Below are 144,179 nucleotides of genomic sequence, written 5' to 3'. Positions count from 1 at the left end.
ACTACTGTAGAACATGACATGTACTGTGGGTGACAAGGATTAATTAGAGGTCTCAGGTGGCTGGGTAGCACTCAGCATAGCTGTTGGACTTGCCAAAGAACTGGCAGGCGTTGTCACCTTCTTCATCTTTGGAATTGGGTTGGCAAATCGCATCCAACTTAAAGGTGCATACACCGCCACCTACTGTACTAAGTTGTGAGGCCAGTCACGGCCTACCTACATTAAATTCTCTTCATTAGTCCTGTTCCTAAAAGGAAAAACTTGCACCACTAACCAACCCTAAACCTAAACTCAGCAAAAAAAGAATGTCCCTTTTTCAGGATCATGTCTTTCAAAGATAATTTGTAAAAATCCAAATAACTTCCCAGATCTTCATTGTTTTTCATGCTTGTTCAATGAACCATAAACAATTAATAAACATGCACCTTTGGAACGGATGTTAAGACACTAACAGCTTACAGACGGTAGGCAATTAAGGTTACAGTTATGAAAACTTAGGACACTAAAGAAGCCTTTCTACTGACTCTGAAAAACACAAAAAGAAAGATGCTCAGGGTCCCTGCTCATCTGCGTGAACGTGCCTTAGGCATGCTGCAAGGAGGCATGAGGACTGCATATGTGGCCAGGGCAATAAATTGTAATGTCCGTACTGTGAGACGCCTAAGACAGCGCTACAGGGAAACAGGACGGATAGCTGATGGTCCTTGCAGTGGCAGACCACGTGTAACAACACCTGCACAGGATCGGTACATCCGAACATCATACCTGCAGGACAGGTACAGGATGGCAACAACAACTGCCTGAGTTTCACCAGGATCGCAGAACCCCTCCATCAGTGCTCAGACTGTCCGTAATAGGCTGAGAGAGGCTGGACCGAGGGCTTGTAGGCCTGTTGTAAGGCAGGTCCTCACCAGACATCACAGGCAACAATGTCGCCTATGGGCACAAACCCACCGTCGCTGGACCAGACAGGACTGGCAAAAAGTACTCTTCACTGATGAGTTGTGGTTTTGTCTCACCAGGGGTGATGGTCGGATTCGCGTTTATCGTCGAAGGAATGAGCGTTACACTGAGGCATGTACTCTGGAGCGGGATCGATTTGGAGGTGGGAGGTCCATCATGGTCTGGGGCAGTGTGTCACAGCATCAACGGACTGAGCTTGTTGTCATTGCAGGCAATCTCAACGCTGTGTGTAACAGAGAAGACATCCTCCTCCCTCATGTGGTACCCTTCCTGCAGGTTCACCCTGACATGACCCTCCAGCATGTCAATGCCACCAGCCATACTGCTTGTTCTGGGACCTGTTGGATCGGAGGGTGAGGGCTAGGGCCATTCCCTCCAGAAATGTCTGGGAACTTGAAGATGCCTTGCTGGAAGAGTGGGGTAACATCTCACAACAAGAACTGGCAAATCTGGTGCAGTCCATGAGGAGGAGATGCACTGCAATACTTAATGCAGCTGGTGGCCACACCAGTCACTGACTGTTACTTTTGATTTTGAACACCCCTTTGTTCAGGGACACATTATTCCATTTCTGTTAGTCACATTCATACAAATATTTACACATGTTAAGTTTCCTGAAAATAAATGCAGTTGACAGTGAGAGGACATTTATTTTCTGCTGAGTTTATATACCACTATTTCATAAAAATAAAAATTACCATCCTATTAACTCTTCTTCAGCTAAATCTCTTACACCCAGGTATTTCTCTGCAGCTGCCACCTACATTCATTAAAACACACTACCCCATTCCACTACTTTGACCCTATCTGTTCCTGCACCATGCCAACGGCCTTGGAAGACGGGACACAACGCCTCAATACACACTATAACTCTTCTGAAGTCAAATCTTGTATACACAAATATGTCTCTGCAGCTGCCACCACAATATCTACTCTCTGTGATTTGCCTTCCATTTCTGCAGTACAGTTGATAACCATTGCTATGAACGCTATGAAGACAACCTTACAGAAGCATAAATCATTCGTTGTCCTATCCCTCTGTGCTGGCACAAATCTACTACTCACTGGGATCCTCGCAGGATCACTCACCCTTGACCCATCCTCCTCCACATTCTTCACTGACTCAGTATAGGACACCCTCTTTCTGCAGTGGTCTGACTCTGGCCACTTCAACTGGCCACTCTCGCACTGGACACTTCTGATCCTCAGCAACATGAGCACCCCTACAGTTAACACACAACTCTATCCTAACATGCTTTTGTCTGGTACAGACGCTGACTCAAAAGGACTGACAATGACTCCTCTGTTTCACCACGCTCCCCACCGGGTCTGCTTCGCATCAAATGGTGGGCTTCAAAAACACCAGGAATTTTCAACTTTAATTGCTCCACCTCCGCACTTAACGCTACCTCAGAAATCCCCTCTTTCAATGGTAACCTTTTTCTATGACCAAAGCAAGAAATACAGGTCGCCTGCTCCCTCTGGTCAGAAGAAACACAAACATATCACAAAGTCCACTACAGGTTAGATAAAGTGTTTTACCATAGTACCAGTAATAAAACTATTGTGGATAGATTATGTTATATAAAGACATTCTCACAGAGAGGCGAATGCAGTTTCAGGTTTGGCTTTGCCTCAAATATTATCCGCTGGAGCCAAAATGACCCCTGTGAGTCTGTAAAAATAATTACACATTGGCAGGGCTGCTGAGGTAGTGAGGCTGCTCTGGGGGCCAGATCATACCATGCTGTAGCCTATTCATAGACCCTAGATAACTATCTTCTGTCTGGGGGAGTTTTGTTAACAGCCCAGAGGCTTGGTCTGAACATTAACACGCATCACTTGCGGTAGTTTTGTAAACACAAGTACCTTATCTTTCATATCAGCGATAAATTATTTTCTAAAATCAGAAGGATAAATTACTAGAATGTTTATAAGGTTAGGGTTCCCAAATGGCCATATTTCAATGTGACAAGAGCATGTTGTAGTTCATTATCTTGTTAATTGTTTACACATGTTGACTGCAGTGGCTGGCCAAAAATAACTTGTTTGAAAGTTGGATCATCTTATCCTTTGAGGCTTTAAAAGTGTTCTTAAACTATGATTTTTAGCATTCAAAGCAACTGTTTTGAGCCAGGAAATGTGAATCCAAATATAGGCAGTGAACACTGAATGAGTAATTCAACACTTATACACAACGGGATTCAGGAACATTAGCTAATAATGCTAGTAGTATGTCAGATGGTTAGCTAACCAGTGTAAAATTTGGTAAAAATACTACTTAAGTAATTTTGGGGGATATCTGTACTTTACTATTTGTATTTTTGAAAACATTTACTTTACTACATTCCTAAATAGTATGTACTTTACTACATTCCTAAAGAATAGTATGTACTTTTTATGTACTTAATACTTAAGTATATTTGAGCAATTACATGTACTTTTGATACTTAAGTATATTTTAAATTAAATATGTGGGTGACCTACTCCTTTACTTGAATCATTTTCTAATACTGTGTCTGTACTTTTTCCACCACTGTAACGTTAGTTAATTAACTAGCTATAAGCAAACGCCAAAACTAGCTAATGTGTAACCCCAGATAGAACAATGAGAACATATTTGGTATAACGTTAGCTCAAACAAATTCAAAATAAATGTAATTTAGCTTCTCTCTCGTTCTCGTTTGGGCATTTTGAAATAAATTGATCACACTCCCAAGTAACATATCGAGTTTGTGATCAACTGTTATATAAGAGTTTGCGTGAAGTTAAATGTATAATGGCGGCTAGATTAATTTTGATATAAATGACTGCTCGATTTGTGGCAATCTTCATCGATTGGTGTTCTTCTTGGCCCGAATTTTACGTTCATTTTGAACGTGGAAAGTAATTGGTTCAAATTACAACACTTCTTTTAAATGATTTGTTGTTGAGAGATGGGCGTGTTCAAGAATATTCACCCAAAGCAGAAAAAAACCATCATGGCCGCTGCGGTAGTACGAGGCATTGGCTCTAACCTTGCTAAAAACCTTCGAGAGATTCGTCTACATTTGTGTCAGACATCGCCTGCGAGTCAAGGAGCAAGGTAATTTCTCAAACGTGACGGCAGTTATATGTTCACGGAATCGAAATGTGTTATCCAATATTAGAATTATCACCGTAGCTATGTTAGGTACTTCGCTAGCGGTCACCGCGTTACTCATAACTAGCACAAGCTACTGCACTGCCAGACAGGTGTTAACGTTACATGTGAGCATAGAAGGTTAGCAAACAATTGCAACCAGCTCAACTGAAATAATTTGCAGACGACTCCCCTATCTAGCTACATACAGCTCTACAACACCCTTTATATGATTTATCGTGATATTAATTCAACAGTATACATCTAAATGAGGCCGCTTTATCAGTCAGCTGCATTGCCCTTTCCCGTTACCAGTGAGACGATTGTCTCCCTTGTTTAATAGCTTGCTATTTCACTACTATGGAGTAGTAACTAGTATTATGAAATGGTGAAATAACTATTTCACTGTTTATTCCATGTTCTTCAGGGATTTTGTGGAGCAGCACTATGTGGAACTGAAGAAGGCAAACCCCACATTCCCCATCCTCATCAGGGAGTGTTCAGGTGTTCAGCCTAAGCTTTGGGCAAGATATGGTGAGAGCATTGTTTCAGTAGCTAGGTGATTAACATGTTTCACTGTATGCCAATTCAACTGCAATGTTTATGGCTATGTATTCATTTGGTTCTTTCAAATGTACTTGTTTTGCAGATTTTGGTAAAGAGAGCAGTGTGGCCCTTGACAATATGAACGCAGACCAAGTGGCTAAAGCGCTGGAGACAGTTGTGAAATCAAAAGCATGACCAATCCAGCTGACCCGAAGACAGTGATTTGTAAATTTACATGTGTATCACATCTCTATTGCTGTTTTAATAAATCTGAGTACTAACTTGTGACAAGCTGTTGCGTTGATGTGTTCATGTGAATTTCATTCTATTCGTAGGAATGTGAAGCTTGTAGGAGTGCTGATGTTGATAAGTAAATGAGTTGATTTGCACCCAATACTGTCAAACTCGCAAGGTTAATGAAGCTTGTTCTATGTACCCAATGTTCTGTCCGAGACGATGCGACCAGGCTATCCGCATTGCAGTGCAAGGTTTACACAAGTGTCTGGCAACAATGTAGTTTTATATTCATGCTATAGATAAACACTTCAGTAATTAGCTTTTGAGTAAAGAAACCAGATTAAAAGAACCATGTTCATCATTATCAATAAACCATCAGAAATGACAAATGGGCGAGGAGTTCATTGTTTTCACAAGAATGTGACTGAAATATTTTAATCCCTTTCCTTCCACAGAACATTCTGTGGCAGTGTTCATAGCTTAAAGACCAAAAAATTAAACTCGCAACATGCTAGAGTACTACACTGATAGCCACGCTAAACCAAGCATATATTAATATCTAAAACATTTTAGAATTAGGTAACTTTGCAAACCCCATCTTCAGTGTATTTGCCAACTTTCAGGCAGTGCAAATGTGTTAGTTACTGTACCCTTTACTGTACCCAGTTCAATCAACACTTTGACTAGGATGGTATGACTATTTTTGCCTTTCCATGTCAACACATGCCTGGTTTAGCAAGGTTACTACATAAAATATATGGTTAAAATCTGGATGTATCACAGTACAGATGTTCCCTAAAACAAAGTGGGGGGATCCTGCCCTAAAATGCATGTTTAGAACCATAAGTATGCACATGTAGAGGACAGAACTCATTGGACTTGAATGCCCAAATGCTGACTTCATGAAAAGTAGAGAACTGTATACGAAGATGGCTTGTACTAGTGAATATACTCTCTTTACCTTTAAAGTTCAATTGCAGCTGTTTTGTTTCTCTTATCAAATGATTTCTGGTTTAAATTAAGTACCTTACTGTGATTGTTATAAAATGGTTAAAAAGATACACGTAGCTTCTTAGCAAAGAGTAATTTCTCAAGCAAGAATTTTGCTTGGACTTTTTGCCTGCACTGGATTTTAATGTGTGGTGGAGCTTTCAGCACCCTGTGGCAGCAGTAATGTTAGCATCACTCAAGTGGGTGATACACAGAGTTATTAGAGAGGAGTAGATAGCTAGTTATCTAACCATCAAGCTACTAAGCCCGGAGCAAGGACATTGGAGACAGGATAGTGAGGTGAGCTGCTAAGGCTGTGGACCTGACTGTGTCACTGACTCTGACCGGCTCCCTCCTCCGTGACCATCCATGCCTGAAGTTCCTCCACTCTTAATGCCATCGCAACTGCTTCAATTCGTCATTCATTCTTCCAGTCCCTAGCTACCCTACTGTGTTAGTGTTATTGTTTTGTTATGTGCTTTGGGATACGCAATTCAGATTTTAGCTACATTTACATTTAAGTCATTTAGCAGACGCTCTTATCCAGAGCGACTTACAAATTGGTGCATTCACCTTATGACATCCAGTGGAACAGCCACTTTACAATAGTGCATCTAAATATTTTAAGGGGGGTGAGAAGGATTACTTTATCCTATCCTAAGTATTCCTTAAAGAGGTGGGGTTTCAGGTGTCTCCGGAAGGTGGTGATTGACTCCGCTGTCCTGGCGTCGTGAGGGAGTTTGTTCCACCATTGGGGAGCCAGAGCAGCGAACAGTTTTGACTGGGCTGAGCGGGAACTGTACTTCCTCAGTGGTAGGGAGGCGAGCAGGCCAGAGGTGGATGAACGCAGTGCCCTTATTTGGGTGTAGGGCCTGATCAGAGCCTGGAGGTACTGAGGTGCCGTTCCCCTCACAGCTCCGTAGGCAAGCACCATGGTCTTGTAGCGGATGCGAGCTTCAACTGGAAGCCAGTGGAGAGAGCGGAGGAGCGGGGTGACGTGAGAGAACTTGGGAAGGTTGAACACTAGACGGGCTGCGGCGTTCTGGATGAGTTGTAGGGGTTTAATGGCACAGGCAGGGAGCCCAGCCAACAGCGAGTTGCAGTAATCCAGACGGGAGATGACAAGTGCCTGGATTAGGACCTGCGGCGCTTCCTGTGTGAGGCAGGGTCGTACTCTGCGGATGTTGTAGAGCATGAACCTACAGGAACGGGCCACCGCCTTGATGTTAGTTGAGAACGACAGGGTGTTGTCCAGGATCACGCCAAGGTTCTTAGCGCTCTGGGAGGAGGACACAATGGAGTTGTCAACCGTGATGGCGAGATCATGGAACGGGCAGTCCTTCCCCGGGAGGAAGAGCAGCTCCGTCTTGCCGAAGTTCAGCTTGAGGTGGTGATCCGTCATCCACACTGATATGTCTGCCAGACATGCAGAGATGCGATTCACCACCTGGTCATCAGAAGGGGGAAAGGAGAAGATTAATTGTGTGTCGTCTGCATAGCAATGATAGGAGAGACCATGTGAGGTTATGACAGAGCCAAGTGACTTGGTGTATAGCGAGAATAGGAGAGGGCCTAGAACAGAGCCCTGGGGGACACCAGTGGTGAGAGCGCGTGGTGAGGAGACAGATTCTCGCCACGCCACCTGGTAGGAGCGACCTGTCAGGTAGGACGCAATCCAAGCGTGGGCCGCGCCGGAGATGCCCAACTCGGAGAGGGTGGAGAGGAGGATCTGATGGTTCACAGTATCGAAGGCAGCCGATAGGTCTAGAAGGATGAGAGCAGAGGAGAGAGAGTTAGCTTTAGCGGTGCGGAGCGCCTCCGTGATACAGAGAAGAGCAGTCTCAGTTGAATGACTAGTCTTGAAACCTGACTGATTTGGATCAAGAAGGTCATTCTGAGAGAGATAGCGGGAGAGCTGACCAAGGACGGCACATTCAAGAGTTTTGGAGAGAAAAGAAAGAAGGGATACTGGTCTGTAGTTGTTAACATCGGAGGGATCGAGTGTAGGTTTTTTCAGAAGGGGTGCAACTCTCGCTCTCTTGAAGACGGAAGGGATGTAGCCAGCGGTCAGGGATAAATTGATGAGCGAGGTGAGGTAAGGGAGAAGGTCTCCGGAAATGGTCTGGAGAAGAGAGGAGGGGATAGGGTCGAGCGGGCAGGTTGTTGGGCGGCCGGCCGTCACAAGACGCGAGATTTCATCTGGAGAGAGAGGGGAGAAAGAGGTCAGAGCACAGGGTAAGGCAGTGTGAGCAGAACCAGCGGTGTCGTTTGACTTAGCAAACGAGGATCGGATGTCGTCGACCTTCTTTTCAAAATGGTTGACGAAGTCATCTGCAGAGAGGGAGTAGGGGGGGAGGGGGAGGAGGATTCAGGAGGGAGGAGAAGGTGGCAAAGAGCTTCCTAGGGTTAGAGGCAGATGCTTGGAATTTAGAGTGGTAGAAAGTGGCTTTAGCAGCAGAGACAGAGGAGGAAAATGTAGAGAGGAGGGAGTGAAAGGATGCCAGGTCCGCAGGGAGGCGAGTTTTCCTCCATTTCCGCTCGGCTGCCCGGAGCCCTGTTCTGTGAGCTCGCAATGAGTCGTCAAGCCACGGAGCGGGAGGGGAGGATCGAGCCGGCCTGGAAGATAGGGGACATAGAGAGTCAAAGGATGCAGAAAGGGAGGAGAGGAGGGTTGAGGAGGCAGAATCAGGAGATAGGTTGGAGAAGGTTTGAGCAGAGGGAAGAGATGATAGGATGGAAGAGGAGAGTAGCGGGGGAGAGAGAGCGAAGGTTGGGACGGCGCGATACCATCCGAGTAGGGGCAGTGTGGGAAGTATTGGATGAGAGCGAGAGGGAAAAGGATACAAGGTAGTGGTCGGAGACTTGGAGGGGAGTTGCAATGAGGTTAGTGGAAGAACAGCATCTAGTAAAGATGAGGTAGAGCGTATTGCCTGCCTTGTGAGTAGGGGGGGGAAGGTGAGAGGGTGAGGTCAAAAGAGGAGAGGAGTGGAAAGAAGGAGGCAGAGAGGAATGAATCAAAGGTAGACGTGGGGAGGTTAAAGTCGCCCAGAACTGTGAGAGGTGAGCCGTCCTCAGGAAAGGAGCTTATCAAGGCATCAAGTTCATTGATGAACTCTCCGAGGGAACCTGGAGGGCGATAAATGATAAGGATGTTAAGCTTGAAAGGGCTGGTAACTGTGACAGCATGAAATTCAAAGGAGGCGATAGACAGATGGGTAAGGGGAGAAAGAGAGAATGACCACTTGGGAGAGATAAGGATCCCGATGCCACCACCCCGCTGACCAGAAGCTCTCGGGGTGTGCGAGAACACGTGGGCGGACGAAGAGAGAGCAGTAGGAGTAGCAGTGTTATCTGTGGTGATCCATGTTTCTGTCAGTGCCAAGAAGTCGAGGGACTGGAGGGAGGCATAGGCTGAGATGAACTCTGCCTTGTTGGCCGCAGATCGGCAGTTCCAGAGGCTACCGGAGACCTGGAACTCCACATGGGTCGTGCGCGCTGGGACCACCAGATTAGGGTGGCAGCGGCCACGTGGTGTGGAGCGTTTGTATGGTCTGTGCAGAGAGGAGAGAACAGGGATAGACAGACACATAGTTGACAGGCTACAGAAGAGGCTACGCTAATGCAAGGAGTGACAAGGAGTGACAATTGGAATGACAAGTGGACTACACGTCTCGAATGTTCAGAAAGTTAAACTTACGTAGCAAGAATCTTATTGACTAAAATTATTAAAATGATACAGTACTGCTGAAGTAGGCTAGCTGGCAGTGGCTACGTTGTTGACTTTGTAGGCTAGCTGGCAGTGGCTGCGTTGTTGACACTACACTAATCAAGTCGTTCCGTTGAGTGTAATAGTTTCTACAGTGCTGCTATTCGGGGGCTAGCTGGCTAGCTAGCAGTGTTGATTACGTTACGTTACGTTAAAAGAACGACAATAGCTGGCTAGCTAACCTAGAAAATCGCTCTAGACTACACAATTATCTTTGATACACAGACGGCTATGTAGCTAGCTATGTAGCTAGCTACGATCAAACAAATCAAACCGTTGTGCTGTAAAGAAATGAAATGAAAAATATGATACTACCTGTGGAGCGAAGCGGAATGCGACCGGGTTGTTGTGTGCGGAAGTTCTATTCAGTAGACGTTGTCTAGCTGTTGGCTAGCTAGCAGTGTCTCCTACGTTAAGGACGACAAATAGCTGGCTAGCTAACCTCGGTAAATTAAGATAATCACTCTAAGACTACACGCTCTAAACTACACAATTATCTTGGATACGAAGACAGCAAAGACAACTATGTAGCTAGCTAACACTACACTAATCAAGTCGTTCAGTTGAGTGTAATAGTTTCTACAGTGCTGCTATTCGGTAGACGGTGGACGTTTGCTAGCTGGCTAGCTGCTGGGCAGATAGCAGTGTAGACTACGTTAGGACGACGAAATACGAAGTTGCAATAGAAGTGCTGACTGTTTCACTTTGTTGTCCTCTTTCTTTTCCTTTTTCTTCTGTCCTTCTTTTGTCCTTATTTTGTCTTCCTTTCTTCTGTTAACTAGATATTTTTTTGTTGTTATTCTTTGTAAGCTAGCTAGCTTCTTCCAGGAGAGTCCCTAGCAACTGCTTAGCAACAAGTAAACAATTCTGCTAGCAATTCAGCTAGCTAAGATAACTGTACAATTTAATGAAAAATAGTAAATTTTTCAAAAGCCTGTCTTTTTTGGTTTGTTCCTTGTTTTGTCTTCTATTGAGTCTTGCAGTTTTCTCTTGATTTTTTCGATGTACTTCACTCTAATAAACCATTTAAATCTCAATATATACAGGAGCTCATTTTTCAGCAGCTGCTCAATTTAGAACTCCGGAACACAAGGTACCATGTATACAAAATAAAACTAAACAAAGAACAACTAATCACAGAACACATTTTCTAATCTGATGTCATACCTGGCTTCTGGCTCTGTTAAATAATAGATATGTTCTAAATCAGCCCAACCATAAAACAGACTCTACCTGTTCAAACTTTGGTTCATGTGACTAGAAATATCTTCTCATGCTAAACCATATCGCTAAGATGGTCAATGAACCATTAATAACACCTTGTCTCATTTACTCTCTGTATGTATATCATGACAAAACCGTCAGATAAATGCTGGAGCAGCTGTGTGAGTTTCAGTGAGTAGAGTAAATATGAACGCTAACCGCATGGGCATAGTCTTGTGCTTTCCATGTTGGAACATGACACGTTTGCCTGTTTTCTCCTCTTATTTTTCCTTCCACCAATGCCAACAGCTCATTCCTCTGGCCCAACCACTTTAAATATAGGAACATCTTCTAACATGAATGATCATTGGCAGACCATTGTCTGCCATTCAGTAAAAAATTATATTGGATCTCAAATACCAATCTGTACTGTGATTTATTTTTGCATTCTTATCGTTATTTCAATCACATTACTACAGTACAGAGAACTACAGCAACTATACCACTGAAATACACGTGTGAAAGAGAAGTAGGCTTACTCTATTAAAGAGGAAATGCATAACCATGCATAATCAGTAACCTGTTCAATGAATGAATGCCCATTGACAACTCCCCTATTGGCTGTTACTTTGTGCCAAGGGATGGGATGGGAGGGGAGGGGAAGGAAATAAAATATTTTTCCCTCACATATAAAATCTTACATGGGTTGACAGAAGAACTGCTAATGGCATTAAATCTCTGTCAATAAACATACAGCCAAGTAAAGTTTCATGTAATCCTGACTAATGCCAGAACAAATCCGGTGAATGTTTTGGTATTATTGCGGTCTAATAAAGTCTAACGCCCTGCATGCTGTGAGTGTTACAACTACACCCCCTCTCAAAGCAGGTCTTTGCATTTAGGGCGTTTGCACCGTATCCTGCGACTTCACACACACTTCAACCACCGAGGACGATTAATCCATCAATTCACTAGAAAATCAATAGAGTTCACTTTCATGCTCTCTGTTTTGTTGGAACATTCCCTTTCACAAAGCTGTACAGTTTCAAAGTTGTTAATTCTCTGTCTCCTTACAAATACCTATTTCCTTTTTCAGTGTGGGAGGAAAGGACTTTCAAGGACAAAAGGCAAACAGAACGTTTCAAAAACCTCAGTAACGAAACTATGGAAGACAGCTCTTATGAACTAAGATTAATAATCGGAGTCACTTCCCTCTCCAGTGGAAAACGGAGTGAGAAAATCAATGTTTCAATGGTGGAATGCTACAGAGCGGTTAAAAACACACTGTCTGTTTCCTAATGCCCAGGTGGACCATAAATATCCAGTTGCAGCCAAGTTAAACACTAACACTGGAGCTAAAGCTAACCCCATGGCAGCAGAGACCCTCCTCTGCCCTGGGGCTGGTCAACAAGGTTATTCTAGGTACACAGGCATACTTCCTTTTCAAAAAAAGAAAACAGTTGATAAAGAAAACATTTGCAGGCATAGATGTTAGTCAGGCAACGTTGGTGGATTCTTGACATTGTGCTATGATAACTTTTTTGGTGGTGGCATCGCAGGGAAGCAGCAAAATCCTTGCTTTGTGTTGAGTGAAATCGGATGAACTTCTGGCACACTTTCGTTGCACTGTAAAGGTAATATTGTGCTTAAGGGTATAGAGGGAAGAGGGATGTACTTGTTAGGCAGTGGTGGAAAAAAGTACCCAATTGTCATATTTCAGTAAAAGTAGATATACCTTAATAGAAAATGACTCAAGTGAAAGTCACCCAGTAAAATGCTACTTGAGTAAGTCTAAAAGTATTTGGTTTTAAGTATCAAAAGTAAATGCAATTGCTAAACTAATACATAAGTATCAAAAGTAAAAGTGTAAATCATTCCAAATTCCCTATATTAATAAAACCAGATAGCACATTTTTTTTTAACTTTTAAAAAACAAACATTTATTGATAGCCAGGTGCACACCAACACTCAGAGATCATTTACAAATGAAGTATTTGGAACATGACACATTTCCCTGTTGCCTACCACCTCCATTTTCCGCCAGATCAGAGACAGTAGTGATGACCAGGGATGTTCTCTTTATAAGTGTGTGAATTGGACCATTTTCCTGTCCCGTTAAGCATAAAAAAATGTAGCTTTTGGGTGTCAAGGAAAATATATGGGGTCAAAAGTACATTATCTTCGATAGGAATGTAGTGGAGCAAAAGTAAAAGTTGTCAAAAATATAAATAGTCAAGTAAAGTACAGATACCCCACAAAGCAACTTAAGTAGAACTTTAAAGTATTTTACTTAAGTACTTTACATCCCTGTTGTTAGTGTGTGTGTTTTATTTGACAGCATGAAGCGTACCATGTGAAAACACAAGTATATTACAGGGGCCTCTAATGGTGACAGGTAAATCTGATTCTCCATCAACCTTACATATACAGTTGAAGTTGGAAGTTTACATACACCTTAGCCAAATACATTTAAACTCTTGTTTTTCCACAATTCCTGACATATAATCCTAGTAAAAAGTCCCTGTCTTAGGTCAGTTAGGATCACCACTTTATTTTAAGAATGTGACATGTCAGAATAATAGTAGAGAGAATGATTTATTTCAGCTTTTATTTCATTCATCATATTCCCAGTGGGTCAGAAGTTTACATACACTCAATTGGTATTGGTAGCATTACCTTTAAATTGTTTAACTTGGGTCAAACTTTTCGGGTAGCCTTCCACAAGCTTCCCACAATAAGTTCGGTGAATTTTGGCCCATTCCTCCTGACAGAGCTGGTGTAACTGAGTCAGGTTTATAGGCCTCCTTGCCTACACGCTGTTTCAGTTCTGCCCACAAATTGTCTATAGGACTGAAGTCCGGGCTTTGTGATGGCCAATCCAATACCTTGACTTTGTTGTTCTTACGCCATTTTGCCACAAATTTGGAAGTATGCTTGGGGTCATTGTCCATTTGGAAGAACCATTTGCGACCAAGCTTTATCTTCCTGACTGATGTCTTGAGATGTTGCTTCAATATATCCACATAATTTCCCTTCCTCACGGTGCCATCTATTTTATGAAGTGCACCAGTCCCTCCTGAAGCAACGAACCCCCAGAATATGATGCTGCCACCCCCGTGCTTCCCGGTTGGGATGGTGTTCTTTGGCTTGTAAGCCTCCCTCTTTTTCATCCAAACATAGTGATGGTCATTATGGCCAAACAGTTCTATTTTATTTAATCAGACCAGAGGACATTTCTCCAAAATGTATGATCTTTGTCCCCACGTGCAGTTGCAAACCGTAGTTTGGCTTTTTTATGGCGGTTTTGGAGCAGTGGCTTCTTCCTTGCTGAGCGGCCTTTCATATTATGTCGATATAGGACTCGTTTGACTGTGGATATAGATACGTTTGTACCTGTTTCCTCCAGCATCTCCACAGGGTCCTTTGCTGTTGTTTTGAGATTGATTTGCACCTTTCGCACTAAAGTATGTTCATCTGTAGGAGACAGAACGCGTCTCCATCCTGAGCAGTATGACGTCTGCGTGGTCCCATGGTGTTTATACTTGCGTACTATTATTTGTACAGATGAACGTGGTATCTTCAGGCATTTGGAAATTGCTCCCAAGGATGAACCAGACTTTTGGAGGTCTACCATTTTTTTAGAGACTTGTGGAGGTCTTGGATGATTTATTTGGATTTCCCATGATGTCAAGCAAAGTGTGAAGGTAGGCCTTGAAATACATCCACAGGTACACCTCCAATTCACCTAAGCCCATCAGAAGCTTCTAAAGCCATGACATAATTTTCTGAAATTTTCCAAGCTGTTTAAAGCAACAGTCAGCTTAGTGTATGTCAACTTCTGACCCACTGTAAATAATTATTGGAAAAATGACTTGTGTCATGCACAAAGTAGATGTCCTAACCGACTTGCCAAAACTATAGTTTGTTAACAAGAAATTTGTGGAGTGGTTGAAAAACAAGTTTTCATGACTCCAACCTAAGTGCATGTAAACTTCCGACTTCAACTGTACCTTCTCTTTGTAGCCGCATCCTAGCAGAGGGCATGGAGTCTATAAATGGATATGTAATGCAGTGCTAGATTACTGCACACATAGACTGATTAGGAGGTAGGTGTCCTGTTTCATGATTCTCTCCTCTCTCACACAACCTCTGGAATACAGCAGTAGCCACAGCATAAGCCTACATGCAGGTGGACTGAAGCCTACCTACTCCCATTCTGACATTAAATAATAGAGTTACTATCATGTCATGAAAATATAAAGTATGTCGTAGAACTTTTGAAATGCAGCTCCTTAAATAACACGGGCATGCTTGAGCACAAGAAAGGCCTAATTGTCGTATGTTCACTGTAGCCTACTCCCATTTTAACAGTAACAATAGAGCGATTCTACCCGTAATCCGATATTTTTTAATTATGTTCGTTTAAAAAAGACCTTGTAGCATAAGAAAAATTCATTTTTTTTTCAATGCAGGGTCTAGACAACTTTCCTTGAGATGAGCCGCACCGGGCTTTTCTTGTACCAGGGGCAGGGGGTGGGTCCATGAAGGGGTCTTGTTTCATGTTCGGTGATGAGACGCGGGCGGAGTTAACAACAACCACTGAGAGGAGAAATAGTGGAAAAGATAGGCTAATGTAGGCTACTGTAAATATCAAACCATACTTGGCCGGTCAGTGTTTAGTGGGGACTAGGGAATGGTTATCAGCGCGCCTGGAAACGATGCAACTTTATAATGTGCAGTAGTAGCTTTCAAAGTTTAGAGGTCAAGTTTACAGAAGAGAAGCTTGGACGTTGTAAACGCAGAGACCGTCAAGATGACGAATGAGAATCTGCGGCAGAAACAATGTTTCCACTCTGCATCCTAGGATCATCAATTACGCGCGTGTGTATACGTATTATTTCAAGAATGTGTGTAATGCAAAAATATAAACCAGAGACTAGAGTGCGAGTACCCTAACGACTCTGTCCAAGTGCACTCTAAAATCAGTAAAAATGCACGCAGTTACCAGCCTCTCAATGGTCAGTTTGCTAAGTGTTGGCTACCTATCCATGGACTGGATCAAGCCGAATCAAGTGGAGGAGCACACTCAAAACGATGCCTCTATTACGTTTGAGCCTAAGCAACCACCACACATTATATTCATACTGACCGACGACCAAGGCTTCAATGACATAGGTTATCACAACCCGGACATTCGGACTCCAACTCTGGACAAACTGGCCGCGGAGGGGGTGAAGCTGGAGAATTACTATGTTCAACCTATCTGCACTCCGTCACGCAGTCAGTTGATCACGGGCAGGTAAGCATAAAAGCCTCACCATCAGCATCAGGCGTTTTGACACGGATATCCTTGAACATATGCTTGTAATTGGTTCTCTTGATCACAGATTAAACATAACACGTATTGTTTTATGTAGGCAACATTATCGGCAATGATAGTGTACAGCCAGGTGAGTAATTACAAGTATAGAGAAACCACAAAACGTTATAATGCATCATCTCCTGATCAAGATGCTGGTTGCGTTTGGTGATAAATATGTGCATGCATGGTACAAGGCATTCCTTTGTTAGCCAACTTGTGTTTCCTTTAGGGCCTAAGAGTCCCTAAGACTCAGAGTCCCTAAAAAAATCCGTCGTTCTGCCCCTGAACAAGGCAGTTAAACCCACTGTTCCTAGGCTGTCACTGTAAATAAGAATGTGTTCTTAACTGACTTGCCTAGTTAAATAAAGGTATAAAAAATATATATATAAAAAAAGACTGAACAGTGCAGTGCCCTAACATATGTAGAGTACTTTGAAATGTCTCATCCTGCACTGAAAACAACTGTTAAATGTTTGCACTGATGCTGTGTCCCTTGAGCTGACTCATCCAGAGCAACCACAACATTTACTGGAAGTACTACTGCTGGCATCGACAGTATGTCATAACAGATGAGTTAGATGATCATTCATAAAGTTAGGAATTCTCAGCGAATGAAGGCGAGTTGGGAAAGCTAAACAACATTGGTTCGTTTTCCCACAGACATTGAACAGAGATTGAATACATCTACAATAGAGGTCAGGGATACTGTAATTTGCCAAATAGTCACTTATTCTACTATAACTTACCAGGAAAGAGCTGTAAACTGTTGGGGAAGATCAATGCTGTAGTTTCTACCCAGGGTACATGAGCAGAAACATCTGCTGTTGAGAGCAACGTGGAGAGCTGCAAGATGAGGCCAGTATTGTGAAACAATGGATGAGGGCTGCTAAAGACTGGATAAACACAACCATATGAGCGCCCGGGTAGGAAAATAATTGAAAGGGAACGACACGAATGCTTAGATGGAGTCCTTGCCTCCTCAAAGTTAATTTGTCTGAAACACACACGGGCTATATTCCCTCTATCATTAGTACTCAGAGTAGGTTGTACTTGTTGATATGTTCACAGCTTGGGGGAGGTCTTATCAGGACAATGTACGTTTGTGGAAACATTTTGTGAAAGTGGATTGCTAGGAGCTCTGTGTAATTTTTTTCATTGCAGGGTTTGCTTGACCGACATACCACACAGCTGCTGCTCTGCATCCTGAACAATAGCTGTGGGGCCGTCAGTGTGTGTGTGTGTGTGTGTGTGTGGTTCCTCTCTAGGTTTCTTCCTAGGTTTTGGCCTTTTTAGGGAGTTTTTCCTAGCCAACGTGCTTCAACACCTGCATTGCTTGCTGTTTGGGGTTTTAGGCTGGGTTTCTGTACATCACTTTGAGATATCAGCCGATATACGAAGGGCTATATAAATAAATGTGATATTTATTTGATTTGTGTGTGTATATGTGTGTGTGTGTGTGTGTGTGTGTGTGTGTGTGTGTGTGTGTGTGTGTGTGTGTGTGTGTGTGTGTGTGTGTGTGTGTGTGTGTGTGTGTGTGTGTGTGTGTGTGTGTGTGTGTGTGTGTGTGTGTGTGTGTGTGTGTGTGTGTGTGGAATGGGGTTGGTTGGTAGCCTGTCACTAGAGGATCTCTCGCAGAAAGACACAGTTCACCCCAGAGTTTCACCTCAGCGTTTCTAAGAAGAATTGAATGAGCTGTTATCTCTCCAGCAACTCTCAGCTAATGAACAACCCACAGGGGGGGGGGAACAGGAGCAAGACAGTTGTTTTTATTGGGCTGAGGAGTGAGGACATGACACGCTCCCTATGTGCCTGAAAGATGTGGACGGAAGGCCAAGGCCTAATAGACACCATCCTATTGGCTGTTATTAAAGCTGTGAGGAAGGGAGAGAGAGGGAGAATAGAGCTATGGACTGTTTCTGTATAGGTGTGTGCATATCTGCACTGCGTCACCCATAACATGAACTCTCAGTGGACTCTCTCTCACGACATGCTCATTTGGACTTTGGTGTGGGTCGTGGGAGGAAGGGACTTGGTCTGAGGGAAGTGGAGTGCGTCTGCTTACTGCAGTGTAGACCACCCAAATATCAGACCACGCTAAGAACCTGGGTGGGTGGCCAGACAAACGTTATATAGGGACAAAGTGCAAGTGTTTTCATGTGGTACAGTGTAACTGAAGTACTACACAGTAATAAAAATAGGTACATGTTCCGGACTGATGAAATCTTCAATATCTCTTCTTTTACCTGGAATGTTTTGGTATTTCTGTTAGTGGCCGCAGCACCTTTTCAACATCAGCCATTGTGGTGTTTACTATAGTTCAATAGGGGGATATACTCGTTCTTCTGATTCCTGCAACATTCTTTTGCTCTCTCACCCATATCTTTGCAAAGTATCCAAACAGTACCCTTCTCCTTCCCTGGTGGGTGACAAGCTGTTGTACACTTCTGGCTGAAAACAGATGCTAATGTTTAGAAGAGTTTCCTTCAAGACTAATTGACTTAATTAATTGCCTAGTATGTCTTGAAAGCTGCACTCAGACTGTAAAACTAGCTTTGCCAACTACCTAGTAATTTAATGGTTGGTAGATCACGGCCTACTTATCTGTGTGGAAAGTGTATCTTCAATAAGAGTATTCTCAGCATCATGACTCTATTTATCAGCTCCAGCGTTGAATGGGTTTTAATTTACACAATGAATGAAGATGAATGTTGGACATTATTTCTCCCTACACAGATACCAGATCCACACAGGCCTCCAGCACTCTATCATCCGGCCTCGCCAGCCCAACTGCCTCCCTCTGGACATGACCACGCTCCCACAGCGGCTGCAGGAAGCGGGGTACGCTACTCACATGGTGGGCAAATGGCACCTTGGCTTCTACAGGAAGGAGTGTCTGCCCACGCGCCGAGGCTTCCACAGCTACTTTGGCTCTCTGACGGGCAGCGTGGACTACTACACGTATGGCTCCTGTGACGGACCAGGCCTGTGTGGCTACGACCTCCACGAGGGTGAAACCGTGGCCTGGGGCCGTGGAGGCAAGTTCTCCACCCACCTCTACACGCAGAGGGTACGCAAGATCCTATCCACTCACGATCCGTCCCACCAGCCCCTGTTCATGTTCCTCTCCCTCCAGGCTGTCCACACGCCCCTTCAGTCACCCAAGGCCTACATCTACCCCTTCCGCGGGATGGGGAACGTAGCCAGAAGGAAGTACGCAGCCATGGTGTCCATCGTCGACGAGGCTGTGCGCAATGTCACCTACGCTCTGCGCAAGTACGGCTACTACCGCAACAGTGTGCTCATCTTCTCCACGGACAACGGTGCCCAGCCGTTCACTGGGGGGAGTAACTGGCCCCTGCGAGGGCGTAAGGGGACCTACTGGGAGGGAGGGGTCCGTGGGGTGGGCTTCGTACACAGCCCCCTGCTGCGTCACAAGCGGAGGGTTTCCAAGGCCCTCTTGCACATCACTGACTGGTACCCAACCCTGGTTGGTCTGGCTGGGGGTAACGTGTCACAGACTGAAGGTCTTGACGGCTACAATGTATGGCCAACTATCAGTGAGGGCAGGGAGTCCCCACGCCTGGAGATCCTCCATAACATTGACCCACTCCACCGGCGCTCTGGCCTGGCGTCTGGGTCTGGACAGGAGGCCCAGCATGTGTGGGACACCTCGGTCCAAGCTGCCATCCGGGTGGGGGACTGGAAGCTGCTAACAGGGGACCCGGGCCATGGAGACTGGGTCCCACCACAGGTACTGGCCAACTTCCCAGGCAGCTGGTGGAACCTGGAGCGGAACACTGAGGGAACAGGGAAGTCTGTGTGGCTCTTCAACATCACAGGAGACCCCTATGAACGCAGTGACATGGCTGTGCAGAGGCCTGATGTGGTCAAGAAGCTGCTAGAACGTCTGGCCTACTACAACTGCACTGCCGTCCCTGTTAGGTTCCCCACCGACGATCCCCGGGCCAATCCAGACCGCAACGGGGGGGCCTGGGTACCCTGGGTCGGGGGGGATGAGGACGAGCCGAAATGGAACGGGGTTTATAAGAAAGGGAGGAATAAAAAGAAGAAGAAATGCAAGCTGTGCAAACTGAGATCCTTTTTCAAGAAACTGAATACAAGGATAATGTCCAATAGAATATGAGGTGGGAAAGTCGATGACACTCAGTCACAAGTAGCCTATACATTTTACACTGCAAGAGTAATCTGAGCCAGCAAACACGATGTGTGTGTGTGACAATGGAAAATGATGTTTACTACACTGCATCTCTTTGAGTGTGCTGTCATATGTTTTTTGGTTGTAGGACTATTGGGTTCTATTGTGTTTATTACATGTTCTATTTGATCCACTTGTAGTGCATAGCTAAGTGAATTCAACATGTTTATGTTGACCTACTCACTTGGGGTTATTTCAGCAGTAGTGACATGAACTGACCTGTTTTTCTTTTCTATATTTTTGAAAATATCTAAGTAAAGAAACAACTGTTTTAATTCAACAGAAGCTAATGGGTGATTCCTCGTGAAATTAGAACAAATCAAGCTCATGATTTTGGGGAGTTTCATATCATTTAATCGATAGAAGAGTCCTTTGGAGGAAGGATTGTTGACATGTATTTGACATTTGTATCTTTTTTGGCCTTACCCGGGCCTCTTTTTAAAGCTGCGATCCGCGATAGGCAAAACAGAGCCATTGGCCGCACCAAGCGCATTTGTTTTGTAAAAAAACATTTGTAAATCAAATCAAATGTATTTATATAGCCCTTTGTCCATCAGCTGATATCTCAAAGTGCTGTACAGAAACCCAGTATGCAGGTGTTGAAGCACGTAGGCTAGGAAAAACTCCCTAGAAAGGCCAAAACCTCGGAAGAAACCTAGAGAGGAACCAGGCTATGAGGGGTGGCCAGTCCTCTTCTGGCTGTGCCGGGTGGAGATTATAACAGAACATGGCCAAGATGTTCAAATGTTCATAAATGACCAGCATGGTCAAATAATAGGTCTGGGACAGGTAGCACATCCGGTGAACACGTCAGGATTCCATAGCCGCAGGCAGAACAGTTGAAACTGGAGCAGCAGCACGGCCAGGTGGACTGGGGACAGCAAGGAGTCATCATGCCAGGTAGTCCTGAGGCATGGTCCTAGGGCTCAGGTCCTCCAAGAGAGAGAGAAAGAAAGAGAGAATTAGAGGAAGCATACTTAAATTCACACAGGACACCGGATAAGACAGGAGAAGTACTCCAGATATAAGAAACTGACCCTAGCCCCACACATAAATGACTGCAGCATAAATACTGGAGGCTGAGACAGGAGGGGTCAGGAGATACTGTGGCCCCATCCGATGATACCCCCGGACAGGGCCAAACAGGAAGGATAGTACATTCTATACTTTTCTATCGCACGTGCAATGATGTGCTGATGTCTGAGGGAAAAAACAGTGTTCCCTGTTTAAAAACTTCTTTGCTATTGTAATATTGCAGTTTCACCGTTACCGATTGCAGCTTTAAGACGCGATAGTGTTTTACAGCTTTCTCTGTAATATGAGTGGTATTTGGAGTTAAATAATAATTGTCTTACATTAATTAATGCATTTTGTAAAATATAGACATGTAAAATGTACCATTTTTGATTTGGCAAATGTTTCTATTGATGAACATAATATATTCAATCGGCATATCTAAGTTCCAGAGTAGGATCTTTGCTAGTTTTAAAGTAATGGTCCATTTTAAAGAGAAATATGTGCATGTTAGGCAGGTTTCCATTGAAGTTTATACTACAAAGCAAAAGCTATGTCACAAATAACACTGCAACATGTGTAATGGAAACTGCAGCAATAGAATAAATGTTCTAAAGATCAACAAAATGTTTATCCATTTGACAGGGGTGGGTTTTTTCTTTAGTTTTTCTTTGTTTATTGCGACAAATTATGTAACCCGTGTTTTTTCGAATATATGATGATTGCCAAATAATTTCGAAGGTACGTGGGTGGGGCATGGTGATGTTATCACATAACTACAGTGCCTTCAGAAATGATTCATCACATCCCTTGAATTTAAAAAATAAAAAAAAATTGTTACGGCCTGAATTTAAAATGGATCAAATGTAGATTTGGTTTGTCACTGGCCTGCACACAATACCCCATAATGTCAAAGTGGAATTATGTTTTTTTAGATGTTTACAAATAAAGGAAAAATAAAATCCCGAAATGTCTTGAGTCAATACGTAATCCTACCCCTTTGTTATGGCAAACCTAAATACGTTCAGGAGTAGAAATTCACATAAGTTGCATGTACTCCCTCTGTGAGCAATAATAGTGTTTAACAGTTTTTTTTTAAATGACTAGCTCATCTCTGTAACCCACACAAACAATTATCTGTAAGGTCCCTCAGTCGAGCAGTGAATTTCAAACATAGATTCAACCACAACGACCACTGAGGTTTTCCAGCGTCTAGCAAAAAAGGGCACCTACTGTTTTGTTACATGGGTAAAAATACAAATATATATCCGTTTGACCATGGTAAAGTTATTAATTACACTTCATATTGCTGTATCAATACACCCAGTCAATACAAAGACACAGGCATCCTTCCTAACTCAATTGCCAGAGAGGAAGGAAACCTCTCAGTGATTTCACCATGAGGCCAATGGTGACTTTAAAACAGTTACAGAGTTTAACTGTTATAGGAGAGAAGTTAGATGCTTCAACAACATTGTAGTTACTCCACAATACTAACCAAATTGAAATAGTGAAAAGAAGGAAGCCTGTACATAATTAACATATTCAAAAACATGCATTCTGTTTGCAACAAGGCACTAAAGTAATACTGCAAAAAAAAAATGGTCTTGAAAACAGGTGTTATGTTTGGGGCAAATCCAATACAACACATTACTGAGTACCACTCTCCATATTTTCAAGCATAGTGGTGGTTGCATCATGTTATGGGTATGCTTGTAATTGTTAAGTGGGGAGTTTTTTTCAGGATACAGAAGAAATGTAATGGAGCTAAGCACAGGCAAAATCCTAGAGTAAAACCTGGCTCGGTCTGCTTCCACTCGACACTGGGAGATGAATTCACCTTTCAGCAGGACAATAACCTAAAACACAAGGCTAAATCTACACTGGAGTTGCTTAACAAGAAGATAGTGAATGTTCCTGAGTGGTCTGGTCACAGTTTTGACTTAAATTGGCTTGAACTTGAAAATGGCTGTTTAGCAATGATCAACAACCAATTTGACAGAGCTTAAAGAATTTTGAAAAGGATCATTGGCAAATATTGAACTTTCCCAGTGTGCAAAGCTCTTAGACACTTACCCAGAAAGACTGCCCGCTGTAATCACTGCCAAAGGTGATTCTAATACGAATTGAGTCAGGGGTGTGAATACTTATGTAAATGAGATATTTCTGTATTTCATTTTCAAGAAATGTGCAAATATTTTAAAAAACACGTTGAAACGTTTTCTTTAAAGGGGTATTGTGTGTAGATGTGTGATTTAATCCATGTTGATTTCAGGGTGTAATACAACAAAATGTGGAATAAGTCAAGGGGTATGAATACTTTCTGAAGGCACTGCATAAAGCTCAACTCCACATATGTAAATGCCTTCTGCTTGCTAAAACTATTTTTCAACTATATAAAAAAACGAAGCGTTTCTTTGCAGGACAAGGATCGTCGTGACTTTCAAGAATGCCACAATTGCTTCGCTTGCTTTCCTGGTTGGCTGGATGCAAAGTTACAACATCCAATTATTTCAGATATACAGGACTGCAAGTCTCACCTTGGCAAGGACCATGGCAATAGGCTCATTTGACACATGAGAAGTATTAGAATACGGCACATATTAGTCTACTCTTGCATTCTGTCCATGCTGACTTGTGTGTGCTACCAGAGACATGAAACAAATAGGTGGGAAGGCATGCAGGCTGTCGCAAATTGGATCATTTGTCTATAAGTAGCAGAGATCCACTCCAGAACGTCGATATGCATGTAGAGTCTATTATGGTCAACAATATATTGAAGTATTAGCCAGATACATTTTAAAATGATTTTTTCAATATTTTTAAATGTTTGTAAGAAAATACTACTCATATTACATAGCAAGTGGTGAAGCTTCATATGAGGCCATTGTCTGCTTTGTAGCACCTACAGATGAAACGTTATGGAGTCTTAACGGACTTAACAGACATTTAGGTCAGGCCAAAATATCAAACATTCCAACTTGAATGAATTATTTCCCAATTATGCTTTAAGATACAAATGTCAAATAGATGTCAACAATCCTTCCTCCAAAGGATTCTTCTCTGGATAACATTTTGTGAATATCCACAAAATCATGATCTTGTGTTGTTCTAGTTTTCACACTAATGTCATATTCCTCTTCACTTCTTTGTGAAACCCACAGACATCCTCACCTTGACAACAGACACAGACCATTGGTCGCTTCTTATACAAGTCACTTCCTTGAATGTACTGTATGTCATCCTACACCAGCTGATAGGCCAAACTGGTCTCATAGACTAGACGTAACATATTAAATGTCAATCCGGGACACTGAAATTAGTATGATATGTTACGTTTGGCATGGTTAAATAAGACAGATGGATACTTAAGGAAAACTGAAAAGAAAAGTGTTGGTGAAATGCTTAGTCCGTAGTTATTATTGTCTGATTGCTCTCTTAATGTCACAACCGTCTGGAAAAAGTTGTTAAGGGGATGTGTTGATAGTGTCTTGTCTCCAATGGAAACTATTAAACTCTGTAGTTAAAGATGCACCATGCAAAAATATCTCAGCCATTTCCTGGTTGAACAGATCTACCACTTCAAAGCTGCAATATGTAACTTTTTGGGAGACAAAACCAAATTAACATAGAAATGTTGTCTAATTGAAAGCAAGTCTAAGAAGCGGTAGATATGTTCTATGTGCTCTATTTCTATGCTTCCCGTTCTTAAGTTTTGTTTTTGCCTCTTTTACTTTGGTTTTGTACACCAGCTTCGAACAGCTGATAATACTATATTTTTGTTTATGTAAAATATATTTCACAGCGGTTTAGATGGTACAAAGATTCTCTACACTACACTTGCTTGCTTTGTCACATAAACTGAAATTAGGTGAACTATTATAATTTTAGCAACCAGGAAATGGCAGAGTGATTTCTGCATAGTGCGTCTTTAATGATTTATTCAGATGTCTACCAAGAAAGTACTGTAAGCGGAGATCTTAGCAGTGAATTTAAACACAAAGGTCTGTCTGGCCCTTGTAGCCTTTTCCTGCAGTCAAATGACCTAGTGGCCTCATGGGTGGAATGTTATTCATATTTTTCATAATTTCATAATTAATCAACTTTTTTTTGTCAAACAGTTTTGTTATATTTCAGTCTTCTGTAATGTATATAAAGTGTAGTATTGGGAAGCAAACTCAAAATTGAATACATTTCAACTCTATATCTGACATGGTACAGGTGTCTTCTTTTTTTTAAGCCCATAACCATGTGTGTGAGGTGTATACTTTTGATTCAAAGTAGATTTGTTTTAAGACCCTGATTTTGCCCACTGCAGTAAATAGTTAAACACACTTGGGGACTACTTCTTCTACACACTATAAATAATGTTTTCACCAAAACACTACAGTTTGAGACTGACTCTGCTCTCCGTATCCCCATTTCCCCGAGAACAGCATGACACAAGCTTTCAGGAAGCTAACCAAGAAAACAACTTAACTGTAGTAGAAAGTCAAAGTATTTACTGTGGCTTTCAAAAAGACTAAAGATCGTTAGAGGAGTGAAAACAGAAAGACTCATCCAAACGTAATTACCGGTATCTCCTGACCTAATCGGAGGCGTCCAAGAAAAACTAAAATGTCCAGGAAAGATACTCGGGCAATTATCTCTTATCTGCAACTGTTCAGTAAACTAGATGTAAATTGATAGTTTAATGGAATGAGATAGCTGACAATATGCTTGGTTGAATCTGGCAACTTAAGAAATATATATATATTTTTTTCTATCAGAAATTGATTTATCCATTTAATATCATTGGGCTCATGCCCAGAAAAGATGTACATTATGTTTTGGAACAGATTAATCACACTAAAATGTTTCTCTTGATCGTTGTTTCTTAAAAGTCTTCCTCTCTCCCTCACTTTGGCTAAAACGGTTATTATTTCTCTCACAAATCAAAACATTTAGGAAAATGCATGCTCATTTAGAGCACGTCACAAAGACGTAGCTTATAGCAGAAAGGACAGTTAATATATCAACGTTTTTTTGTGACTGAAAATAGAGAAATCTGCCATTGGAGACCTCTCCAGTTGACAGTGAGTTGAAGAAGTGTTTGTTTGCGCTTTGGAGAAGGTGGCATGGAGCAACGTGTTTTTTTTGTTGCAATGGCTGCATCTCAATCCACCACGTCCATTGTACACAATTTCACGTGTACAACATCTACAACATTGGGTTAATTCCTTTTTTTACTGGCCAACTAGACAAGATGTAATGGAACAGACGATTGTCGTTGTAACGGATCTCGTCCTCCTCTTTTGAGGAGGAGAAGCGAGAAGGATCGGAGGACCAAAACGCAGCGTGGTAAGTGTTCATTATGTTTATTTTCAAACATAAACTGAACACTACGAAAATACAAAACAATAAACGTGAAATGAACGAAACAGTCCCGTGTGGCGGCAAACACTGACACGGAAGACAAACACCCACAACCCAAAACTGAAACCCAGGCGACCTAAGTATGATTCTCAATCAGGGACAACAATTGACAGCTGCCTCTGATTGAGAACCATACATGGCCAAACTCAAAAACAAACATAGAAAAACAAACATAGACTGCCCACCCAACTCACGCCCTGACCATACTAAAACAAAGATAAAATAACGGAACTATGGTCAGAACGTGACAGTAGTCTACAACAAGGTGTGAAAAGGAGAATACCGTTTTAATTTATTCAGCTCTTCTAGAGTACAAGTAGCCTAGGGAGGGTAGAACCGCTAGGGCATACATTTACAATAAATACTGTTATGGTTTCAGCAGTTTCCTGGCAGGGGGCCAAGCAGGCATCTGGTTAAGGGTTTTTAATGACATCCCCCTCATCACTTCCTTCCTAGGGATCTATCTAACACACACAAACACACACAAACAAACAAACAGAAACTTTAAAAAAAGGGGGTTAAATATGTGTAAAGAAATATTGATTTCCTGAGCTTTCTTCTATCTCCTAGATATAGGACAAACACTTCAAAACCTAGTTTCTTATGATTCAAATCGTTACTCTCTTTTTTGTTGCCATTCATGTATGTGTTATTTGTTTATACATAAAGGGGTCCTGAAATTCAAAATCCATCTTATGACCATCTTAACCCTCCTGCTGTGTTCTGGACCCATATACAAGTTATCTCTGAAAAATGTAGTTCATTTAATCTGAGTGTCATAAGGTTCCATGACTTTGTCCACTCAGGGCATCTGAACACACAAAAAAATACATTTGGATGATTTTCATTACATGTTGGGTGTTTTATTTAACTTTTGTACACCTGTGGTGTTCCCGGTCAAAAATGACCGGTCATTTGCAACGAATGGGTGAGACTACAATCAGTGTATAAAATTGAGTTCAGGCACATGCCCATTCATCAGATGGACACACTTCCTCTCCCAGACCCCCACATGCATGTGTGTTTGAGCACTTTCACCTGCATGACACACACATTCAAAATCCATCTTATGACCATCTAACCCTCCTGCTGTGTTCTGGACACACACTCTGAAACACACACACACACACACACACACACACACACACACACACACACACACACACACACACACACACATCACACACACACACACACACACACACACACACACACACACACACACACACACACACACACACACACACACACACACACACACACACACACCTCACTCCCCTTCTTGGCTTCCATGGCAACCCCCATGGGAACCTTTCCCCAATAAAATCAACCACAGCTGTTGGCCTTCTCACAAACAATTGCAACATTGTTTCAATAATATATATAACTTTTCCGCAGCTTTGGTATATAAAGATTTTTTGAGGCCTTGCTCACAATTCATTCTGTAGCAGCACAATGAACAAACGGTATACTGTATGTGAGGCTCTTGATCATGCCTTTGATCATGACACTGGTGAGGAGGAGAGAGTCCTTGTTAAACTTTGACACAAAGTAGTCTGTGATAAATAGCACAAAATGTTTCATCTGAGTATTTGTGATAGTGAAAATAATCCATACATTATGCTTTGTCTACTCAAAAACGAGCTGTATGAGCTCAGGTCAATGAGGCCTAGAGGCCATAAATAGCAAATAGAAGTTCAAAACTTGTAATGTTCACAAGAACTTAAGTTGATAAAAAGATCTAACACAACATTAGGTGATAATATATGAATTATTATGGATTTATAATCAGCTATAATGGGGCTGTCATTTTGGACCGGGAACACAGAATGAATTAAGATGAAAGGAACACAACAAGAGGGTTAAAACAATTCCATATGTCATATTTTACAATGTGAAGAGCTTTTACCATTTGAGCTCCAATCCTCCTGTGACCTTTGCCAGTATGAAAAGGAGCATGGACGGTGTACAATTGGCATGATCCACATAATATTTCAAATTGGCATGATCCACATCTTATTGACTTTAAAAAAAGCAACGAATCCCTTTGAAAATGGCCTAGAGTATGTGGCGCCGATATAGGTCAGAAACAGTTATTCTCGTGTCAAAATGTACTACAAAGTGTAAATAGGATCATTTTGGTCACCAAGTCAGTCTCGTCTAAAACAGAGTTTGGAACCCCCATGCATCAAAACGGGTAAATGAAGGTTGGGTTTCGATTGGACGATGTCCATTTGCCCACTAACATGCGGTGATTGCTCTCTATCCAATAGCATAGACAGTGAGATAGACCTTCCCAGCAGCTCCAACTTTGTTTACACATTTTTCTAAACTTGAGGAAATACTGCACCAAACACCTTAGTTAGATGTAAAATTGCGCAACTTAAACATCCTCGGGGAAAAACGTCAAAATGAATGACATATTTCTTTAGTTACAGTTACTTCGATTCCTTCCGGGGGTTTTGAGGAAGTGAAATAGGCTTCTGTGTCTACATCGTCTCATAAGGGACAAACATCGTTAACCAAACACAGAATCGCTCAGGAAACACACCTCCACACACCTCCAAGACTCAAGTCTTTTTTTTCCTTCAAATTAGCAACACATAAACACAGGTGCCAATTGACGTGTTCAGCCCTGATGATAATACTCCGTACAGCCCTCTAGAATATCTTCAAGGAAAATGGTTCATTGTTATTGTCAATTCCCTGCCAGGAATATTAGACACGTCTAAAGGGAAAGGGATGGATGTGGTAGAGGATGATTTAGGATTTTTTTTTCCAGAATGGTGGAACATTTCTATCAGTGAGCACTCAGAAAATAAGCTTGTCGAAGTTCTTAGCTCAGTGCAGTTCTCCGCAGAGGCGTCAGTCAATTCAAGGTCTATTCCATGTTGGTTCAACGTAATTCCATTGAAATGACGTGGAAACAATGTTGATTCAACCAGTGTGTGCCCAGTGGGGAGGACTGTGCTGACTGACTCATGCCTCTTTCACTCTCCATGTTCTTTGTTTAGGACAATCACTTCCAGGTTCTCGTCATTGTGGTTCACTCCTTATGACTGGGTCAGATTTCTATCAGGACATTGCAGTCAAGAACAGGTTTTTATACTGCTAGCTCATTGCCTGCCAGTCCTCTTTCAGAGCTTGATTCTATGGTATGCTGTATCCCTGGCTGCACTCGCAGGCCCTGCAGACAAAATCAACCTCAAAGTCTCCTAATCTGATCCAGCAATCTGCTGTACTGTCATGCCTCAATCTCATCTCAGATTACCATGCGTTATTCACTACGACTGCCAAAGAATGTTCTCTGCTCACTGGTGGTCTTGGAGACCTGGTTTGGACTATTAAAGTTAGTTACACAGTCACATCAACCCGTCTTGCTACCTGTGCACCACTGGCTTCTGACATCCCTCTCCCACGCATGCACACACGCACACACACACACACACACACACACACACACACACACACACACACACACACACACACACACACACACACACACACACACACACACACACACACACACACACACACACACACACACACACACACACACACACACACACACACACACACACACACACACACACACGTTAGCATTATATTGGCCTGCTGGCTACGTCATCGGTTCAGTTGTCAGTAGGCTTCCTGTCAGTGGTCATAGCAAATGATCTCACCCAGAGGTAATCTAATAATGTCGACGAGCAGATCCTACAGGCACCTAGCTTCTGGATTGGAGTGCGCATCCTGCACACTAGCAGTCTCTCATGCGAGTGGCAACATGCAGTAGTGGGGGAACAAGGTTATGGTCCACTGCACTGTAGAAACATACAGTACATACAGTAACTGAGGCTGTCAACATTGTTGATGTTCATGTGATTTACACTCTCCAGCATCATTAGCATCCTGGAGCCTGGGGGATAGTCAGACTTGACCTTTGCCTTGACTCGCTCTCACGCACCTCTGCGTTTTCCTCTACACAATGCACAGCCTTTCAATCATAGTCAGATTGGGGTGGAATGATCTGCTCAGACTTGTTAGACCTGAGTTTGACTTCTGTCTACAGAGCATTCCTCACCAATAATAGGATAGTAAATCTAGTAAATAGCCACATACACCTAGTATACCAAACATTAGGGGCGGCAGGTAGCCTAGTGGTTAGTGTTGGCCCAGTAACCGAAAAGATGCTAAGTCGAATCCCCACGCTAACAAGGTGAAAATCTGTTGTTCTGCTCCTGAACAAGGCAGTTAACCCACTGTTCCTACGCTGTAATTGTAAATAAGAATTTGTTCTAAACTGACTTGCCTAGTTAAATAAAGGTAGAAAAACACCTTCCTAATATTGAGTTGCACCCCCCCTTTTTCCCTCAGACCAGCTTCAATTCGTTGGGGCTTGGACTCTACAATTACAATGACCGAAAGCGTTCCACAGGGATGCTGGCCCATTTTGACTCCAATGCTTCCCACAGTTGTGTGAAGTTGGCTGGATGTCCTGTGGATGGTGGACCATTCTTGAGACACACGGGTAACAATTGAATGTGAAAAACCCAGCAGCTGTACAGTTCTTGACACAAACCGGTGTGCCTGGCACCAACTACCATACCCCATTCAAATGCACTTAAATATTTTGTCTTGCCCAGTCTCTGAATGGCAAACATACACAATCCATGTCTCAATTGTTTCAAGTCTTAAAAATCCTACTTTAATCTGTCTCCTCCCCTTCATCTACACTGATTTAAGTGGATTTAACAAGTGACATCAATTAGGGATCATAGATTTCACCTGGGTTCACCTGGTCAGTCTCTGTCATTTTGTATACTCAGTGTATTTCTACTATACGAAATTAAATCTTCATACTTTTTATTCTAAGTCTCCACAGGAGGCCCCGATCAGGAATAAATGTCAGTGGGAAGCTCTCTTGGAGACCTTGAGCCTAGCATCGTACCCCTGGCGGAGGTACCATTGATGCTGATTCTGTCTGTCAGGTAGCCAAGCTCCACAGGAGCAGAATTGCAGGAAGGAGCCTCGGGACTCCCTGGGGAACGCATGGCATTCAGTTCTAAAACGGGGTGATTAGATAAGCCACTGAATGTCATTAGATTAAAGGGCGGAGGAAGTTATTAAGAACTTGTTGTGGGGTTTTGCTCCGGATGCGGTGGAACTGGAAGGCTGTTAAAGCAGAGACTGCAGTTGTCTGTATATTCACTTGTGTCAAGTTACAGTCTCTAGTGAATGTCTACACACCCCTTGCACAGTCTTCAGATTTTGCTGCCTTAAAACTCATTCTAAAAGGGAGTAAAGTTGTTTTCTTTCCCACCGATCTACACAACTGACCGGACATAGAGTACATCCTCTGGATTTATCCTCTGTATTCCTCTGGATTTTCAGGAATGTTGGTGGCATCATCATGTTATGAGTATGCTTATATTACATATTAAATGAGCAAATCCCAGGTAAAAGTTAGAGGAAAACCCATCTGAGTTTTATTTTTCAACCGGACAATTACATACATGTTCATGCCAAAGATACATCAGAATGAAGGGTTGTGATGGCTTGGAGGGGGAGGGCTGCCGTCTTGTCGGCTCTTAACCAACCATGCTAGTTTTTTTTCTCGTTGTTTGTAACTTGTTTTGTACATAATGTTTCTCCTACAGTATCTCATGATTGAAAAGAGCTTCTGAACATCAGAACTGCGATTGCTCACCTCAAACGGGATGAAGAGTTCTTCTTGAATGAGTCGGACTGGAGGGATATAATAAAGACACTCGACACGGTCCAGATCCCCATTATTCGCTGGAGAAGGAAACGCAGATTTCGCGGAAAGAGATCAGTGTGCCTAGTGAGGATCAGGTGACGAGTGGCTATTCTGCCCATGCCTTCCGTCCTGACAGCTAACGTTCAATCTCTGGAAAATAAATGGGACGAACTGAAAGCACGTTTATCCTACCAACGGGACGTTAAAAACTGTAATATTTAATGTTTCACAGAGTCGTGGCTGAACGACGACATTAAGAACGTACAGCTGGCGGGTTATACACTCTATCGGCAGGACAGAACAGCAGCCTCTGGTAAGACACGGGGCAGGGGCCTATGCATTTATGTAAACAACAGCTGGTGCATGATATCTCAAATCAAATCCAATTTTATTTGTCACATACACATGGTTAGCAGATGTTAATGCGAAGGTAGCGAAATGCTTGTGCTTCTAGTTCCGACAATGCAGTAATAACCAACAAGTAATCTAACTAACAATTCCAAAACTACTGTCTTATACAGTGTAAGGGGATATGTACATAAAGAATATGTACATAAAGATATATGAATGAGTGATGGTACAGAGCAGCATAGGCAAGATACAGTAGATGGTATCGAGTACAGTATATACATATGAGATGAGTATGTAAACAAAGTGGCATAGTTAAAGTGGCTAGTGATACATGTATTACATAAGGATGCAGTAGATGATATAGAGTACAGTATATACGTATGCATATGAGATGAATAATGTAGGGTATGTAACATTATATTAGGTGGCATTGTTTAAAGTGTCTAGTGATATATTTTACATCATTTCCTATCAATTCCCATTATTAAAGTGGCTGGAGTTGAGTCAGTGTCAGTGTGTTGGCAGCAGCCACTTAGTGTTAGTGGTGGCTGTTTAACAGTCTGATGGCCTTGAGATAGAAGCTGTTTTTCAGTCTCTCGGTCCCAGCTTTGATGCACCTGTACTGACCTCGCCTTCTGGATGATAGCGGGGTGAACAGGCAGTGGCTCGGGTGGTTGTTGTCCTTGATGAACTTTATGGCCTTCCTGTAACATTGGGTGGTGTAGGTGTCCTGGAGGGCAGGTAATTTGTTCCCGGTGATGCGTTGTGCAGACCTCACTACCCCCTGGAGAGCCTTACGGTTGTGGGCGGAGCAGTTGCCGTACCAGGCGGTGATACAGCCTGCCAGGATGCTCTCGATTGTGCATCTGTAGAAGTTTGTGACAAGCCAAATTTCTTCAGCCTCCTGAGGCTGAATAGGCGCTGCTGCGCCTTCTTCACGATGCTGTCTGTGTGAGTGGACCAATTCAGTTTGTTTGTGATGTGTATGCCGAGGAACTTAACACTTACTACCCTCTCCACTACTGTTCCATCGATGTGGATAGGGGGGTGTTCCCTCTGCTGTTTCCTGAAGTCCACAATCATCTCCTTAGTTTTGTTGACGTTGAGTGTGAGGGCTCAGAATGCACCCTTGTGGGGCCCCAGTGTTGAGGATCAGCGGGGTGGAGATGTTGTTGCCTACCCTCACCACCTGGGGGCGGCCCGTCAGGAAGTCCAGTACCCAGTTGCACAGGGCGGGGTCGAGACCCAGGGTCTCGAGCTTGATGACGAGCTTGGAGGGTACTATGGTGTTGAATGCCGAGCTGTAGTCGATGAACAGCATTTCTCACATAGGTATTCCTCTTGTCTAGATGGGTTAGGGCAGTGTGCAGTGTGGTTGAGATTGCATCGTCTGTGGACCTATTTGGGCGGTAAGCAAATTGGAGTGGGTCTAGGGTGTCAGGTAGGGTGGAGGTGATATGGTCCTTGACTAGTCTCTCAAAGCACTTCATGATGACGGAAGTGAGTGCTACGGGGGCGGTAGTCGTTTAGCTCAGTTAACTTAGCTTTCTTGGGAACAGGAACAATGGTGGCCCTCTTGAAGCATGTGGGAACAGCAGACTGGTATAGGGATTGATTGAATATGTCCGTAAACACACCGGCCAGCTGGTCTGCGCATGCTCTGAGGGCGCGACTGGGGATGCCGTCTGGGCCTGCAGCCTTGCGAGGGTTAACACGTTTAAATGTTTTACACACCTCGGCTGCAGTGAAGGAGAGTCCGCTAAGGAAGTCTCGAGGTTTTGCTCGCCTGAGGTAGAGTATCTCATGATAAGCTGTAGACCATCTGTATTTTTCGTAGCTGTCTACATACCACCACAGACTGATGCTGGCACTAAAACCACACTCACTGAGCTGTATACCACCATAAGCTAACAGGAAAACGTTCATCCAGAGGTGGCGCTCCTAGTGGCCGGGGACTTTAATGCAGGGAAACTTAAATCAGTTTGACCTAATTTCGATCAGCATGTTAAATGTGCAACTAGAGGGAAAAAAAATTCTAGACCACCTTTACCCCACACACAGAGACACGTACAAAGCTCTCCCTTGCCCTCCATTTGGCTATCTGACCATAATTCTATCCTCCTGATTCCTGCTTACAAGCAAAAAATTAAAGCAGGAAGCACCAGTGACTCGGTCTATAAAAAAGTGGTCAGGTGAAGCAGATGCTAAACTACAGGACTTTTTTTCTAGCACAGACTGGAATATGTTTGGCGATTCTTCTCATGGCATTGAGGAGTACACCACATAAGTCACTGGCTTTATCAATAAGTGCCTTGAGGACGTCGTTCCCACAGTGACTGAACGTATATACCCCAACCAGAAGCCATGGATTACAGGCAACATTCGCATTGAGCTAAAGCGTAGAGCTGCCGCTTTCAAGGAGCGGGACTCTAACCCGGAAGCTTATAAGAAATCCTGCTATGCCCTCCAAAGAAACCATCAAACAGGTAAAGTGTCAATACAGGACTAAGATCGAATAGTACTACACCGGCTCCGACGCTTGTCGGATGTACCAGGGCTTGCAAACTATTACAGATGACAAAGGGAAGCACATCCGAGAGCTGCCCAGTGACACGAGCCTACCAGACAAGCTAAATAACTTCTATGCTTGCTTCGAGGCAAGTAACACTGAAACATGCATGAGAGCAACAGCTGTTCTGGACGACTGTGTGATCATGCTCTCCGCAGCCGATGTGACTGGAGGGCCAGACGGATTACCAGGACGTGTACTCAGAGCATGCGCTGGACAACTGGCAAGTGTCTTCATTGACATTTACAACCTACCTTCAGCCTGTCTGCGTCTGTATTACCAACATGTTTCAAGCAGACCACCGTAGTCCCTGTGCACAGGAAAACTGAGGTAACCTGCCTAAAAGACTACCGACCTGTAGCACTCACGTCTGTAGCCATGACATTTTTTGAAAGTTTGGTCATGGCTCACATCAACACCATTATCCCAGAAACCCTAGACCCACTCCAATTTGCGTACCGCACCAACAGATCCACAGAATCTCTATTGCACTCCACACTGCCCTTTCCCACCTGGACAAAAGGGAACACTTATGTGAGAATGCTATTCAGCTCAGCATTCAGCACCATAGTGCCCTCAAAGCTCATCCCTAAGCTAAGGACCCTGGGACTAAACACCTCCCTCTGCAACTGGATCCTGGACTTCCTGTCGGGCCGCCCCGGCTGGGATACGGGTAGGTAAAAACTGATGATGAACTTTGTGGGCACTATGGTGTTGAACGCTAAGCTGTAGTACCGGAACAGCATTCTTACATAGGTGTTCCTTTTGTCCAGGTGGGAAAGGGCAGTGTGGAGTGCAATTGAGATTGTGTCATCTCTGGATCTGTTGAGGTGGTATGAAGTAGGTCTACGGTTTCCGGGATGATGGTGTTGATGTGAGCCATGACCAGCCTTTCAAACCACTTCATTGCTACTAACGTGAGTGCTACTGGGTGGTAGTCATTTCGGCAGGTTACCTTTTCTTTCTTGGGCACAAGGACTATGGTGGTCTGCTTGAAACTTATTAAGTATTACAGACTCGGTCAGGGAGAGGTTGAAAATGTTAGTGAAGACACTTGCCAGTTGGTCTATGCATGCTCTGAGAACACATCCTGGTAATCCGTCTGGCCCTGTGGTCTTGTGAATGTTGACCTGTTTAAAGGTCTTGCTCACATCGGCTACAGAGAGAGTGGTCATACAGTTGTGCGGAACAGCCAGTGCAGTCACGCATAATTCAGTGTTGCATGCCTCAAAGTTAACATAAAAGGCATTTAGCCCGTTCGTAAGGCTTGTGTTTCTGGGCAGCTCGCGGCTGTGTTTCCCTTTATAGTCTGTAATTGTTCGCAAGCCCTGCCACATCCGATGAGAGCCAGAGCCAGAGCCAGCGTAGAAGGATTCAATCTTAGTCCTGTATTGACACTTTACCTATTTGATCGTTCGTCTGAGGGCATATCGAGATTTCTTATAAGCGTCCGAATGAGTGTCCTGCTCTTTGAAAGCGGCAGCTCTAGCCTTTAGTGCGGATGTTGCCTGTAATCTATGGCTTCTGGTTGGGATATGTACGTACAGTCACTATGGGGACGACGTCGTCGATCCACTTACTGATAAAGTCAGTGACTGAGGTGGTATAATCCTCAATGCCATTGGATGAATCCCGGAACATATTCCAGTCTGTGCTAGCAAAACAATCCTGTAGCGTAGCATCCTCGTCATCTGACCACCTCCATATTGAGCGAGTCACTTGTACTTCCTGCTTTAGTTTTTGGTTGTAATCAGGAATCAGGAATCAGGATTTTCCAAAAGGAGGGTGAAGGAGAGCTTTGTACGCGTCTCTGTGTGTGGGGTAAAGGTGGTCTAGAGTGTGACATGCTGGTAGAATTAGGTAAAACGGATTTAAGTTTGTATGCATTAAAGTCCCCGGCCACTAGGAGTGCCCCTTCTGGATGAGCATTTTCTTGTTTGCTTATGGCCTTATACAGCTCATTGAGTGAATTCTTAGTGCCAGCATCAGATTGATGGCTACGAAAAATATAGATGACAACTCTCTTGGTAGATAGTGTGGTCTACAGCTTATCATGAGGTACTCTACCTAAGGCAAGCAATACCTCAAGACTTCCTTAATATTAGACCTTGTGCAGCAGCTGTCATTGACAGATAGATACTCACCACCACCCCTCGTCTTACCAGAAGTAGCTGTTCTGTCCTGCCGATGCACAAAAACCCAGCCAACTGTATATTATCTGTGGCCTCCCGAGTGGCACCGTGGTCTAAGGCACTGCTTTGCAGCCGTCTTTGCCCGGAGACCCATGAGGCGGTGTACAATTGTTTCAGCACAGTCCTGATTAGGGGACGGTTTGGCCGACCGGGATGTCCTTGTCCCATTGCGCCATAGCGACTCGTGGTGAGCCGGGCGCATGCACGCTGACTTTGGTCGCCAGCTGTACAGTGTTTCCTCCGACACATTGGTGCGGCTGGCTTCCAGGTTAAGAGAGCAGTATGTCGAGAAGCAGTGCGGCTTGGCAGGGTTGTGTTTTGGGGGAATTCAGCGATGGGACAAGACTGTAACTACCAATTGGATATCACGAAACAGGGGAGAAAAAGGTGTAAAAACCCTGTATAATATCCGTTTCATCATTCAGTCACGACTCGGTGAAACACAAGATATTACCATTTTGAATGTCCCGTTGGTAGGATAGTCTCGAACGGAGCTCATCCAGTTTATTCTTCAGGGATTGCACAATGGCCAATAGAACGGAGAATAGAGGCGGGTTTCCCACTCCTGACGTCTTTTATTTATAATTCTTAAATGTTCTTTCCCTTTGAAAATGTGGAGTAGGTTGTGTAGATCTATAGAAAAAAATCTAATAGAATCCCCTTTTAGATTTAATTTCACACACACACACACACACACACACACACACACACACACACACACACACACACACACACACACACACACACACACACACACACACACACACACACACACACACACACACACACACACACACACACACACACACACACACAGAGTAAGAAAGACAAAAGACATGGGGAGAGAGAGAAGGGCCAGCTATGCTCCAGAGATCAAGTGATGATGACTCATTCCTTTATGTTGCCATGGTGATGTTGGAATTTTTCTGGTAGAGTTACTGAGTGAGTGAATCTTGTGAGCATACAACAATAGCACAACCTGCTAGGAGGCAGCCGAAACACACACACCTATGTAGGCAAGAGGAGCAGTCGCTCATCTCCTTTAGGCAGGCCAAAAATGGGGCACAGAAATGCACCTTCTTTGTTCCTTCCAGGATGGTTATATGATTGACCCTCTGTGAGCTCACACTCGTAGCAGTCTATTTCCTCACTTATTTTCTTACCTCTGCTATTATTCAAGGCAAAACTAGGACAAGTGAGAGTATATTGTGTGTATTTAACAGTTGTAGTTGTATGAGTGGTGTGCAGGACCATGACTCATTTCAGTTCATGCCAATTTGAATGTACAGGGATTGCCTTGCTCATACATTTTCATCATCATGTCATACTATCAACGAGAAACATATTTGGTTTTCTAGATACACTCTTAGAAAAAAGGGTTCCAAAAGGGTTCTTCGGCTGTCCCCATAGTTAAACCCTTTTTTGTTCCAGGTAGAACCTTTTTTGGTTCGAGGTGGAACAATGGTAGAACAATTTTTGGGTTCCAGGTAGACGGGTTCTACCTGGAACCCAAAAGGGTTCTACCTGGAACCAAAAGGGTTCTACCTACTACCAAAAAAAAGGGTTCTACAAAGGATTTTCCTATCGGGACAGCCTAAGAACCCTTTTAGGTTCTAGACAGCACATTTTTTTTCTAGGTGTGTAGACCTTGTGATCTAAAGCTGAAACCGTTTAAATGACAAAGGCCTAAGAAAACCTGTGATCAAATCAGATATGTGACAATAATTCATGATGCAGTTCCTCTGTATTTGTGAACCATGATTCAACGTACACTGAACAAAAATATAAACACAACATGTAAAGTGTTGGTCCCATGTTTCATGAGCTGAAATAAAATATCCCAGAAATGTTTTGTACGCACAAAAAGCTTATTTCTCTCCAATTTTGTGTACACATTTGTTTACATCCCTGTTAGTGAGCCTTTCTCCTTTGCCAAGATAATCCATCCACTTGACAGGGTGTGGCATATCAAGAAGCTGATTAAACAGCATGATCATTACACAGGTGCATCTTGTGCTGGGGACAATAAAAGGCCACTCTAAAATGTGCAGTTTTGTCACTCTGCCAAAGATGTCTCAAGTTTTGAGGAAGCGTGCAATTGGCATGATAATTGAATTTTCATTTCTCTACCATAAGCCACCTCCAATGTCATTTGAAAAATTTGGAAGTACATCCAACCGGCCTCACAACCGCAGACCACATGTATACACACCAGCCCAAGACCTTCACATCCGGCTTCTTCACCTGCAGGATCGTCCAGCTGGTGAAACTAAGGAGTATTTCTGTCTTAATAAAACCCTTTTGTGGTGAAAAACTCATTCTAATTGCCTGGGCTCCCCAGTGGGTGGGTGTATGCCCTCCCAGGCGCACCAATAACTGCGCCGGTGCCTGGTCATGTGAAATCCATAGATTAGGGCCTAGTGAATTAATTTAAATTGACTGATTGCCTTATATGTAACTCAGTAAAATAGTTGAAATTGTTGCATGTTGCATTTAAATTTTTGTTCATTATAGATGCAACACATTGATGCATGTCATACCGCCTGTAAACACTTGGGGACAGTAATGATCTTGTGTTATACTCCGCTCCATTGGTGCCTCATTAGTCTTTGAAGGGGTGCAATTATGATGTTTGTGACTTAATGCAGGGTTTCCCAAACTCGGTCCTAATCCCCCCCCCCTAGCACTACATAGTTGATTCAAATAACCAGCTCATCATCAAGCTTTGATTATTTGAATCAGTTGTGTGGTGCTGGAGGTAAAACCAAAATGGGCCCCCAGCCCCAGGACCGAGTTTGGGAAGCCCTGACTTAAAGCACCTTGAGAGTCCTTGAAAGCCCCTCTTCTCGCCACATGAGGCAAATTAGCAGCTCTGTGAGTTGCCTGAATAGATGTGCGTTCTAGGCACGTTATAAACGAATATCAACATGAGCAGGTTGCTCTGATTGGGGCAATAGGCTGCCTGCCAGAAACCAACAGCGGATCTGAGTTCATTGAGTACATTTGCCATGAGGAAATACTCCAAACATTTCTTCTTAATGGAGACTACAAGTAACATGAAATTATTTTATCAAACCCATGTGCATCGCCATAGCCACTTTATATAAACCTAATCTATTTGGTGAAGGATGGAAAGAAATATAAAAACCTTCCAGATGCACAATGTCAGAAGTCCTGTCCAAGAGAGAAGCTTTAAAAGATTATTTGGCAAACTCCAAATCTAGGCCTAATGCTTTTGAGACTTGATCCGAGGGACTGAACCTAACATTAATCCCATATGCCCCGGCAAAGGCTTTCGATAGATTGGGATTTACAGATGAGGATCAACCCTGACCAGCCTGTATCTATCCATCTGTGGGTTAGCTCTGTCCCTAGCTACACAGATGAGACGCTGGGTCTGACTTCATCCATAGAGATAGATAGATCTTTGTATCTCTGCTATTATGGCATCTGTTACAGCATGGGCAGTGCCATTAGGCTATCTCCGTTTTAAAGTAGTAATTTACAAACCATAGGCAACCCAAATTAAATAAGAAGATAATGCTCTGATCATTGGCTGATTGCTCCCAACTCATTGGAATCCCCACCCAGTAGACTACTTTAAATGGTGAAAGCACCTAATGGCAATGTCCCTGCTAAAATAGGTTATATCAATCTAGATCAGCGATGGGCAACTCAGGGTCAGAGCTGGTCCTAGCCCTGTTGGGGGGCTCCCCCCACCTTGCGAACAAAACATTGTAGCGCCACCCCTTTGACAGCAGAGAGAATGTTTTAGAGGAAATTTCCTGCATATTTTTAGATCCAAACCCTTTCCATTCTCAAGAGCAGAGTTCTGCAACTGGTGACCTGCTGGTCGAATTTAGCCCACGGGTTGTTTTATTTTGGCCCCAAGTTTTCTGTACAAAACATTTTCTTTGTTGGACAAAAAAAAAACTGGTAAACAACTGGAAATCAGCTCCAAGTGATTTTAATTTTGGAAATCTCATCCCAAGTACCTCCACGCATAATACGATGTCATCGTATACAAGTGTAAACAAGGTTTGAAATCATTATGTTTAAGTCAAATAATATATATCTGTTTGGGCTTCTGTAATTATGTTCCCTAAACATCCACTCAAGAAACATTTGGCTCGTGAATTTAGTTGATGATCCCTGAATTAGATAGAAAACTCTATCTAATTTCTTACCCATTTATTTTTTTACTATTTTTTCTCCCCAATTTTGTGGTATCCAATTGGTAGTTACAGTCTTGTCTCATCGCTGCAACTCTCGTACAGACCCGGGAGAGGTGAAGGTCGAGAGCCGTGCGTCCTCCGAAACACAACCCAACCAAGCCAAGCAGCACTACTACTTCTTGACACAACGCTCACTTCCCACCCGGAAGCCAACCGCACTAATGTGTCAGAGGAAACACTGTACACCTGGTGACCGGGCCCACCACAGGAGTCGCTAGTGCGCGATGGGGCAAGGATATCCCTGCCGGCCAAACCCTCCCCTAACGACACTGGGTCAATTGTGCGCCGCCCCATGGGTCTCCCGGTTGCGGTGGGCTGCAACAGAGCCTGGACTCAAACACAGAATCTCTTGGCGACTAATTTCCTACCAATTTCTTACTCAGTTTATACAGCATCTTGTGTTAACCAAGATATTTGCAGGTGTCAATCAAAGAGGAGATTGATGCCTAACACTAAACCTTCAACCAAAGAACAATATATCTCTGTTTTGGAAAATGTTGGTGATATGGTATATTTCTAGCTGTATAGTCAATATGAATCATCCAGAGTCTTGATATTAAAGACAATAAATAGACAAAATGTACAATACATTTCCATGTCAGTTGAGAACTCTGGACATTAAATTGAACTACAATAATATACAAAATCAGTAATCATCTGAAATTATAGAACACGTATACATTAACAGTGCCTTCAGGAAGTATTCACACCCCTTGACTTTTTCCATATTTTGCTTAAAAATGGATTAAATAGAGATGTTTTGTCACTGGCCTGCACACAATACCCCATAATGTAAAAGTGGAATTCTATTTTTAGAAAGAAAGAAAATATCAATCTGAAATGTTTGGAGTGAAGAAGTATTCAACCCCTTTGTTAAAACTAAATACACAACATGACCAAAAGTATGTGAACACCTGCTTGTCGAACATCTAATTTCAAAATCATGGGCATTAATATGGAGTTGGTCCCCCATTTGCTGCTATAACAGCCTCCATACACTCTTCTGGAAAGGCTTTTTACTAGATGTTGGAACATCAACTGCTGTAGGGACTTGCTTCCCATTCAGCCACAACAGCATTAGTGAGGTCGGGCACTGATATTGTGCGATTAGGCCTGGCTCGCAGTCAGCATTCCAATTCATCCCAAATGTGTTTGATGGGGTTGAGGTCAGGGCTCTGTGCAGGTCAGTCAAGTTATTCCACACCAATCCCATAAAAACATTTCTGTATGGGCACGCGTTGTGCACGGGGCATTGTCATGCTGAAAAAAAGAAAGGGCCTTCCCCAAACTTCTGCCATAAAGTTGGATGCGCAGGATCGTCTAGAATGTCATTATATGCTGTAGCGGTAAGATTTCCCTTCACTGGAAAAAATAACCTCAGACCATTATTCCTCCCCCACCAAACTTTACAGTTGGCACTATGCATTGGGGCAGGTAGTGTTCTCCTGTCATCTGCCAAACCCAGATTCGTCCATCGGACTGCCAGATGGTGAAGCAGGATTTATCACTCCAGAGAACATTGCTCCAGAGTCCAATGGCGGCAAACTTTACACCACTCCAGCCGACGCTTGGCATTGTGCATGTTGATCTTAGGCTTGTGTGCAGCTGCCCAGCCATGGAAACTCTTTTCATGAAGGTCCCGGTGAAGAGTTCTTGTGCTGACGTTGCTGACAGTTTTGAATTTGGTAGTTCAACAGCACATGGCCTACCACTTCATGCACGGCTGAGTCGTTGTTGCTCCTAGAAGTTTCCACTTCACAATAGCAGCACTTACAGTTGACAGGGGAAGCTCTAGCAGGGCAGAAATTTGATGAACTGACTTGTTGGAAAGGTGACATCCTATGACTGTGCAACTTTGAAAGTCACTAAGCTCTTCAGAAAGGCCATTCTACTGCAAATGTTTGTCTATGGAGATTGCATGGCTGTGTGCTTGATTTTATACACCTGTCAGCAACGGCGTGGCTGAACTAGCCAAATCCACTAATTTGAAGTGGTGTCCACAGACTTTTGTATATACTGTATAGCCTAAGTTCAGGAGTAATAATGTGCTTAACAAGTTACATAATAAGTTGCATGGACTCACTCTGAGTACAATAGTAGTGTTTATCTTGATTTTTTAATGACTACCACACACATACAATTATCTCTAAAGCCCCACAACCACAAAGGCCAGGGAGGTTTTCCCATACATCACGAAGAAAGGCACCTACTGGTAAATGGGTCATTTTTAAAGCAGACATAGAATATCCCTTTGAGCATGTTGAAGTTATTCATTACACTTTGGATGATGCATCAATACACCGTCACTGACTTTAAAACAGTTACAGAGTTTAATGGCTGTGATAGGAGAATACTGAAAATGGATCAACAACATTGCAGGTACTCCACAATACTAACCTTGTGGAAGACTGTACAGGCTAAAAATATGTTTGCAACAAGGCACTAAATATTGGAAATATTGGAAATGTTATGCTTGGGGCAAATACAATACAACATATTACTGAGTAGCACTCTCCATATTTGCAAGCATAGTGGTGGCTGCATCATGTTATGGGTATGCTTGTAATCCTTAAGGACTGGGGAGTTTTTCAGGATAAAAAACAAACGGAATAGAGCTGAGCACAGGCAAAATCCTGGAAAAGGAGACAAAGGGCTGTGAGACAAAGGTTTAATCCTAGACACATGGAAAGTGGGATGTATGAGGGTACGGGGCAACAGAAGATGAACAGCAGAGGGGCCAAGGACTTTAGAGATGGGGAATGGTCCAATAAAATGGGGGAAAAGTTGTCGAGACTCCACCTGGAGGGGCAGCTCACGGGTGGACAGCCATACCATCTGTCTGGGCCGATAGCTGGAAGCCGGGGTACAGTGGTGATCCGTCTGTTGCCGATACCTGGAGGTGGTCTTAAGAAGAGAGAACATGGCTCTCTTCCAGGTACACCGACAGCGGTGGACGAACATCTGGGCAGAGGGTATGCTGACCTCTTCCTCTTGCTCAGGGAAGAGCGGGGCCTGGTAACCCAATGAACACTCTAAGGGCGAGAGTCCAGTGGTCAAGCAGGGAAGGTAGTTGTGGGCGTACTCCCCCCACACAAGTTGCTGGCTCCAGGTGGTGGGGTTGGCAGAGACGAGGCAGCTCCGATTGTCCGTTAGACTGTGGATGAAACCTCTGAGGACAGGCTGGCCGATGACCCGATGAGGGTGCAGAATGCCTTCCAAAACCTGGATGAGAACTGAGGACCCCGTTCAGAGACCATGTCGACCAGAAGTCCATGGATCCGGAAGACGTGCTGCACCATAAGCTGGCCCGTCTCCTTGGCTGAGGCTAACTTGGGAAGGGGAGTGAAATGTGCAGCTTTGGAAAATCTATCCACTACAGTAAGGATGGTGTTGTTGGGAGACCAGTGACAAAGTCCAGGGAAATATGGGACAAGGGGCGATGAGGAACAGGGAGTGGTTGAAGGCGGCCAGCTGGAGCTTGTCGTCGAGTCTTGTTCTGTGCACACACAGTGCAGGCAGCGATGAATGCGGAGACTTACGTAACCATGGCTGACCACCACAAACGTTGGCGGATGAAACCCAGGGTCCGACGGAAGCCGGGATGATAGGTGAGTTCAGAGGAATGGGCCCATTCCAGGACCGGGGACTGGGCCGAATCTGGGACGAACATCCGGTTACAAACATCCGGCTGCACCTTTGCAAACCCAGCTCTCAATACCCCAGACTAATGTAGCTACTAGACAGGAGGTAGGGAGGATGGTCTCAGGGTTAGCTGGTGTAGTAGCGGAATTATACGGGCTTCACATTCTTGGACCCAGCTGTGGTAAGCGATGGTAAAATTGAATCGAGTGAATAACAGAGCCCAACAAGCGTGCCTTGAGTTGAGGCACTCGGCGGTGCGGAGATATTCTAAATTCGTATGTTCGGTCCACATCAAGCCAGTGCAACAACTCCTCCAGCACCATCTTGACCGCAAGCGCCATCTTGACCATTCCCCGATTTTCCACATCATAGTTCCTCTCAGCGGATTTGAGATGATGGGAGAGTAAACCGCAGGGATGCAGCTTTTGGTCCTGGACAAAACACTAGGACAGGGCGGCACCCACTCCAATGTCCGAGGCGCCAACCTCCACCACAAACTGACGGGACGGGTCCAGATGGATTAGGATGGGGGCTGTGGTGAAACAGTGCTTCAGATCCAGAAACGCCCATTCAGCAGCTGGGGACCACGTGAACGGAACTTTGGGAGTGGTGAGTGCAGAGAGGGGAAGGCCAGGGTGCTGTAGCCCTGAATAAAGCATTGGTAGAAATGAGCAAATCCCAGGAAAAGTTGCAGCTGCACTCTGGATGTGGGTTGGGGCCACTGCGCTCACCTTGTCATGATCCATCTGAATGTTCCCTGCAGCGATAACGTATCCAAAATAGGAGATAGTAGAACGATGGAACTCACATTTCTCTGCTTTAACAAATAACTGGTTCTCCAGGAGGAGCTGGAGAACTTGTCGGACATGGAGAACATGCTCTTGAGCCGACTGAGAAAAGACAAGGATGTCATCAAGATAGACAAACACAAACCGGTTCAACATGTCACAGAGCACATCATTGACCAGAACCTGGAACACTGCGGGAGTGTTGGTCAGACCAAACAGTATAACCAGGTACTCGTAGTGTCCACTAGCCGTGTTGAAGGCTGTCTTCCACTCATCTCCTTCCTGTATCGAAACCAGGTGGTAGGCGTTCCGAAGGTTAAACTTCGAAAAGATGGTTGTCCCCTGGAGAGGCTCGAAAGATGAGGAGATGAGTGGTAGCAGGTAACGATTTTTACAGGGATGTCATTGAGGCACCGGTAGTCGATACACGGGAGCAGAGTTTGGTCCTTCGTTTCCACAAAGAAAAACCCTGCGCCGGCAGAGGAGGCAGAAGGACGCAGCTAGAGAGTCCTAAATGCATACCTCCATGGTCCTGGTCCCCATGGTGGTGTGGTGCCCGGGGGGAGGTTAATAGCGTAATCGTAGGGTCAACGGGGAGAAAGGAATGTGGTGCAAGCCTTGTTGAAATCCTCCAGGAGGTCCTGGTACTCGGTGGGAACAGCGGAAAGATCCGAGGCTTTCCCCAAGCCTGCAGAAGGACGTTACAGGGCAGGCTGCACCCCCTTAAGGCAATGTGCGTGGCAGAACGGGCTCCAATCCAGGATAGAATCTATAGCCCAGTCGATCAGGGGGTTGTGCCTCTGGAGCCATGAAAATCTCAAAACCAAAAGGTGTATGAGGAGATGAAATGAGTAGAAACTGTAAGGACTCACAGTGATTACCTGACACTCTCAGGTTAATGGGAACCGTACTGTGAGTGACCCTGCCAATGGAGCATCCATCCAAAGCTCTTGCGTCCATGGGAATGGAGAGGAGTTGAGTAGAGATACCCAGATCAGATACCAGGGTAGTGTCCATGAAGCTCTCATCAGCCCCAGAGTCAATGAGCACCCGGGGAGATTTTGACCGGTCACCCCACAGCAGGATAGCATGGAGAGGAGTATGACTAATGGGGGTTTGGAGACTCCCTGTATGGTCCACCAGTGTAACCGTACCTACTGATAAGCCTGGTCTTTTACTGGACAGGTGGCTATGTAATGTCCTGTATGTCCACAATACAGGCAACTGTTGGAGTTCAGCCTGCGTAAATGTACACTAGGAGACAATCAAGCCCCGCCCAGTTGCATGGGCTCAGGAGGAGATGAGTCACCAGTCCCAGATGATCCCTGAGGGTACTCGGGTGATTTTGGATTCTCTCGGGAATGCAGACATCGGGGACTTCCGGGGTTCTTCGGAGGCAAGGCAGGAACCGTGGACAAGCGAGTGTGGCTGAGAACAGACAGGCAGAAAGGTCGGAATCGGAAGACTAGAAAACTTGAGAACTGGTAACACAAGGAAAAACTTGCTGGGACGACTTGACGAGACAAGACGAACTGGCAACAGACAGACAGAATACGCAGGTAAATACACAGGGGATAACAGGGAAAATAGGAGACACGTGGTGGGGGGTGGACACAAGCACAAGACAGGGGAAACAGATTACATTTACATTTACATTTAAGTCATTTAGCAGACGCTCTTATCCAGAGCGACTTACAAATTGGTGCATTCACCTTATGACATCCAGTGGAACAGTCACTTTACAATAGTGCATCTAAATCTTAAAGGGGGGTGAGAGGGATTACTTATCCTATCCTAGGTATTCCTTAAAGAGGTGGGGTTTCAGGTGTCTCCGGAAGGTGGTGATTGACTCCGCTGTCCTGGCGTCGTGAGGGAGTTTGTTCCACCATTGGGGGCCAGAGCAGCGAACAGTTTTGACTGGGCTGAGCGGGAGCTGTACTTCCTCAGTGGTAGGGAGGCGAGCAGGCCAGAGGTGGATGAACGCAGTGCCCTTGTTTGGGTGTAGGGCCTGATCAGAGCCTGGAGGTACTGAGGTGCCGTTCCCCTCACAGCTCCGTAGGCAAGCACCATGGTCTTGTAGCGGATGCGAGCTTCAACTGGAAGCCAGTGGAGAGAACGGAGGAGCAGGGTGACGTGAGAGAACTTGGGAAGGTTGAACACCAGACGGGCTGCGGCGTTCTGGATGAGTTGAAGGGGTTTAATGGCACAGGCAGGGAGCCCAGCCAACAGCGAGTTGCAGTAATCCAGACGGGAGATGACAAGTGCCTGGATTAGGACCTGCGCCGCTTCCTGTGTGAGGCAGGGTCGTACTCTGCGGATGTTGTAGAGCATGAACCTACAGGAACGGGCCACCGCCTTGATGTTGGTTGAGAACGACAGGGTGTTGTCCAGGATCACGCCAAGGTTCTTAGCGCTCTGGGAGGAGGACACAATGGAGTTGTCAACCGTGATGGCGAGATCATGGAACGGGCAGTCCTTCCCCGGGAGGAAGAGCAGCTCCGTCTTGCCGAGGTTCAGCTTGAGGTGGTGATCCGTCATCCACACTGATATGTCTGCCAGACATGCAGAGATGCGATTCGCCACCTGGTCACCTGGTCATCAGATCAGGGTGTTACATCCACCAGACACTGGGAAACAAATGCACCTTTCAGCAGAACAATAACCTAACACACAAGGCCAAATCTACACTGGAGCTGCTTTAACAAAACAACATTGAATGTTCCTGAGTGGCTTAGTTACAGTTTTGACTTAAATCGGCTTGAAAATCCATGGCAAGACTTGTTCAACAACCAACTTGACAGAGCGGAAATAATTGTTCAATAATGTGCAAATATTGTACAATAAATATTGTGCAAAGCTCTTAAAGACTTACCCAGAAAGTCTCACAGCTGTAATTGTTGCCAAACCTGATTCTAACATGCATTGAAGAGGTGTGAATACTTATGTAAATGAGATATTTCTGTATTTCATTTTCAATAAATTAGCAAACATTTCTAAAAACATGTTTTCACTTTGTCATTACTGGATAGAGTGTTTGTTGATGGGTGAGAAAAAATGTCTATAATCCTTTTTGAATTCAGGCTGTAACACAACAAAGTGTGGAATAAGTCAAGGGGTACGAATACACAGTAAAACACTGTCTCAATAATTAACATGGTGTAATACAGCCCCATGCTGTACAACCATATGGTTGAAGGTTGAGATTGTACCGGTTGAAGGTTGAGATTGTACCGGTTGAAAGTTGAGATTGTACAGCATGAGCCTGTATTCCACCATGTTAATTATTGAGACAGAGCGTTTTACTAATGATGCTCACATTATGCGGTTGTTTAAGCTCCCACACATGAAGGCACTTATAGGCGTCTCTCTAGATAAGAGCATCTGCTAATTTACTCCAATGGAAATGTATTTGGAAAGAAGGCCTAGCTCTCTTCTCCTACAAGTTATTATCTCTCTCTCTCTCTCTCTCTCTCTCTCTCTCTCTCTCTCTCTCTCTCTCTCTCTCTCTCTCTCTCTCTCTCTCTCTCTCTCTCTCCCTGCATTCACTGAATCTCCTCTTATTCTCCTCTTATCCAGGGAGAAGATAATGGGAATCATTTTCTCATCATGCTCTCCCCTCCTTACTTCTCATCCCCTGCTTTCTGAGGAGATGTTCTCCCACCCAGCAGACTGTGAATGCTCAACCTTGTCCATGCTTCACAGAAATGCTTTCACTCCAGGCAGAACAACAGAAGGCAGCAGCAGGAACAAAGCTGTGTGGTTTACGTGTGACCTGTAACAGAAGTGATTCACTCACAAAGCCCTGGGCCGGGTCATCTGCTGGAGTTAGAGGAGGGGACTAGGGTGGAACCTTGTTGTTGTATCCCCCCCCCCCCCCTTACAGTAGAGTGCATACATTTTTCATACTGGTCCCCCATGGGAGTTGAATCCACAACCCTGGCATTGCAAGCATCATGCCCTACCATCTGAGCCACTGGATGGAAGAGGGGGGGGGGGGGGGTACTTTGTTTTTAATCTGTTCCCTATGGGGGTCTGCAGGTTCACAGTGGCCTTAATGCGTTAGTGGCTCAATGGGTTGTGATTGGCAAATGGGGTTGTGAAGGAATCATCAATGACAAATGCAGTGCTTAAGGTATCTTCCTCGTGGATAATTATTTTCCCTTTCTTCTTTCTATATGTGACATGGTTTGCACTAGACTAGGGTCTGGTCACTTGGCCATGGTGTGTAATACATTAACCTGTAGGCTATAACTAAAGCGTTGTCGAACATTCCTCTATTCTGTCTTATCCTCATTCATTGTTGGGTCATAGCGTTTCTTCCAAGCGTTGCCATTATTTTCATGATTGTACACCAGGGGGATATATATTCAAGCTGAAGCAATAGAAAGATACATTATTCCATAATAAAGTGAATTATTGATATCTTTGGGGCTTAACTAGGTACGTTGGTGGATTGAAATGGCTGTATATGGAATTGTTGACTGCGTTAAATATTACAGTTTGGTAAGTATTTGTGTGTATGCACATGTGTTTATATGCGTTTGTGCTCATTTACGTCCTTTTCCATATGTGTGCGCTGTTTGAACGCCAGCGTGTGTAGCTGCCTCCTCTCCTGCCTGTCTGTCTGTGAAGTGTGCACTTGGAGAGGATGGGGATGCAGTTGCCATGACAATGGGGCTGTGTATTCAGGAGTGCAGGCAGAGCTGCGATTGGAGGAACCAAGCGAAGCGGGCGGGTGAAATGCTGGAGCGAACCTGTCAGCCAGCATCCCCCATTCACTTCCACTCGGTAGATCAGGAAGGTGATAGAGACGCTTGGCTCTCATCAAGGCTTCCAACCATCTTCCACAAAACATTTGACTAAAGGCAAGGACCACCTGAAACCCACCACCTCAGATCCAGCATGGCCACCATTACCTGCACCCGCTTCACTGAGGAATTCCAGATGTTTGAGGAACTGGGCAAGTAAGTTCCACTGGAGATTTTACCTTTTTTTTACTAATCCAAAGTGGTATTTGGAATTACATTTCAGGCCTGTGTGACAATGAAAGATGACCCCTGTTCAGTTTGAGTCAGAGGCATATGTTTACAGCCAGTGAGGGAGGCAGGGTTGATTAAATATCTGGTGGCAGAAATGAATAACATTAGACTTCTGCGGAATCCCTTTATGGTAGGAGAGGGGAAAGGTCTTTTTAGCTGATGAAATGTAATTTTTATGAGAGAAGGGGAGAGAAAGAATAAAAAGAATGGTGGAAGAGATGAAATAGAGGAGTGAGAGAGAGAGAGTGGCTTGGTGCTGAGAGTTTAAGAGGGAACAGGTGGCAGTGGCAAGTCAGGGAGAAAGGTCTCACTTCTGATGGAGCAATGTGAAACGAGAGACATTTCCCACCTGAGAATTATTTCAGAACTCTTGACAAATTCAATTTTGCTGAATGGAGTGTGTCTGGAGAGAGAAGCATCATCAATCAGAAGACAAAAACCGTAGGTAGCTAACTGTTATCACAGGAAGCTGGATGATGTCACTGAGTGTCTTATTGGAAATTCAGTGGAATGAGGCGAGAAGATGAGACTTTAATATTTTATATTGGTGCTCAGTGGTTCACTTTCATCCTCTACAGGTAACACACGAAACACACATTCTCCTTCTTTCCCATGATCTGCTGCTACGAGACGGCGCAATAATGTCGATCGTCTGATAAGTTCTCAAAGAATTCACACCGGGTCAAAGAACTTTGAATTGTTCACTACCAATCGAGAAAGAAAAGAGGACACATTGATGTTGTAAAATTCTCTGTGTATTGTGTTAATAAAATATAACGTTATTTGTCACATGCGTTTAATACAACAGGTGTAGACCTTACCCTGAAATGCTTACTTACAAGCCCTTAGCCAACAATGTAGTTTTAAGAAAATGGAGCTAAGAAAATATTTACTAAGTAAAACTAAAGTTTAAACATTTTTATTTTAAAAAGTAACACAATAAAATAACAATAATGAGGCTATATATAGAGGGTACAGGTTAGTCAAGATAATTTGTACATGTAGGTAAGGGTAAAGTGACTATGCATAGATAATAAAGGACTATAAGGACTATTTCAGATAGTCCTTAGGTATAGGTGTTTGTGTTTGAGATCTTAAATTGTCCTGGATTGTAATGCTTGATGGTGCTACTTGAAATGCTTGATGGTGCTACTTGAAATGCTTGATGGTGCTATATGTAATGATTGATGGTGCTATATGAAATGATTTATGGTGCTATATGAAATGCTTGATGGTGCTATATGAAATGATTTATGGTGCTATATGAAATGATTGATGGTGCTATATAAAATGCGTGATGGTGCTATATGTAATGCTTGATGGTGCTATATGTAATGATTGATGGTGCTATATGAAATGATTGATGGTGCTATATGTAATGCTTGATGGTGCTACTTGAAATGCTTGATAGTGCTATATGAAATGATTGATGGTGCTATATGTAATGCTTGATGGTGCTATATGTAATGATTGATGGTGCTATATGAAATGATTGATGGTGCTATATGAAATGCTTGATGGTGCTATATGTAATGCTTGATGGTGCTGTATGAAATGATTGATGGTGCTATATGTAATGCTTGATGGTGCTATATGTAATGATTGATGGTGCTATATGTAATGCTTGATGGTGCTATATGAAATGATTGATGGTACTATATGTAATGCTTGATGGTGCTATATGTAATGATTGATGGTGCTATATGTAATGATTGATGGTGCTATATGTAATGCTTGATGGTGCTATATGTAATGCTTGATGGTGCTATATGTAATGATTGATGGTGCTATATGTAATGATTGATGGTGCTATATGTAATGATTGATGGTGCTATATGTAATGATTGATGGTGCTATATGTAATGCTTGATGGTGCTACTTGAAATGCTTGATGGTGCTATATGAAATGCTTGATGGTGCTAAATGAAATGCTTGATGGTGCTATATGAAATGCTTGATGGTGCTACTTGAAATGCTTGATGGTGCTACTTGAAATGCTTGATGGTGCTATATGAAATTATTGATGGTGCTATATGAAATGCTTGATGGTGCTATATGAAATGCTTGATGGTGCTACTTGAAATGCTTGATGGTGCTATATGTAATGCTTGATGTGCCCCTTGTGTTTAAAGCATTGTATAATGTGCTCAACCATCTGAGAATTGTGACACGTCTACAGAAAGGGTCCCCACCCACACTGCTACCCCCCCCCCCCGCTCTCTCTCTCTCGCTCACTAGCACGCACACACGCACACGTGCACACACACACACACTCACAGGCAGCCAAAGATGCTTACATAATTTTATTTGGGGGTGGCAATCCAATAGTTTGACATGGACATATTTCATAATACATACAGTACTATAAATACACTACTGTTCAGAAGTTTGGGGTCACTTAGAAACGTCATTGTTTTTGAAAGAAAAGCACATTTTCTGGCCATTAAAATAACATCAAATTGATCAGAAATACAGTGTAGACATTGTTAATGTTGTAAATAACTATTGTCGCTGGAAACAGCAGATTTTTAATAGAATATCTACATTGACGTACAGAGGCCCATTATGAGCAACCATCACTCCTGTGTTCCAATAGAACGTTGTGTTAGTTAATTCAAAGTTTATAATTTTAAAAGGCTAAGGATCATTAGAAAACCATTTTGCAATTATGTTAGCACAGCTGAAAACTGTTGTTCTGATTAAAGAAGCAATACAACTGGCCTTCTTTAGACTAGTTGAGTATATAGAACATCAGCATTTGTGGGTTCAAATACAGGCTCAAAATGGCCAGAAACAAATCATTTCTTCTGAAACTTCTTCTGAGATTCTTATTCTGAGAAATGAAAGCTATTCCATGCGAGAAATTGCAAAGAAACTGAAGATCTTGTACAATGCTGTGTACTACTCCCTTCACATAACAGCGCAAACTGGCTCTAACCAGAATAGAGAGAGGAGTGGGAGACCCCGGTGCACAACTGAGCAAGAGGACAAGTACATTAGAGGGTCTAGTTTGAGAAACAGACGCCTCACAAGTCCTCAACTGGCAGCTTCATTAAATAGTACCCGCAAAACACCAGTCTCAACGTCAACAGTGAAGAGGCATTTGTGAGACGCAGAAAAAATGAAAAGATACTGGAGGAGTGCTTGGCGCCATCTGTCAAGCATGGTAGAGGCAGTGTGATGGTCTGAGGGTGCTTTGGTGGTGGTGAAGTGAGAGATTTGTTCAGGATTAAGTGGATCTTGAAGAAGGAAGGCTATCACTCCATATTGCAACGCCATGCCATACCCTTTGGAAGCCGCTTAATTGGAGCCAATTTCCTCCTACAACAGGACAATGGCCCAAAGCACAGCTCAAAACTATGCAATAACTGTTTAGGCAAGAAGCAGTCTGCTGGTATTCAGTCTGTAATGGAGTGGCCAGCACAGTCACCGGATCTCAACTCCATTGAGCTGTTGTGGGACAGCTTGACCGTATGGTATCTAAGAAGTACCCATCAAGCCAATCCAACTTGTGGGAGGTGCTTCAGGAGGCATGGGGTGAAATCTCTTCAGATTATTTTAACAAATTGACAACTAGAATGCCAAAGGTCTGCAAGTCTGTAATTGCTTCAAATGGAGGATTCTTTGGCGAAAGCAAAGTTTAAAGGACACAATTATTATTTCAATAAAAAAATCATTATTTTTGACCATGTCAATGTCTTGACTATATTTCCTATTCATTTTGCTGCTAATTTCAGGTATGTTCTCATGGAAAACAAAGCCATTTCTAACTGACATCACACTTTTGAACGGTAGTGTATATATATTTTTTTGTTAACGCTAAACTCTCACAGGTGATGTAACGGTTTTCATATGGTGAAGGAGTCGGACCAAAACGCAGCGTGTAGATTGTGATCCATGTTTAATGAACAAAAACCGTAACACGAATCTAAAATACAAACACTACAAAACAAAGAACGTAACAAAAACCAAAACAGCCTATACTAGTGAAAACTAACACAGACAGGAACAAGGACACTAAGGACAATCACCCACAACCCAACCAAAGAATATGGCTGCCTAAATATGGTTCCCAATCAGAGACAACGATAAACACCTGCCTCTGATTGAGAAGCACTCCAGACAGCCATAGACTTTGCTAGATCACCCCACTAGCTACAATCCCAATACATACCAAAACCCCAAGACAAAACAAACCACAATACAAAAACCCCATGCCACACCCTGGCCTGACCCAAACATGAAGATAAACACAAAATACAGTGCCGTAATCATCGTTGCCACTTTCATTGTTCAGATCTCTTCTGATCCGGAAAATTGCACTCACATTATATTCATGAATGTTAAAATGTCAGCTAATTCATCAGACATCGATGTGTGCGCAGCACAACCATCACCTGTGGTCCTGTGTAGTGGTCCTGTGTAGCTCAGTTGGTAGAGCATGGCGCTTGTAACGCCAGGGTAGTGGGTTCGATCCCCGGGACCACCCATACGTAGAATGTATGCACACATGACTGTAAGTCGCTTTGGATAAAAGCGTCTGCTAAATGGCATATATTATTATTATTATTATTACTGTTACGCCCTGGTCGAAGTGATCTACGGCCGTGTCCCTTCTGTTTCCGACCTACCCTGGCCTTTTTCCTGATGTGTACTGACAGTAGTACTGAGGAAATAAACGATGTTACAGTGGCCAGGGTCAAGCCCTGTCTCAATCTGGATCCATTATGGTAGGCAGCACACAATCAAGTTCATGTGTCGTTTCGAGACTCACATGCAATTCCTAACACAGTAACTCAATTAACCAATCCTTCCAGAGCAGAGGCACAGGATTACCATGAGGAAGTGCTGCTGAGAGAAAGAGAGAGAGAGACGATGCTATCTGTTTCATCTGTTTTGGCCCCCCCACACACACACACACACACACACACACACACACACACACACACACACACACACACACACACACACACACACAGCCGATCCACAGGGCTCCTTTGATCTACTTGCTGTTTCCCTAAGGCCACTTGAGCTACGCACACAGAAGGAAAAAAGGCCACAATGGTTGAATAAAAGAGACGGCAGGTTAGGTTTGGTTTGGAACAGAAGCTTGGGATAGCACTGACCTCGTGTCTCTGTCTTCAGTTTGAAAGGTGGTGGCGTCTCAGTCATGGGGATTGAGTGTTCTTAAACTCCAACCCGATCTCTCTGGGATCATCGGCCAATACCTGATTTTGTTGCAATCATGCTATTGTACAGCTCAAAAGTGTTTTGTGCCTACTGGCAAGATGCCAGTTCAAATATCAACCACAGTATTTGTCAGATTTTCCTAAAAGAATGCCCACAGTGCAATTGTCAGGGAATGTATTTTTCCGGTCAGACTGTGAATGAGTGCTATAGCCTCAGTCTGCATTTAGCTGGCAGTTTAACTTTGACCATGAAACAAATGAGACATTAGCCATTTTCGGTGCAAAAACATTACGTTCAAATGATTTGGAAAAGGAAATTAATATTCACCATAACTGTGCAGTTCAATATGAATTTTTTGTCTCCTGCTTTTTCCCAGGGGAGCTTTTTCTGTGGTACGTAGATGCCTCAAGGTCCTCTCAGGGCAAGAGTATGCTGCTAAGATCATCAACACCAAGAAGCTTTCTGCCAGGGGTAAGTCTTTCTTATCACACTCCAACTCCCCTACATATGTTTTAACAGTCCTTATGGCGATTATTGCATTGTTGGGTTTTCAGTTTGCAAGAAAGGCATTTCATTGTACTTGTGCACGTGACATTAAAACTTGAAACTTGAAACTCATTTCATCCTCAGTTTTGCCAGAATCCTTTGTTGGGTACTGACTGACCTGGAAAACGCTGCTGGCTCACATTTCTAAAATGGTTTGAACTGGCTGGATATCTGACTGTGGGTTTTTCACAGTTTGATTGGCACATTCATATTTCAGTCCCCCCCCCCCCCCAGCCCCTAGTCCTAAAGAAGGCAGCCCTACTTATGATCATCTGTTCAATGAATGATAGTTGTAACATTATCCAATGGGACGTAAACTACTGTTTTTGATGAGTTTCGTCTGTGATCCTATGCTTGACAGCGGGTTTGGAGTAAAATACTTCTCCCTAGACATCAAATTGATATGGCCATTACTCTTAGTATTGCTGGTCCGTTGAAATGAATAACCTTAAAACTAGTTGAGACAGACAAGTAGCAGTGAGTTCATAATAGTTCATAATGATTCGTAATAGTTAATAATGGTTCATAATGGTTCGTAATAGTTCATAATAGTTCATAATGGTTCGTAATAGTTCATAATAGTTCATTATAGTTCATAATAGTTCATAATGGTTCATAATGGTTCATAATAGTTAATAATAGTTCATAATGGTTCGTAATAGTTCATAATGGTTTGTAATAGTTCATAATGGTTCATAATGGTTCATAATGGTTCATAATAGTTAATAATAGTTCATAATGGTTCGTAATAGTTCATAATGGTTCGTAATAATTCATAATGGTTCGTAATGGTTCGTAATGGTTCGTAATAGTTAATAATAGTTCATAATGGTTCATAGTTAATAATAGTTAATAATGGTTAATAATGGTTCATAATGGTTCGTAATAATTCATAATGGTTCGTAATGGTTCGTAATGGTTCGTAATAGTTAATAATAGTTCATAATGGTTCATAGTTAATAATAGTTAATAATGGTTAATAATGGTTCATAATGGTTCGTAATGGTTCATAATAGTTAATAATGGTTCATAATGGTTCATAATAGTTAATAATGGTTAACAATGGTTCATAGTGGTTCATACTGGTTCATAATGGTTAATAATGGTCCTTCTGTAGCTCAGTTGGTAGAGCATGGCGCTTGTAACGCCAGGGTAGTGGGTTCGATTCCCGAGACCACCCAGAATGTATGCACACATGACTGTAAGTCGCTTTGGATAAAAGCGTCCTCTAAATGGCATATATTATTATATTATATATTTAATGGTTAATAATGGTTAATAATTGTTAATAATAGTTAATAATAGTTAATACTGGTTCATAATAGTTAATAATGGTCAGTGGCACCAAGGTGCCTTAAAGCTGGAATCCTTAATGATGAAACTGCCACGTCCGTTTGGGGTATTACAACAACAAAACAGTTACTGCAAACAACGAACACTGTTTTCATCCCGATGACATCATTGCACGTGCGATAGAACAGCAGAATATGTCCTGCTCTTTTTTTGTGACCAAACTGCTTGACGCTCCTCACCTCCGTTTCGTCTAACTAAACAATAACAATAACAAAGTGGCTGAGGGAGGACAGTGGTTCTGTTTCCCCTAAACGCGGATTTCGCCTTTAACGTTAATTAACAGGCTGGCATAAACCTAGGCATTCTGAGGGACCACACAGCAGCCAAAGTATTCTTCTTTTCATTAAAAATAATAATAATCTGATTTCCGGGTGCTGTTGAGATGAAAAACCTTTTGTGTCTAAAATGCCATCCTATTCACTACTTTTGACCAGGGCCCATAGGGCCCTATACAGGAAATAGGATTCCATTTCGGATGCAGCCCTACTGTCTGTTAGGAGTGTGGGAGGAACCAGAATGCCCCACAGGTACGCTAGTTATCAACAACTCACACCTCCTACACAATGTTTATTTGATAAACGGTTCATCAACGTATGTACCTCATCACATAAAACAGTCCAAAAAAATCAATGACATATCTTGTATAAAAACTATCGATAATGTTCACATGCATGGCACACACGCCCACACGCACTCACTCAAGTCAAGAGAATCCACCCTAACTCATTCGAGACCTATCATGTCTCCTTGGGAAACACTGTAAGGCAGTCAGAAAGTGGACGTCTGTCATAATGCATCCACTTGCATTCATTTTGCGTTGGCCTGAGCTGAATTGGCCTTCTGGGGTTGAGCCTGAGCGGCAGCAGCAGTTGAGTGGTGCCACTCGGTTGAAACATGTTGACATCTCTGCTATAAGGAGACTGCGAAAGAGTACACAAGTAGCACAGAGGAATGGCCGGGAGTATGCGGGAATTTGTTTATGCAAATTAAACAGTTGCATAATCTTACTGCCACCTGTAGTCTCTTGACCTGGTGAGCCGGTATTTGGGTTTATACTTACAGTAGCTACAGCATAGCATTAGCACTAATGAGGGAAATCCATGGAGGTGGTGGTAGACTTATGTTGTCAAGCGCCATATAGTGGCCCTTGGCTGTTAGGCTGCTCAATCAATTCAAAGGCGGTATTGTGTGAAATACATTTGAGATTTGGGTGAAACTCCTTTTTACGAGCATGTTACAGAGTGGTGGAGTGCAGGGAGCATGACTCCTCATTGAACTAACCCATGTAGCTGCACTGTATCACTGAGCTGCTGGCGGGCAGACAGGCGGAGAAAGTGCACTGAACCGGAGGAGTGCACCAGAGAAAGAGACAAAAGACAAGCAGAGCTATTCATAAAATATTTCCTCTCCCCCCTCTCTGTCGGCCTATTGAGAGAAAGAGAGAGACAGAGAGAGAGAGAGAGAGAGAGAGAGAGAGAGAGAGAGAGAGAGAGAGAGACAGAGAGAGAGAGAGAGAGAGGTGTCTTGTATTAACTGGATGGAGGATATTCTAACCTGAGGTAACTTCTTACTTCTGAGAATGTAATGAACAATAAATAGGCGATGGAAATTTCCTCCACTTTGCGTCTATCTCTTCACTTAGATCTGTACTGTACCTACAGTTCTATGTGATATATTTCACTTTGCATCACGACATTTCATTATCTATGAGCTTTTTTACATTTTTTTTACTTGAAAACAAAACATGTAAAAATCTACACTGTTTACATTGCTAACAGCCAGATTCAATTCAAACATCATGGCTGTATATTGTAAACTGTTCATCTTAATTTGGGTATTTCATGGTCAGATTAACAGAGGAATGTGCTTGTTTTTCATAAATGTATTTCTGTATTTTTGGGGTTTTCCTATGCTCCACCTTGATTGAAGTATTTATGTCTATAACTTTTGATGTCTAATTGCTGCTGAGCTCCCTTGCAAAAGGGACTTCGGTATCAGTGGGCCTCCAAGCAAAAATTAAAATGACCATACAAATAGAAAAATTACGTAATCATCGTCAGGATTCCTGAACAGATCACGGCAGCAAGCCCTGAACTCTTGTGACCCCGGCCAAAACATAAAGTCAATTCAGAGTTGACAAGGTCATCATCAGTAAGAGAGAAGTCACTGTGTAGCACAGCCACGCACACCCACTCACTGCCTGTGTGTCGACAAACACAGGACACTGTTGCCTGAGGAGGCACGAAAGCCTCAGCGGCTCCTTTGTATGGCAGCAACTCTCATCTGAAGTCGTTAGGCTGTGCCAGACTGGCAGGGAATGGAAGCACAGCCACGATGACAAGTGCAATCTGACAATCTCCCCTAAAAATTCAGACAGGTCCAGGTTCACTCCTCTCATACAGGGGGCAAGCGTCAATCCAGTTTTAATTAGCTAGATACAATATAAGCAGAATCGGCTGGTTCGAGCGTGTTATTGGGTCCTCATCCCCTGGTTAACGATTGATTCTAACAAAGACAGCTTCCTTGGCCCCCTCACCTCAGCTGTGAAGCCCACTGCCTTACAGTGGCGGTCAGTTTTCTTGAGCATGGCCTTATTTCTATTACAGCATGTTGGATGACTGTCATTCATATTCTGTTCATCCAGTTCAATCTAACAGCGATAGATTTAGGCTGCTACATGATACTCCATTTTCCCTATACCCATCATGAGGTTGCTGCAACCTAGCCTATGAATGACAGTTTACAACGTAGGTGCACACAGGTTGAGAGACAAATTTGAGGTGACAGACAGTAACATACGGACAGACAGTGACATTCAATACAGCCTTGCACACTCTTGCCTCCATCTAGCTGATATAGGGTATGCTCATTAGTCCAACAGTTGTAAATGAGAGTTTATATTGGACAAAATTAGGTATGTTTATCGTTTTTCTTATGTTTAAGAAACATTTTCAACAGAATCAGCGGAATGAATACACAGTTCATTTTCATAGCAACCACGTTGTATCCCTTCATGCATCTATGCACCTTCCTCCTCTCACCTTTTCCCTTCACTTGTGGACTTCAATGTATGTGACCAGGCAAAAAAAATCACTCCAAGCCAAACCGCTACATACAGTCTACATCGTTGTCACCATATTAACTAACGTAACATCATAGTCAGCATAGCTAATAGAACTAATGCGTTAGTAAACCCGCTACAATCATGGAGTAACGTTACAGTGTACAGTCAGTAAGCAGTTACATCGGTGGGCCCCAGTGGCAATAAATTAGTAAATCCAAAAACTTACCTTGACAGGGAAGAGTTCCAGTGTTGTGTTAGAAAGTCACAGATAGCTAGCTAACATAGAATTTCTCTGTTTGAGCAGGGTGTTTGCTAGCTAAGTAACATTAAGTGAAAAAAAGTGAAAATAAAATTACAATCTCTCTCTCTCTCTGTCGATTTCTCTCTTGCTTCTCCTTCATTTTGGAAGATATTAAATTGTTCTAAACTGTTCAACTACTGTCTTTGTCTCTCTTTGAGTCAACTACTCACCACATGTTATGCACTGCAGTGCTAGCTAGCTGTAGCTTATGCTTTCAGTACTAGATTCATTCTCTGATCCTTTGATTGGGTGGACAACATGTCAGTTCATGCTGCAAGAGCTCTGATAGGTTGGAGGACGAAGTTTAAGTCTAAGTCTGTAAGTCTATGGAAAGGGGTGACAACCATGAGCCTCCTAGGTTTTCTATTGAAGTCAATGTACCCAGAGGAGGATGGAAGCTAGCTGTCCTTCAGCTACACCATGGTGCTACCCTACAGAGTACTGTTGAGGCTAATGTAGACCTTCTTTACAAAATAATGTGTTTTAATAAATTATTTGGTGACGTGATTATATTTAGTATAGTTTTATTTAAAAAGGATAACTATTTAAGTTTTACAATTTACATTTTTATGAAATTCACTGAGGAGGATGGTCCTCCCCTTCATTCTCTGAGGAGCCTCCATTGCTGCCTTACTCTACCTCACCATGTCCCACCTCTGTACTCAGTCTGGTCCCATAACATAGTAAAATGTAAATCCGGGACACTCAAATTAGTACAATATGATATGTTATGTTTGGTATGTTAAATAAGACAGAAGGTTACTTAAGATAACAATTAAAGTAGGGTGGTTGGTCGGGTTGGATGTGTATGCGTATGAGGCAAATAGCAACCTTAAAAGGTTGCATGTTTGAATCTCATACGGACAACTTTAGCATTTTAGCTGATTAGCCACTTTGAAACTACTTACTACTTTTTAGCTAATTTGCAAGTAAATTAAAATGTTTGACAAGCCTTCCCCAAACCCTTTATCCTAAACTTAACCCTAAACCCTAAACCCTAACCCCTAGCATAGCTAACATTAGCATGAGCCATCTAGCCACCTAGAAGTCGTAACATATCATATATGTTGCAAATTCGCAACATATTGTACCAATTGTAATTCGTAACATATCATACAAAATGGATGATGGACATCCACAAATTAATACATATATATTACCAGTCAAAAGTTTGGACACACCTACTTATTCAAGGGTTTTCATAATATTTACTATTTTCTACATTGTAGAATAATAGTGAATACATCAACACTTTGAAGTAACACATATGGAATTATGTATTAACCAAAAAAGTGTTAAACAAATTTTATATTTGAGATTCTTCAAAGTAGCCACTCTTTGCCTTGATTACAGCTTTGCACACTCTTGGCATTCTCTCAACCAACTTCACCTGGAATACTTTTCCAACAGTCTTGAAGAATTTCTCAGATATTTTGAGCACTTGTTAGCTGCTTTTCCTTCACTCTGTGGTCCAACTCATCCCAAACCATCTCAATAGGGTTGAGGTCAGGTGATCGTGGAGGTCAGGTCATCTGATGCAGCACTCCATCAATTCTCCTTCTTGGTAAAATAGCCCTTACACAGAGGTGTGTTCGGTCATTGTCCGGTTGATAAACAAAAGATGGTCCCACTAAACAAAACCCACTTGGGATGGTGTATCGCTGCAGAATACTGTGGTAGCCATGCTGGTTAAGTGTGCCTTGAATTCAGAGCACCTCCACACCATCACACCTCCTCCTCCATGCTTCACAGTGAGAACCACACATGCGAAGATCAAGACAAGGTGGCTGGAACCAAAAATCTCAAATTTGGACTTATCAAAGGAAAGATTTCCACCGGTCTAATGTCCATTGCTCATGTTTCATGGCCCAAGCTAGTCTCTTCTTGTTATTGGTGTCCTTTTAGTAGTGGTTTCTTTGCAGCAATTCGACCATGAAGGCCTGATTCACACAGTCTCCTCTGAAGCATTTATTTGGGCTGCAATTCCTAAGGTGCAGTTGATTCTAATGAACTTATCCTCTGCAGCAAAGGTAACTCTGGGTCTTCCTTTCTTGTGCCAGTCTTCATGAAAGTCAGCTTCATCATAGTTCTTGATTGTTTTTGCAACTGCCATTGAAGAAACTTTCAAAGTTCTTGACATTTTCCTTATTGACCGACCTTCATGTCTTAATTAAAGTAATGATGGACTGTCTTTTCTCTTTTCTTATTTGAGCTGTTCTTGCCATAATATGGACTTGGTCTTTTACCAAATAGGGCTATCTTCTGTATACCACGCCAATCTTGTCACAACACAACTGATAGGCTCAAATGTATTAAGAAGAACTTCTTAGGGATAGCCCCCTTTTTTAAAATTTTCGCCTAAAAGACATACCCAAATCTGTAGCTCAGGCCCTGAAGCAAGGATATGCATGGTACCATTTGAAAGAAAACACTTTGAAGTTCGTGGTGGAAATGTAAATTGAATGTAGGAAAATATAACACAATAAATCTGGTAGAATAAAATACACCAACAGCTTTGAAATGCAACAGAAAGGTCCCAAATCTAGCCATCAATCTGGTCGTAATTCCGATGGTGTCCACAATGTATGTGAAACGTTTCAGACTGATAACTTGAAGTATGAGCAAGATACATGACATTTAGTGTGAAGTCACCCAGGTACATTTGGGTGAATTGTGAAGGGCACATTTACATTCCATTTTTCTGCAAGAATATCGTCAAATCTGTAAACTTGGACTTTGATTTAGCTTTTCCAGTATTAGTAGCCATATTGTAAGTTCAACATTTGCAAAACACCCAGTTGTCATAACTTCATAACTCTCCATATACTTCAAATTTTGTCCAAAAGGAAAAGGCTTACTGTCGCACAAGGTTAGCAGCCAAATTTTGCATCAGATATGGGTTTTCCGCATACTCCCATTAAGCCCAGCTCATTGGCTATCTAGCTAGCTTTGACTGATTGAAACAACGTTCAGGGTTAGATTTTCACAGATTATTGTCACGTTCTGACCTTTATTTCCTTTGTTTTGTCATTATTTAGTATGGTCAGGGCGTGAGTTGGGGTGGGCAGTCTGTGTGTTTTTCTATGATTTGGGTATTTCTATGTTTCGGCCTAGTATGGTTCTCAATCAGAGGCAGGTGTCATTAGTTGTCTCTGATTGAGAATCATACTTAGGTAGCCTGGGTTGCACTGTTTGTTTGTGGGTGATTGTCTATGTTGATTGCTTGTTTCAGCACAGTTCTCATTAGCTTCACGGTTGTTATTTCGTTTATTGTTTTTGTATAGTGTTTCAGTGTTCAGTGTTTTCTTCATTAAAATTCATGATGAACACATACCACGCCGCATTTTGGTCCTCCGATCCTTCTCGCCTCTCCTCTCCTCTTCAGATGAAGAGGAGGACGACTGTGACAATTATTTTCTTTGCAAATTGAACGAGTGGAAATGCAAAAATCGATCATGCATACTATATGGACCTTTAACAAAACAACACTTCATGTCATCTCTGGGACCCTTGGGATGATAAATCAGAGCAAGATTTCAGAATGTAAGTACACATTTCACCATCAGAGGTGAATTTATCAAACCTATCACAATTAAAAAAGTGTTTTGTTGTTAGGAGCTCTCCTCAAACAATAGCATGGCATTTTTCTTCACAGTAATAGCTACTGTAAATTGTACAGTGCAGTTATATTAACAAGAATTTAGCTTTCAGCCGATATAAGACACTTATATGTACTGACATTTGTTGTTTCTCTAAAATCTGCAATCGTGACACACAACGCTGCATGATTTACAACTGTCCCATTGACGGGACTCCTATTTAAGAAGGAAATAAATTCCACACGTTAACTTTTAACAAGGCACACCCGTAAATTGAAATGCATTCCATGTACTACCTCATTAAGCTGGTTGAGAGAATGCCAAGAGTGTGCAAAGCTGTCATGAAGGCAAAGAGTGGCTACTTTGAAGAATCTCAAATATAAAATATATTTTGATTTGTTTAACACTTTTTTGGTTAATACATGATTCCATATGTGTTATTTCATAGTTTATGTATTCACTATTTTTCTACAATGCAGAAAATAGTAAAAATAAAGAAAAACACTTAAATGCTACCGTAAACGAAACATAACATATAGTACTAATTGGAGTGCTCTGGGTTTATGTGTACTGTTACATCTACCAGTCCAGGTTGCTGTGCTGTATCATCCTCCTCTCCTCTCCTTTATCCCTGGCACACAACTCCCATTTCACCCGGTCTCCCATCCCTCCTCCGCACAATAGATTCTTCTTTTATCCATTCCTTTCCCACTAAAGCCCAACACACTCAGTCCTATTAGGGGATTTTAAGGGTCACTGTCTGTTCAAGATTGTGCATTTCACGTTGCCATGATGCAAACTTTGTTAAGTGTCATAATGAAGCATTGACTTTACACTTGGCTTTCCAGATCTTTTGCTTCACATTTGTTGAAGTGTTCCTGAACAGCATTAGTCACTAAGGTGAGAGAGTTACACAACTCTATACCTTCCCCGTGGTGGGAGTTTGTGCAATGTGCACGTTCTTTGTAATACCAAGTCACTTTGTGTCTTGCGTGGGAGACTTTACTGAGAAAGACTGTTATGAATCAAACGCTCTGATGTATTAATATGAATGAGTTAACCATTCCTGCCTTTGAGAGTCATCCAGGGGTTTTCAGTTGGTTGTGATGCAACCCATATAACAACCAACTGAGCTGCTGAAGGAAAGGCTCCTGAGCCAACTGATGGCTCAGTGGAAGACAACATCAATTCCAACATATTTGCTTAACATGGGAGAAATGTAGTTGTATTGCTAGGAGGAATGTATATTGTATCCTGACTCATATTTCCAGAGTCAGAGTGTACCTGAGCTACTGCTCTTCCAGATAAGCACCACTTGCTTGATATTTACAATGCCATTTGGTGAGTTTAAATAGGTAGTGTTGTGTGTTGTACTGAAGTATCAACATTTCAAAACCATTCTATTGTATGACAACTACACTAAATATCTCATCAGAAGAACCACAGCATTGTGACACGGACATTGACCACCAGAAGAGTCTGATATTGGCTCGATGTTCTGACCATGTCCTCCTACTGGGCTCTCGTGTGAAGGGCGCACGGTAACTCATCATTTAAACAACAACGAAAGGCCGTAATGGACTGCTGGGTGCAGCCTGATTGAAGGGCCCTCAGAGGACCTGGCGTGGGCCTGCTGATTCACCTGAGAGGGAAGAGGCGGAGGGAAGAGAGGAGGGAAGGAGGGAAAAGCGTGGAAGGAGGGAGGGAACAGAGAGAAGAGAGAGGAGCGAGGGGAGGGAGAGAGAAGAGAGAGTAGGGAGGAAGGGGAGGTGCAGGCAGTAGGAAGGGTACGGAGGGGAAGGAGAGGGTGTCAGACTGAGCACATGCTGACTCTCTACCTACTGACTCTCTACCTACCATGTTTGACTCTATTACTGTTGTTTTTTTACCACATTCTTGCCTGCATGCTCTTTTTATACCTCCCGTGTACATGCAGCAAAGTGGTGGTAGTGGTGTACAGATGCTGGTGGGCGTCTATTTTAATAAATCCATTGAGAGTATGCACCATCAAAAATAAATCCATTATTCATTCGTTTAGATAGGTCCTAAGAAACAGAAGACTAATCAAATGTATTTTCAAAAGAATAGCTTATTTTGAGTATAATTAGGCCTATGTTACGGGTCTGTGCAGCCATGGTTGCCATCCAAATGAAATCAATAGTTCATTATTTTGTTCATTAACCAGACAAGACACACCTACCCAGTCACTTTCAATAGACATATATTTTATAGTAAGAATATAATGGAATATAAAGTAGTAAAATACCAATAATATTCTTGATTTAGGCTACATTACTCCATGTTACATTACTCCATGTTTCTGATGAGTGATAGATGAGCAAACGAATAGATGAGCTATATCACCTCCACTTATTTGCCCAGACAGAAACCGATGAAACAAATAGCCCATAGAGACGGAGATTCAGTGAAACAAAATCACATTAAGTCACAGGTTTTTTGGTCGGGAGTAGGACTAGGCTACTATGAGACTAGGAGTGAAATAATCAATTTGTTAAACTACATAATATGGCAAAATGTTTAAATAAATAAGACAACTAGACAAGATGCTCATGAGCAGCACTCACCTCAACCTAGCTAACACTTCCCCAGCCTAATTGTAGCCTATAACCAGTATCCAAATAGAGATTTAGTGAAAACAAAAATCTGACATTGATTGATATATCAAGACGTGTCCCCACGCTTATCTCAAAGCAGCAGGATGAGGCTATTCCAATCATATCACATCGGTGCTGATGTGATTATCATCTCGTTGACCACACGCAGGTAGGCTATTCCAATCATATCACATCGGTGCTGATGTGATTATCATCTCGTTGACCACACGCAGGTAGGCTATTCCAATCATATCACATCGGTGCTGATGTGATTATCATCTCGTTGACCACACGCAGGTAGGCTATTCCAATCATATCACATCGGTGCTGATGTGATTATCATCTCGTTGCTCACACGCAGGTAGGCTATTCCAATCATATCACATCGGTGCTGATGTGATTATCATCTCGTTGACCACACACAGGTAGGCTATTGCTTCAAATGTTTTACAATGATTGGATGACTTTGGGAGTTTTATTAAGTAACAATTTGAGACATACTTTCAATTGGATTAGTCTACTTTATTCCAGTATATTTCCCTGTTCCATGTTATTTATTCCCACAGTAATTCCAGCCTAGTCTCATAGACTAGAAGTAACAGAGTAAATGTAAATCCAGGACACTCAAATGAGAATGTTGGGTTTGGTATGGTAACATAAGACAGATTGTGGGTTGTGGTTGGTTGGATGGATGGGTGTATTACGCGAATATCTGGCAACCCAAAGGATGGAAGTTCTCATCATGGACAACTAGAATTTTAGCTGATCAGCAACTTTACAACTACTACTGTTTTAGCTACCTTGCAACTACTTAGCATGTTAGCCACATAGCCACCTAGCTAGAATTCATAACGTATCGTACGATTTGCAAATTCGTAACATATTGTACGCTTTGAAAGTTCGCAACATAATGCAAATTGTAATTCGTAACGTATCATACGAAATGGGTGATGGACATCCACAAATGAATACATACCATATGAAACATAACATATCATACTAAAAGGAACTAACATATGGAATTGTTTTAATATGGTCATACTATGGGTCCTTTAGATATTTCAATTTGAATTGTAGGACCTTTAGGTATGAAAAAAAATATATATATATTAGCTAAAATATTGAATTTGGCCTTTACTACTAGAGACCAGAGAAACACATTGAATAACACATTTATAAATGAAAAAAAAGAGCTAGAAAAAAATAGATATATTTTGGTCTTTTAGTAGTAAATCTATCACTTTTGCAACGAGCTGTCAAAATGAAGACCATAATTGACATGTTTCACAATAACTAATCCAAAAACATCTAGTTTTCGATGAAACAATTTAGCAGCACAATGTGTGCCTCCTCAGCATTATGGTTTCATACTAAGCTGTAGGCAAAACCTTACTGAAATGATTACTAGGTTTTTTGGCGGAAATAAACGTTTCGGCTTTGATACCGGCAATACCTTTCAGATATAAAGAAAAGGCAGAAAAAGTTGGCGGTATTGTAAAGTTGGTGGGAAAAGTCTGAAGGGTACGACATTTTCTGTTTCTAAAAAGGACGTATTTGAGTCTTTTTGGAGACTTTATTCATGTTTAGCCATGGCCCCCATACTGCTGAACAAGCGATGAAGAAGTCTACTGCTGGTGCGGTAAGTTTCTCAAAACCAAATGAAATCGTAAAAAAATAGCTTCTGGGCCCTTCTATAACATCCCTAATACATCAAAATAGAGATTTGGTTTTTTTAAAAGAAGTCAACCACTCCTTTAATATGACCTCATGCATTAAATCACAGGTCACAATAATATGATGCACATAATTAAGTTACTGTCTAACGAGTTGGTGTGCCTCTGTAATTGGCCATGGCAGACATGGCAGACATTTCTTCTTGGGATAATATACATGCAAATGCTTTGCTCCAAAATGATTCGTGAGGATTTTACATGTACTATTGACTTTTTTTTTACACAAAGACAAAGTCTGCCTCTCTACTTGCTATGTAGAGACTGACTTTGGGTTGGGTACCCTCAGGTGTAAGGCTCAGGTGTAAGGGTGAACAGAATGGATTGCATGGAGCAGGGAAAGACACTTGGCTGAGTAGCACAGGAGGCCCATTAGCATTCTGATAATATACTGCTAGGCCATCGGGAGTTGGTTGGCACATTTACCCCAAAACAGCTGTGAGTGAGCTTTATTTCTGACTTTAGATTTTTTTTTAAAGGCATCACAACCAAAAGGTGTATTAGTTATGGTCAAATCAACTCAAGGCATCACACTATCCAAAAGTGTATTTAGTGTGTATCTACATGGAGACTCTGTGCAGGTCTTCATCCAGGGTCAGGTCTATGTTTGCCTAGATAAGAACCTTACAGATTAAAGTCCATGCAGCAAGAGTGCAAAAGGAGACCACCCATTGGCTGCGTCGATGTGCTAATCAATACTGTACATGTGTTAAGTTGTAAATCCATTCACTGAACAGTGGACACCAATGATACTGTACAAAGTTCCACTGGTATGGTTTGTTGGACATGTCCTTTTCTGCGGCTTATGTCATTTGCTGTTTGACTGTTGTTGGGTAATACATGATTGGGAAACTGTTTCGTAAGGTTCACTGTAGTCTCACACTCTCCTTGTATAGTGCCGTTGACTTGTGCTCAGTGTTGTTGAAGTTTTTATTTGAAATCCTCCCTGTTGGAGGATTTATACAGGGTCATAATAACTAAGTTTGCTGTGACTTTTCCCTCTGTAGTTTTTTCAAACTCATATGTCTTATATTTCTATTTCTGGTATATTCTGTAGCGTTGCTTAGCAACACCATTTTCAAAGTCTAGAACATATCCTTGCTTTTACATTAGTGGATACAGTACAGTACGGGAGGGCTGTACGGAGGGGAAATTGTCATACACTTAATAAAACGCTGGTACGGCAGCAAATATTATAGAAGTAAAGAATGAGGTGATATTTGTTTCATATCTGTTTCATATCTTATCTGTCTAATGGTGGAATCCCTGAAACCATTACTCATTTCTAATGATATAAATGTAGCTGCTACACAGCACTTGGGGTTTTGTGAAGCTTCCGCTCACACAAGAAAAGCCTGGATGATGGAGGAGGCTTGGTTTATCCAATCTCCGATGCGATCCTGAACTTGATGAAGAGGGCAATGCCGTTTGTACGACTTTAGGGGGGATACAGGCCTTCTCCGTCCCCGATTGAGCTCTACAGATTGTGCAAACAGTGAAGGGCTGTATTATTAAATAGAGGGGTAGAAATTAGGAGGGAATAGGGGGTCTCTTCCTCATTTGTCAATTTGGATTGCTCATTAATACCGCAGAAAGCCCTCCGCACTCACACAGGAAGGTAGCGCTAATTTGGCAAAGCAGCACTGTTATTTCACTGGCTGCCCTCCCCCTCACTTTCATTAGTGGGCAAAGTGGCTCGTGGCGACATGAACTCTGTTCCCGAACCTCCTCCTTTGCACCGTGCCCACCATCACCCCCTCACACCCACATTATACATTACCAGCACTGTTAACCGTCAGCATCTACAGTGCCTTTTTAAATTTTTATTTTACCTTTATTTTACTAGGCAAGTCAGTTAAGAACAAATTATTATTTACAATGACGGCCTAGGAACAAAGGGTTAACTGCCTGTTCAGGGGCAGAACGACAGATTTGTACCTTGTCAGCTTGTCGGATTTGAACTTGCAACCTTTCGGTTACTAGTCCAACGCTCAGTATTCACTAGTCCGCCTCAGAAAGTATTCAATACATGTTAGAATCACAAGAGCTTTGGACACCTGGATTGTACTTTTTTTTTAAATGATTCAAGCTCTGTTAAGTTGGTTGTCTATCATTGCTAGACAGCCATTTTTAAGCCTTGTCATAGATTTTGAAGCCGATTTTTTAAGTCAAACTGTAACTGGGCCATTCAGGAACATTCAACGTCGTCTTGGTAAGCAAAACGGCAACTTGAAAAAAATGCGGACATTTCAGGCCTTCTTTTCAAACATCTCTTAAAGGGAAAAGGGTATTATAATAATATAAGGGTATTATAAGTATTATTCAGTATTTAGTACTTTATTAGGATCCCATTAGCTGTTGTCAAAGCAGCAGCTACTCTTCCTGGGGGTCAACACAAAACGTGAAACATGACATAATAGAGAACATTCATTGACAAGAACAGCTCAAGTACAGAACTAGACACATTTGCTTTGCCTAGAGGTGTTGCTTCATCTGTTTAAAAAAAACAATCAGGTTTGCTGTTCACTTGAGCAATCTGAGATGGGAGTTCCATGCAATCATGGCTCTATGTCTTACCATCTGGATACCGTGAAAATGTCTGGTGGGGTAAGTGTGTGTCAGAGCTGTGTGTAAGTTTTTATTGTCATTTGAAATGTGTATTTTTTTTACTGAATGTTTAAAACGTACAATGTACTTGCAGTGAAGCCGCTCAACAACTACATCACATTAGTCATCTGACAGAATCTCATCCAGAGAGACACACAGAAGCAACCAGGGTCAACGCCCTGCTCAATGGCACGTCGACAGATCCCTCAAGGTCAACGCCCTGCTCAATGGCATGTTGACAGATCCCTCACAAGGTCAACGCCCTGCTCAATGGCACGTCGACAGATCCCTCAAGGTCAACACCCTGCTCAATGGCACGTCGACAGATCCCTCAAGGTCAACGCCCTGCTCAATGGCACGTCGACAGATCCCTCAAGGTCAACGCCCTGCACAATGGCACGTCGACAGATCCCTCACAAGGTCAAGAAACGGGGACCTAAACCAGTGATCCATCAGCCCCAAGCACCCAACTGCCAGCCTTCCAAGATGCCCCCCCCCCCCAACCACACACACAGTTCCTCAAGAGCTGCCCCTCAACCATCCGAGAACCTCCCCTCCCCCACAGCCTCAGAAAAATAAAATTCATAATAATTATAAAAAATAAAAAAATCCGTTCCCCACCCCCAAGGCCCCCCTGTGCACCAACAACCAACAAAATGAGCAAAAGAGAACAAAAGAGAAAGACAACAGAAAACAGAAAACAACAATGCAAAAATCACAGACATCAAGGACAACTGAAAATGTTTGAGTGCATCGTGCACGGCACTTTACCTGTGTGTGGGTCCATGTATGTGCACATGTTGTGCATTTGAATGAGAGTGTGTGTAAAATGCATGTGTACAAACACCTGCACGACATCAGCCTCAGGCAAACCGGCATTAGCTGTAAAAACACTGCCCCTTTAGTGTCATTCAAACTTACATGTTGTTATGTTTTATTTTGACTTAATTTAAAAAAAAATCCTTTTATCTTTGACCGTCATTCTCTCCCCCGCCCAGCAACTCCACTCCCACTTGTCTCCAATTCCACATCCCAACCCTCAGCTTCCCTCAGCACCTCCCACCTATCTCTGCTGGCCACCCTCTTCGGATTTCTACATTTCTACAGCTAATGCACAGCTGTCAACATCCTGGTCCTCAAATGAAACTGGTGTACTTTCCTATTTATGCTATTTTTATTCCTCCACCAGTTTTGATCCTTTATATTGGGCAGACAGACCAGTTCCCTACCTCCTCCCACTGCCACCTGCCTCCTCCATTTTGGGGATTATGCTGTAATCAATTGGTTGTACTCTTGTATTGAGCAAACCTTCCCATACAATTCTGATAACTCCATGAAAGACATAACTCTACTGTTCCAATGTACAATATAATTTAAAAACAAAATACAATTTTCAAACATCTTTCCCATAAATACAGGTATTTTAGCAACCAGCACATTTGAGTACATTTCAGCCATAATATTTGTTCTCTTTTCAGGGGGGGTAAAATTCGAAATAGTAGCCAGCTCTGCAAAGCTTGTTTGAAAAAGAGAGAAACTTTGAATAAAGTATAATTTTTAATTTAATCGAAAATGAGACATGGCAATCTGCACAAAGGCAAAAAGGCCGTTTTTAAACAATGGATGAGCGTTTCTTAAAAGTAAAAAGTAAAACTTTAGAATAAGTGAAGCTTTTAGAGGTTTAGTGTTTTTGTATTTAATGATCTCAACTCACTCAAATCATTATATAGATAGGCACACTTAATTTTGTCTGGTTTAGCATCCCAGATAAAGCTAAATATTCTTTGCTCATATTATTTGAAAAACAAATCTTCAAGAGTAGGCAGCACCATAAGTGAGTAAACTGAGTTATGACTAAGGAGATAATCAGGGCAATTTTTCCATAAATAGACAGGTATTTACCATGGTTGCAGGATCTTGTGTTATTTCTATTGAAATTCATTGTGGAGAGCTCATTTATACCTTTTGTGATATGAATTCCAAGTTTGTCTACTTCACCGTCAGCCCATTTTATAGGTAAACTGCAGGGTAATGTGAAGTTGTACCTGTATCTTTTAAAGATCCAATACGTAATATTGTACACTCATCATGTAACGATCCTCTTCCTGTGAATGACTGGACCAAAAGCGCAGCGTGAGACACTAGAACAAAAAATAACAAAGAGGAAAACAAAACAGCTCTGTAAGGAAACCAACAATACAGAAAACAACTACCCACAAAACCCGTGTGGGCAAGAGCTACCTAAGTATGGTTCCCAATCAGAGACAACGATAGACAGCTGTCCCTGATTGAGAACCATACCTGGCCAAAAACAAAGAAATACAAAAACATAGAAAAAAGAACATAGAATTCCCACCCTAATCACACCCTAGGCCTAACCAAAATAGAGAGGGCGTGACATATCATGATTAAGTTTTTGTCCAAAGAGTCCAGAAAAGTTCTCTTCAATGAGACATTGCAGGCATCTAGCTTGTGGACTTAATATAAAACTTGAGTCATTGGCAGACATGGACACCTTTGTTTTGTAAACTGTGTGTAAGTGGACTTTGCAAACCATTTGGAATTTTCGACACATTGATATTATACAAAGAAGAAGTGATGCAGTCAGTCTCTCCTCTACTTTTGGCCAAGAGAGACTGGCAGCATTACATTTACATTACATTTACATTACATTTAAGTCATTTAGCAGACGCTCTTATCCAGAGCGACTTACAAATTGGTGCATTCACCTTATGACATCCAGTGGGACAGTCACTTAACAATAGTGCATCTAAAACTTAGGGGGGGTGGGGTGAGAGGGATTACTTATCCTATCCTAGGTATTCCTTAAAGAGGTGGGGTTTCAGGTGTCTCCGGAAGGTGGTGATTGACTCCGCTGTCCTGGCGTCGTGAGGGAGTTTGTTCCACCATTGGGGGGCCAGGGCAGCGAACAGTTTTGACTGGGCTGAGCGGGAGCTGTACTTCCTCAGTGGTAGGGAGGCGAGCAGGCCAGAGGTGGATGAACGCAGTGCCCTTGTTTGGGTGTAGGGCCTGATCAGAGCCTGGAGGTACTGAGGTGCCGTTCCCCTCACAGCTCCGTAGGCAAGCACCATGGTCTTGTAGCGGATGCGAGCTTCAACTGGAAGCCAGTGGAGAGAACGGAGGAGCGGGGTGACGTGAGAGAACTTGGGAAGGTTGAACACCAGACGGGCTGCGGCGTTCTGGATGAGTTGAAGGGGTTTAATGGCACAGGCAGGGAGCCCAGCCAACAGCGAGTTGCAGTAATCCAGACGGGAGATGACAAGTGCCTGGATTAGGACCTGCGCCGCTTCCTGTGTGAGGCAGGGTCGTACTCTGCGGATGTTGTAGAGCATGAACCTACAGGAACGGGCCACCGCCTTGATGTTGGTTGAGAACGACAGGGTGTTGTCCAGGATCACGCCGAGGTTCTTGGCGCTCTGGGAGGAGGACACAATGGAGTTGTCAACCGTGATGGCGAGATCATGGAACGGGCAGTCCTTCCCCGGGAGGAAGAGCAGCTCCGTCTTGCCGAGGTTCAGCTTGAGGTGGTGATCCGTCATCCACACTGATATGTCTGCCAGACATGCAGAGATGCGATTCGCCACCTGGTCATCAGAAGGGGGAAAGGAGAAGATTAATTGTGTGTCGTCTGCATAGCAATGATAAGAGAGACCATGTGAGGTTATGACAGAGCCAAGTGACTTGGTGTATAGCGAGAATAGGAGAGGGCCAAGAACAGAGCCCTGGGGGACACCAGTGGTGAGAGCGCGTGGTGAGGAGACAGATTCTCGCCACGCCACCTGGTAGGAGCGACCTGTCAGGTAGGACGCAATCCAAGCGTGGGCCGCGCCGGAGATGCCCAACTCGGAGAGGGTGGAGAGGAGGATCTGATGGTTCACAGTATCGAAGGCAGCCGATAGATCTAGAAGGATGAGAGCAGAGGAGAGAGAGTTAGCTTTAGCAGTGCGGAGCGCCTCCGTGATACAGAGGAGAGCAGTCTCAGTTGAATGACTAGTCTTGAAACCTGACTGATTTGGATCAAGAAGGTCATTCAGAGAGAGATAGCGGGAGAGCTGGCCAAGGACGGCACGTTCAAGAGTTTTGGAGAGAAAAGAAAGAAGGGATACTGGTCTGTAATTGTTGACATCGGAGGGATCGAGTGTAGGTTTTTTCAGAAGGGGTGCAACTCTCGCTCTCTTGAAGACGGAAGGGACGTAGCCAGCGGTCAGGGATGAGTTGATGAGCGAGGTGAGGTAAGGGAGAAGGTCTCCGGAAATGGTCTGGAGAAGAGAGGAGGGGATAGGGTCAAGCGGGCAGGTTGTTGGGCGGCCGGCCGTCACAAGACGCGAGATTTCATCTGGAGAGAGGGGAGAAAGAGGTCAGAGCACAGGGTAGGGCAGTGTGAGCAGAACCAGCGGTGTCGTTTGACTTAGCAAACGAGGATCGGATGTCGTCGACCTTCTTTTCAAAATGGTTGACGAAGTCATCTGCAGAGAGGGAGGAGGGGGGGGAGGGGGCGGAGGATTCAGGAGGGAGGAGAAGGTGGCAAAGAGCTTCCTAGGGTTAGAGGGTGATGCTTGGAATTTAGCGTGGTAGAAAGTGGCTTTAGCAGCAGAGACAGAGGAGGAAAATGTAGAGAGGAGGGAGTGAAAGGATGCCAGGTCCGCAGGGAGGCGAGTTTTCCTCCATTTCCACTCGGCTGCCCGGAGCCCTGTTCTGTGAGCTCGCAATGAGTCATCGAGCCACGGAGCGGGAGGGGAGGACCGAGCCGGCCTGGAGGATAGGGGACATAGAGAGTCAAGGGATGCAGAGAGGGAGGAGAGGAGGGTTGAGGAGGCAGAATCAGGAGATAGGTGGGAGAAGGTTTGAGCGGAGGGAAGAGATGATAGGATGGAAGAGGAGAGAGTAGCGGGGGAGAGAGAGCGAAGGTTGGGACGGCGCGATACCATCCGAGTAGGGGCAGTGTGGGAGGTGTTGGATGAGAGCGAGAGGGAAAAGGATACAAGGCAGTGGTCGGAGACTTGGAGGGGAGTTGCAATGAGGTTAGTGGAAGAACAGCATCTAGTAAAGATGAGGTCGAGCGTATTGCCTGCCTTGTGAGTAGGGGGGGAAGGTGAGAGGGTGAGGTCAAAAGAGGAGAGGAGTGGAAAGAAGGAGGCAGAGAGGAAAGAGTCAAAGGTAGACGTGGGGAGGTTAAAGTCGCCCAGAACTGTGAGAGGTGAGCCGTCCTCAGGAAAGGAGCTTATCAAGGCATCAAGCTCATTGATGAACTCTCCGAGGGAACCTGGAGGGCGATAAATGATAAGGATGTTAAGCTTGAAAGGGCTAGTAACTGTGACAGCATGGAATTCAAAGGAGGCGATAGACAGATGGGTAAGGGGAGAAAGAGAGAATGACCACGAGATGAGGATCCCGGTGCCACCACCCCGCTGACCAGACGCTCTCGGGGTGTGCGAGAACACGTGGGCGGACGAAGAGAGAGCAGTAGGAGTAGCAGTGTTGTCTGTGGTTCCGTCAGTGCCAAGAAGTCGAGGGACTGGAGGGAGGCATAGGCTGAGATGAACTCTGCCTTGTTGACCGCAGATTGGCAGTTCCAAAGGCTACCGGAGACCTGGAACTCCACGTGGGTCGTGCGCGCTGGGACCACCAGCTAGCTGGCTGAGAAGAAATTGCTAAGATAAGACAAATCAAACCGTTGTGATATAATGAAATATAATGAAAAAGTTACCCGCGGGAGCGAAGTGCAGATGCGACCACTCGCTCCAACCGATGCATAGTATTCACATTAGCTCTCTGATTACAGTGAAGAGCAAGATGTGCTCCTCTGTCCTGGGCCAGCTGCACTTTTTCTAGGTCTTTTTGTTTGCCGCATCTGACCACGTGACCCGGCAACAATCAAGGTTAGATAAAACCACAGCCTTCAGGCCTTGCTTTGTGGAAGGTGGTGTCAAAAAAAGCAGAGCATCTCTTTATCACGGACAGACCTCTCCTCGAACTTTACAACCATTTAATCAATATGTTTTGACCACGACACTTTACAATCCAAGGTAACATCAAGCCATTTAGACTCCTCAACTTTCTCAACAGCCCCATAATTCATTATCAGATTCTAGAGGTCTAGGATGATTTCAGAGTCAAAGTGTTGAATAGTCAGATGCACAGAGTTACAGGTGTTATTGTAGTGTACGGTGAAAATCTTAGGCTTCGAGCTCCAATATGCAGGACTAAGTGAAACAAAATAATGAAAATTGGTGCCATCTTAGCCATCTATCTGCAGATAACCAGCTCCATAGACAGTCCATCATCAGGCCACAGAGCTGCTGCACCAGAGCCAGACCAGCTCTGGCCTGACAGTTGAATTATTACACAGTTCTGTACATTGTATTTGACATGGAAGCTGACAAAAGGCCCATGTCTGGGAAAGAAACATACTGTATCCTGCATTATGAACCTGTTTGTGTGTTTTTTCCTCCCGTTTCAGATCACCAGAAGCTGGACAGAGAGGCCAGGATCTGCCGATTGCTGAAGCACTCAAACATCGGTGAGTTCTTTCGTTTTTATAGGCTAGTCAGGTCATGCTGGCTTCCTCATCCTATTCTCACTCTTTCAGTGTATCTCAGAAGCACTATGATTCATTCATATTCTTTTTTGGTTATTCTGTCTCACTGATTGGCTGACTCCACAATATTTGTTTTCCAATGTGTTACATTATATACATTATTTCACACTACCTAACATGAAGTAGTGCAGACTGGGAAAAGATACGTCACTAATCTTGGATCAGATTCTTTTGGCAGCATAGTAAACTTATAGTTCACTTTTGATTGCGTTGATGTAATCTGCCTCCATTGAGCAGAATCATGCGCCCAGTGAAAGTACGACAGCCATCCAGAGAGACAGACAGCTAGCTGACTGTTATGGTTCTTGTGCGTACACCCGGGGAACATCTGTCATGTTTTGTCATTTATTATCTTGTCTTGTCCCTGTGCTTCCCATTCTATTCGTTTCCCTCTGCTGGTCTTATTAGGTTCTTTCCCTCTTTCTATCCCTCTCTCTCCCCCTCCCTCTCTCACTCTCTCGCTCTCTCTTCTCTCTATCGTTCCGTTCCTGCTCCCAGCTGTTCCTATTCCCCTAATCAATCATTTAGTCTTCCCACACCTGTTCCCGATCCTTTCCCCTGATTAGAGTCCCTATTTCTTCCTTTGTGTTCCGTTCCTGTCCTGTCGGTTCCTTGTCTAGAATTCACCGTGCTGTGTTTGTGTATCGCCCTGTCGTGTCGTGTTTTCCTCAGATGCTGCGTGGTGAGCAGGTGTCTGAGTCTGTCTGGTTCAAGTGCCTTCCCGAGGCAACCTGCTGTTCACCTGCTGTTCAAGATCGAGTCTCCAGTTTGTCCTCGTCATTTCGAGTGAAAGTTGTGTTTTTGTTTGTATTTACTTTACTGGATTAAAGACTCTGTTTTCGCCAAGTCGCTTTTGGGTCCTCTTTCACCTGCATGACAGAAGGAACCGACCAAGGAATGGACCCAGCGACTTCAGACGCTCGTTACACTGCCGTCGAGATCCAAGGAGCCATGCTCGGCAGACACGAGCAGGAATTGTCTGCTGCTCGCCATGCCGTGGAGAACCTGGCCGCTCAGGTTTCCGACCTCTCTGGACAGTTCCAGAGTCTACGTCTCGTGCCACCTGTTACTTCCTGGCCTGCCGAGCCTCCAGAACCTAGGGTTAATAACCCACCTTGCTACTCCGGGCAGCCCACTGAGTGCCGCTCCTTTCTCACGCAGTGTGAGATTGTGTTCTCTCTCCAACCCAACACATACTCTAGAGAGAGAGCTCGGGTTGCTTACGTCATTTCACTCCTTACTGGCCGGGCTCGAGAATGGGGCACAGCTATCTGGGAGGCAAGGGCTGATTGCTCTAACAAGTTCCAGAACTTTAAAGAGGAGATGATTCGGGTTTTTGACCGTTCAGTTTTTGGTAGGGAGGCTTCTAGGGCCATGGCTTCCTTATGCCAAGGTGAACGGTCCATAACGGATTATTCTATTGAGTTTCGCACTCTTGCTGCCTCTAGTGAGTGGAACGAGCCGGCGCTGCTCGCTCGTTTTCTGGAGGGACTCCACGCAGTGGTTAAGGATGAGATTCTCTCCCGGGAGGTTCCTTCAGATGTGGACTCTTTGATTGCTCTCGCCATCCGCATAGAACGACGGGTAGATCTTCGTCACCGGGCTCGTGGAAGAGAGCTCGCATCAACGGTGTTTCCCTGCTCCGCATCGCAACCATCTCCCTCCTCTGGCTCAGGGTCTGAGCCCATGCAGCTGGGAGGGATTCGCATCTCGACTAAGGAGAGGGAACGGAGGATCACCAACCGCCTGTGCCTCTATTGCGGAGTTGCTGGACATTTTGTTAATTCATGTCCAGTAAAAGCCAGAGCTCATCTGTAAGCGGAGGGCTACAGGTGAGCGCAACTACTCAAGTCTCTCCATCAAAATCCTGTACTACTTTGTCGGTCCATCTACGCTGGACCGGTTCGGGTGCTACATGTAGTGCCTTGATAGACTCTGGGGCTGAGGGTTGTTTCATGGACGAAGCATGGGTTCGGAAACATGACATTCCTTTCAGAGAGTTAGAGAAGCCTACGCCCATGTTCGCCTTAGATGGTAGTCATCTTCCCAGTATCAGATTTGAGACACTACCTTTAACCCTCACAGTATCTGGTAACCACAGTGAGACTATTTCTTTTTTGATTTTTCGTTCACCGTTTACACCTGTTGTTTTGGGTCATCCCTGGCTAGTATGTCATAATCCTTCTATTAATTGGTCTAGTAATTCTATCCTATCCTGGAACGTTTCTTGTCATGTGAAGTGTTTAATGTCTGCCATCCCTCCCGTTTCTTCTGTCCCTACTTCTCAGGAGGAACCTGGCGATTTGACAGGAGTGCCGGAGGAATATCATGATCTGCGCACGGTCTTCAGTCGGTCCCGAGCCAACTCCCTTCCTCCTCACCGGTCGTATGATTGTAGTATTGATCTCCTTCCGGGGACCACTCCTCCTCGGGGTAGACTATACTCTCTGTCGGCTCCCGAACGTAAGGCTCTCGAGGATTATTTGTCTGTGTCTCTTGACGCCGGTACCATAGTGCCTTCTTCCTCTCCGGCCGGGGCGGGGTTCTTTTTGTTAAGAAGAAGGACGGTACTCTGCGCCCCTGCGTGGATTATCGAGGGCTGAATGACATAACGGTTAAGAATCGTTATCCGCTTCCCCTTATGTCATCAGCCTTCGAGATTCTGCAGGGAGCCAGGTGCTTTACTAAGTTGGACCTTCGTAACGCTTACCATCTCGTGCGCATCAGAGAGGGGGACGAGTGGAAAACGGCGTTTAACACTCCGTTAGGGCATTTTGAGTACCGGGTTCTGCCGTTTGGTCTCGCCAATGCGCCAGCTGTTTTTCAGGCATTAGTTAATGATGTTCTGAGAGACATGCTGAACATCTTTGTTTTTGTCTATCTTGACGATATCCTGATTTTTTCTCCGTCACTCGAGATTCATGTTCAGCACGTTCGACGTGTTCTACAGCGCCTTTTAGAGAATTGTCTCTACGTAAAGTCTGAGAAGTGCTCTTTTCATGTCTCCTCCGTTACTTTTCTCGGTTCCGTTATTTCCGCTGAAGGCATTCAGATGGATTCCGCTAAGGTCCAAGCTGTCAGTGATTGGCCCGTTCCAAGGTCACGTGTCGAGTTGCAGCGCTTTTTAGGTTTCGCTAATTTCTATCGGCGTTTCATTCGTAATTTCGGTCAAGTTGCTGCCCCTCTCACAGCTCTTACTTCTGTCAAGACGTGTTTTAAGTGGTCCGGTTCCGCCCAGGGAGCTTTTGATCTTCTAAAAGAACGTTTTACGTCCGCTCCTATCCTCGTTACTCCTGACGTCACTAGACAATTCATTGTCGAGGTTGACGCTTCAGAGGTAGGCGTGGGAGCCATTCTATCCCAGCGCTTCCAGTCTGACGATAAGGTTCATCCTTGCGCTTATTTTTCTCATCGCCTGTCGCCATCTGAGCGCAACTATGATGTGGGTAACCGTGAACTGCTCGCCATCCGCTTAGCCCTAGGCGAATGGCGACAGTGGTTGGAGGGGGCGACCGTTCCTTTTGTCGTTTGGACAGACCATAAGAACCTTGAGTACATCCGTTCTGCCAAACGACTTAATGCCCGTCAAGCTCGTTGGGCGTTGTTTTTCGCTCGTTTCGAGTTTGTGATTTCTTACCGTCCGGGTAGCAAGAACACCAAGCCTGATGCCTTATCCCGTCTGTTTAGTTCTTCTGTGGCTTCTACTGATCCCGAGGGATTCTTCCTTATGGGCGTGTTGTCGGGTTAACAGTCTGGGGAATTGAAAGACAGGTTAAGCAAGCACTCACGCACACTGCGTCGCCGCGCGCTTGTCCTAGTAACCTCCTTTTCGTTCCTGTTTCCACTCGTCTGGCTGTTCTTCAGTGGGCTCACTCTGCCAAGTTAGCTGGTCATCCCGGTGTTCGAGGCACTCTTGCGTCTATTCGCCAGCGCTTTTGGTGGCCGACTCAGGAGCGTGACACGCGCCGTTTCGTGGCTGCTTGTTCGGACTGCGCGCAGACTAAGTCGGGTAACTCTCCTCCTGCCGGTCGTCTCAGACCGCTCCCCATTCCTTCTCGACCATGGTCTCACATCGCCCTAGACTTCATTACCGGTCTGCCTTTGTCTGCGGGGAAGACTGTGATTCTTACGGTTGTCGATAGGTTCTCTAAGGCGGCACATTTCATTCCCCTCGCTAAACTTCCTTCCGCTAAGGAGACGGCACAAATCATTATCGAGAATGTATTCAGAATTCATGGCCTCCCGTTAGACGCCGTTTCAGACAGAGGCCCGCAATTCACGTCACAGTTTTGGAGGGAGTTCTGTCGTTTGATTGGTGCGTCCGTCAGTCTCTCTTCCGGGTTTCATCCCCAGTCTAACGGTCAAGCAGAGAGGGCCAATCAGACGATTGGTCGCATACTACGCAGCCTTTCTTTCAGAAACCCTGCGTCTTGGGCAGAACAGCTCCCCTGGGCAGAATACGCTCACAATTCGCTTCCTTCGTCTGCTACCGGGTTATCTCCGTTTCAGAGTAGTCTGGGTTACCAGCCTCCTCTGTTCTCATCCCAGCTTGCCGAGTCCAGCGTTCCCTCCGCTCAAGCGTTTGTCCAACGTTGTGAGCGCACCTGGAGGAGGGTGAGGTCTGCACTTTGCCGTTACAGGGCACAGACTGTGAGAGCCGCCAATAAACGCAGGATTAAGAGTCCAAGGTATTGTTGCGGCCAGAGAGTGTGGCTTTCCACTCGCAACCTTCCTCTTACGACAGCTTCTCGTAAGTTGACTCCGCGGTTCATTGGTCCGTTCCGTGTCTCCCAGGTCGTCAATCCTGTCGCTGTGCGACTGCTTCTTCCGCGACATCTTCGTCGCGTCCATCCTGTCTTCCATGTCTCCTGTGTCAAGCCCTTTCTTCGCACCCCCGTTCGTCTTCCCTCCCCCTCCCGTCCTTGTCGAGAGCGCACCTATTTACAAGGTACATAAGATCATGGACATGCGTTCTCGGGACGGGGTCACCAATACTTAGTGGATTGGGAGGGTTACGGTCCTGAGGAGAGGAGTTGGGTTCCGTCTCGGGACGTGCTGGACCGTTCACTCATTGATGATTTCCTCCGTTGCCGCCAGGATTCCTCCTCGAGTGCGCCAGGAGGCGCTCGGTGAGTGGGGGGTACTGTCATGTTTTGTCATTTATTATCTTGTCTTGTCCCTGTGCTTCCCATTCTATTCGTTTCCCTCTGCTGGTCTTATTAGGTTCTTTCCCTCTTTCTATCCCTCTCTCTCCCCCTCCCTCTCTCACTCTCTCGCTCTCTCTTCTCTCTATCGTTCCGTTCCTGCTCCCAGCTGTTCCTATTCCCCTAATCAATCATTTAGTCTTCCCACACCTGTTCCCGATCCTTTCCCCTGATTAGAGTCCCTATTTCTTCCTTTGTGTTCCGTTCCTGTCCTGTCGGTTCCTTGTCTAGAATTCACCGTGCTGTGTTTGTGTATCGCCCTGTCGTGTCGTGTTTTCCTCAGATGCTGCGTGGTGAGCAGGTGTCTGAGTCTGTCTGGTTCAAGTGCCTTCCCGAGGCAACCTGCTGTTCACCTGCTGTTCAAGATCGAGTCTCCAGTTTGTCCTCGTCATTTCGAGTGAAAGTTGTGTTTTTTGTTTGTATTTACTTTACTGGATTAAAGACTCTGTTTTCGCCAAGTCGCTTTTGGGTCCTCTTTCACCTGCATGACAACATCACTCTGTGGCACCGTCAGTGCCGGCTCAGGACCACAACGTGTAATTTACATTTACATTACATTTACATTTAAGTCATTTAGCAGACGCTCTTATCCAGAGCGACTTACAAATTGGTGCATTCACCTTATGGCATCCAGTGGAACAACCACTTTACAATAGTGCATCTAAATATTTTAAGGGGGGTGAGAAGGATTACTTTATCCTATCCTAGGTATTCCTTAAAGAGGTGGGGTTTCAGGTGTCTCCGGAAGGTGGTGATTGACTCCGCTGTCCTGGCGTCGTGAGGGAGTTTGTTCCACCATTGGGGAGCCAGAGCAGCGAACAGTTTTGACTGAGCTGAGCGGGAACTGTACTTCCTCAGTGGTAGGGAGGCGAGCAGGCCAGAGGTGGATGAACGCAGTGCCCTTATTTGGGTGTAGGGCCTGATCAGAGCCTGGAGGTACTGAGGTGCCGTTCCCCTCACAGCTCCGTAGGCAAGCACCATGGTCTTGTAGCGGATGCGAGCTTCAACTGGAAGCCAGTGGAGAGAGCGGAGGAGCGGGGTGACGTGAGAGAACTTGGGAAGGTTGAACACTAGACGGGCTGCGGCGTTCTGGATGAGTTGTAGGGGTTTAATGGCACAGGCAGGGAGCCCAGCCAACAGCGAGTTGCAGTAATCCAATAATTCAATAATCAGTAATTTACTGATTAACAGGCTGAGAAGCACTTTTCTACTTTTCCCAGACCCATAAGTGTTTCATAATGCATCCCACTCGCTGCCATGGACAGGATTGACTGTACAAGATCTCTCCATCACAGTTGACTCCCCGGTGTCCCCCTCCCAGAATGCAAAGGACCTTGGCACGAGCCCTGGACAACACCCTGTTGTTCTCTGCAAACGTCAAAGCAGTGACTCACTCCTGCGGAGTACAACCTTTTCTCTAACAGGACGCGGCGGAGGTTCTAATCCAGGCCATTGTCATCTCCCGTCTGGACTATTACAACTCTCTGTTGGCTGGGCTCCCCGCTTGTGCTATCAAACCCCTGCAACTTATCTACAACGCCGCAGCCCGCCTGGTGTTCAACCTTCCCAAGTTCTCCCATGTAACCCAGCTCCTCTGCACACTCCACTGGCTTCCAGTCGAAGGTCGCATCCACTACAAGACCATGGTGCTGCCTTCAGGCAACACTCCAACCCTACACCCCAAGCGAGCCCTCCGTTCTGCCACCTCTGTTCTCTTGGCTGTCCCAGTCCTGACGGGGGTCAGGTCCTGCTCAGCCCAGTCCTAGCTCTTCTCTGTCCTGGTACCCCAATGGTGGAACGAGGTTCCTCCTGATGCTAGGATGGCATAGTCCCTGCCCATCTCACCGAAAACGTCTGAAACACTACCTCTTTAAAAAATAAATCTTAAATAAGACATCTCAGTTTTATCCACCCCCCATAAAAAAAAGCTTTCACTTATGTTTTTCTACTAGCGCTGATTTTGCTGTTGCTACTTTATTGAGTAAAATTGTACTTACTATGACTGTGATATGTGGTTGTCTAGCTACTTTAAGATGAATACATTAATTGTAAGTTGCTCTGAATAAGAGTGTCTGCTAGATTACCGCATTGTAAATATAACTGCATTACTAATCTAAAGATGTTTTCAACTGTGTGTGTGTGTGTGTGTGTGTGTGTGTGTGTGTGTGTGTGTGTGTGTGTGTGTGTGTGTGTGTGTGTGTGTGTGTGTGTGTGTGTGTGTGTGTGTGTGTGTGTGTGTGTGTGTGTGTGTGTGTGTGTGTGTGTGTGTGTGTGTGTGTGTGTGTGTGAGAGAGAGAGAGACTTGACTGTACAGTATGTTGAACCCAGCCTCCGAGTGGTCAGGGAGAGAATCAATACGAGTGTGGCCTGTGGATGCCCTCGGATAAGGTTGTATGCTGTTTTGTGATCTGTCAGGGATAGAGGAGAGAGGGGGAAGCTGAAACATCCAGTCTTCTATCAACATAAAACTGAATTCCTACTGCTCCTAAACAGACAGACTGGGAGGAAAGGAAAACATTATCTGCTGTCATCTCGCTGAAAATTTGCCCCTGTGGCCGTGTATGCATTTTATAGCCCTTGTGGGAAATTTGCCTGCACAGACTGCAGCTCAATAGAATAAAGATCATCAGCGTCAAGCTCTCCGCTGATAATGTAGTCAAGTTCCCGGGTTCTGTACAGTATAGGCTCTGACGTGAGCTAGCAGCCTTTTTCTGAATCAGCCGGATGCATTGAGACACACTGTTCTCATCCTGTGCTCTCTATCCCTGAGCCTAACCGACCATCACAGGCTATTAAAGAACTGGCCCACATCCAGCCCTTTTTCATGTGCTCCTACATCCACCATGCTGTTTGAGACGGTGCAGAGGAGCAGTGAAAACCTCCCAATTGACTTTGCAGCCTTCGGATTGACTCGTTTTGTTTATCGGCACATTCTTTACATGGCGGCCTTCCTCTGCCGAAACCGGGGGCGGTTATTCGTCCAAGAGCCAAAGTCCGCCCACATAGATCCAGGAGAGGAGAGAACCAACGTGTTGGATGAATTGGCTCTGATACTCATAATTCAGGCTCACCACGCCAAGGGCTAAGGACCAGGTTTGTTTGGTACGTTTGGTTCTCAATAGAATAGGCCTGTGTTTCTTTTGTTGTTAGTTGTGTGATTCCTGGGAATGGATTTTGTAGAAGACCCACTCAAACCCATTACGACAGTGACACCCATATAGCGGTTTGGAGATCTAATGTCTCATGCTTATCATGCTTGGTGGATTGACAGCAGTCCCTACCTATACGAGGATGTTGCCACAAATGAAGGCATTGTGTTCTGCTAGGGATAATTGGCGTATCAACGTAGAGGCTCTCAAGCGTGTCATAAAGCTTTCCTCAGTGTGTTGTCATATTGCTCTGTGGGAGAGACAAAGTACTTCAACCATCCCGTCCCTATTCAGCTGGAATTCCTTCTTGAATTGCGGTGGTAAATGCTGTCCCTTGACTTTGACGCCACGTAAAAACAATTTCAAATGACAAAAAAAAAAAAAAAAACATGACAAAGCATACCTTTTCTGTTTAGTTAACACGAAGACATATGTAAGTCTGTTGTACTGCAAAACATCTATTTGTATGCATTGTAGAATCTACAGGGGGGCAGGCAAATTGGCTTGTCCCACTGGATGTGTAGAGGTGTAGTGAAATGTTTTTGGGGGATTTAGAGAAATCTATCTGTTATTTTGAATGCGAGACAGTTAACAAAAGTATTGAATATATTATATAGATCAATAGAAACAAGGGCTATTGAAATATAGAATGAATTATATATCACTTTTGTGAAATATTTTTTAAAGGACTGATGACCGTAGATTTCTAGAACATGTACCCAACATTTCTCATTGGTGTTACTACTTCTACTGGTGGCATAATGTTATCATAATGGTCAAAAAAAAAATATATATAAAATGCCATGCCCAAATGCCACCGTAATCCCAAACACATCTATATTCAGATAGCCTAACAACAGCCTGGACAAGTGATTGGTAAAGGAAAGCTTCTTTTAAAGAGGCTGACATCAAAGATTCCCATCGAGAGCTCTCAGGAAATACACCGTTTGGGACGACCTAGGCACAACCCCTAACAGAGGGAAGAGTGTTCTCTCTGCTGATATGGAAAGCCCTGCCAAGGGAACCAAAAGCAGACAGCGACAGGCCAAAAGCACCACCACCGGTAAGTAACACCAGATTGGCCTTTTCCTCTTGCCAAAACCCTCTTTGTGAACAAAACAGCAGTTCAGGGTCACAAAGGCTATCAAAACCGATGAGGACATTTAGAATGTCACTACTTCCATAAAACGTTCCCTCTCCACACCTCCGTTAGGATTTCTGCACTTTTTTTTAGGAAATAAGACCTACTTTAAGTGTAGACAAAAACTACAAGCAAAACCCATCAAAAGGAAGTGGCAAAACATTAGCAATGTTGACAGTGGCGAATGCAAATCAAAGTATTTTCAGGCAGCCTTTGAGCGGAATGAACTGAGATGGCTGTTTCAGGCTTATGTAATGGTGAGACAGTTGCTATGTATCCGGTGTTGGCAGGTGAAGGTATCTAAACTGCAGTCTTCCACTTTGTTCCCCTTTCTATCTCGGCACCCACACACAAGCGCACGCGTGTCCTCTCCCTCTCTCTCTCTCTCTCTCTGTCTCTCAGTGCGTACACGCCCACACACATGCACACAGAGCAGCACAACACTGCCTGCTGGGGGAGGGGAGGAGTGTGGTGGGTACTGGTGGGTAGACGAGAGAGAGAGAGATTCTCTCCATCGTGGAGACAACATATGGACAGCAACAGGACACCAGAAGCACTATCTAAGCTTGACTAAAGTCATTCATGAACAGTATGTACCACATCACTTCAGTCAGGCCTACCTATAATCAAAACCTAGATATTCTCAAAAAAAAAGTATGTGAACACCTGCTCCTCAAACGTTTCGTTCCAAAATCAAGGCATTAGGGACTTGCAGGGACTTGCTTCCATTCAGCCACAAGAGCGTTAGTGATGTCTGGAACTGATGTTGGGCGATTAGGCCTGGCTCGCAATCAGCATTCCAATTCATCCCAAGGGTGTTCGATGGGATTGAGGTCAAGGATCTGTCCAGGCCGGTCAACTTCTTCCACACCGATCTCGACAAACCATTTCTATATGGACTTTGCTTTGTGCACAGGGCATTGTCTTGCTGAAACAGGAAAGGGCCTTCCCCAAACTGTTGCCACAAAGTTACATTTACATTACATTTAAGTCATTTAGCAGACGCTCTTATCCAGAGCGACTTACAAATTGGTGCATTCACCTTATGACATCCAGTGGAACAGCCACTTTACAATAGTGCATCTAAATCTTTTAAGGGGGGTGAGAAGGATTACTTTATCCTATCCTAGGTATTCCTTAAAGAGGTGGGGTTTCAGGTGTCTCCGGAAGGTGGTGATTGACTCCGCTGTCCTGGCGTCGTGAGGGAGTTTGTTCCACCATTGGGGAGCCAGAGCAGCGAACAGTTTTGACTGGGCTGAGCGGGAACTGTACTTCCTCAGTGGTAGGGAGGCGAGCAGGCCAGAGGTGGATGAATGCAGTGCCCTTATTTGGGTGTAGGGCCTGATCAGAGCCTGGAGGTACTGAGGTGCCGTTCCCCTCACAGCTCCGTAGGCAAGCACCATGGTCTTGTAGCGGATGCGAGCTTCAACTGGAAGCCAGTGGAGAGAGCGGAGGAGCGGGGTGACGTAAGAGAACTTGGGAAGGTTGAACACTAGACGGGCTGCGGCGTTCTGGATGAGTTGTAGGGGTTTAATGGCACAGGCAGGGAGCCCAGCCAACAGCGAGTTGCAGTAATCCAGACGGGAGATGACAAGTGCCTGGATTAGGACCTGCGCCGCTTCCTGTGTGAGGCAGGGTCGTACTCTGCGGATGTTGTAGAGCATGAACCTACAGGAACGGGCCACCGCCTTGATGTTAGTTGAGAACGACAGGGTGTTGTCCAGGATCACGCCAAGGTTCTTAGCGCTCTGGGAGGAGGACACAATGGAGTTGTCAACCGTGATGGCGAGATCATGGAACGGGCAGTCCTTCCCCGGGAGGAAGAGCAGCTCCGTCTTGCCGAAGTTCAGCTTGAGGTGGTGATCCGTCATCCACACTGATATGTCTGCCAGACATGCAGAGATGCGATTCGCCACCTGGTCATCAGAAGGGGGAAAGGAGAAGATTAATTGTGTGTCGTCTGCATAGCAATGATAGGAGAGACCATGTGAGGTTATGACAGAGCCAAGTGACTTGGTGTATAGCGAGAATAGGAGAGGGCCTAGAACAGAGCCCTGGGGGACACCAGTGGTGAGAGCGCGTGGTGAGGAGACAGATTCTCGCCACGCCACCTGGTAGGAAAGGAAGTTGGAAGCACAGGGTCATCTAGAAGGTCATTGTATGCTATAGCGTTAAGATTTCCCTACACTGGAACTATGGTGCCTAGCCCGTACCATGAAAAACAGCCCCAGACCAATATTCCTCCTCCACCAAACTTTACAGCTGGCAGTATGCATTCAGGCAGGTACTGTACCATTCTCCTGGCATCCGGCAAACCCAGATTCGTCCGTCTGACTGCCAGATGGTGAAGCGGGATTCATCCCTCCAGAGAACGCATTTCCAGTGCTCCAGAGTCCAATAGTGGCGAGCTTTATACCACTTTAGCCAATGCTTGCCATTACGCATAGTGATCTTTGGCTTGTGTCTGGCTGCTTGGCCATGGAAACCCATTTCATGAAACTCCCGACGAACAGTTATTGTGCTGACGTTGCTTCCGGAGGCCGTTTGGAACTCGGTGAGTATAGCAACCCGAGGACATACGATTTTTATGCGCTACGCGCTTCAGCACTCGACGATCCCATCCTGTGAGCTTGTATGGCCTACCACTTCGCGGCTGAGCCGTTGTTGCTCCTAGATGTTTCCACTTAACAATAACAGCACTTACAGTTGACCGGGCCAGCTCTAGCAGGGCAGAACTTTGACAAACTGACTTGTTGGAAAGGTGGCATCCTATGACGGTGCCACATTGAAAGTCACTGAGCTCTTCAGTAAGGCCATTCTACTGCCATTCTACTTGCATGGCTGTGTGCTAGATTTTATACACCTGTCAGCAATGGGTGCTGCTGAAATAGCAGAATCCACAAATTTGAAGGGGTGCCAACATACTTTTGGCCATATAGTGTATTTTGGGGAATGTAAGACACCTGTGATTTGACATATGCAGTGGACTGGGTGATTGACATGTGTGATTTGACATATGCAGTGGACTGGGTGATTGACGTGTGTGATTTGACATATGCAGTGGACTGGGTGATTGATGAGTGTGATTTGACATATGCAGTGGACTGGGTGATTGACGTGTGTGATTTGACATATGCAGTGGACTGGGTGATTGACGTGTGTGATTTGACATATGCAGTGGACTGGGTGATTGACGTGTGTGATTTGACATATGCAGTGGACTGGGTGATTGACGTGTGTGATTTGACATATGCAGTGGACTGGGTGATTGACGTGTGTGATTTGACATATGCAGTGGACTGGGTGATTGACGTGTGTGATTTGACATATGCAGTGGACTGGGTGATTGATGTGTGATTTGACATATGCAGTGGACTGGGTGATTGACATGTGTGATTTGACATATGCAGTGGACTGGGTGATTGACGTCTGATTTGACATATGCAGTGGACTGGGTGATTGACGTGTGATTTGACATATGCAGTGGACTGGGTGATTGACGTGTGATTTGACATATGCAGTGGACTGGGTGATTGACGTGTGATTTGACATATGCAGTGGACTGGGTGATTGACGTGTGATTTGACATATGCAGTGGACTGGGTGATTGACGTGTGTGATTTGACATATGCAGTGGACTGGGTGATTGACGTGTGTGATTTGACATATGCAGTGGACTGGGTGATTGACGTGTGTGATTTGACATATGCAGTGGACTGGGTGATTGACGTGTGTGATTTGACATATGCAGTGGACTGGGTGATTGATGTGTGATTTGACATATGCAGTGGACTGGGTGATTGACATGTGTGATTTGACATATGCAGTGGACTGGGTGATTGACGTCTGATTTGACATATGCAGTGGACTGGGTGATTGACGTGTGATTTGACATATGCAGTGGACTGGGTGATTGACGTGTGATTTGACATATGCAGTGGACTGGGTGATTGACATGTGTGATTTGACATATGCAGTGGACTGGGTGATTGAGATGTGTGATTTAAACATTTGAAGGTTATTGACTATGCATTCTATGTGTGAAATATTTGCGCTTTCAATTTCTACATAGGTTGACTTATTTTCTCTCTTTTCTCCGTCCAGTGCGTCTCCATGACAGCATCTCAGAGGAGGGGCATCACTACCTGATCTTTGACCTGTGAGTAATGCACTGCTGTGACTTTATCGACTGCATCATTCCGTCTGCTTTCACGCACACAGTGGGGATGATTGACATGAATGACACAGTGTTCTTTTCTAGTTTGGGTGGTAGCTTGATGTGAGTCTTGATGTGTCTCCTGCACACACTTATCAGAGCAGTCCATATAAGATGGAACCACAGTGAATCACTATCTACCATTAATGCAAGTAGAGGTCCTGAATTCAAATAAGCTCCTTTGTAAGCTATACAGTACAGGCTGTGGTTTGGATCGAACTGCTAATTATGGCCAAAAAGCTGAGTGTACTCCGTTTGAGTGCACCGTAATAGTTCCATAAAATTCAATATTATATGCATTTTAAACACTCAAATTATGTAATACCTTTCAACGCCTCTCAAAGAACTGTTGATTTCAGTCTGCAAAACAGTAATTACAGTCCCCTGGAGGCGTTGAATGCTTTTCATTACATAAACTGGACATTGCAGCATTGGTAAAGTCTTACGCCATTGTAACTTGGAGAACTCTTCTTGCATCTGTTATGAGGTGTCTTCTTTCACCTGCCTCTTCCCTGTTAATGTCTCTGAATGAAAAACAGCTTTGTAAGTGTGAGAAAGTGAGCAGCAGGACAAAGTGTTGCATGAGACGATCTTGATGACAATGCAAGTTATTCTTAACTGATTTGAAACAGCAGGGTATTGTCAAGAAGCAGTCGCATGAGCACAACTCCATACAATATATTCTCTTTGCTTATTGTGCCCTATCGTTTGCTATAAGGCCCAGTGCAGCCCCCTGTGTTTTATATATATTTCCACACTATGAGGTTGGAATAATACTGTGAAATTGTGAAAATTATGATAATGCCCTTTTTAGTGTAAGAGCTGTTTGAATTTCAGCCTGTTGTGGTGGGATGGAGTTTTGGTCTGCCTGGTGGCATCACCATGCTCTGAATTTGTTAATTGACCAATAAGAAAGAGTTCCAAACCCCTCTGCCAATAACAGCTAGTTTTCAGTTTGCCCCTCCCGACTCAGTCCACTCCCAGACAGTCCTAGCAAAATTCTTGCTTGAGAAATTGGTCTTGCTAAGAAGCTATTTTTGTTTCTTTTTGACCATTTGACCACAGTAAAATACTTAAGTGTTACTCAGAAATGATTTGATACTGACATAAAAATGGCTGAATTGAGCCTTTAATTCTGTGAGATCAGCCACAGATACATAGTGAAAGTTTCAAAAGGACGCAAATGAGAGACTAGGAAAATACAAACTAAATGAGAGTATTTAATAGTCTTTGGATAGTCTTTAATAGTCTTTGGATAGTCTTTAAAGCTGACACATTTTTTAGCAAATTGCTTTGTCAGAGCCAATCACTTTGTACTAGAAGGTTCATAAAATACAGGTTCCACAAATACAGTGCATTCGGAAAGTAGTCAGTATTCACCTTTGCCACATTTTGTTACGTTACAGCCTTATTCTAAAATGGATTAAATAAAAACATTTCCTCATCAATCTACACTCAATGCCCCATAATGACAAAGCGAAAACAGGTTTTTATCTAAATGCCTTATTTACATAAGTATTCAGATCCTTTGCTATGAGTCTCGAAATTGAGCTCAGGTGCATCCTGTTTCAATTGATCATCCTTGAGATGCATCTAAAACCTGATTGGAGTCTACCTGTGGTCAATTCAATTGATTGGACATGATTTGGAATGGCACACACCTGTCCCACATTTATAGAGCATGTCAGAGCTAAAACCGAGCCATGAGGTCGAAGGAACTGTCCTATGAGCGCCGAGACAGAATTGTGTCGAGGCACAGATCTTGGGAAGAGTACCAAAACATTTCTGCAGCATTGAAGCCACTCCTCAGTAAAAGGCACATGACAGCCCTCTTGGAGTTTGCGAAAAGGCACCTAAACGACTCTCAGACCATGAGAAACAAGATTATCTGGTCTGATGAAACCAAGATTGAACTCTTTGGCCTGAATGCCAAGCGTCATGTCTGGAGGAAACCTGGCACCATCCCTATGTTGAAGTATGGTGGTGGCAGCATCATGCTGTGGGGATGTTTTTCAGTGGCAGAGACTGAGAGACAAGTCAGGATCTAGGGACAGATGAACAGTACAGAGACATTCGTGATGAAAACCTGCTCCAGATCGCTCAGGACCTCAGACTTGGTCGAAGGTTCATCTTCCAACAGGACAAAGACCAAAGGCACACAGCCAAGGCAACGCAGGAGTGGCGTTGAGGCAAGTCTCTGAATGTCCTTGAGTGGCCCAGCCGGATCCCGGACTTGAACCTTATCAAACATCTCTGGAGAGACCTGAAAATAGCAGCAACGCTCCCCATCCAATCTGACAGAGCTTGAGAGGATCTGCAGTGAAGAATGGGAGAAACTCCCCAAATACAGGTGTGCCAAGCTTGTAGCCTCATACCGAAGAAGACTCGACGCTGTAATCGCTGCCAAAGGTGCTTCAACAAAGTACTGAGTAAAAGGTCTGAATACTTATGGAAATGTAAAATGTCAGGTTTTTTTGTTTTATACATTTGCAAAAAAAAATATCTAAAAACCTGTTTTTGCTTCGTCATCGTATGTAGACTGATGAGAAGCATTTAAAAAAAATCTATTTTAGATCAAGGCTGTAACGAATACTTTCCGAATGTACTTTATCTGACTCACCAACACCACAGGAACCAGCTCCCAAGTGCAACATTTCTCCCATGCAGCAGCAAGACAGGCAGGGTCTTCTGCTCTGGAATCCACTCTTTTAGTGGAGGCTGTCTGATAGATGGATGGCCTCACACCCACCTATTAAATGGGAGCATGGACTTCATCATACTGACAAATTGACAAGGCCATTTTCCCACACTTTCCCACACTGAAGGCTGCTTTGATCTTTGAAATGTCAGCACCCACGCCCTTGCACTCATTGCAATACATTACACACTGGTATGTGTTGCCCTAAGCCCTGTGAATGCATATTTTAAAGGATTCACTCTCATAGTCTATACTTTGCAACAGAGAGACAACGGCTTGAGTTTTGTCAATTATTTGCCTTTTCTCACATCAGAAATGTACCATTGAGGTGCCTGTTAGGTTCCATGTCAACATTGTTTCAGTGGCTGATATGAAGGGTACAGGGAAGGGTGTATTTCTCTCACATTGGTTCCATGCTCCAGTCCACCTGCATCCTTGAAACCCGGCGGCCTCACAATCCTCTCTTCCTCAGAGTGACAGGCGGGGAGCTCTTTGAAGACATTGTTGCTCGAGAGTACTACAGCGAGGCCGACGCCAGGTCAGTGAAACCACCTCACAGAGCGACTAGGGTTAAGTGCCTTGCTCATAGGAACAGACCGATTTTTCACCTAGCCGGATCAGGGATTCAAACCAGGGACCTTTCGGGTTACTGGCCCAACGCTCTTAAACGCTAGGCTACCTGCCACCCACAGCATACATCAAAACACAGACACGTGAGAATAGCAATGTAGACATTTCAACGTAATAATTTGAGCCGTAAAATGTATTCAATTAGGTGGATTATACAGAGGTCACCGCACTCCCAATCCAGAGAGATTAGAGAGGACCTAAAGGCATAGATATAGAACCCTGACGTATATTGTCTAATGCTTTTCATCCCAGGCTATACAACCCTTTTTTTGTGATGTAGTCAGTCAGAGGCCTTTCTTTTTTCCCCTGTAATTACTGGAGTGTTCTTTTGGATTGAACAGCTTTACCTGCATAAACCCCTTCACGCATAGAGCATTTCCCCACTTCACCTAGTCAGTGAAAGCAACTGACTGGGCCATTGATTTGCAGTGGCAGAGCGACAGGGCTACAAAACAAATGAATGAATGAATAGAATCAAATGGAAACAGATGGCTGTGGAGGTGTAGGAGTGACCTCCAATCAATGTACACGTTTCGCTCCGGGCGTAGTGTATCAGTCTCTCTCTCTCTGCGGACCGGGCTCTCGCTAATCCACCGCTTGATTGACAGCTGAGTGTAGTGGCTAATTAGCCTCCCACTGCCAACCAGCCCAACATGAAGAAATTCATCAGACAGACTTTGGCCCATACTACTGTGTTGATCGACAGCTTTAGGAAAATGAATGGCCAAATCTAACGCCTCGGTGTGTGTCTTTGTAGGTGCAGAGACCATTTCCTCCCCCCAAAATGATGTGTGGATTAATGCTGAAGCAAAGCCGATTTTCAAGAGCACTCAATGTAATGCCGCCGAACTCCCAGCCCACTCAGTCGTTCTGTTTTCTCTCTCGTTTCATAGCCATTGTATTCAGCAGATTCTGGAGGCAGTGCTTCATTGTCATCAGATGGGAGTTGTTCACAGAGACCTCAAGGTAAGGAATTTGAATAAGGAATCAATTAAAAGACACAGACGATATTCGGCACAGTCCCCGACTGTTTATCCACTGCAATACACTCACTTTGATGACTTTGTTGCCATGTGTGTGTGTGTCTCAAAATTCAGTTTGTCACATTGGATTTGAATTTAAAGAAAATATACCAACAATCTTTAGATTATGTATTTGTTTGTTATTTGAATTCATTGGAATACATTTCAACCATGCGTTTTTAGTCGTCCAGACTCCTTAGAGCAACAATCAGCAGTCGAAAAAAATGAAGCGTTCTGCTCGCTGCTGTTTCAGTAGAAAGCTGACAGAGCTATGGATGCAAGGCGTCACCATCCATGATGTCAAAAGTATAGTTTTAACCACGTGTTTGAAGCTATACAGTCTTTGTTTATATTTTGGGTTCTGGTGGGGTACGACCCGTTGAACGAAGCTCACGTGAGGCATTTACCAGTAACACTCTTCAAGAATCAATGTATGTCATTCATTTATAAGTCCAAAAATGGATGTAGCAACTAGCCGATTAAACCCTTTAAGGACCAATCTATGTAGTCAATGTGTGCTCAGGCTTTAGACAACAGACCATTTGGGCTGCGATTAGAACCTTTGTGTTCCTGCTGAATGGTTCTGTGAGGACCACCTCTGTGAAATGGGACATAATTGCACTGTGGTTACAGTGGAGAGGGAGCGTGGGATGAGATGGGATGTTAGCAAATCTGTTTCCAGCCATCACACCCCCCACGCTGTTCTCACAAAGAGGTCTGACGGGGAGGAGGAGGAGGAGGAGGAGGAAGAGGAAGAGGAGGAAGAGGGAGAACTAGTCGTAAAACATACGGTTGAGTCAGCAGCATATGGGACGATAATAACTTTGTCAATACCTCTGCAGTCCTCAAGTCATATTTTATTCCGTTCAGGGACATTTTCTTGGACATTCAGCACCACAATGTGATAGCAGGGCAGTTCAGGTGGAGCTGGGGCTTAATGGGTGGTTGTTACTAAAGACCCCCTGACCTGCCTCGCCTCATGGCTTCGTCCTCCTGTGTGTCACAACTCTCTACAGTATCAACTGCATTCTTAAACTGCACTGCTATTTTCTCATGACGACTTGGCGCCGTATTGATTTGTAGTCCAAGAAAATCACGAGTTAAAACCCGAATGTGATACTACCACGTGCTGTAGCGGTCAATCAGTATACACACTTATTTTCTCACCATCGTGTCCCATTAAGACGGATTTAGCTTGCAGGCCACAATCACCTGAGATGGCGACTGCAACTCAAAGTCATGGCCGGGGTTGTGTGACTCTGAGGGCACACCCTCTTCCTATCCACTCCGTTTGGTTCTGTCTGTTTCATCTGTCCGGAGTCTGAATGTTACTGCTGACCTGATGGCGACCATCAACTTCCTTCACACAACACATTGACATGACAGACAGAGGAATTCGGCAGTAAGCAAGAGGAGAAGCAGACGTATGTGAACAGAATATCAAAAGTTCTTACAAAACATTCAGGGGACATGCTGCTAAGTCATGTCCTCTGCACACAGTTTGACGATTGTAGAATAGGCATTCATTACAGTGCAACAACCGTCAATCCATTGTTGTGTTGTCAACTTGTCAGGTACAGCACGTGCACTTCATATCTCAATGTCAGCTCGAGGGACCCGTAAAGGAATGGGGTTTCTAATTTACATGAGAAGCGGCAACAAACCCTTACGCCATCTCCATCATATCAGACAGCGTTGTGTGTGCTACAGAATCTGCTTTGTTGTTGTGTCAATGAAGGACAGATAAAGCACAGGATGGGTTCCCATTTATAATCACACGTGTCCAAGTGTCGCTATCATAACCGCACACCCTTTCAAAGGTGCATTTGGCTGCGTTTACACAGGCAGCCCAATTCGGATCTTCTTTCAACTAATTGGTCTTTTGACCAATCACATCAGATCTTTTCGAATCAGATCTTTTTCAGAGCTGATCTGAAGACCAATTAGTGAAAGAAAGATCACAATTGGGCTGCCTGTGTAAACGCAGCCTTCTTGCTCAATCTTTCAAAGGTACATTTTTAATCTTTCTTACAGACTGCTTCAGCACTCACACTGTTATAAACATACACTAACAAATTCCCGTAAAAAGAGATACCCTCCTCCTGCCCCAGAGGGAAGGTGGAATGATAAAATGGATGTATGTGTGTGTTTGCGTGTGTGGTGTATGTCTGTGTGTATCAGGGGGTAGATAACATCTCATAGCAGTAGCAGAGTGGGGGGGGGGGGGTGTCATTCCTCCACCTGTGTGGGAGGCTGGAATTATCAGAGCTCTGCAATGCCGCAACCACAAAAGAAACTAAACACTATTCAATCAGGCCCAGAATCATGTCTGTCTGTCACCCTATTCCTGCTTGTGCTCAGGTCTCTTGTCTCTTCTCACTGACTGATTGGCTATTCTCTCTTTGTACCCAGCCTGAGAACCTTCTGCTTGCCTCCAAGTCCAAGGGTGCTGCAGTGAAGCTGGCAGACTTCGGCCTGGCCATCGAGGTTGAGGGGGAACAACAAGCCTGGTTCGGTAATGGCTTATGGCTGATATTAGTCGTAATTACACGCACAAAAAAATAAAATAAACTGAAATGCAAATAAGGAATGGCTTCTAAAGCAGGTCTACTTATGGAAGATTTAAGATGTATAATCAGCAGGGAAACTGCATAGGGAGTCACATAGAGTCATCAAAGAAGAAGAATGGGTTTTCTGAGCACAAAGAATTCCAGTCGCAATCTTCAGAGGGAAATAGATAATGAAAAGACTCTCGTGGAATCCAATCAAAACAACTCTTTGTCTCGAACATCCTCAATTTAAAAAAACAGATACTCTGGAGAAATAGCAACCACTAAAAACAAACGGACATATCATTAAAAAAAATACCATCAAGGAAGAAAAGATGACTTCCGCAGCACCATGACTACAACAGGGGAAACAGAAGACGGGCTGTTTGCTGCTTGTTTTATTTATGAATTGTCATCCAGAAGTAGAAATGTCACCACAGCGTCATCCAGACTCGTTAATAGTGAGGCCTGCTCTGCTCTAACTAACCTAACTGACTGACTGGTGCTGCCTTGTGATTGGTGCCCTTAGGTCCAGAACAGGGCCGTGCACAGACCCCCCCCCCCCCCCCAGACTTATTTTTTTGTCATACAAAAACTTTATTTTTGTTATTTCTGCATAAACCCACTCATTCATCGCAAATTGTGAGCAAGATAGTGCCTTTTAAAGAAATGACGGTCACAGAAAATCTATGATTTTTAATCCAGCCAATCCAATGAGCCCCTGGGATAGGAGCTCTCTGTGCTGTTCCAATGCTGTGGTTTTCTGTGTCTGCTTGAGGATGTCCTCACAGTGCCTCTCTTTCAGGCAGAACAGCAAGAAACTGGATCAGCAGCACGACTAGAGCAGTGGCAGTCACAAAATTTGCTGCACGACCAGGTGGACTAGGGACGGGGACAGCCAGGTAGTCCTGAGGCATGGTCCAAGTCTTCCAGGAGGGGAGAGAGAGAGAGAGAGAGAGAGATGGGAAATTAGAGGGAGCGTACTTAAGATCACACAGAACACCAGATCAGACAGGAGAAATGCACCAGATAGGACAGTCTGACCCCATCCCCCCGGCACATAAACTATTGCAGCATAAACACTGAGGACTGAGACAGGGTGGATCGGGGGACACTGTGGCCCCATCCGACGATACCCCTGGACAGGGCCAATCAGGCAGGATATAACCCCACCCACTTTGTCAAAGCATAGCCCTCACACCACCAGAGTGATGTCAACAGACCACCAACTTACTACCCTGACACAAGGCGGAGTATAGCCCATGAAGATCTCCGCCACCACAAGAGCCCGAGAAGACGCAAGACCGGACAGGAAGATATAACGTCAGTGACTCAACCCACTCAAGTCGAGTATAACGGGGGAATAAAAGCCTGGCTAGACATGATGCACGCCTCCTAGGGAAGGCATGGGAGAGCGCTAGCAAGCCAGTGACAGCTCCCGTAATAGGGTCAGAGGCAGAGAATCCCAGTGAAGAGAGGGGCGCAAGCCAGGGAAAGACAGCAAGGGTGGGTTTGTCACTCCAGTGCCTTGCCGTTCACCTTCGCACCCCTGGGCCAGACGACACTCAATCATAGGACCTGATGAAGGGATGATTCTTCAGTAAAGACTTAAAAGTTGGGACCGAGTCTGTGTCTCTCTATTGGGTCGGCAGACCATTCCATAAAAGTGTTGCTCTATAGGAGAAAGCCCTGCCTGCAGCGGTTTGCTTAGAAATTCTACTGTAGGAGTAAGCAGGCCTGTGTCTTGTGACCGTCGTGTACGTGTAGATATGTACGGCAGGACCAAATAGGAGAGATGGGTAGGAGCAAGTCCATGTAACACTTTTGTAGGTTAGCAGATAAACCTTGAAATCAGCTAGGGCCTTAAACAGGAAGCCAGAGGAGAAATATGATACATTTTTTCACACACCTTCACGAGTCTGGTCTCGGTAGTATGATGGGGTCTAAAACCAGTCTGTCTTCAGGAAGGCAGTGAGTTGCTGAGCAAAAGCATTTTCAAAACAAATGTTCGGACGAATGGGAGATTTGACATATGCCGATAGTTTGCCTTTTTCAGGAGATCATCCAAGTAGAGGAGTGCTGTAGCAACCCCTGAAAAATAAAAAAAAGAAGAACAAAAATCACAAAAGTGTTGATGGACTGGACCTTTACTAGTCCTGTATTAGCGACCGATATAGCCGTATGTAGCGCAGCAAAATGTATTATTATAATCCTGCACCACCCCGTTGACAAAAAAAAAAGATCAAACGATGATACTTACATTATGTTCACCGCTTGTAAGATCCACTGTCAAGGACGGTACAGCGTCTTCAAGATTAGCTTCCTGGCAAGACCCATCGAATGTTCTCGCCAATTGACAAAGCAACTTCGCCCGAAATGTGGACTGCACACACATGACCTGATCTTGATTTTCTGTTCGGCCTGTCCACCCGAAATGAAAAGTTGCTACTGCTGTCGTATGTCTTCGTTCTTTAGAAAATAGTGCAGTGTTAAATTTACACTGATTTCCAGTAACAATACAATGCGCTTTTGCCGGCATGCTAGCAAGTAGCTTGCTAGCCGACAGTCACGCCACACATGAAAGGTTACCAGTATTTTTGGTCGTGTGTTCTGCTTGAGCTTACGGTTTGTTAACAAAGCCAATGCAAGGCATAGGCGCACGCGTTGTTGGTTTTAAACCGGTACATATTTAAGTGATTAAAACATTGGTGTAATACATTTCTATCATCAAGTTCAACTTAATAAAAAACATGGTTTCCCATCTCAAGAGGTTAAATAAAACAATGACTATAGTAAGTGCCTATTAAGTGCCAAATAAGGTACAAGGGTTGAACGTAACAGGGTTGACGATTTCATCTTAGAGCTAAAATATGTCACTTTTTGGGTGACCCGACCAAATTCACATCTGTCATTCTCATTGAAAGCAAGTCTAAGAAGCGGTAGATCTGTTCTATGTGCGCTATTTCTATGCTTCCCGTTCTTAAGTTTTGTTTTTGCCTCTTTTACTTTGGTTTTGTACACCAGCTTCAAACAGCTGAAAAAACTCTATTTTTGGTTATGAGAAATATATTTCACAGCGGTTTAGATGGTACAAAGATTCTCTACGCTACACTTGCTTGTTTTGTCACATAAACTGAAATTATGTGAACTATTAGAATTTTAGCAACCAGGAAATGGTGGAGCTATTTCTGCATAGTGCATCTTTACTAAATCAGACATAAATCCCTTTGTGACAGGGGGAATGGAAGGTTGTTGTGTGCAACAGGGAGGAGCAATTGAATGCAAGCTTTTTTTTAAAATATGACATTTTAAAAACATTTTGAGCCTGTATATCTATGGGTAACCGTTTTGTGAAGTGTTATGATCAAACAACTCAGTTTACCGCCAAAAAAGAGTAGAACCAGCTCACCTGCTTTTACACCATATTTTGATTATTATATGTTCAATGTTTCTTTTGAAAAAATAATTTCTAAAGGAATGGTTTGATCATATTAAAACGAGAGTTCAGTTCATGTAACAGGGTTGACTTAAAATGAATCACAATTTGTGTTGTCACTAATCACATTAAGGAAATAATACTCTTCAGAAATGACTTTGACAAAGCAACAATATAAGTAGATCTTCACAATGCAGAAAATGCAGAATTTTGGTACTTTAGCAAGTATTTTGTTCACATTAAAAATCAGATTTATCAAAATCCCTTTTTGGTCTATATTAAAGGGCACTTCACTGAATATAACAGCCTTTTAAAATTTCTAAAGGAATTCCTTTGGTTGAACGACCCATATACGTTTTAAAACTAGGAACTAGGAATGTCTTTTTGTTTTCAGTTCATTTTTAATGAACCAGAGGACACTTATCCAATACCCACAATTCATTTTTAAAGACGTACATCTCTTTCGATCAGGATGATTTTCTGAAACCTCTGGGGGATGCCTGGCTGGTTGATATATTTTTGATATTTTCTAAGAACTGCTGGTGGAGCTGTCAGATCCAGCTCTGCTGCTTCATGATAATCAGGGTTGGGGATTAGGTGATGACATGTAATCAGTTAAATGTCATTTGATTAAAAACTTAGTTGAACTGTAATCCGTTACGTTACTAGCAAACATATTGTAATCCGATTACAGATACTTTTGAAGAAACTAAATAATTACTCATTGGATTACTTTTGCAAAAAAAACGTTATGAAACCTTTCTGTTTTCTCAGTGACATTCAATTCAGGATGGAAAAAAATGTGTAGGTTTAAGTTTGTTCCACCTGAGCAAGTCTGAGCACAAGTCAGAGACCACTATGAGGATACAACAAATGCCTATAATGGCTCCTTTGGATCCTCTGTCTTTTTTCTAATGCCTCTTGAGGGGAAAGTAACTGAAAGTAATCCGATTAACTGAAAGTAATCCAAAAGTAATGTTACTGATAAAAAAATTGGACAGCTGACTAGTAACTGCAACTGATTAAGTTTAAAAAGTAACTTACCCAACCCTGATATAATTATTCTATACACATTCATGGAAATGAGTCTCGATATTTCAACCTTTCCTTTGTTCACGGTGTGTCAAACCCCAGGCTGGTTCCATGGGTCTGGAGAATAAATGGAGGAATGTATTCTTCTTCAACTGTTTTGATGATTGATTATATACAGTAATCCATAATCTATCCAAGTAGCAAGCAACCTTGTTAACTGTCAGTGATAATCATTTCACATGATTATTAGTGGATCTGCTGGGACACGTTTGGGACAAAACAAGGCTGGAACACGAGAAGATGACGTGAACCCTTAAAATGAGAGTGAAATAACGATCTCATCACCCCTCATAAAGAGTTTAACGTCCAGACTTACTGTAGAACGTTAGAAACCCATCTGGTTAAGGTAGGTAATAAGTATATGGACTGCATACCACAGATGAAGCCCTATTGAGAGAAATGTGAGGCAGGCGGCCCCAGGAACATGTGGATGATAAGTTAATGACTCTCTCTTAACATTCATAATAATCAGAGCAGGTCTCTCTAACACTGTGCTCTGTTCTTGGTTTGTGACAGAATACTAAGTTCTCAAGGAAGACTTCTGTCTTTTCTTTGTTATATTGCGACGAAGGTTGAAGTATTCTATGCATTCAAGAATTTGAAGATGGTTATCGCTCATCACTTTACTGCACTGTATTACAGCATATAATGGATTGATATGGTTAGTGTCACTTCACACATAAAACAACATGTGCATTTGATCGAAACCTATATCTATATGTATTGTATAGCATTACGATACCAGTATTTAGATTGTTATATGGAGATATACTTTATCACCCTGTTCTTTGACTTTCACTGAGAGTATCCCTTCTGGAACTTTATAAAATGGTCCGTTTGGATCCTAGATGTGATTCAAGATAATCCATGGTTAATGCCTGCGGTTTATCAATCCCCTGTCTCACAGCCCATCCAGGCAATTCATAAACGTAATCTCCAATGGGAAAAAGCACCTCGACATTATTTCCCATTGCTTGTTGCCTAGCATTTGATTTCAACAGAGCTCTGTTATCTGTGACTATTTGCCTCTGTCTGGATGTGATGCAGGCTTTGCAGGGACACCTGGCTACCTGTCTCCTGAGGTCCTGAGGAAGGACCCATATGGCAAAGCTGTGGACCTGTGGGCTTGTGGTAAGCAGGGCGGCTTTCAGATATCCACCTCTTTCCTTGTTTGTTTTTGTCTACGTCTGAGTTGCTTCTTTGTCTTTATGTTGTCTCAGTTGGCCAGACTGGGGATTGCTTCAGATTCTAACCTACTAGAGTTATGTTGACCAAAAAAACTATGATTTAGTGCACCAGTTTATTTATGGGGGCCTGTTGGTTTCATCCCAAGGTGCAGAGATGAGTTCTCTGTCAGAGCAGAGGAGAGAAGGCAGCTGTGCATTGATCTGATCTGAGCTCTCTCTACACTCTTAGGGTTTCAAAAGGGTACTTTTAAGTTCCAGGTAGAACCCTTTTTAGTTCCAGGTAGAACCCTTTTTGGTTCCAGGTAGAACCCTTTTTGGTTCCAGGTAGAACCCTTTTTGGTTCCAGGTAGAACCCTTTTGGGTTCCATGTAGAACCCTCTGTGGAAAGAGTGCTACATGGAACCCAAAAAGGTTCTACATAGAACCAAAAAGGGTTCTACCTGGAACTAACTACTAGGTAATTGAGCTAGCTATGTACTGTACTGTACTGTACGTATAGGTAGGGGTAAAGTGACCTGACAACAGGATATGTAATAAGCAGTGGCAGCAGTGTATGTGATGAGTCAAAATAGTTATTGCAAAGTGGGTCAATGCATATAGTTTGGGTGGCCATTTGGTTTAGTAGTCTTATGGCTTGGGGGTTGAAGCTGTTCAGGGTGCTGTTGGTTCCAGACTTGGTACAATGGTACCGCTTGCCATGCGGTAGCAGAGAGAACAGTTTGTGACTTGGGTGTCCTGGAGTCATTGACACTTTGTAGCAGCTTCCTTTGACACCACCCTGGATGGCAGGGAGCTCGGCCTAGGGTGATGTGCTGGGCTACCCTTTTGAGCGCCAAGGAGTTGCCATACTGAGCGGTGATGCAGCCAGTCAAGATGCTCTCAATGGTGCAGCTGTAGAACCTTTTTGAGGGTCTTTTCATGCCAAATCTTTTCAGCTTCCTGAGGGGAGAAAAGCATTGTCGTGCATGTTAATTAACGGACCATGTTAATTCCTTAGATGTGGACACCGAGGAATGTGAAGCTCTCGCCCCGCTCCACTACAGCCCTGTAGATGAGGATGGGGGCGTGCTCGGCCCTCCGTTTCCTCTAGCCCCCACGATCAGATCTTTGTCTTGCTGACGTTGAGGGAGAGGTTGTTGTCCGACATAATCTTGAATGAGCAGTTTAACCTTGTGGTTAGATTTTTATTTTTTTAAAGGAGAAGGCCCATCGCTGTGCATAGCTGTATTTCTCTGCCTTTTGTTATTGACCTTGAGATGCATGTGGGCTTCATGGCCAATGGGTTCATGGCCAATGGGTTCATGGCCAGGCTTCGGGGGAATGAGAGGAAGTCACAGGATAAGGTGGATGGCTAAGGGGGGCGACAGTGTGGGAATGAGGGAGTAGAAGAGAATGAGAGACAAAGGAGGGGTGTATGGAAGACATACAGTCAGGTCCAAAATTGTTGGCACCCTTAATAAATAGGTGAAAAACGTATAATTATACAACTAACCATTTTGTATGCAAAAACTATATTATTTTATACTAATACAATTTCTCGGATTTCTTTTTTTTCTTCTCGCAAAATCTACCTGAGATAGTGGTCAAAATTATTGTCAGCCTTGCATTCAATACCGTTCAACACCTCACCTTGCAAGGCTAACACACTGAGCCTTTTTCTAAATTGTCATGAGATTGGAGAACAGATTGGGAGAGATCTTAGACCCTCCTTTGCTCATCTTTATCAAGGTTGCCAATAATTATGGACCCCACTGTACACACAGGGTACACTACTTCTGCAGCACCTTTTCTTTTCAACAAACATAGAGATATTAATGTAAACACACACACACACACACACACACACACACACACACACACACACACACACACACACACACACACACACACACACACACACACACACACACACACACACACACACACACACACACACACACACACACACACACATACATATATACATATGTGAGTGATCAAGGTTCAGATGTATTGATTTCTGCAGCACCTTTTCTTTTCACCAAAGGTAGATAGATGTATGTGCTATATGCTAGTTCATTCTTCAGGAACTGGAGTGATGGACAGTCTCCTATTGTGTAGTGATGTATATTGTCTGTACAGGTGTGATCCTGTACATCTTGCTGGTGGGCTACCCTCCGTTCTGGGATGAGGATCAGCACAGACTGTACCAGCAGATCAAGGCTGGGGCCTACGATGTGAGTCACATCCCTCCTAGCTCCTGTTCTTAACAATACGATATTACTTTGTTGCTCACGGCTGCTGGGGAACAGTTGAAATGTAGTGTCTCTTCAGGATTGCGTAACGCACTAGTTTCCAAGTAGATGAATCATCTTCAATTCAGTGCCTGGTATAATTGTGGCATTCTGCTGGGAGGAAAAAAAGATCTGCATGTTTTTTTCTTCGTCAATTACAGTCATAGTATCCCATGGCACACTCCTCCCTTTCTTGTTGCGCTACTCTGCCTACAGACTTCGGGAAATTGTTTTGTATTGTATACTCGTACACACAAATACAGTCACTGTCCCATTCATTGGAACGACGTCTGTGATTCCTGTCCAAAACGGACACATTGCAGGGCATATTATTTTCTCCGGAGGCTAAAATCTTTCAAGGACATTTTGTCTTTTAATCCGTCAAGCAATAGCTTTAGTGATAGTAGGGAGGCTGAAAGAGGCTGGCCATCTGTTAGCTACAAGGCTAGTTGTTATCACAATGTAGATTGCTGATTGACAAAGGTGCGTGTGTTGTTGTCCTCACAACCCGTTTACTGTGGCTTACATGGCACACTCTACACTTTCTTATTCCTCTACTCTGACTACAGACTTTGGAGTACCGTTTGGGAAGGGGATTTTCGCTCATTCGAATATCATCACCAGCTTTATATTCCCACGATTTATTTCCATGTAAAGGCCATCAGCTCTGTGCTATGTCTCCTCTTACGTGTACTGTAGTTCCCCTCGCCTGAGTGGGACACTGTTACTCCAGAGGCGAAGGATCTCATTAACAAGATGTTGACGATCAACCCTGCCAAGCGCATCACAGCCTCTGAGGTCCTCAAGCACCCGTGGATCTCAGTGAGTGCAGAGCGAGCACGTCCACACATTCTCATGATGGCCACGAGGTGCGGTAGGATTCGTCCCTATAACGAACCGGGCATGACTTTTGTTTCTCCTCTCCTCTCCTCTCCTCTCCTCTCCTCTCCTCTCCTCTCCTCTCCTCTCCCTCTCCTCTCCTCTCCTCTCCTCTCCTCTCTACAGCACCGCTCCACTGTGGCCTCCTGCATGCACAGACAGGAGACGGTGGAATGCCTGAAAAAGTTCAACGCCAGAAGAAAGCTGAAGGTATTGTGTCGATATGATACTGGAACACAACATGGTCATCTCTGTATTGCCCAGAAATATCCGTGAGGGGGTTTGAACCCAATAGGGCGGTTTGAATGAGGATGGAAATGTGATCAAGGCAAAACGGCCTTCATGGCGCGATCTATTGAGGCAAAATGTCTTTCATTAGACGAGTCCATGGTTCAAGATGTGAGGACGTCTCTTTGTTTGATTTGTCTCACGTGGAAGCTATCTAATGCATTTGGTTTTGTACATACGGCTTTTGTGTTTGCCCTCTTACACAACCCCTTTCAGGCAGATCCATTGAATTGTAATGCATTCAGCTTCCACTTAAGGAATCGGAACGACCTACACCTTAAAACTAACGAATTGTGATATTCATGCAGTGACACCAACTGTTTTTTGAATAGAGATTGCCCATGCACATTTCATTTGGCGCTGTTAAGACAGGAAATGTCGAAGTACTCTCGGTCATCACATTGACAGTAAGCAGCAATCCAAGCTGTTGATAATACATGTGAGCATCCTACTCAAGCTGTTAATGCTATATTCTAGCCAAGAACACGGTAGAGTATAAACTCTCGTTTTTCACGAATCCCTTTGTTCTTTCATCTTATGTAACGATCCATCTCTCTTTGTTCAAAGGGTGCCATTCTCACCACCATGTTGGCGACCCGAAACTTCTCCGGTAAGTCATCTAGAGGTGCCCTGTCGAACGGTCCTCCTCTCCATTCATGAGTGGGCTTAATAATCGGCCATTAAGCTGACACTTTTGTCCAAAAGCGACACATGCATGCTTCCTTTTTAATTTTTTTTTTTTTTAACGTACGGGTGGTCCCGGGAATCAAACCCACTGCCCTGGCATTGCAAGCGCCATGCTCTACCAACGGAGCTACAGACTAGAGGACAGCTTAACGGTGTCCCTAGGGAGGTCACTATCCTAGAGGAGTGACATGGTCTCAGATGGCTGCTCCTAGACTGGGGGGGGGGCTCCAAGCCCATGGAACAGGGAGGAGATGATGACAGCCTGTGGAACTCACTGGTCATGCATCAGGATACTTCCCCATTCCAGTTGACACTCCCCTGTCAGACACTTTGGTCCGGATATACCAACACATTCACTGTCCCATTCATTGGAACGACGTCTGTGATTTCTGTTCAAAACGGACACATTGTAGGACATATTATTTTCTCCAGAGACTAAAATCTTTCAAGGACATTTTGTGTTTTAATCCGTCAAGCAATAGCTTTAGTGATAGTAGGGAGGCTGAAAGAGGCTGGCCATCTGTTAACTAAAAGGCTAGTTGTTATCACAATGTAGATTGTTGATTGACAAAGGTGCATGTGTTGTTGTCATCCCAGCCCACTTACTGTGGCTGAGCCATCTGCTATTGGATCCTCAGTCCCTCCATGACTTCACTCAGTTGGTTCTGTGCCATAGAATCCACCGCTGAACTAGTGGAACATAATGTGGCTATTTATCATCCCTATGTTGCCGTAATCTGCAATGTTCTGTCAAAATCCTCTCATTTATTATACTCCTCTTGGTTACAAGGAAGGGACGGCTTGATGAACGAGTCACAGTTGAACATTGTTTTGGAGAAAATAAATCAAAGCAGAGATGGAGGGATCCCCTTCCAATCTCACAGTTTACACATCTCTACCAATCTCCATCCAGCAGAGTGTATCTCCCCTCATAGCTCCATATAACCATTCGTATATTAAATAAGTGGACCTGAAGGGGACAGCAGGGGAAATTAATAGCAGTGAGGGGACATCTTTAAATGGGCACGCATTCTCATACCAGTCAGGAATAGACCCCCACCCTATATCTCCCACCTGCCAGGGAATTCTGTCTGAAAGCCAAGCCCCCACAGCGTTGACCCTAGAGGCCTTGTGGATTTAAAACCATCTCAGCACCTCTAACCACTACCATTCATCTTTCCTTTTTTCCCCGGTCTATCTTTACCCTCCAGATAGCCGTTGAGAACTACAGTCCACAGATACTGTATAAGGCAAGATTACCACTTCATGCCTATTTACAATAATGATAATGTCGCTGTAGCCAAATCTCCCCTTTAAGCTTTTAATAGCCTTTTTTCCTAGCCTATTAACTTCTCCTATTATGCTTGGGGTGGGTCAGAAGTGCTGTGTAAACGCTGGTCCAAGGCCAGATTTGCTTTTAAGACGGTAAATAGTGCGATTTGGATTAGGGTAGAGAAAGCGGACCTCAGGTCAGTGCATGGGGTTACCAGAGCCATTCCACTGCAGACGGGGAGCAGACCAGGGGGAAATCCCATCTGCGTACAGCCACAACCCCTCACAGCCCCCAGTAGCAGGAGAGATTTGGGGTCACAGTGCCAGGGAGCTAGGGGGCTGCGAGGCGGGGATCAGGCTACGCCCCAGCTGACGAGAGGCCATGCTCCACACAGCCCTGGCCCACTCCAGGGCTAAAATTAGTAGCCATGTTGATGAAAATAAAGTGGGGGAAACACCCTGGCTCAGCTCTCATAGAGAGGACATCAAATAAATGATTCCAGCTCAGAGACGAGGAGGAGAGGAAGGGAAGAGGATAGGTGGAGGGAGCGGGCAACAAACTGGACCAGAGCACTAGGAATAACAGGACGTGATGTACTGTATGGATCATAGCCAAACTCTAGAGAGTGAGGGAGTGGGGCTGGAATGTGCCCATGGTATCTCCCTATCTCAAGTGCTCCTATATCACGGATCCCTCTCACCCACCCAGCCAGCCTCTGTAGCAGAGCCCAGTCTGGTTCACCAGAACCTCTGGTGTTACCCTACAGAGTAAACCATTTGAAATTTGTGTTTTTCTATTTTTGTTTTGACTGTGCTTTATTTCCCTAAAAACTCTTATTTGACCAGTTGAATGACCTGAGAGAATCTTCAACAACCCTTCAACAACCCTTCAACAACCCTTTCGGCAACAACTCTTTCGGCAATATCACTGTCTCACCCGAGTTTATGATCAGTGGAGAGCAGGAAGAGGGCTTGGATCTGAAGAAAATATCACATTTGATTTCCCAGAGACACCTGGATCTGATTTACTCCATTTTCTTCAAACTCTTTTTTTTTTTTGCGTTCGACTGAGTGTTGGCCATGCCCTTCGCCCTCCTCTTCTGGGCTTTCGTGCCCTTTTTGATCGCCCTGTCCCTGTTTCTCTTTGTGTCCCGTGCAGGAGGTAACAAGGCCAACAAGAAGACGGATGGTGTGAAGGTAGGGCTCCAGCTCCACAGGGATCTCTTTTCTCACCGTGGAATAAACCTGACCTGGAGGAGGGCTTTTGGAGGCTAGCCGTTTAGTGTATATAACACGCACTGTCGATAGACCATTATCATTTCAAAATCTGGCCGTTATTCAACGTGTTGTGAAAGGTGAAAGGTGCTTTCACGTCAAAAGCTTCACTTGCGAAATGGAATAATCCGACATGCTCTTTGAAAACGTCTGAACACAGATCTAAGTACAATATGGGATTATGGGAGTTTGACTGTTTGCTCCATTTCTCTCTGAACATGCTGGCCCCACCCAAAGCCCTGATCTCCTCCAGTGTGCAGAACTGGAGCTGCTAATAGCCCCCGCTTCCCTGTTTGTTTGCCCCCGTACACAGTCTATTGTCTCGGCCCCATGCCTTGGTGTGAGACTGGGCGGTCGAGTGGAGAGGTGTTATATTTCGTTTTGCCCTCATGTCACACTGTTCAGATGCACAGAGACAGCTGGCGGAGAAGCAGTCCAAGTTCAGTCATCTTCCTTGACATAAGTCCAAAGTTTTAAACACACACCTTTCCTGTTTTTTTTCCCTATAACGTTTGGACAAATTCCCCTACCAACATATGCAGTAGCACACAGGAGAACAGAGGATTCATATCAACTCTGTTCGACAACATGCTTTGCTGCAACACCATCCAATGTTCAGCACATTGTCAGTTAGATAGGTAGCTAATGAGATTAGCGCTTGGACATCTTTTCCGTTTGAGAGCCAAAAGGAGAGAGAAGTCTGTCTGTTTATTGATGTCGTTCGTCTGTTCCAGTATTATGAGTCTGTTTTGTGAGTTAGTGTGTGTGAGATACTATATACATGTATCAGGGGATATGCTCCACCTGTGGTAATCCCCAGCCAGTCCAGTCCAGGGTGTCTGATACTGGGATAAGTGAGGCATGCTGCTGGCCACTCAGCCCTGCCACCTCTGCCTTATCAAAGGCATTCCTCCCTGACCACAGCCCTGCCTGGCCCGGAGGTTTCCTAAATGACACGCCACCGCACGGCCTGCCAACCAGACGGCTCCGAGAGGTGTCCGCGGGGAGACGACAAGGGCACCGTGGCAATACGAACCCCAAACACGCACCAACACCTTCAGCCTTACACACACACACACACACACACACACACACACACACACACACACACACACACACACACACACACACACACACACACACACACACACACACACACACACACACACACACACACACACACACGTCCTCCCTCTGCAGCATGGAGGTCTCCCTCTCCTCCCTCTGTTGCTCCCTGGCTTCCGTCTCCATCTCATCCTGCGTGTTCCTGTCTAACCTCTTCTCGTTTCTCTTCCAGAAAAGGAAGTCCAGTTCCAGCGTCCAGCTGATGGTGAGTGTGATCCCCCCCTCCACCCCCCCCCCCCCCATCCTCTTGACAGCGCGTCTCTGCCGCGCTCGGCTTTCCGCCTAACAGGGAAAGTGATAATAGCGTTCAAATAAATCCAAACGAACCAAAGAACAAGCAAATAAAGCTGTCATTCAAAATGGAGCTGGACTTTCTTTTTTTTTTGTGTGTGTGTGTGTGTGTGAACATCCCATCTCTAACGTTGCCTAATCCCGCTGCTTTTTTATATGCTCTTGTGTGTGTGGGGGGGGTCATCGTGGGGTAACCTATCTCTCCTTCTCTAGGTTTTTACCTCCCTCCCATATCCCACCCTACTCCTCTTACCACCCAGACCTCTGATTAACCAAATAGCCTGTTCTCTCTCTCTCTCTGAAAGGTGCAGACAGGCAGGAGGCCGGCTGTCTGTCCGAGGTGTGTGGTGTGTGTGTGTCTTGACTCGGATCTTCCACTCACCCTCGTGTGGAGAGAATAACACCTGCTGTAATTGAGTGTGAATCTCTGAACCTGTCTGTGTGTTGTTTCTAGGAATCCTCAGAAAGCACCAACACCACTATTGAGGATGAAGACACCAGAGGTAAGGCTATCCCTTTCCTCTCCCCTCTCACAGTCTCACCAACCGCAGTCTATACGTGTTAATAGGACAGGGTGACAGCTTTCAGGAGGAATATACAGTATCTCCGCTAAACCTAACAGATACCCTATGCGCATCATGTACTGTATGTTACACACACACACACACACACACACACACACACACACACACACACACACACACACACACACACACACACACACACACACACACACACACACACACACACACACACACACACACACACACACACACACACACACACACACACACACACACACACACACAGCTGTTGAGATATGGCTTTCTCTGCTCAGAAAGTGACATTCAATAATGCTATAAATAACCCGCACAACACGGCTATGAATAGGTTCACTCTTACTACAGTTACAGTCCACTTACAGTGCATTCGGAAAGAATTCAAACCCCTTGACTTTTTCCACATTTTGTTACAATACAGCCTTTATTCCAGAATTGATTAAATAGTTTCCCCCCCTTATCAATCTACACACAATATACCATAATGTTTTTAGATTTTCACATGTATACAACTATTCAGACCCTTTGCTCAGTACTTTGTTGAAGCACCTTTGGCAGCGATTACAGCCTCGAGTCTCCTTGGGTTTGACGCTACAAGCTTGGCACACCTGTGTTTGGGGAGTTTCCCCCATTCTTCTCTGCAGATCCTCTCAGGCTCTGTCAGATTGGTTGCTGCACAGCTATTTTCAGATCTCACGTGATGCTCGACCGGGTTCAAGTCTGGGCTCTGGCTGGGCTACTCAGAGACTTGTCTCAAAGCCACTCCTCCTTTGTCTTGGCTGTGTGCTTAGGGTTGTTGTCCTGTTGGAAGGTGAACCTTCACCCCAGTCTAAGTGCTCTGGAGCAGGTTTTCATCAAGGATCTCTCTGTACTTCGCTCCATTCATCTTTCCCTCGATACTGACTAGTGTCCCAGTTCCTGCTCCTGAAAAACATCCCCACAGCATAATACTGCCACCACAATGCCGTGGAGATGGTGCCAGGTTTCCTCCTGGCATGACACTTGGCATTCAGTCCAAAGAGTTCAATTTTGGTTTCATCAGACCAGAGAATCTTGTTTCTTTAGGTGCCTTTTGGCAAACTCCAAGAGAGCTGTCATGTGCCCTTCCCCAGATATGTGCCTCAATGCAATCATGTCTCAGAGCTCTACGGACAATTCCTTCGACCTCATGGCTTGATTTTTGCTCTGACATGCACTGTCAAATGTGGGACCTTATACAGACAGATGTGTGCCTATCCAAATAATGTCCAATCAATTGAATTGACCACATATGTACAAGGATGATCAATGAAAACAGGATGCACCTGAGCTCAATTTTGAGTCTCATAGCAAAGAATCTGAATACTTAAGGTGTTTCTGTTTTTGCTTTTGAATACATTTACAAAGATTTCTAAACCCTGTTCTCGCTTTTTTCTATCACGTTTCAGGTATGACCGAGATGCAGACAGTGTCGCAGTGTCAGGGTCAGGGCAGGCAGGGGTCGATAATCCAGTGAGATGGGGCAAGGTATAGAACGGCAGGCAGGCTCAGGGTCAGGGAAGGCAGAAGGGTCAAAACCGGGAAGGACTCGGCCACAGGAGCAAGTAATAGACAGCAGCAGGGGAACAAACGATAGCAGGTTTCAAGAACAAAATGAACTGGCAACAGACAAACAGAGAACACGGGTATAAATACACGGGGGAAGATGGGCGACATCTGGAGGGGGGTGGAGACGAGCACAAAGACAGGTGAAACAGATCAGGGTGTGACACTTTGTCATTAAGGGGTATGGTGTGTAGATTTGAAGCATTTTTTAAATCCATTTTAGAATAAGGCTCTAACGTGACAAAATGTGGAAAAAAGGGAAGGGTTCTGAATTCATCTGGAATGCACTGTACAAGGCTACAGACTGACAACCTAACAGAGGGGGAGAGCAGATTCTAAAATCTCTACTGTATGTTTTTTGAGGCAGGTCTACTATGACAATTGACTACTGTGAAAACATTTCAGTTTATAAAGCAATACAAATAGCTACTGTATTGACTTCCATTTGATACATTGACAGTGGCAATATCCTTATGAATGAATATGAGTATGTCAGTTACATAACGGTTGGTGGGGGAGTTGCATAGCTATTGCTTATGTCATTAAGGGCTCCTTGAGTTTGAGCCTCCATGTTCTAGGGAATGGGAATAAATAGATAAAAAGACTGATTAAAAAATAAAAAAGACCTCAATCTCTTACCAACTACACTGAACAATGAATACAAGTTATTCAGTGGTTCTTTCTAAGCTCTTAAGGTTCCCTGGAGAACTCTTGCCTGATAAAGAACCTTTGAGTTAATTGTGGGGTTCCTGACATGGCATCTTCGGTTCTTCAGAATAAGTTTTAAAAAATACTATTTTAAATACAATGGGGAGAACAAGTATTTGATACACTGCCGATTTTGCAGGTTTTCCTACATACAAAGCATGTAGAGGTCTGTAATTTTTATCATAGATACACTTCAACTGTGAGAGACGGAATCTAAAACAAAAATCCAGAAAATGACATTGTATGATTTTTAAGTATATTGGTGTGCAAAAGAGCATAAAATAAAATAAATAAAAACAGTATGGGGATGAGGTAGGTAAAAATGGGTGGGCTATTTACCGATAGACTATGAACAGCGGCAGCGATCGGTTAGCTGCTCAGATAGCAGATGTTTGGTGAGGGAGATAAAAGTCTCCAACTTCAGCGATTTTTGCAATTCGTTCCAGTCACAGGCAGCAGAGAACTGGAACGAAAGGCAGCCAAATGAGGTGTTGGCTTTAGGGATGATCAGTGAGATACACCTGCTGGAGCGCGTGTTACGGGTGGGTGTTGCCATCGTGACCAGTGAACTGAGATAAGGCGGAGCTTTACCTAGCATGGACTTGTAGATGACCTGGAGCCAGTGGGTCTGGCGACGAATATGTAGCGAGGGCCAGCCGACTAGAGCATACAGGTCGCAGTGGTGGGTGGTATAAGGTGCTTTAGTGACAAAACGGATGGCACTGTGATAAACTGCATCCAGGTTGCTGAGTATTTATCCAAAACCCTTAAACTTAATTAACTTTACCATAGCCTTTGTTCAACAAGCCATGAATGAGTCAATGCCTACAAAAAGATGCCATTGCTCTCTATGACCAGAGTTGAACCAAAACCATGTTATCATCATATTTCCCAGCATGCTCTATTGCTGGTAGATTTCTTTGTAATTGTTTGTTGTTTTAGTGTTTTTGCATGCACATTGATTGATTCATTCATCTTAGGCTACTCAAATATAAATAACATACATATTTAAAAAATATTCCAATCTGTTACTTGGATTTATCGCACCCGTTGCTGATGTGATTGTTCCACTTTAGATGTTTAAGGTTGTCTCACACATTATTCTACCAAACCCTGGCAGTCATTCTGAATTCAGGTTGTGGTGTAGTAAAAAATTTAAATGTTGGATATCCCCACTCTGGCCAGCATAATGTGACTTGCAGGCCTGATGTGGCTTGTAAACTATGAGTTGCAGGCCACTGTATTAGGGTATAACTAGGCACTCAAAAGAAGGCGTTATGAAATATGTATTGTCTTGAATAATACCATTTTAATCTCTGTGCTCGAGAGAATTATAATTTTCTATCAGTTCTGTATTTACAGTAGAGGAAAAGTGAGTTAGGAGATCAATCTGCGAGGATGTCACCCCTGTGAGCGACCCCTCTTTACCATATGCAAGGCGCGACCTTGCTTTCCCAACTCTGAGCTGCGACCCAGAGCTGGTGGGAGTAAAAGCTCTCTCGGCACAAGCAGCTCTCCGTGTGGGCAGAGAACATCCCCTCCACACGCAGTAAAGCACTGGGAGGCAGTAGGCAGCACACACGGACACACACGCGGACACACACACAGACACAAGTCCACAGACATGCATGTACAAAGCACGCACACACACGCGGTCACACACGTGGACACACACATGCATGTACACACGCATGCACACACAAACGCATGCACACACACACACACACACACACACACACACACACACACACACACACACACACACACACACACACACACACACACACACACACACACACACACACACACACACACACACACACACACACACACACACACACACACACACACACACACACATTACTCCTACTATATAATGTATCTTTGAAATGGTACCTCACAGTCTCATGCTACAGGAAAACTGTGTTGAATTTTAGAGGATATATAATCAAATCCCAGGGCTTTACGAAGGAGGGATCTCATTTATTTCTTCCAGTGCCAGGCATATTGGAAAATAATGAATTTTACTGCAGTCCCATTCATCATGGTGGTTGTTGTCAAGTAGTTTCAGTGCAGGGCTGTACGTTTGTGCTGTACGTTTGTGCTGTACGTTTGTGCTGTGTGTTTGTGCTGTGTGTCTGAGCTGTGTGTCTGAGCTGTGTGTCTGTGTTTCACAGTGAGGAAACAGGAGATCATTAAGGTGACAGAGCAACTTATAGAAGCCATCAGCAATGGAGACTTCGAGAGCTATACGTAAGTAAACAAATCGTGTGCTGTACCTTCCCATTGCTGTTCACCCACTGTACTGCTGTACACTCTCAGATAAAAAATTGTTCCAAAAGGGTTCTTCGGCAATTCCCACAGAATAGCCCTTTTTGGATCCAGATAGAACCATTTTGGGTTCCATGTAGAACCTTCTGTGGAAAGAGTTCTACCTGGAACCAAAAAAAAAGGTTTCTCCTATGGGGACAGTCGAAGAAACCCTTTAGGTTATAGATAACCCCCCCCCCCCCCCCCCCCTCTAAGACTGCATTTAAGTAACATAGATGGAATAGAAACAAATGTTAGTGACATCTGTTTCAATGCAATTCCACTGATAGAATCTGATGAGCTCAATTGTGACAGTGCAATTGATAACTCCGGGTTTGGCTTTAGACGTTAATCCAAGATGACATTAAGGTGGTTGTGAGGGGGGAACTCCTTAGGTCTATGTCCTTCCTGATTTAGAGAGAACATCAGTCTCAGTGCATGTGTCTGGAACTAAATTCCTCTGATAAAGGAGGGGAGAAAAATGTCTGCCTGACCAATCGAGGCCATTTGAAGGCTTAACAAGCTGATCCCTTAGTCAAGAATAGCTTGTGCAAGTCAATAACTTGCTCCAGAATGTTGCACGTATGCTGCATGGTAATATATTCTATGCAAACCGTATGAATAACGTTTTATTTCATTATATGCAGCTCTTGAACTGTGTAAACGGTAAAAGTGATCAATTCAATATCCCATCTTGAAGTGCTTGAGTAGTGTGACTCTCCCCCAGCCCACTGCACAGTGCCAGATATAGATTTCTATAGCAGCAGGTTTTTCTCCAAAGTTGGCATTCTGAGGAGAGTAGCAACCCCCCAGTCTGTCCCTCGCATGTCTGTCACAACTTGCGGCCAGGGGGTCATCGGAGCACCTGTTCAAAACCAAGTGTATAAAATTCACATCCAGGCCAGGAGGGGATTTTTTTTAGAGGTGGTTGTTAGAGGTTCACAGTCATGGTAGCGCTGTCTGCCAATTACCAAGGCCTGGAAAGAATCTTCTGCCTGCATGCTCAATTCTTTTACAGCCATGCAGCGATCTGCCATGGACACGGAAAACACTGTGTCGAGTGAGTCACATGCCCCAAATACTGCAAAAGCAGCTCTGACTGGAGGGTCAGTCTCACCGCTTCACTGAAGCACTTCAAAGAGCAGAACAGAAGATAACCTTGGCTCTATTTCTCTCCAGTTGTCTTACTGTCCCTATCCCTGACTCTGTATCCTTCTCTCTCTCTCTCTCTCTCTCTCTCTCTCTCTCTCTCTCTCTCTCTCTCTCTCTCTCTCTCTCTCTCTCTCTCTCTCTCTCTCTCTCTCTCTCTCTCTCTCTCTCTCTCTCTCTCTCTCTCTCTCTCTCTCTCTCTCGTAGGAAGATGTGTGACCCCAGCGTGACAGCGTTTGAGCCAGAGGCTCTGGGTAACCTGGTGGAGGGCCTGGACTTCCACCGCTTTTACTTTGAGAACTGTGAGCTGCTCCCTTCACTCCTACTATATGTCTTTTGAAATGATAAATATACGTTTTACATCACACACAGACAGGTTCATGCTATAGGAAAACTGTGTTGAATTTCAGAGGATATGTAATCAAATCCCAGGGCTGTACACAGGATGACTATAAACCTCTTGCTATACAGCAGTAACAATCCATTTAATGTCCCAGTGAGGGAGAAAGTGACACGTTAGTATAATATATCTTTGGAATGCGCTTTAATAGTCCCTTTGTGCCAATAAGCTCTAGCTAACAGTATCCATAATAAGTGACACAATGTAATATATATTTCATTAGATGTGGTTAAGATGTTTTATTATAAACACAATAGAACCACAAAATGATTAATGAAAATACACGAAAACAAAATATACACAAGATTATAACATGAAAACAAAGCACATCTCAAATACATCTCATCAATAAGGAGGAAACCTTGAAAATAAAATCTAATTGATTACCAGGTAACATTCATTAAAACAATGATACTTTCTCTAAGCCTGTGCCCATAAACCATTTCTTATGGTTTATTTTTAAATTCCCTAGTGTAGGGATGTATTTTATATGGTTTGGTACACCATTCCATTCCTCTGCACCAGTGTAATGGAAATAGCTTTTTTCCAGCCATGCTTCTATAGCGCAGCAGCGGTCTGATATTGCCAACTGGCTCTGGTGTGATGGCTATGAGAGTCTCTAATGAAATGAATATAACCAGACAGGTAACTGGGGGGAGGCAAGATCATTTATAACTTTTTTTTAAAACATCAACAGTTTAATCTGCACCACCAAATCAACTGTTTTTGTTTTCGGACGTTTGAAGTTTTGTTACGCCACTGAATCATGAGATACAAGCATCGTCATAGTGGCAATGTATCAGAGATGTTGCCAGGGTCCTCATAGACTCTGTATCCAGGAACTTGGCTACCCTTGCCAGGAACATTGTCATGGAGTGAACCTTCCCAATGACCTTCAGAGCCATGAGTTCAGCTGTCATGTGTTGGGTCCAGTTCACACACCAAGTATGTAACAGAGCATATTTTTTTTCTCCCTTCACCGCTACACCATTACACTTGACAGAGAAGATGGAGGAGGATTTTCTCACGTTGTGTTCGGGAAACAAACAGGATACATTCTGTCTAAATGCAGAGTGTAACGGCGTTCGTCTGTTGAATGAAGAAAGTCGGACCGAAATGCAGCGTACAGGTTACTCATGACTTTAATGAACAGAATAGCGGTACATGAAATAACTGAAATACAAAAACAACAAAACGGAACGTGAAACTAATTACAGCCTATCTGGTGACTACAACACAGAGACAGGAACAAACACCCACGAATTACAAAGCGAAATTCAGGCTACCTAAATACGGTTCCCAATCAGAGACAACGATAAGCACCTGACTCCAATTGAGAATCGCCTCAGGCAGCCAAGCCTATACAACACCCCTAATTAGCCGCGATCCCAAATACTACAAACCCCAATACGAAAAACAACATATAAACCCATGTCACACCCTGGCCTACCCAAACATATAACAAAAACACAAAATACAATGACCAAGGCGTGACACAGAGACAGTTTGTTGCCGGATAACCACTTACTGACTTTAGTCAGTTCGCTGCTTAGGGTCTTTTCAACGGTCTACTTATTCTTATGTGAAACCAAGAGGGCAGATTCATCCACGTACAGGAACAGAGGGCATGAACAGGCGGAGTCTGTCATTTAGGAAGAGCAACAACAACAAAAAGCAATGGCCCCAAAACTGTGGTGTCCCCCAGGGAACCATTTATCTCCTTAGCATCAGACAATGTCCTGCCCACATCCACACTTTGGACCCTATCAGTTAGGTGTGGCTTCACCCATAATAAGGAGGCCAAGCATGTCCATACCACAGAAGTTGCCCTTGTCAATTTATTGCTTGATAAAACCTGTCAAGTGTAGTAAACACGTGCCGGGAGAATATATAACTGGAGTGAATGTTCATTATAATGTACTTTAGGATCTGTTCATGGAGTGAAAAAAAAACTTTGACAACACACTCAAGATTGACACTGGTCTGTAGTACCCTTGCTCAACTTTGCTTCCTTTCTGGTTTAAAGGAACAACTCTTGCATGTTTCACCTCTTGATTCTGAGGGTTACATAAGGTCCAATGTGATCAGCAGCATCACTCAAGAATCTAGCTGGGATGTTATCCAATCCAGAATCTTGTGTATTTTTGGCAGTAGACTACGTACATTAAGATATAGACAATGCCTCTGGAGGCGAGGGGCTTGAATGAGTCCACCTCAGGAAGATCCGTTTGGGGCACTTGGTTGAGTTCTCAATTGATTGGTCCTTTGTCCACTCTCCCACAACGGGTTCAACACAGTCCATCTTCACCCAGCGTTGGGCCTCTGCCTCGGATGGTGGAGCGACCACCACCTCCGCCTGGCACCTTCCGGCGTTAGTCGCCGCCAGTCTCCTTAGCCTCTGCCTAACTCTCCCTATTCTCTCTCACTTCCTGGGCTTTCCTATCCAAACATGGGCTTGCGGGTGTGGCTTGACTATATCCATCATCCCTTCTATATACAGTAAGGGCACAAGGCAGACCCAGATGCAGACACAGGAGGCAGATGGTTTGAGTCATTGTAGTTTATTTATACTCCAAAGGGAGTAGGCAAGAGAATGGTCTTGGACAGGCAAAAGGTCATAACCAAATTCTGAGTCCAAGAGGTACAGAGTGGCAGACAGGCTCGATGTCAGGGTAGGCAGAAGGGTCAGGCAGGCGGGTAGGGAATCCAGAAAAAACAGGCAAGGGTCAAAACCAGGAAGACTAGAAAAAGAGAATAGAAAACAGGAGCACGAGAAAACACGCTGGTTGACTTGAAAACATACCATACAAACCGGCACAGTTAGACAGGAAACACAGGGATAAATACACTGGGGAAAACAAGCGACACCTGGAGGAGGTGGAGAAAATCACAACAACGGGTGAAACAGATCAGGGCGTGACAATCCAGCCCTGGTGGATGTCTTAGACGAAGCAGGCTATCCCGTGTGTACCGGTGTCTAGTTGCATCTTTAGTTTCCATGGTTACCACAGGTGAGAAGCACATCAAAGCAGCAAAAAAGCAACTAAAAGTCCTCTGTTTGAAAAAAATACTCCATCCAGCAGTTGAAGCAACCATCCCGAAGCAATGTACAGAAAACTGCAAACATGAAAAACGGTCTTTGGCTACGGGCAATGAGATGATATAGGAAGATCTAGGCTGGTAGCTAGTTGATTGGAGAAGTAGTCAAATATCCAAACCAATTCAAAATTGTTGATAAAAAAAACTTGATTTCTGTATTCCACTTGTAACGAAGACGCAGGGAGTCGGGAAGCAGGTGCAGTTGGTGAGTTTAATAAGAACGACCAGAGTGGATAGACAAATAAGAGTGGCATATGAACACAGAAACAATACTGCCTGAAGGGTGATAACAATGGAGGGATAGATAAAGGGTGAGTAATCAGGAAAGTGATGAAGTCCAGGTGTGCCTAATGATGAGGCACAGGTGTGCGTAATAATGGGTTGCCAGGATCGGTGGTTAGTAGACCGGAGACATTGAGCGCCAGAGAGGGGGAGCGGAGGTATATGTGACAAAACTTGAATAGCTATCACCCAAAGAGGTCCTGCTTTAAATTACGTTGAGCTAATAAAGCTGACATTTGTGATAGTGAAAATCTGTTAAATTTGTGAACGTCTCTAATCCACATTAAACAGACAAGGGGAGAAGGACTAAAGGGCCCCAATTTTTGTCATTGTGAGCATATGCAATGTGTCTGCCTCCGACATAAAAAAACAAATGTTTGACTTCCCCCACAAAATGACTTATTTACTTATTTTAGGTTTAAGGAAGGGTGTAGGTCGCATTCTTTATCGGAGAACTATGAAAGTTTTTGTATTTAGATCCGCCTGCTTGAGACAAATTCCGCTATTGCTTTGCCATGTCTGTGCCCTGATGCAGTCCAGCTGGATTCATGTTTTTCTAAGGACCCCCCCTCCTATGACATAACATTGCAGTGAAGTAATATAAATGGATGTAATGATGCAGCTGACCAGTAGATAGAGGCAAATACAGGTTTAATCGACTGGGGATGTTGACATCATCCTAGGAATGTCTTCTGACTTCTAAAACGGTGGGAAACCAATAAAATAAGTAATGTAAACATATACAGTATTCGGATGCAAACATATTCGGATAGTATTCAGAGCCCTTGACTTTTTATTCTAAAATGTTTTCAATTATATATATATTTTATCAATCTGCACACAACACCCTTATCAGGTTGTATCAGGTCAATCAGGTTGGATGGGGAGCGTCGCTGCACAGCTATTTTCAGGTCTCTCCAGATACAGTGGGGCAAAAAAGTATTTAGTCAGCCACCAATTGTGCAAGTTCTCCCACTTAAAAAGATGAGAGGCCTGTAATTTTCATCAAAGATACACTTCAACTATGACAGACAAAATTAGAAAAAAAATCTAGAAAATCACATTGCAGGATTTTAAATGGATTTATTTGCAAATTACAAAACAGAGAAAATGAAATTTGTGTAAAAAAATGGAATTATTATTTTTGAAATACAAATAGATTTCCTACCAATGTTTTTTTTGTTGCTGTGCATGACTGCACTTTAGAGCGTGTATCATCATGCAGCACTGCATTTTGGGGGAAAGTTGAGGTCATGTCCAATACTAGCTATGCACTAAAGAGGGAAAGAGGTTGGGCCATCCTAGAAATATTTAAGAATAATACAATATAATATATACAACTTACCAGATGCTTTTATCCAAAGCGACTTACAGTCATGCATGCATACATTTTTACGTATGGACGGTCCTAGATGCATGACACTTTGAAGCCTATTTAATATGATTTATAAAGACTTTATTAAGCAGTGCTTATGCCCCCCCCCCCTTTATAAAACACAGGTTTATGTCACATTTGACATTGGTGGTCATGTCACACAGTTATGCCACATTTAATAAACCCTTTATAGAGCATGACATAAACGTGTGATCTCTGACACGTTGATGTAGTGTTTATGAAGACTCTATAAGCGGCACGTAATTTAAAGCAGGACCAAGAAATATATTTTTTATAAAAACAATGCAGGAGTAAACTACCAAGGCGACAATTACAGGAAGTTGTGGAGGACAGAAGCTTTTTGAGAACCGAAGCTTGGGGCCAGTTTCTGTAAGTGAATATCGCGCTCATTAGCTGATGCAGTGGCTGTGTCCAGCCGTGGCTGCAGACAGCACGCTTCTGGCTCATTTGCTCACTGATTTCTCATTTGTGGTGAGTAATGGACCAACCCTGCTCTGCTCTAATCCTCTCATATCAGCCACTGTTCTCCCAGGCAGTGGAAACAGCTCTAATGGGCTTTGATTGGGCTATTTGGGAAAATGGCAGAGCGAGAAAGAGGAAGAGAGAAATGGAGAGAAAGGAGAGAAACATAATGAGAGTGTGGCAGGCTGAGAGAGACATGCTGATATGATAACATTAATGAACCCACTCAAATATTAACTACATAAAGCATTGATAAGGGGAAAGTGACATCATCAGTGAGAGAATATGGCAAACCTAGTCATAAACCACTGTGAAAATTCCTGTAGAATGACTGACTATTGTCTTATTTGTTTGCTACTCCTCACCCCAGTGTGGTCTAAGAACAGTAAGCCTGTCCACACCACCATCCTGAACCCCCACATCCATTTGATCGGGGAGGAAGCAGCCTGCATCGCCTACATCCGCATCACCCAATACATCGACACCAACGGCATGCCCCGCACCGCCCAGTCAGAGGAGACACGCATCTGGCACCGCCGCGACGGCAAGTGGCAGATAGTCCACTTCCACCGCTCTGGATCACCCTCCGCCATCACCAAGTAAGTCAGTCTGGTGAGTCTCCTCACCGCTCTTCTACTATCTATACTGGAGACAGATCTCAGATCAGGGCCTGCCATCTGGTGGGAGTTGTTGCAATTGCATGCAGGTCTATTATTACTCAAAGCCAGAGATGCATTAGCTGGACAGGCACAGACTACTGCATTATGTTTTCAGTGTTTCTTTTTCGTCTCTTTTAATTCCCTCCTATTTGTTTTTGAACGAGGTAAAGTTAACCTTTCCGTTTCTCTGTCTCCTCCCCTGTGCCCAGCTGAGCTCCAGAGGCGGGAGGGTTTGAGTGAGACATCTCTCTGAGTGACACAGGTGGGTGACCAGCTGGCTGCATGGGGACACAGAGGGATGCCCACCGACCGGCCTGAGGAAACACGAGCCCGCTGCATCTCATCTCTTTACTTGAAATCAGATTACTCCTCTCAACGCTGTCTGTCACAAGCCAATCGCATAAATGTCACACCGTGTCAGGCTCTCATGTATGTATATATGCTGTGCGTTTCAGGACCATCTCGGCGCTTGTCATTTGGTCTCTGCTCTGACTTTGTTTTTTCTTTTCTTGTCATGTTTCATTGGCAGAGGCACAATTAGTACAAATGGATGTATGAGTGGGGTTGAATCTCTAAAGCACTTGCCGTAATCGCCGGCTAGATCTTTTTTTTTACACGTGACTTGGCCTTTTCAATGCAGTTGCACTTACACCATACCGTTCGTTACACACCGCCACGCCATCCTCTGAACCCGGACTTGCAGGCTATGATAGAAACATTGACGACGTACCATGTGTCACTGAACCAAAATATCTACTGTACATGTTTGTTTAATTTGACATGGATTGGATTATGAGAAGTGGGCAAGCATTCGCGGACAGTGAAATGTTCCTTTTGATTATGGGTCTTATGGTGTATTCCACAGTTGATAATCCACCACCCCATGATCATGGTAACAGAGGAAAGCGTACTTTCCCCTCACAGGTTTAAATGATTGAATGGTGGACCACTGGTCTGAATAGCCACTCACCTCATGTGATTATATGACTAGGGCAACAAACGGCCATTTCTGGGCTTCAATACTATACACAAATACATCTTTATATCTACAGAAACAGCTATATTTAACATGGGTAGGGTACTGTAGGTGAAAGTAATATTAAAGCGCTTCTTTAGGTTTTTCCAATGAGGACTGTGGGTGTACAGATCTTCCCTACCTATTAGAGTTATCAATACAAACCCTCTTGCTTGTTAGAGCAGTTTAACTTACTTGCAACAGATATTGTAAAGTACAGTATTCTGCCGACTACAGTTTAAAGTAAGAAGCAATTTGCAAAAGACCACTAACACTACCCCAGGATTTTCTGCAATAAGTCAGATTGTTAAAAAAAAACTTTAAAAAACTGAATAGAGTGTTCTGATTTAAGATTTGTTGTGGATTTTAAAATGGCAATGATTTTAATTAAGTGACTTTGTTTTATCGATGTGTTCCATTCCTTCTGTTTCTTTCCTCTCCAGTGTTAGCATCACATTATATTGCATGCAAGTGTAAAATGAGCGTTGGTTCTCTCTGCTTGGGCTTGTAGTCCTCAAAATGTGTTAAAAGTGACATTTCAGATGCACTCTAAGATTTTACCAGTGTTTTTATCTTTTTACTGTCAGAAGAATGTAAATACTGGACAAATTAGACAATTATATCACCTCTATAAGCTACAGTATATGGTTCCCTATATGCTAACAATGAATTCCTCACAGAATGTTTGATTGTGCTGTGAAAAACTGCCCGAAAGGGATTTAGCTTTTTTTTGTCTCCAAATTTGTATACCATTGGCAGTTCACTATAGATGAATATCCCACTTTGTACTGCTAAGCAATTTGTGAACAAATCCGCTGGATATGGCAAATGTTTTCCTCAAAATATTTGATAGGGAAGGAAACACCAAGAACCCCAACTGCCAAATCCTCTGTCTTTTCTAGAACTGATTCTACAGAATGTATACTTGTTTTATACAGTAGTTTAGTCTTATTGTGATAATGGCCAGGCCTACTGCCACTTTAATACGGCATTAGAACTTCAATCGGACTGTTGCTCTGATGTTGCGGTTGTTCTGCTCCTCGCACCGTTGACAGGAGCACATTGTGGTACTTTATGGTACTGTATAAGAGCACGGCTTTTTAAAAAATATTCTGGGTAAGTTACACTTTCTTTTGAGGCATGCACGTTTGTAACGTACCGAAGTTGACGTGTGTGTGTGTTTAGACAAATACATTTTCTAAAGGGTCAAAGTAGTAATTTGCCATCGTTATATTATATCTTGTGAATGTGGGGCTGTAAATAAAAGGATATTATAATGTCAAAGGCATTGCCCGTCTTTTACAGTGTTTTGAGTGGTCCGAGTTTTGTAACGTGATATATAGGCCTTCGATCATTAGTATTATTTTAATGGTGGAATTGATTTGATTCCCAAGACACATTCCTGTTGCTGTGGAATAATGTTTCTTTCTTGAACCTTTCTTTGAAACGTTGACCTTTTTAAGGTGATTGAGTGAGATGGATGCCATTTCTTTTCAAACTGCTCCACGCTTTGAGCGGGGCCAGTTCTATGAAACCACTTCTGAGAGATGGAAAATGAGACCCACCACTCCAGTTACACTTTGGTTTTCATGTTTAGGCCTACAGTAATCTGGTTTCCTTCCTGTATTGAGAGTTAGATTCATGTTTTTTTTTTCTTTTTTTTTTACGAAGCGCCTTAAAGTAGAACATCTTGTTACATTTGTATATTAGTGACTACAGAGTCCTTGTTGTGTATAGCACTGCACATCTAACACAGAACTAGTCCAGATTGTATTAACGGTATTTAATGGTGTTTTTCAAAAAAGCACAACATTAATCAAAGCATGATATGCCACCTGCAATCCACAACGTCTGTCTAATCATCTATATGTGGCATCCCAATCTTTTTGTTGATATGGGCTTGTATTAAGAGCTATTGTTACTTTGCATTAAACTAGTTTCATTAAAGTTTTGTTTCATTTGTGTTTTGCCTGACACAAAATAAACATGATGACGCCTAACTAACCTCAAGAGACACCTTACAAATGGAAAGATCTGTTTAAATGTATATATTCACTTTTAGGTTCCCTTTTTTGTGTGGAAACGATACATAGAAAGTGTTTCAGCTGCCCACTAGGCCTTAAAACATTAAGAAGTACGGGTAGCTTATTTTGGCCACAATCTGAGCGGATGCCAGGCGTCACACGTTGTTCACATTGTTTTCACACTGTAGAAGAGAGGACTAAGATGAGATAACAGCTATTCAAGGAGCATAACCATTTTCTAAAGCACCATACATTTTGCCCACTTTCTCCAGGACTTCTTGGCCATTTTGACTTTGGTGAGGGATACTGGTCAGTATACGTGCATGCATTTTCTCTATCTAATGAGTTATATGGCGATATAAGTTGATACTTGAGGAAAAAGACAGGTCTAGCGTAAATCTAAGATAATACAAGATGCGGTCTACTATAAATTGCATGCTGGACACACTAGTCCTGGACTGAAAAGCTATTTCAATGGACATTCTTTATTGATAATGCTGTGGACCAGGCTTCCTCTCTGTCCAGGAAACTGACCCACACAGTATTAACCATGGCTAATGAAACCAATCGTTACTAAGAAAAGACAGTAACAGTTATTTAACTTGGATTATAAAACCAACCCATGCAATGATCATGTGTTAAGAATCTGGGATTATACAGTGGTATCAGGAGATTTTTAAGGTTTTGCCTATGGAAAGATTTAGCTCCAGGATAAAAGGGAATTTAAAACATTTATACTAAAGTGTGGCAGCCGAAATTGGACCATTTGCCTAGAGATTAAGTTGACCTGTTTGAGAGGGGCAGAAATGCTGTAGCTTGGGACACGAATGGGCAACCTTAACTCAGTGTAAACATGGTATGTGGATACAGTACTGAATAGCCTATAAAAAATATATTTTCACAAACAATACCAACATTTGGACCTATTGTTTGGATCTCTACAATGATATTGATAATAATGTTTGTGCAACTAATAATGTATCTCTATTCCATTGCAGCTAATTTATATGTGTATTTTATTTCACTTTTAATTATTAAGTGGAGCCCAATTGAGACCAGGGTCTCATTCTCAATGGTGCCCTGAGAACAAAACAATTCACAAATCAATGGGCTAATGCAATTAAACAGCAAAAAAATAAACTACAAGAGAGCAGGTACAGATATTGTACTGTACTGTACTGTTTAGGGAGAGGAATGATCTATTTCTATAAAAGAAGCCTACTTTAAATCTCAGCTTCTTAACTAGTTTATCCGCATGTTTTTTAAACCTCACATTTTTGTCAATCCAAAAGCCGAGGTATTTATGGAACGAGCCGGCGCCGGCGTTTTCTGAGGGACTCCACGCAGTGGTTAAGGATGAGATTCTCTCCCGGGAGGTTCCTTCAGATGTGGGCGGGATTCTCTCCGTTTTCCTGGCATTTCATGCAACCTGCTCAATGCATAACCATCCAAAATATTTCTATTAGAATTAGAAAACAACATACATTTACTTTTTCCGCATTAAGTACCAATTTTAAATCAACAATGGCTTCCTGCAAGGCAGTAAATTTAGATTGCAGCTCCAACATAGCCTGGTCAGCAGTAAGGGCATTTAGCGTACATAATATCGTCATCTGCATACAGATGAATGTTGCAGGTTATCTTATTTATATTAACAGTAAAAAGGACAAGTACCAAAATCAACCCCTGTGGAACACCTTTAGTAATATTGAGGTGATTTGACACCATCAGAAAGCACACATTGTGTCCTGTCTGACAGATAGTTCCCAAACTACTTGCATAAACATACAAACTACCTAGAAAGGAAACCCCATAAACATACAAAAAACCCTAGATCAGACAAAACACATAAATCCCCCATGTCACACCCTGACCTAACCAAAATAATAAAGAAAAGAAAGATAACTAAGGCCAGGGCGTGAAAAATATGTTATAAATACCTAACAAAATAATAAAATACAATGTTTGCAAGCAAGCCTTTTCTGGAGTATGTTATAAATACCTAACAAAATAATAAAATACAATGTTTGCAAGCAAGCAGAGTAGGCTAGTTATGGTTTGCTATTCACTGACAAAGTCTGTCTGTCGCCCTGACAAACTGTCTACAAGCCTGACCTTGATTTGTATAGAATCATCATATTTTGATCCGTTTAAGTCCATTTACACCTTTTTGAAGCTAATGCTCCTCTGAGATTTATGCTTAACTTCATTCCTCTTAATTTCATGCAGGCAAAAGATAAATGGATTCCATGATAATTATAGTTCTGGTGGTGACAGCAGCAACACAAGGTAAGACATTATATTACAGAGAATAAGGAGAATAAAGTCTAGCCAAGCCATAATAACAAACAAACAAAAACAATCAGAAAAGTATGCTAATTGTTGAAAATGCTCTGTTAATCCAATGTTATGCTAATTCAGTTTCAATGATTACATAATGTTTATATATATATATATATATATATATATATATATATGGTTTCTATTCACTATATATATAGTTCTAAGTGGTGACAGCAGCAACACAAGGTAAGACATTATATTACAGAGAATAAGGAGAATAAAGTCTAGCCAAGCCATAATAACAAACAAACAAAAACAATCAAAAAGTATGCTAATTGTTGAAAATGCTCTATCCAATGTTATGCTAATTCAGTTTCAATGATTACATAATGTTTATATATATATATATATATATATATATAAAAGCAGTACATATTCTAGAAGAGTGGGTTCACTGTTAAATAAATAATCAATAACTGAGTGCCTTCAGAAAGTACTCATACCCCTTTACTTATTCCACATTTTGTTATGTTACAGCCTGAATTCAAAATGGAATAATACATTTTTTAAAATCTCACCCATCTATATCCCATGAAGACAACGTGAAAACGTGTTTTTAGACATTTTTGCAAATGCATTGAAAATTAAATACAGAAATGTCTAATTTACATAAGGATTCACATCCCTGAATCAATCACCTTTGGCAGTGATTACATCTGTGAGTCTTTCTGGGTAAGTCTCTAAGAGCTTTGCCACATATGGATTATACAATATTTGAACCGTTTTTAAGTGTTTTCTTTCCTTCCATCGCTGTCAAGTTGATTTTTGATCATTGATCACAGCCATTTTTATGTCTTACAATAGATTTTGAAGCCGATATAAGTCAAAACTAGGCCACTCAGAAACATTCAATGTCGTCTTGGTAAGCAACTCCAGTGTATATTTGACCATGTGTTTAAGGTTATTTTCCTTGTAAAGGGTGAGTTTGTCTCCAAGTGTCTGTTGGAAAGCAGCAGACTGAACCAGGTTTTCCTCTAGGATTTGGCCTGTGCTTAGCTCTATTCCGTTTATTTATATTCTAAAAACTCCCTAGTCGTTACCGATGACAAGCATACCCATAACATGAGGCAGCCACCACCATTCTTGAAAATATGACGAGTGGTACTCAGCAATGTGTTGTATTAGATTTGCACCAAACATAACACTTTGATGAGTTCACGGCATAAAGTGAATTTATTGCAAAATGTATTTTCTTTAGTGCCTTGTTGCAAACCGTTAGAATGTTTTAGAATATTTTTATTCTGTACAATCTTCCTTCATTTCACTCTCATTTAAGTTAGTATCGTGGAGAAACTACAATGTTGTTGATCCAGCCTCAGTTTGCTCCCCCGGCCTCCATTAAACTCTGTAACTGTTTTAAAGTCGCCATTGGCCTCATGGTAAAATCCCTGAGCGGTTTCCTTCCTCTCCGGCAACTGACTTAGGAAGGACGTCTGTATTTTTGTAGTGACTGGGTGTATTGATACAACATCCATAATGTGATTAATAACTTCACCATGCTCGAAGGGATATTCAATGTCTGCTTTATAAATGTTTACCCATCTACCAATTTTCGAGGCATTGGAAAACTTTCCTGGTCTTTGTGGTTGAATCTGTGTTTGAAATTCACTACTTGACTGAGGGACCTTACATATAATTGTATGTGTGGGGTACAGAGATGGGGTTGTCATTCTAAAATAATGTTAAAACCTATTATTGTACACAAAGTGAGTCAATGGAACTTGTTGTTAAGCACATTCCTGAACGTATGTAGGCTTTCCATAACAAAAGGGGATGAATACTTATGGACTTAAGACATTTCAGCTTTTCGTTTTTTATTAATAAAAAAAAACATATCTAAAAACACAATTCTACTTTGCCATGATTGGGTATTGTGTGTAGGCCAGTGACATAAAATCTACTTCTAATCAATTTAAATGTAGACTGTAACACAACAAAATGTGGAAATTCAAAGGGTGTGAATAGTTTCTGAAGGCTCTATATATGAATTATTTGCTTAACCTAAATGTCATTTTTATTTAACTATTATTTTGCATTGTTATATTTAGATTTTTCACTTAAAAGCACTTTCACTTAAATGCACTTTCAGACTTAAATGAATGCAACACAAACATACACTACCCACTGACCTAAAATAATTACTCCCCAGTTAGTGCCACGGCCTGTAATCTCTCTCACGATAATGGAACTCATCAATGCTATGGGGCTTTGGGAGAAGCCTTGTTCGTTGTCCTGGCTGCAGACAGTGGTAATGAAGACATAAGATTGACGAAAGGTGATAAATATATTCTGAACATCAAAACTGGTAAAGGCTGGAAACCGAAATTGCAACCGGAGTTTAAGAATCGCTCTGAGTTATTTAATAATGGAACATTCAGGCTGGATAGAGTCTTAAAAAATGACTCTGGAGATTACCAGATGAAAATATATAACTCAGAGGGATCACTGTTGCGCCAAGTCAACATGCGACTTCAGATACAAGGTACAGAACCTTTTTTTTTTAGTTAGACCTAAATACTTAACACATCCTTTTCCTGGTGAGGGGGGGGGGTTCTGAAAGGTCACCGGATGTCAGTACTTCAATAAGTTTATACTGCAGTACTTGGCAGCAGTAATACTACACCGAGAGAGGTTATTGTTAATACATATACTGTAATGCTTTAGATATACATTTTGTATGAGTCAGTAGATTTGATAGTCTCTGTGTTTGTGTTTGTCAGCCCCGGTGTCAGTGCCAGTGTTGTCTCACCTCTGTCTGCCTAATGGAGAGACCCTGGTCACATGCTCCTCAGAGGGAGATGGTCTTCAGTATAGCTGGACCATGAGCGGCCAGCCTCTGACCAGGAGTGTAGCCTTCAATGCTGTCACACTGAAGAACAGGGATATGGCAGAACTGACCTGCCTTGTTCAGAATAATGTTAGCAGAAGGAACTCAACGATCGATCTCCTGGCCTGCCCAGGTAATGTCAGGACAGTTGACTTCATTCCCACCTTTTGAATTAAGAGTAGATATAATTTCATTTGCATGAGTCATGAATCATGTAAAAGTGTACTGATGTTTTCTTTCTAGTTGTCTCTTCCCAGTTTCCTTTTGTAGCTGTGACAGTGGCTGTGGCTTCGATTGTTGGAACTCTCACACTACTTCTTGCACTATATGTCGGTATTAACCATCTATGCAAGAAACGAAGATCCAGATATGATACTTCAGGTAAAAAAATTAAAATAAAAGTTGTACTTTGTGCAGAACATACAACATGTCCAGATTGTACAACAGCTTTCCTCTTCCTTCCATTTTTCAGTAAGCATTAACAAGGATGAGGAGGTGGTATACGCTGATGTGAAAATAGACAAGCAAAGGAAGCAGAGGACCCCAGCCACAGACATGGCGGAGTATGGACAGATCAACATGGCTGGGAACCCAGACGTGGCAGGCAGCCCATAGACTTTTTTTTAAAAGTTGTATTTCTTATTTCTTACTATTATTATTTTTATTGGTGCGTAACTGTTAGGAAAGTTGTATTGTCAATCTTGTTTTGTATTTAAAGGCCACTTTAAATGTGTACATGACACTGCAACAACATTTTCCCATGGGGACAATAAAGTCAGTAAGTAAGTAAGTAAGACTCAAGGGTAGATATTTTAACAACATGTACATTTATAAAGCAGAACTAAGACAAGTGTTGACTGAACATTCTATGCATGCATGCCCTGGTTGAGTTGATCGGACAGACCATTGAACTAGTGACAAATGAACATCAAGAGATGGCAACAAGAAAGACGTACTGCATGTCATTTTGAGTTTGTTAAGATTAATAAGTATCAACTTTTCTGTTGTATTGTACAATTTTGACAATTTTGAAGTATTTTGTCATTTTTCCTTAAAACCATACTATCAATTTATCTGTATTTCAATGTTGAATGGATCCCGACTAGGGTGCTTGCAAGTCAGACCTTAGCTCTATTGCTTGAGAGAAAGCATCTGAACATTTCCTGTAAACTGAGCTGCAATATCATACTGTAAATCTAATCCTTTATTTCTTCTGAGGCATCCACGTTGTTGTACCAATGTTTATTTGTGTTAAAATACTTAGTTATAACTGTTATATGATATATTGGGATCGGTATATACATTTATAAATCATCTTCGGGATCGGTGTCCCTTCCACGGGACGGTTTAGCTAACGTAGGCTAATGTGATTAGCATGAGGTTGTAAGTAGCAAGAAAATTTCCCTGGACATAGACATATCTGATATTGGGGGATGGCGTAAATTCTTGTTAATGTAACTGCACTGTCCAATTTACAGTAGCTATTACAGTGAAAGAACACCATGCTGTTGTTTGAGGAGAGTGCACAATTTTGAACATGAAAAGTTATTAATAAACAAATTAGGCACATTTGGCAGTCTTGATAAAACATTTTGAACAGAAATGCAATGGTTCATTGGATCAGTCTAAAACTTTGCGCATTTTAAAATGTATTTTACCTTTATTTAACTAGGAAGGTCAGTTTAGAACAAATTCTTATTTTCAATGACGGCCTAGGAACAGTGGGTTATAGGTGAAATTATTTTATATATATTTTAGGCGAAAATTGAAAAAAGGTGGTAATCCTTAAGAGGTGAGAGGCTGTAGATAAATAAAGACATTGTACATCTTTTACAGTGCTTAAGTTTATAGAGCTATTCATATTATTTGTGTTTTCTTACGTACATTGTTGCAGTGATAACAGTACAAGATTATGTTAGTATGATAAGACACATTTATTTTAGTTGTTAAAAAAAAAGGAAATCCAGTTGAGCTAATACATGTTAATACAATTTAACATTCCAAGTCAGCAGAATGTGAGGTCGGTCGATAAATAAGTGTATCCAACACTACGCCATTGAGTTTATTTCCATGCAGTAACGGCAGGTATCCTCGTGGTTAGAGCGTGGGGCCAGTAACTGAAAGGTTGCTAGATTGAATCCCCGAGCTGCTATAAATCTGTCGTTCTCTGCCTCTGAACAAGGCAGTTAACACACTGTTCCTAGGCTGTCATTGTAAATAAGAATTTGTTCTTAACTGACTTGCCTAGTTAAATAAAGGTGAAAGCACACAGGTGCTTCACATTTCGGTGGGATCTTACAGCCAGGTTGCTGCTTCTTTTGTGATCTGTCGTAAAATAGTTGCATATAATCAAAGTATTTGGACAAAGAAACAGACAAAACGAACAATATAATGACACCTCCTTTGTGACACCCCCACTGTAATCTGTAGGCCTAGTTTGGTTCACTCATTCCGGGAATGGGCTGTAAGCGATGGTTCAAAGTTCTACAATCTTAAGAAAAATGTGCTATCTTCCACGGAGGGTTTTTACATGGAACCCAAAAATAGATCTATGTGGAACCAAAAAGTGTTTTCCTGTATGGACAGCTGCAGAACCCTTTTGGAACCATTTTTTCCTAAGTGTGTATGGGAGCAGCATCAATTCCACCGGAAACGTCCACATAAGAACTGCGAGACCGAGAGAACTAGTGACAGTATGCCGTCCCACAATCACCCAACAACAATTGTTTAACGGGCTATATAGTCCAGTAAGGGTGTCGACAAATAACCCTCAAAACCAGTCTAACACTATCACTCCAGGTGCTCACTATAGCCAAACACAAACACAGACACACACGCCAGCAACTACACCACCACTGCTACAGAAATAACTTTCAATCTTGCGGCTGCTACTTCCCTTTCAAATCCGCCCTCCACTCTCCATCACACAAACAGTTTGGGACTAGCTCACCAGATACTGTTAGTGGTATACGTATTACCGTATACAGTATATTGTTTTTGTTTATTATCCCCACGGGGATAATAAAGACTATTCCACATGCCCAGGAATTGACAGGCCCTGTCAGATGTGATGTTTCGCCTTGTGGAGGGTGTGCGGCCGCACGTCTGCATCTCGCCTGTGTTATAGATGACGACTCATCTACCCATTTTAGAATAAGGCTGTAACATAACAAAATGGTGGAAAAAGTCAAGGGGTATGAATACTTTCCGAAGGCACTTTGTAACTCAACATTGGGAACACGGTTGCACAGAGTCAACGCGCGACTTGAGATAGAAGGTACAGAACCTTTTTATATACAAAATCTCATGCATCCTAGTGATAATTGAAACATAACTGTCAGTAGTATATCTACAGTATTAAAATACCATGAATGGCAAGACACTGACCAGGAATGTAGCCTGTGATGGCCACCACCAGAGCAGTGTCATCATACTAAAGAGTGATATGACAGGAACCATAACCAGTAAGGTTCAGAACGAAGTTAGCAGCAGCAACTCCACTATTCAACTCCCGGCCTGCCCAGGTAAACTGTTCAAATAGAAAGACTCAAAATACCATGAAAAGTAGTGCACCTTAGCTAACATCTAGTGTTTTGGAGAGTGTTTGAATATAAACCCAATGCAAGTGGTATGATACACTGAATGTACTTCAAAACAGAATGGAAGTACTCTGAAACAGTCAAGGTGGTTCTTCAATCTGAATAATTGTGTTTTAAAGACAGTGTTGTGAAAACACTTTCTGGTGTTTCAGTGCAGGTAAAAGGCAGCATCAAAACACAAAAATAATGTTAATAATATAATTTAAAAAAATAAATTGCAAATGATTTATGGCATAAATATTGATTGATTATACATATTTGTTTAATTTTCAGTCAATATTTTGATTGACATTTTAAAGAAGACTGGAAATTGAATACTTTTCCAAGGGTAGACTTTTGCACTAATTATAGGCTACAGTTGCTAGGCATTTATAAATAATGTTACAATCCAAATGTTTCGGGCTATGTGAAGTTATAGCAGAGGTAACATGTATAAAGTGGGCCATCATCACTAGTATGCATGTAAGGAGGTGGATGTGAACCTGGGTCTCTTGTCTTAGTCCACTCAGCCATTCTTCAGGGCTAAACTGTTGTGCTGAACATTTCTTGTTACGCTGATCACATGGGGCACCATTCAGATTTGAGATAAGTAGACTTAAAGATGCACTATGCAGAAATCGCTCCGCCATTTCCTGGGTGCTAAAATTCTAATAGTTTGCGCAATTTCAGTTTATGTGACAAAACATTGTATGCCTCTTAATTGTATAACTTATATTTACTGTTTGATGCATGCCCCCAATATCGGACTGGCCGTCGGTAGCACCGGGACATTGCCCGGAGGCCTGAGGGTCGTTTTGGCCGTGAATAGTCCATTTGACCAGCCATAATATAGCAAGCGGGAATAAATTGACGGAGAATCCACGTATCAGGCTTGACTCTCACTCTCTCGCTGCAGTGTCCCCGCGCCAAAAATGACACCAGGTCTCTCCGCGACGCACATAGCAACCGTCTACCTGCGTGATCAAAGCCGTTCCCTGTGGTCTAACTACACTTATAAAAACTCATCTAAACTTTGGGAATGATCACAAAGTTTATCCAGAACTCAATTTGGAAGGCGTGGGTTTACTTGAGATTTCTTGTTGTAATAAATATATAAGACAAATTCTTCATTCACAAAACCAATTTACGCCGAGAGGAAAGTTTTTCTGGAACATGCTTATTCCCGACATTGTCTGGAAAAATGCATGGTTAAAGGCACTTCAAAATTGTACATAAGATATATCCATGTAATTCTATAATATCCAAATTTGTGGCTATTGATGATATCTGCGTTTTATGTGAAAAATAAGTTATTTGAATGTAAATTTGTGTCAGAATTTTGGGAAAACCTTGCAAAATACTTATTTACCATTATGAACACTGCCTATATTTTTGACACGAAAGATATGTTATTATTGCAATGATAACAAGACCACTGAAATTATTGTTTTTTTTTATTCTTGTTGCCAAACACTTTATACACAAACAAAATGTTTAAAAATTCTGATTGAATTTAACTATCTTTTTAAACCTTAACCCTAGTGAATAACAACAAGAATAACATCTTCATGAATCATTATAATAAGATATTTTCAGAGGGAATATAATTGCACTTAAATTGTTTAATTTTTGTATTTTATTTTTATTGATATTTTTTGTATGTTTGAGCATTGTTAATACCTGTGTTTGGTTTGTTAAACATGTTTGATGTAGCAATGTACGTAGATTTTTGTATTATGACATTTAAAAAAATGTATTTACAAAAGTCTACCTGCTTCTCTATGGATAACATTTTAGACAAGTCGCACGGCGAAATGGACGGTCAGAAAAGGAAAGGTGGGGCAGTGAGGGAGAGGATAAAAAAAGAAAGGCCCTTGCCACAGACACAGCTAAATGCTACAAAATAAACGACATGTTCGCTAGTAAGGGAACAGATCAGTCAAAACCACTAGCTAAAAACACACACACGACACCCAGCATGGCTAGCTAAAGTAGCTTAGCTAATAACAGTGACGCAACGGCCGGTAGGATAAACAGTTTGCGCATTCGTGGAGGAATTATATCATAGTAATGAGTGCAGCATAGCGATCATAATATAACTTTGAAGGCAATATGTTTCAACTAGCAAAGACTAGTAAACCTAGGCTATGGACTTGCCAGCATTCGGTCATGACTCATGCTACATAAGCTAGGGAACATAACCACAATACATCCATGAACGTAACACTGTGTGACACAGCACAATGACACAATGACAAAGATCATTAGCGCCATTAGTACCAGCATTACAAGTTCCTACAATAATATACAGCTCTAGGAAAAAGAGACTATTCCAAATTAAGAGACCACGCTTTATGGACACCAGTGACAGTTTTGTAGAGGAGTGCTTTTTCGACTTTTCTATTATACTTACGTACATTGTTGTAGCTTATGTTCAAGTTCAGTGAATGTGTGTGTGTGTGAAGTGTTTTTGATACGCTTGATGCTTGAATATAAAGATAATAATTTGAACATTTGAGCTAACTCAGTATACCTCATTCTCTCTTTTTTTTTAAAAGTGTATGTTAATTGTTGTGTGTCTAGCCTTTTACATTTGTATGTGCTATGATTGGTGTATTCCGAGTGAGTTTTTAATGGTAAACCTACCATTAAAATTATAGATGGATCATTTCTTTGTCAGTGGGCAAATGTACAAAATCAGCAGGGGATCAAATACCTTTTTCCCTTACTGTACATATACTTTAATAAATACTGTTGCTTTATAAATTATTTCCATTAGTTTCTCTATGAATAACAGTGCAGTTCTGTATTCTCTCTCATCTTCACTCATACTGCTACTGTACTGGAAATAATATTCTCAATGAGTTTACACAGGTTACAGTAAAGTTAGGAGAAGTATTTCCTTCAGCAATGAATCATCATGACCTCAGAAACACATATACAGGTTCCACATATCTCACAGCAGATTGGCTACTGTCATTGCTTAATATACTTTACCAGTTTGCAACCCATTGCTGTAAATAGTTTGGCTACACCTCAGTTGTACAGTAGCCGGACTATTATCTTTAAGAAAAGAAAATGAGCAAGGGAAACCACACTAGTTAAAGTAGGCCCAGAGTGTAAAATGCATTGCATGGCTTAGCATGTTGTTCTATATTTGAGTGGTTAATGAGTTCATGTTTGGCAGAGTAACTCAAAACGAAACAAAACAACATGAGCATCGTCCCTCTGTCACACCACACCTATTAATGTAGCGGTTTCTAAAGCTCAGTAGCTCAACTAGGCCCGGTCTGTGGTCAGCCTGCTCATCATGAAGAGAAGAAGTGGAAGGTGAGGTGAGAAGCAGGGCTGGCTTACTGGGGCTGAATCTCCTAGGCTCAGGCCTGTGGGGGGGGGGGGGGTGTTTTGTGTGTTTTGGATCATTGTCTTGCTGCATGACCCAGCTGCTGCATGACCCAGCTGACCCAGCTTCACAGATGGGTGGCCTGACATTCTCCCGTAGAGTTTCTCTGATACAGAGCAGAATTCATGGTTCCTTCCATGAAGGCAAGTCACTAACAGGGATGTAAACAAATTTGTGTACAACATTTGAGAGAAATACATTTTTTTTTGTGCATATAAAACATTTCTGTGATCTATTATTTCAGCTCATGAAACATGGGACCAACACTTTACATGTTGCGCTCATATTTTTGTTCACTCTATTTACACAAAGCACTATCCAGATCCATCGGATGTAGTGATCACAATATAGTAGCCATATCTAGGAAAACCAAAGTACCAAAGTATGGGCATAAAATAGTGTATAAGAGGTCATACAAGAAGTTTTGTAGTGATTCCTATGTTATTGCTGTAAAGAATATCTGTTGGTCCATGGTGTGTAATGAGGAGCAAACAGACACTGCACTTGACACATTTATGAATTTTCCTATTCCAGTTGCTAATAAGCATGCACCCCTTAAGAAAATGAATGTACATTTTTTGGAATCCCCGTGAATTGATGAGGAATTGAAAAATTGTATGGTTGAGAGGGATGATGCAAAAGGAATGGCAAATAAGTCTGGCTGCACAACCGATTGGCAAACATATTGCAAATTAAGAAATCATGTGACTAAACTGAATAAAAAGAAGGAACTACACTATGAAATCAAGATATTTAAATAAAGAGTGATAGCAAAAAGTTTTGGAGCACCTTAAATGAAATTCTGGGAAAAAAGGCAAACTCAGCTCCATCATTCATTGAAACAGATGGCTCATTCATCACAAAACTGATATTGCCAACTACTTTAATGATTTTTTCATTGGCAAGATTAGAACATTTAGGCATAACATGCCAGTAACAAATGCTGACACTACACATCTAAGTATAGCTGACCAAATTATGAAGGACAAGCACTGTAATTTTCAATTCCTTAAAGTTAGTGTGGAAGAGGTGAAAAAATGATTGTTGTCTATCAACAATGACAAGCCACTGGGGTCTGACAGCTTGGATGGAAAATTACTGAGGATAATAATGGACTATATTGCCACTCCTATTTGCCACATCTTCAATTTAAGCCTACTAGAAATTGTGTGTCCTCAGGCTTGGAGGGAAGCAAAAGTAATTCTGCTACCTAAGAATTGCAAAGCCCCCTTTACTGGCCCAATTAGCCAACCAATCAGCTTGTTACCAACCCTTAGTAAACCTTTGGGGAAAATTGTGTTGACCAGATACAATGCTATTTTACAGTAAACAAATTGACAACAAACTTTCAGCATACTTACAGAGAAGGACATTCAACAAGCACAGCACTTACACAAATGACTGATGATTGTCTGAGAGAAATTGATGATTAAAAGATTGTGGGGGCTGTTTTGTTAGACTTCAGTGCAGCCTTTGACATTATCGATCATAGTCTGCTGCTGGCAAAATGTGTTATGTGTTATGGCTTTACACCCCCTGATATATTGTGGATAAAGAGTTACCTGTCTAACAGAACACAGAGGTTGTTCTTTAATGGAAGCCTCGACAACATAATTCAGGTAGAATCAGGAATTTCCCAAGGCCCATTAGTCTAGGCCCATTACTTTTTTCAATCTTTACTACTGAAGCATTGTATTTAGTGTCAGACATGCACTCAAACATATACAGTTGGCCTTGCTGTTATGATTTTAGTTGTCATTGATGTCCTTTGTTTTTTTGCATTGTGGTTTTCTGTTTTCTTTTGTCTTTTTCTCATGAGTTCATTGTCTTGGTTGTTGGTGCATTGGGGGGCTTGTGGGTGGAGAATGGAATTAATTATATTTTAAATTATTTTCTTTTTCTTGGCGAGATGACTATGGGAGGGGTCTCGGATGGTTGAGGGACAGCTATGGTGAACTGTGGGGGGGATCTTGGAGGCTTCACGTCCTCATTCTTTTTGGCCTTGTGGGAGATCTGTCGACGTGCCCTTGAGCAGGGCGTTGACCCTGGATGCTTCTGTGTGTCGCTCTGAATGGGAGTCTGTTGGATGATTGGTATGATGTAGTTGTTGAGCGGATTCACTGCAAGTATATTGTATGTTTTAGATATTCAATAAAACAAATTAAAAGCATTATATTTGGGACAAATCATTCAACTAAACCTCAACTAACTCTTGTAATAAATAATATCACAGTTGGCACAGTTGTCACAGTTGTCAACATCCTGGTCCTCAAATGAAACTGGTATACTTTCCTATTTATGCTATTTTTATTCCTCCATCAGTTTTGATCCTTTATATTGGGCAGACAGACCAGTTCCCTACCTCCTCCCACTGCCACCTTCCTCCTCCATTTTTGGGGTAATGCTGTAATCAATTGGCTGTACTCTTGGACTGAGCAGACCTTCCCATACAACTCCACGAAGGACATAACTCTACCATTTCCAATGTACAATATAATTTTAGAACAAAATACCCTTTCCCATAAGTACAGGTATTTTATCAACCAGCACATTTGAGTTCAGCCATAATATTTGTTCTATCTTTTCAGGGGGATGAAATTGAAATTGTATCCAGCTCTGCAATTCTGTTTGAAATGCAACAAATGATCAATAAATTGGTATAAATGTTTTCGAAGAAGTGTGTATCATCCTGATTTGGACCACATGGATTAATGAACCAAATCTCTTTTTCGTCCACTTTCATATTCAAAAAGATCCACCTTTCCTTGCAAATCATTCCTGACTATTTGCACATTCAGATCGACATTTTTGTTCATTAATATCATCACATCTTTTGAGTTCCGTTGTCCATGACAGACATTTCACCACCCACTTCCTTTTTCCATTCAACTTCATCTAAGGATGTAGAGTGAGTTTCCTGTAAAAAGTACATGTT

The 144,179-nt window shown here is 43.2% G+C and overlaps 3 protein-coding genes across 4 annotated transcripts; all 3 read left to right on the top strand.

Moving 5' to 3' along the window:
* Positions 1–3,897: 3,897 nt before the first annotated feature.
* On the top strand, positions 3,898–4,916 carry LOC123993466 (NADH dehydrogenase [ubiquinone] 1 alpha subcomplex subunit 2-like). Its single transcript, XM_046295643.1, has 3 exons — positions 3,898–4,048; positions 4,512–4,618; positions 4,734–4,916. The coding sequence occupies exons 1-3, from the start codon at positions 3,900–3,902 to the stop codon at positions 4,823–4,825; spliced, it is 348 nt and encodes a 115-aa protein (XP_046151599.1). The 5' UTR covers positions 3,898–3,899; the 3' UTR covers positions 4,826–4,916.
* A 10,499-nt stretch (positions 4,917–15,415) lies between these two features.
* Positions 15,416–21,029, top strand: LOC124005762 (arylsulfatase I-like). The gene is made up of 2 exons (XM_046315282.1): positions 15,416–16,125; positions 18,922–21,029. Exons 1-2 carry the CDS (start codon positions 15,818–15,820, stop codon positions 20,330–20,332), a joined length of 1,719 nt encoding a protein of 572 aa, XP_046171238.1. The 5' UTR covers positions 15,416–15,817; the 3' UTR covers positions 20,333–21,029.
* A 29,946-nt stretch (positions 21,030–50,975) lies between these two features.
* On the top strand, positions 50,976–128,353 carry LOC124005769 (calcium/calmodulin-dependent protein kinase type II subunit alpha). 2 transcript variants are annotated; one of them, XM_046315295.1, is made up of 19 exons: positions 50,976–51,332; positions 56,974–57,068; positions 78,894–78,953; positions 92,630–92,684; positions 95,912–95,977; positions 96,963–97,035; positions 99,504–99,606; positions 105,216–105,299; positions 107,477–107,571; positions 108,328–108,450; positions 108,634–108,717; positions 109,363–109,405; positions 111,914–111,951; positions 113,327–113,359; positions 113,900–113,948; positions 118,475–118,550; positions 119,964–120,058; positions 125,766–125,994; positions 126,264–128,353. In XM_046315295.1, exons 1-19 carry the CDS (start codon positions 51,271–51,273, stop codon positions 126,265–126,267), a joined length of 1,467 nt encoding a protein of 488 aa, XP_046171251.1. In that variant the 5' UTR covers positions 50,976–51,270; the 3' UTR covers positions 126,268–128,353. The 2 variants fall into 2 exon arrangements, with proteins under 2 accessions (XP_046171251.1, XP_046171260.1); XM_046315304.1 differs by lacking the exon at positions 113,327–113,359.
* Positions 128,354–144,179: the final 15,826 nt, after the last annotated feature.

This window comes from Oncorhynchus gorbuscha, linkage group LG02 (assembly GCF_021184085.1).
Source record: "Oncorhynchus gorbuscha isolate QuinsamMale2020 ecotype Even-year linkage group LG02, OgorEven_v1.0, whole genome shotgun sequence".
Lineage (NCBI taxonomy): Eukaryota > Metazoa > Chordata > Actinopteri > Salmoniformes > Salmonidae > Oncorhynchus > Oncorhynchus gorbuscha.
This window is presented reverse-complemented; position numbering and strand designations above follow the sequence as displayed.

Bases quoted from the DNA above. Each gene is read 5' to 3' on its own strand.
- LOC124005769 (XM_046315295.1), top strand. From the start codon at position 51,271: ATGGCCACCATTACCTGCACCCGCTTCACTGAGGAATTCCAGATGTTT. The intron at 95,978-96,962 runs GTCAGTGAAACC...CTCGTTTCATAG, and splicing joins TACAGCGAGGCCGACGCCAG to CCATTGTATTCAGCAGATTC. The intron at 99,607-105,215 runs GTAATGGCTTAT...GATGTGATGCAG, and splicing joins GGAACAACAAGCCTGGTTCG to GCTTTGCAGGGACACCTGGC.
- LOC124005762 (XM_046315282.1), top strand. From the start codon at position 15,818: ATGCACGCAGTTACCAGCCTCTCAATGGTCAGTTTGCTAAGTGTTGGC. The intron at 16,126-18,921 runs GTAAGCATAAAA...CTCCCTACACAG, and splicing joins AGTCAGTTGATCACGGGCAG to ATACCAGATCCACACAGGCC.
- LOC123993466 (XM_046295643.1), top strand. From the start codon at position 3,900: ATGGGCGTGTTCAAGAATATTCACCCAAAGCAGAAAAAAACCATCATG. The intron at 4,049-4,511 runs GTAATTTCTCAA...CATGTTCTTCAG, and splicing joins CCTGCGAGTCAAGGAGCAAG to GGATTTTGTGGAGCAGCACT. The intron at 4,619-4,733 runs GTGAGAGCATTG...CTTGTTTTGCAG, and splicing joins TAAGCTTTGGGCAAGATATG to ATTTTGGTAAAGAGAGCAGT.